The following is a 126,571-nucleotide window of genomic DNA, read 5'->3' on the forward strand; positions in this document are numbered from 1 at the left end:
CAACGAGATATCCCGCTTGACCGTAGCTCGCTCGGTCTAAGCGCAGCGACCATGAGAAAAGTAGGCCCAATATGAAGCCTGCACCAGAACGTCATTTGATTTTGGGTGACAGCGGCGGAACCGTTAGGTTTAGAAGGACAATTCAAACACAGGACTGTTCCTAAGGTCCTCCCGATCTGTGCAAGCCTAACCTTGACCGTGTGGCATTAACCCTTCACAGTTAAAAGAAGGTGTTTACATCAAACAGTTTGCATTGACTTCTCTCCCCATAGGAATACATTGCCTTCACCTCTAAATTCAACCTGAAGCCTATGTGGGTTATGAATGCTGTATGAACCTGTCTTCGGTACCAGTCCATCAGGCCACTATAAGGTCTACCTGTGTCGATTCTAAGCTTCCTGGACCAACCGGAAGTGGTTAAAATCGCCCTAAAAGTGTATAAATCAAATCAAATTTATTTATATAGCCCTTCGTACATCAGCTGATATCTCAAAGTGCTGTACAGAAACCCAGCCTAAAACCCCAAACAGCAAGCAATGCAGGTGTAGATGCACGGTGGTTAGGAAAAACTCCCTAGAAAGGCCAAAACCTAGGAAGAAACCTAGAGAGGAACCAGGCTATGTGGGGTGGCCAGTCCTCTTCTGGCTGTGCCGGGTAGAGATTATAACAGAACATGGCCAAGATGTTCAAATGTTCATAAATGACCAGCATGGTCGAATAATAATAAGGCAGAACAGTTGAAACTGGAGCAGCAGCACGGCCAGGTGGACTGGGGCAGCAAGGAGTCATCATGTCAGGTAGTCCTGGGGCATGGTCCTAGGGCTCAGGTCCTCCGAGAGAGAGAAAGAAAGAGAATTAGAGAGAGCATATGTGGGGTGGCCAGTCCTCTTCCGGCTGTGCCGGGTGGAGATTATAACAGAACATGGCCAAGATGTTCAAATGTTCATAAATGACCAGCATGGTCGAATAATAATAAGGCAGAACAGTTGAAACTGGAGCAGCAGCACGGCCAGGTGGACTGGGGACAGCAAGGAGTCATCATGTCAGGTAGTCCTGGGGCATGGTCCTAGGGCTCAGGTCCTCCGAGAGAGAGAAGGAGAGAATTAGAGAACGCACACTTAGATTCACACAGGACACCGAATTGGACAGGAGAAGTACTCCAGATATAACAAACTGACCCCAGCCCCCCGACACATAAACTACTGCAGCATAAATACTGGAGGCTGAGACAGGAGGGGTCAGGAGACACAGTGGCCCCACCCGAGGACACCCCCGGACAGGGCCAAACAGGAAGGATATAACCCCACCCACTTTGCCAAAGCACAGCCCCCACACCACTAGAGGGATATCTTCAACCACCAACTTACCATCCTGAGACAAAGCTGAGTATAGCCCGCAAAGATCTCCGCCATGGCACAACCCAAGGGGGTGCCAACCCAGACAGGATGACCACATCAGTGAATCAACCCACTCAGGTGACGCACCCCCTCCAGGGACGGCATGAGAGAGCCCCAGTAAGCCAGTGACTCAGCCCCTGTAATAGGGTTAGAGGCAGAGAATCCCAGTGGAAAGAGGGGAACCGGCCAGGCAGAGACAGCAAGGGCGGTTCGTTGCTCCAGAGCCTTTCCGTTCACCTTCCCACTCCTGGGCCAGACTACACTCAATCATATGACCCACTGAAGAGATGAGTCTTCAGTAAAGACTTAAAGGTTGAGACCGAGTTTGCGTCTCTGACATGGGTAGGCAGACCGTTCCATAAAAATGGAGCTCTATAGGAGAAAGCCCTGCCTCCAGCTGTTTGCTTAGAAATTCTAGGGACAATTAGGAGGCCTGCGTCTTGTGACCGTAGCGTACGTGTAGGTATGTACGGCAGGACCAAATCAGAGAGATAGGTAGGAGCAAGCCCATGTAATGCTTTGTAGGTTAGCAGTAAAACCTTGAAATCAGCCCTTGCTTTGACAGGAAGCCAGTGTAGGGAGGCTAGCACTGGAGTAATATGATCACATTTTTTGGTTCTAGTCAGGATTCTAGCAGCCGTATTTAGCACTAACTGAAGTTTATTTAGTGCTTTATCCGGGTAGCCGGAAAGTAGAGCATTGCAGTAGTCTAACCTAGAAGTGACAAAAGCATGGATTAATTTTTCTGCATCATTTTTGGACAGAAAGTTTCTGATTTTTGCAATGTTACGTAGATGGAAAAAAGCTGTCCTTGAAATGGTCTTGATATGTTCTTCAAAAGAGAGATCAGGGTCCAGAGTAACGCCGAGGTCCTTCACAGTTTTATTTGAGATGACTGTACAACCATTAAGATTAATTGTCAGATTCAACAGAAGATCTCTTTGTTTCTTGGGACCTAGAACAAGCATCTCTGTTTTGTCCGAGTTTAAAAGTAGAAAGTTTGCTGCCATCCACTTCCTTATGTCTGAAACACATGCTTCTAGCGAGGGCAATTTTGGGGCTTCACCATGTGTCATCCGCATAGCAGTGAAAGTTAACATTATGTTTTCGAATAACATCCCCAAGAGGTAAAATATATAGTGAAAACAACAGTGGTCCTAAAACGGAACCTTGAGGAACACCGAAATTTACAGTTGATTACCCATACCCTGCCTGCAGTTTAATAGACATAGTGCATTCAACCCTGTGTAAATCAGTCAGTTTTTATGGTAAAGACTTAAAACTCAGGATTCCGTAATAGAATACCCCAATGAGGATGTGTGATGAGTTACAGCTTCCTGTGCCAACCGGAAGTGCCATAATTGGTGTCTCATGGGCTGTTTCGAGGGGTTAAAAAAATCAGATCTTTCCAAAACTTCATATACATTTACATTACATTTAAGTCATTTAGCAGACGCTCTTATCCAGAGCGACTTACAAATTGGATATGTGATTAGGCAACCCCCATGAACTGTAAATCAGTCATTTTTCCCATAAAATTTCAAAGGAAAACTAAATCACACACACACACAGCTTGGAAGTTAAATGACCCATTGGGGTGCGTAGAGACAAACACTCCCTGCATTAGTTAACCTTGTTGGAACTTTTAAAGAACCGTCAGACCTAGAGTTCCAAAACTTTAGAATCCCGTTCTAGACCTCAGGTCGATAGTGCGTGGTGAGTTACGGCGCTCTAGAAGGTTCTCGGACCGAGAAACAGCCTTGTACATTTGCAATGACTTCAATTCATTTTGACCATTACGAAAATGGCGACATTTAGAAATGTCCCAGAGTCACAAGACTAGGTGCATTGTGACCGTCTCGGCCCATAGAGACAGAACCCAATGTTTCTGTCCGATAGCTCATTCAAGGACCCCGTAGCAAGTCATGGAAAAAAGTGGATTTTCAGCACCAATTAGGGTTTTACTCGGACACCGACTGACCTATCGAGCCGAAACTTGGGATTCGGGGTCGCCTCAGCTAGGCCTACACATAACACAAGAAATGGACCCGCAGCTAGAACGTAACTACGTGTTTTATGTTTTTTTTTATGGTTTGAACCGAAGGCGTTGTGAATTTTGGGCCAGCTCTGAAGTATGTGATACTTGGCTCCTAAACGAGTTGGGAAAAGTGGGTTTGGTGTCAGTTTTTATCAGTTTGGTGTCAGAATGATATCAAATTGACTGATGGACGGTGACTTGCAGGTGACTCTTGTCCATTTGCAATATGTTTAAGCGGTGAGGTACCATCACCAAAAGTGACATTCTGAAATCAACCCTAACGAGCGATGGAGAGGTACCAGAATCACTGCCCAGCCATCCCGAGGTCATCGGGCCAGTCAATTTGGCATTCCTGCACGATTTTTATAGCATGACAAGTTCGTGATGGTGAATGCCCAGTTAACCATATTGCAAATGCACAGTGACTTTGCAAGAGTGAGAAAACATCACCAAATGGACATTCTGAAATCAACCCTAACGAGCGATGGAGAGGTACCAGAATCACTGCCCAGCCATCCCGAGTTCATCGGGCCAGTCAATTTTGCATTCCTGCACGATTTTCAGTGACTTCGCAAAAGTGAGAAAACATTTGCAATATGTTTTAACAGTGAGGTACCATCACCAAAAGTGACATTCTGAAATCAACCCAAACGAGCGATGGAGAGGTACCAGAATCACTGCCCAGCCATCCCGAGTTCATCGGGCCAGTCAATTTGGCATTCCTGCACGATTTTTATAGCATGACAAATTGGTGATGGTGAATGCCCAGTTAACCATATTGCAAATGCACAGTGACTTTGCAAAAGTGAGAAAACAAACAAATGGACATGATGAAATCAACACCACGAGTGATTGAAAGGAACAACAATCTCTGCCCGGCCATCCCGAGTTCATCAGGCCAGTCAATTTTGCATTTCTGCAGGATTTTTGAGCATGTCAAATTTTTTATGACATTTGGCCCCCACAAAACATATGCCTTATGCACAAGTTAAAAAAATAAAAAAATAATGATAATAAAATATGACTAAAGTATGTTGATACAGTTCTTATACGTGTGTAATTGACACAACATTCTAAAGAATTTCGAAAAACGGTCCAGAAAGCACTTTTTTAGGGGTGTGTGAAGTTTTTTATGAAATTTTGCCATTTTTGACTTTTGACTTCTTATGAAATCATGTTCCAAATGGAGAAAACATATGCCTAATGCACAAGTAAAAAAAAAAAAAAATTATGATAATAAAATATGACTAAAGTATGTTGATACAGTTCTTATACGTGTGTAATTGACACAAAATTCTAAAGAATTTCGAAAAACGGTCCAGAAAGCACTTTTTTAGGGGTGTGTGAAGTTTTTTATGAAATTTTGCAATTATTGACTTTTGACTTCTGACTTCCTATGAAATCATATTGCAAATGGAGAAAACACATGCAATAATGCGCAAGTAAAAATAAATAAATAAATAATGATAATAAAATTGGACAAAAGTATATTCATACAGTTCTTACACATGTGTAATTGACAAAAAAAAGCGAAAGAATTTCGAAAAACGGTCCAGAAAGCTAAGGACAAGTTAAGGACAAAAAATTCATTTTTTCAAAATTTGGCTTTTGGATGTTGACTTGGGGTCCATTCCCTATATGAAAAACCACGGTGGAGCACACCCGCCACCTGTTGGATTTTTGAAGTGTTACAACTGGCAATTGCCATATGGCATTTGCAAAACATTTTGCATGAATCAACGCCGATTTGGGTGGTATTGTCCATCGTGTACATGGTTTGTACTATGCCAATGGTTTCCCATTCATTTTTGTCCATTTGAGGGGGGAATTCCCTTACACCAACGAAAACCGTTACAGAGTCACTTGTTTTTTTTCAAGCGTTTAGGGAGGGTTGGCAAAAAATATATTTGACTGGCCATACATTTTAATTTCAGAGAGATCCGATTTTCTCCAGATATCCCTCATTATAAATATCTGTACTGTACCATCTTTTGGCATCCTATTTAGCTAGGCTAGCATGCCTGAGCATGTTGCAGAGTTGTCTGACGAAATCATTTGACTAGTTCTTCAAAGTAGATAAGGCGCAATGGACTATGGTCATTGTAGTTAATTACCAAGTTTCTGCATTATACATAACTATAAAACATTGGCGAGCATCCACACTAGAGGAAAGCTTATTGTTCAACAGTAGCCTACACCTGTCAATCAACTAATCAAAGCGTCCTACTGCACACCAATAGGCCTATTATTAAGGTGGTAACACAGACCATTCAGTTCTTCAGGGTGTGTTCATTGTCATAGTGACAACTGCAAATCATACTTCAATATAGGCTACATGTAGCCTAATCATAAATATAATATAGAAACTTGTATTTAAATTAAATGTCGATAGGCTATTCAACAACAAACGCTGTTTAGCCTGCGCATCGTTTACATCATGTCATTGCTTGCCTCATTGCTCAAGTGGCTTGCAAGTTATTTCCATTTTTCTAATAGATGTCAATTAGTTTGGATATTTTTTTCCACTGTGCTCATCACTGTCTGTCCTGTGCAACCATTTAATACATCAGTGCAACAATGCTATCGTCACTGCCAGTGATGCACTCTCTCCGTAACTTTCCCTGACAGTTAATTTGGCTTAAAGGCCTATTTTACATTCAGCAATTAGTAAGAGCAAACCTATTAGGCCTCTTATAAAAAATGTATCTCCTATAGATTTTGTAGCCTATAGTTTTTCCTGGGATTTCAGGAAATCAAGCTAAATATTAGGCCACTCATTAGCTAAATATTACGAGCTATAAATATTTACCTGATAAAGTACAAGAAAAAAAGTTTGAATATGAAATGGCAGATCTGTGCATTCCTCTGCTCTGCAGCAGTTGGGCACGCAAAGATCCGCTATTTTTTTTTAAATGTATTATTACGATCACTGTTAGCTGTGACGATTGCAGCAGCTACTCTACCTTGGGTCCAAACAAAACATGAAACATTACATAATTAATAGACAAGAACAGATTAAGGACAGAACTACATATATGTAAAATGTCATACATAGCTGGTGGGGTAAGTGTGTGTGTACTGTGACTATGGAAACAATTTTGAATTTAACACATTTGCTTCTTATATTAAAACAAAAAGTGCTGCAGTCAGTCACCTGTACTTTTTGCCAAGAGAGAATGGCATGCATAGTACTGATATTAGCCCTCTGATTCAGTGAAGAGCAAGACAATAACCGCTCAAGCACCCTTTTTGAATGCTGAAATAATTGCATAAAATCAAATTAAATTGTATTTGTCATATGCGCCTAATACAACTGTAGACTTTACCATGAAATGCTTGCTTATGAGCCATTCTCTACAATGCAGTTTAAAATAAGAATATAAAATAAAATAGTAACACGAGGAATAAAATATAATACACAAGAATGGAGCCTTACACAGGGAGTAGCTACCATCCTATGCCTGATTATCCAACCATTTGGATCAGTTATTGGTCTATTCTCGAGAGGTTACAAGGTCCAGAAATGTACATAAGCAGGCTACTCATATCATAATCGTATTTTGATCACACCATAGCACGCGCTCTCTCTCTCCTCCCAGCCAGGGGCGTATTCATTACGGAAACCGTTTACCGTTCCCAACCAACCGGAAGCAAACAGAACAAAACGATAGTTTATATTGGACAAATTCAGGTAGGTCCCGCCCCATTCGCTTCCGTTTAAGAAATGTTTTGCAGAAGAGTCGGCGTAATGAATACGCCCCAGTTATTTTGGTTTATTGTATTTTAATACTGCATTTAGACGAGGGACGCAAAAACCGTCATATCAGTCAGCATAGCGGAACAAGAAAGCAAAAGTATTTTGACAGCAAAAGCAAGCCAGCACGGTGGTATACGTTGCTATGGTGACCACATGACTACTGCGTTCAGATGCCACGAAGTAAACGATCAAACCGAATTTCGTTGTTTTCAGTGAGAGAACGACGGCAAATTACATTCAGCGCTACAAATAGACGGGACTTGGCGCCAAGTTAAAATATTTCAAATGTGGCCGTCTGCTGTAGCAATGTTTTCTACTGGATGTTGTTTTACACTATTTGTTTACTGAAATCACCATACTAACCTTCCGCACACCTCTCGCTGGCTTGCATTTGCCTCAATGTCTTTCTTGCTTTCTTGGCCGGCTTTGCCGACTAGTATGACGGGTTTTGCGTCCCACGTCTAATGCAGCATAAGGCAAATGCATCAAATGCTAATATCTTATTAACTATGGTGCCCAGTCTCCTCTACCGTGGCAGCTGACGGCTTTAGATATATGCTAAAGTTTCCGACTATGAATTCAGAGTTGGATGAACGTTCAAAATGTTTTTCACAGTCGGAATTCGTTTGTTTCTCGAGTTCTTAGTTGTCTTGAACGCTCGGAACTCAGAGATTTCAGAGTTCCAAGTTGTTCTGAATGCAGCATTTCTGCTAGCTCCCTACATCATCACCACAAGCACTATTTTATTCACCAGATACACACCATGTTCTGGATACGCCAAGCACAAAGAGGGACTGATCGAACAGCCAACATAAAGTAAAAAGCGCAATGCCCACCCAGCCGGGCTAAGCGAGGAGGATAAGAGAGAGCGAGAGAAAACGGGTCTACACGAAAGTTACACATATAGTCAAATTCAGTATGTAAATTCCCAAATGCTGACATTTCATCGATAACAAATTACACTCGGGCTCCGGAGTGGCTCAGTGGTCTAAGGGACTGCATCTCAGTGCTAGAGGTGTCACTACAGACCCGGTTTGAGTCCCATAGGAGGTGCACAATGGGCCCAACGTTGTTAGGGGTTGGCTGGGGTAGCCCATCATTGTAAATAAGAATTTGTTCTTAACCGACTTGCCTAGAAAAATACATTTTAAAAAATGAGCCTCCCCTGGATTAATATTTTAAAATATTAAACCTTCCCCCTAAGTGACATTTTAAAACCATGACCGGCCCCCATTTTCCTCTGGGTAATAATTGCTTACATTTCCACCAGTCCGTAAATGCCTCCTCCAAGCCTAGCTATCTGGCCACTGTAGCTATTATAATTAAATCACAATGGATTTGTTTCCATGAAGCAGCTGCCTGTAGCTAGTTGCTGAGCGTTGTCCGGGTTTGGCCGGTGGGTATATCCTGGTCTCATCGTGCACTAGCGACTCCTGTGGCGGGCCAGGCGCAGTGCACGCTGACCAGGTCACTAGGTGTATGGTGTTTCCTCCGACACATTGGTACGGCTGGTGGATGCGCGCTGTGTTAAGAAGCAGTGCGGCTTGGTTGGGTTGTGTTTTCCTTGGTTGGGTTGTGTTTTCGGAGGACGCATGGCTCTCGACCTTCGTCTCTCCCGAGCCCGTACGGGAGTTGTAGCGATGAGACAAGACAGTAACTACTAATAATTGGATACCACGAAATTGGGGAGAAAATGGGGAGAAAAACAAACATGTTTTTGCAACAACAACTGAAGGTCTAAAACTTCAGGCAGGCTGGCTGGCTAGCTATAATTTCAATGCTACCTAGCCTTAGCTGCGCTAGCTCGCGAATCGCATGAAAATATTTGCACTGCTCACAAAGCTCATTTGTCCTAGGACAACCCTGTAAAAACTTTGCTAATATCTACAACATATCAGCTTTCCAACAGCACAGATATTACTTTTGAATACCCTTTGAAATATGAATATTTCATCTAAGCCTATGATGTAGAAATGAACAGCTTCAGACATAAACCAGGAACGTTAACATTAGGACTATGGCACTGTTTGAACAGGAATCGCAGTCCCATCCATGGTCGCTATTTTCAAAAACTGTCATCTTGCAAAATGGAAACCATGCAGAGGAGCCTTGAGTGGGCTAGGGGGAGGCTGATAAATGTTGGGTGTGGTTGGGTCATTTTTTCACTCTTTGCTCTCCTGCTGCCCATTCTATTCATTATTTTTATGTCTTGGATTTAAAATCCAATATTATAAAAATGTTAATTGGCCACCATTTCTGACAGTTACTATAATGTAAAAGTGTTTTTGGTATGAGAGGGGTGGGCTGTGTCACAATACATTAAGTACCCTAAACACAGTGTATTATTCTTACAGCCAGTTCCAGTTACTGGGCTTCTCGGACTTGGAGAGGAGCTAGAGGTGCACCTTGTTATGCCATCACTCAAGAGCAACTGAGGTTTCTGATATCCTGTGCTTTCAGTGTGTCTCAGATGGCAGATATTCTACATGTGTCCTGATCGACAGTCAAACGTTGTCTAAGGTCAGTTGTGCTTGGGAGTAATGCTATAAACTACAGACTTTAGATGCATGGTTTCCAGTTTCTTACCAATCAAACAATTTAGAATGACTACAATCAAGACAGGACTTTAAAATGACTCTGATGTTATGTATTACCTCATCCCTGTCCATTGTTACTTTGTTTCCCAGACACTTCAATCTGTCACATGCACCATTATATTCTGACATGTCAGACTTGGCTCTGGATGAAAAGATTAAGGACTGGTGGCTGGGAACGACAAACGTGGAGTGGAGGCTGTTTGATCACGATTAAGAGCTCTGGGTGCAGAGACGCAGATTGAGGGACAGCATGCTCCGTATTAACCCGAGGGCGGCTGCCCTTAGAGCCAGAGGCTGCATAGAAGGTCATACCGTGTTGCTGTACCAAACTCGTTATGGCACCTTGATGGAAACCACAAACTGATAACGTAGATATTTCTTTGTGATAGACACAATTATCTATATCACTGGTGAGAAGTTGTACATTGTAACATCTCAAATTGTTCATCAACAACTTGTTCATCAACAACTAACAGTTCAGTTAGCAATGGCCCTTGATACCATATGTCACTCATGTGGATAATAATTGTTTCTGCTACTTCTGTGATTGATAGAATATCTGCATCATGAAATTAACAAACATGCTTATATTGAGGACATACGGAGGCAAAAACAGTTGGAGTAAATTATTTGTGCCTATGTGTGAACAACAGGAGAGTCTGTCCTCTTGGCTCATCAATATAAACGTGGTTATTTTTCCTAATTGAAGTAGATATTGTAATCACACATCTTCCGCTGCAGGAAACAGTCTAGAACAAACCCTTGTTGTAGCCTTTAAAAGGCTAACGGAAGTACTTATAGTTGTGATCCGCGGTAGACTGTTCATTAACATTGTTCCATATTTTGGATGTTATTTGGTCTGCTGCTTTGTTATATACTGGAGGAACCTGATACAGCATTAAAACGGTAAAGGAGGATGGTGATGTTTGTATATTTAATGTGTCTTCAGCTTTTGTATCAACCAGTGCTGTATTTTCTGATTTAGGTGGAGGATAGTCATACATGGTGGCATTGGGGGGTGACAGGGTAGCCTAGTGGTTAGAGCATTGGACTCGGTTGCAAAGGTTGCAAGTTTATATCCCCGAGCTGACAAGGTACAAATCTGTCATTCTGCCCCTGAACAGGCAGTAAACCCACTGTTCCTAGGCTGTCATTGAAAATAAGATTTTGTTCTTAACTGACTTGCCTAGTTAAATAAAGGTAAAATAAAAAATTGATGGGTACAGTGTCGTTGTTTCTCTGTGCCTCCAGAAACAATCGCAGCAGTACAGTAATGGATTGCTTTGTGAATGCTGTCTCCAGATATGGCGTTCCCTCCAGAGTTAGGACAGACCATGGAGGAGAAAACAACACTGTCTGCTTGTTGAATGTAATACATAGTGAAAATATTATATATCTAAAATAGAGCTACATGCATCCTTAAAATGTTTTCTTGACCTACACATTGAGTTCATTCTATAGTGAGGGATGCATGCGGCTACATTTTCTATAAATCATTTTTAGAACGCAATCACATTATGTTTGACAGCTTTATTGCTTTCTCCATGTTTTTAAATGTATAAGCCTTTAAATGACATTTAACAGACTACTTCTACAAACAAGGCTACACGTGTGGCAGCACCTATTCCTGTGCCCCCCCCCATCTTCTGCACCACTTCTTGTGGCCCCCTCCGCCTAAACCACTTCCTGTGGCCTCCCCTCCACCATTCCCTGAGGCTTATTGTCCACCTTCACCACACTCTTCTGTTGATGTTGAGAACAATGAGTAAGTCCTCCCTGTTAATAATTCAATGTCTTGTTATTACAGATGAAATGTGGGAAGTATCTGAGCTTTGCTATTCTGAATGTCTTTTTTGTTGTTGTGTTGACCTCCAAACACTGCTGAAGTTAATGAGATGCCAACCAAGTTAACCTGATGATTGACAACATTTATGATTGTGCAATGAGAGGCTTTAAGAGAGCCCACTTTAGTCCAGAGGCAAAAATAGACATGGTTTTTCGGGATGCTGACAGAAAAGTGGCAGCTGAGGGTGGTCCCTCAAGAGAGGGTGGTCCTCTCCTGCTGCTAATGAGTGCCATCCATTCCTCTGCAATATTTGAGGGACCTGATTGGCAAAAATGCCTTTCTTGCAACTCTCAAGGTTAGTTACACTTTAACACCAACAAAGACACATTTGTTTATGGCAATATATATGACTAGTGTAAGACATTTGATTTTTGTATGTAATGTGTCTTTTATTTACTGTTTGTCTTCTGTGTGATAGCACTCTATGATGGCGTATACAAGCATGTGGGCCGCTTGATTGCTGTCTGTCTGGTACATGGGGGTGTAGAGCTACATTTTTTCAGAGGCTATACAGGCAAGTGTGTAGCCAACAACCTCCTGTGCCAGAACTGAAAGAAATTGCGGAATATGACTTCAGAGAAAAGTTGGAGAAGGTAAGTACTTTATACTGTGATGAACGTTATGATACTGTTAATTTGCACTAAGTTTGAAAAAAATGAATACTTTTCCACATGGATTTGGTTTCCTTTTGTTGGCAGTCAATCTTTTTTAAGGGTAGTGATAATCAGTTTATTGTTTTGCTAATTTGTCCTAAAACACAGTTCAATAAACAATCTTAAAATCCAGTTAGCATAAACTGTTGATGAGGCACCGGAAGCGGTCATGTTGGGTCCAGTGCAATACATTTGTACATTGGAGAGGGATTCCCTGGTGGAGTCAACCACAAAGTTTTACTTAGAAAGCAGGATACGGGATGCTCTTGAGCAGTGAGTTTCCATATGTATAATTAATCTCAAGTTTAGTTAAATTCTTCAGGGCAAATTAATTTACTTTTTTTTACTTTATAGATTCAAAGAGGGTCTGAAGTGTCTAGATCTCCTGCCTTATATGAATAGACACTTAAGCCTCTTCGTCTACACTGAGAAATCTCTTTTGGCCAAAGACTTAGCTTCTCTCTTCAAAGCAGAGCGCTCCCCACCTGGCACCAATCAAAGAGCAATAGAGAAACGAGTCATATGTTTCTGGAGGGACTGGCTTCTGGAGGTAGAAGGTTAGATGCAAAACCATGATCATTGAAGTAACACGGCCCACATCAAAAATATCACCTCATCACGCATTTTATAGCCTTATTCTTCCATGGGCCCCCTAAGAATTGAATAGATCAATTAAATCCCAAACTACTTTCACTAAGAGTATTGTGTTCTCCAATAACTGTTACTTGTGGACTTTAATGTCCCCCCCTTCTGTTTTTCAGGGGGGAAAACATACCCTTTAACCATGGGGAAGGTTTTCATTTTCACTTTGGGGGCTGCAGCATTCCTAGGCTGGTATTGCCAGTGGAGCCACAGCTACAGTTCTCTCTGCTACCGCACGGCAAGTGTTACCGTAGCGCCAAGTCTAGGTCCAAGAGGCTTCTAAACAGATTCTATCCCCAAGCCATAAGACTACTGAACATCTAATCAAATGGCTACCCAGACAATTTGCTGCTACTCTATCTATGCATAGTCACTTTAATATCTCTACCTACATGTATATATTAACTCGACTAACTGGTGCCCCTGCACATTCTCTGTACCGGTATCCCCTGTATATAGCCTCGCTATTGTTATTTTACTGATGCTCTTTAATTATGTACTTTTCTTTTCTGTAGTTTTTTTTAACTACATTGTTGGTTAAGGGCGTGTAAGTAAGCATTTCACTGTAACACCTGTTGTGTTCGGCACATGTGATAAATACGATTTGATTTAAAGATAATTAATTTAAGGGGAATAATCCAAAATGTTTATTGCATGGCTACCTAGTAAGTCAGGAATACTGCAGCCAATGTTAATTGATGTGTCCCAAAATAATTGATATGATGAAAGTTTCAGACAGGATTGTCCATCAGCAAAAAAAAGTTGTGTAGTGAAAGTTTAAAAAACATTACAACCTTCCAGAATCAATTGGACACAGTAATACATAATGCAGCTTTAATATTTAAAAAATGTATGATTTCTTAGAGTAGGTAAACTGAGCATTATGCAAAGTATGTAGTAGTTTCCCCTCATGTCTTTGTCAGAGATTGTTTATTGTCAATGTTGTGTTTATTGTATAGGTGCGTGACGGGTCCTCGTACCCCATGTTTGTTTATATTAATTTCTTATTAGTGTTATGGAGCATGTTATGTGGACATTCATTAAAAGACTCCATTTTACACTCCGTTTGACTCTCCTGCGCCTGACTTCCCTGCCACCGATACACACGACTCTGACAACAAGAGCGTCGCATTGAAGTGTCTGAAATGTTTTTAAACAGAACCATAAGAGCAGATTACTTTTTATTGTCATCTTTACTGGCAGTTTTATAATGTCTAATTGTAGTCACTTTCAATTGATGAATTGACTTCAAGAACCATAGATTGTTTGTAGTTCATAACATTAGCACAACTGACAAATGTTGATTGACTGTAAATTGGGATACATGTTTTAATAACATTGGATATTTGATTGGGCTTAATGTTGCATACCTTGTTTTGTGCATGCCAACCAGGTGAGAATAACCAGAATGAATTGATACTTGAAGAATCAGGTCTTCAAGGCTGATAAAGCAGCCTTGCCCACTCCAAGCTCCTCTTCATGGTTCCCTTCTGCAAGACACAATTGTGTGGACATAAAGCACTGGGTATATGCCTGAAGTTATTTTACCCTAATAAGCTTCTATGGAATATAAATAATCAATTGAACGTGCACATTAAAGTCTACTCTGTTCGAAAGCTGACATGTAGATCTTAGCAAGGGTTTTACAAGGTTGCCACTAGCCCAATTTGCTTTATGTGAGCTTTACAGTGTCTTCATGCTAATCGTGAGCTAGCGTGGCTACCACTTGCATTGAAATGACAGCCAGTCAGGCTGAAGAAGTTGCTTACCTTTAGCTGTTGTTTTGCTTAAATGCAAGGTTTTGGGCTAAAAACGTAACTCAAAAACATGTCCTGCTTCAGTACTAGCCAATAAGTCACATTTAGGTAGCTTGTCTTCCTTTAGTGATAAAGCAAAATAAAGACAATAATCCAAAAATCGAGAACTACCAGGATGTTGAGCATCTCCGTTTTCTAATCTATGTATGCCTGGCCCTGCATTCAAGCAACAATCTTGCTAGTATGTAATTTGCCTTGGTCGTATTAACATAGTAGTAGTCTCTGGCGGCTCAGGACAGACGGGAGACTCTGGCGGTCCAGGACAGACAGACGGGAGACTCTGGCGGCCCAGGACAGACAGACGGGAGACTCTGGCGGCCCAGGACGGACAGACGGGAGACTCTGGTGGCCCAGGATGGACAGACGGGAGACTCTGGCGGCCCAGGACGGACAGACGGGAGACTCTGGCGGCCCAGGACAGACGGGAGACTCTGGTGGCCCAGGACAGACGGGAGACTCTGGCGGCCCAGGACAGACGGGAGACTCTGGCAGCTCAGGACAGACGGGAGACTCTGGCAGCGCTGGGCAGGAGGAAGGCTCTGGCAGCGCTGGACAGGCGGGAGCACCTGTAGGGAGAAGATGGAGAGACAGCCTGGTGCGGGGGGCTGCCACCGGAGGGCTGGTGCGTGGAGGTGGCACCGGATAGACCGGACCGTGAAGGCGCACTGGAGCTCTCGAGCACCGAGCCTGCCCAACCTTACCTGGTTGAATGCTCCCCATAGCCAGGCCAGTGCGGCGAGGTGGAATAGCCCGCACTGGGCTGTGCTGGCGAACCCGGGGACACCATGCGTAAGGCTGGTGCCATGTACACCGGCCCGAGGAGACGCACTGGCGACCAGATGCGCTGAGCCGGCTTCATGGCACCTGCCTCAATGCCCACTCTAGCCCGGCCGATACGAGGCGCTGCAATGTACCGCACCGGGCTATGCACACGCACCGGGCTATGCACACGCACCGGGGACACGTGTGCCTCACGGCATAACACGGTGCCTGCTCGGTCCCTCTCACTCTCCGGTAAGCACGGGGAGTTGGCTCAGGTCTCCTACCTGACTTAGCCACACACCCCGTGTGCCTCCTCCCCCAATACATTTTTGGGGCTGCCTCTCAGGCTTCCTTGCCAGCCGTATTCCCTCGAAGCGCTGGCTCCCATTACCTGCTACCTCTGCTCTCCTGGCTGCCTCCACCTGTTCCCATTGGAAGCGATCCCTTCCAGCCAGGATCTCCTCCCATGTGTAGCAACCCTTGCCGTCCAAATCGTCCTCCCATGTCCAGGAGTCCTGAGATCGCTGCTGCCCGATACCACGCTGCTTGGTCCTTTTTTTGGTGGGTGGTTCTGTAACGGTTGTCGTCTGGGTAAGGAGAGGAGGACCAAGGTGCAGCGTGGTAAGTGTTCATATTATTTAATTAAATATGCAACACTAGACAAAACAACACGACAATCAAACAGTCCTGAAAGGTGAAATAAAAACACTTAACAGGAAAGAACCACCCACAAAACACAATGGAAAACAGGCTACCTAAATATGGTTCTTGATCAGGGACATCGATTGACAGCTGCCTCTGATTGAGAACCATACCAGGCCAAACACAGAAATAGAAAATCATAGACAAACCAACATAGACAACCCACCCAACTCATGCCCTGACCATACTAAAACAAAATAAAAAACAAAGGAACTAAGGTCAGAACGTGACAATTCATTACACTTGCAGTCTCAAGATAGAAGGTGGGGGGGGGGGGGGATCTCGGCAGGCAAGAAGATGGCCTTGCCAACCCCCCCTCTAATTTCCTTAACTTCGTGGACAGAGTCAAATACTTTCTGTGGCACACATCAGAGTCAAATACCTTCTATACAGCAAACTTCACGTCAGGATAGGCAACCGAAATGAATAATTCATGTGTGTTGTATTAAAAAGAGGGAGTAAAATGTAGGCAAGCAATAAACATTTCAGAACAACTACTAGTCGAATAATACATGGGAGAGATGATGAATTTTGGCAAAGAGATATATTTATAGACTAATACACTTGAAACAAATAGGGGGAGGGGGTTCGGCACAACACCTGATCACTGGTTGCTGCTGGAAAAAGAGATCAAAGGTGGTGAGTGTAACCGGTGTGAAATGCTAGCTAGTAAGCAGTGCGTGCTAGTAGCGCTTTAGTCGTGATTTCACTCGCTCTGAGACCTTGAAGTAGTTTCCCTGGCTCTGCAATGGCTGTGGCTTTTGCGGAGCGATGGGTAACAATGCTTCGAGGGTGACTGTCGTCGATGTGTGCAAAGGGTCCCTGGTTCTAAACCCAGGTTGGGGCGAGGAGAGGGACGGAAGTAATACTGTGACAAAGTCTGATCCCATATCCTAAACCTCCACGCTACCTTTTGCATGCCTATCCTGGGGAAACGGTTAGAGGCCTCTGGAATACTTGTCTCCTTACTGCTCATTGTCTGTGCAACATGAGACAGCGGATGGATTATAATCACTTTGACATATCCTTCACATTTAGTGGTGCTATCACACTGGCCAGCTAATTCAACTATTTGGGTGATGAACGGTGTACACTGCAATAGTGTTGCAAATATAGAGTAATCTTGGGCAATGGTTTCGATTATTTACGTTAACATATTATGGTTACCATACTATAATTTCTACAGCCTTGAAAGTCAGGCATCAACATGGCCGAACGAGAGGCTGCCAGGGATTTGTTTGATATGGGTACAAACCTTTTTTCTATGAATCCAAATCGCATGAGAACACTTTTTCTACACTTGAGAACTTTTTGTATGACTACAAATCGCTTTCTATGCGTGATAACGTTTTTTATACAGTGAGAATGTTTTTCTAAGCGTGAGATTTTTTATTTATTTTTCTTGTAGTCAAATCCCTGCCAAAAGTCAGGTGATCTAAGCGCTTCCAAATATGGAGTAGCAGGTTTGCCATATCTATCATGTTTGCGCATATCTCTCCTATGTGCAAACCTTTATGGCAGTCATTTTACTTAAGGCCCTTGGAAATGACCTGCATATCTGCAGTTATAAAACAATTCTAATGCAATATATTGATTTACAAATACAAATCATAAGGTGTTTGTTTGTGGATAGTGAATTGCAATTGTGGATAGCGATTTACATTTGTGGAAAATGATTTACATTTGTGGGTTGGTGATTTACATTTGTGAATACATTTTGCATGATATTGATCCAATAGCCGACACTCTGGCAGGCAAACGTTTTGACAATCCAACCGGTGTGTCTGAGCCTTAAGATTTAGCAGAGAGGATATTTTCCCTTATTGTAAGATAAGATCAGGGATGCTATCAGTCTCCAGAGTAAGATAATAGCGATCCAGAACATGTACTGGTCAGTTATGTGTTGACTGGCAGATATGTTCAGGATAGGTGTTGGCCATACATGCAGCTCCTTATTGCTTGCTAGTGAGCAGGTTTTTCAACCCCAGATTTCATTTATGACAACCCCGCTATGTCCCCTGAGACTCCAACGTGGTGCCTGTCTGTGCCCCTCCACAACGGGCAGTCATCACCTCTGGTGAGAGGAACAACAGCTTGTTTTAAATGAGAAAGGCTCCCTCATTGTGTCAGATGGCTCTTCCCCAGGGCAAAGTCCTCTGCTCTTTGGCACGTCACATGGTTTAAGCCTGTCCCCGCACACGATCATCATTGGCTGAAGCCGGGTGCTCAATCTATATTATCTTGTATGCCACATCTCACCTCCATTGGCTCAAAAAACTCATTGCCATACCTATGCCATATAATAAAATCCGTTGTTCCAACCTTGACCCAGCTCCAACAATATCGTACCACCCATAATAATAGAAACCGACAGCCATGCCTATAATGTAGTTGACTCATTGTGGGATTGATTATATTTAGGTATATATTTAAGTATTGCCTTTGAGATACATATTATTATAAATCATAACAATGTACTTAGAATAAACTTAACAAACCTCACATGGCACCGGGATCCTCATCTCTCCCAAGTGGTCATTCTTTCTTTCTCCCCTTACCCATCTGTCTATCGCCTCCTTTGAATTCCATGCTGTCACAGTTACCAGCCCTTTCAAGCTTAACATCCTTATCATTTATCGCCCTCCAGGTTCCCTCGGAGAGTTCATCAATGAGCTTGATGCCTTGATAAGCTCCTTTCCTGAGGACGGCTCACCTCTCACAGTCCTGGGCGACTTTAACCTCCCCACGTCTACCTTTGACTCATTCCTCTCTGCCTCCTTCTTTCCACTCCTCTCCTCTTTTGACCTCACCCTCTCACCTTCCCCCTACTCACAAGGCAGGCAATACGCTCGACCTCATCTTTACTAGATGCTGGTCTTCCACTAACCTCATTGCAACTCCCCTCCAAGTCTCCGACCACTACCTTGTATCCTTTTCCCTCTCGCTCTCATCCAACACTTCCCACACTGCCCCTACTCGGATGGTATCGCGCCGTCCCAACCTTCGCTCTCTCTCCCCGCTACTCTCTCCTCTTCCATCCTATCATCTCTTCCCTCTGCTCATACCTTCTCCAACCTATCTCCTGATTCTGCCTCCTCAACCCTCCTCTCTTCCCTTTCTGCATCCTTTGACTCTCTATGTCCCCTATCCTCCAGGCCGGCTCGGTCCTCCCCTCCCGCTCCGTGGCTCGACGACTCATTGCGAGCTCACAGAACAGTGCTCCGGGCAGCCGAGCGGAAATGGAGGAAAACTCGCCTCCCTGCGGACCTGGCATCCTTTCACTCCCTCCTCTCTACATTTTCCTCCTCTGTCTCTGCTGCTAAAGCCACTTTCTTCCACTCTAAATTCCAAGCATCTGCCTCTAACCCTAGGAAGCTCTTTGCCACCTTCTCCTCCCTCCTGAATCCTCCTCCCCCCCTCCTCCCTCTCTGCAGATGACTTCGTCAACCATTTTGAAAAGAAGGTCGACGACATCCGATCCTCGTTTGCTAAGTCAAACGACACCGCTGGTTCTGCTCACACTGCCCTACCCTGTGCTCTGACCTCTTTCTCCCCTCTCTCTCCAGATGAAATCTCGCTTCTTGTGACGGCCGGCCGCCCAACAACCTGCCCGCTTGACCCTATCCCCTCCTCTCTTCTCCAGACCATTTCCGGAGACCTTCTCCCTTACCTCACCTCGCTCATCAACTCATCCCTGACCGCTGGCTACGTCCCTTCCGTCTTCAAGAGAGCGAGAGTTGCACCCCTTCTGAAAAAACCTACACTCGATCCCTCCGATGTCAACAACTACAGACCAGTATCCCTTCTTTCTTTTCTCTCCAAAACTCTTGAACGTGCCGTCCTTGGCCAGCTCTCCCGCTCTCTCTCTCAGAATGACCTTCTTGATCCAAATCAGTCAGGTTTCAAGACTAGTCATTCAACTGAGACTGCTCTTCTCTGTATCACGGAGGCGCTCCGCACTGCTAAAGCTAACTCTCTCTCCTCTGCTCTCATCCTTCTAGACCTATCGGCTGCCTTCGATACTGTGAACCATCAGATCCTCCTCTCCACCCTCTCCGAGTTGGGCATCTCCGGCGCGGCCCACGCTTGGATTGCGTCCTACCTGACAGGTCGCTCCTACCAGGTGGCGTGGCGAGAATCTGTCTCCTCGCCACGCGCTCTCACCACTGGTGTCCCCCAGGGCTCTGTTCTAGGCCCTCTCCTATTCTCGCTATACACCAAGTCACTTGGCTCTGTCATAACCTCACATGGTCTCTCCTATCATTGCTATGCAGACGACACACAATTAATCTTCTCCTTTCCCCTTCTGATGACCAGGTGGCGAATCGCATCTCTGCATGTCTGGCAGACATATCAGTGTGGATGACGGATCACCACCTCAAGCTGAACCTCGGCAAGACGGCGCTGCTCTTCCTCCCGGGGAAGGACTGCCCGTTCCATGATCTCGTCATCACGGTTGACAACTCCATTGTGTCCTCCTCCCAGAGCGCTAAGAACCTTGGCGTGATCCTGGACAACACCCTGTCGTTCTCAACTAACATCAAGGCGGTGGCCCGTTCCTGTAGGTTCATGCTCTGCAACATCCGCAGAGTACGACCCTGCCTCACACAGGAAGCGGCGCAGGTCCTAATCCAGGCACTTGTCATCTCCCGTCTGGATTACTGCAACTCGCTGTTGGCTGGGCTCCCTGCCTGTGCCATTAAACCCCTACAACTCATCCAGAACGCCGCAGCCCGTCTGGTGTTCAACCTTCCCATGTTCTCTCACGTCACCCCGCTCCTCCGCTCTCTCCACTGGCTTCCAGTTGAAGCTCGCATCCGCTACAAGACCATGGTGCTTGCCTACGGAGCTGTGAGGGGAACGGCACCGCAGTACCTCCAGGCTCTGATCAGGCCCTACACCCAAACAAGGGCACTGCGTTCATCCACCTCTGGCCTGCTCGCCTCCCTACCACTGAGGAAGTACAGTTCCCGCTCAGCCCAGTCAAAACTGTTCGCTGCTCTGGCCCCCCAATGGTGGAACAAACTCCCTCACGACGCCAGGACAGCGGAGTCAATCACCACCTTCCGGAGACACCTGAAACCCCACCTCTTCAAGGAATACCTAGGATAGGATAAAGTAATCCTTCTCACCCCCCCCCCTTAAATGATTTAGATGCTCTATTGTAAAGTGGCTGTTCCACTGGATGTCAGAAGGTGAATTCACCAATTTGTAAGTCGCTCTGGATAAGAGCGTCTGCTAAATGACTTAAATGTAAAGTAAATGTAAATGTCACATCACTATATGACTCTATATGACCCTCCACTATCCTGGGACAAAGCGTGCATTCAAAATTCTCCACATAGCGCACTACTTTTGACCAGGTTCTATAGGGCTCTAGTCAAAAGTAGTGCACTATGTAGGGTATCGGGTGCCATTTTGGGACGTAGACCAACTGTTATTGACAGTCAGCAACTTTAAAGAAATGTTCCTGTTCTGGACAGAAGAGCAAAGTCACTCGATGGAATGCAGAGTGAATCCAAGAGGTTAAAAAGAATCCCATGCACACTCACCCACGTAAAGTAATGACATTTCACAGTACAGTAGTGTGTGGTAATTGGATTTGGTTTTCAAGTCCTCCTAAGGGGCATGTCGTGTTTTGTCGTATCTCTATTAGGTGGAAGAATACAGTGCATTCTTGGCATTTCTGTGGGATCTTATTGTTAGCTACCATGGGACATACAGTACTTAATCTGGGCATGCATGATCAAATTATAATAGCTTGCAAGTATTATCTGACTAATATACACACATTGATATCATAATATTCAATAAGATCCCATTTTCATTCCAGGCTTGGTGCATCTTTCGTGAGAACATCCTTTGGGATTACTGGATTGGCTTCTTTGTTACCCTCTGCAGCAATGGGTGAAATTGTTGCACCATAGCACAGCATGGCCCATATCTTAGTCACACAGCATACATTCAATAGCAGTGTATCTCTGACCATATAACAGGATACCAAACACACTCTGTGAGTGTGTGTGCCTGTTGTTCTGACAGTGGTAAATGACTGCAGCAGGTTGGGGTTGAGGCTGTGCGGCAGGATGAATTAGGTGGGAGGGAGGGGGGGGGGGGGGCACTTGGAAGGAACAGGGAGAATATGCCCAAAAAATGTAAGCTTCTGTTTCCAGGGCAACAAGGATCTTGCAGATCACAGTTCTGTAGGCTCGTCACTTGGGCAGACAGAAGCCAGAAATATGTCTAGTAGTGCACCACTAACATGAAACGGCTTTCAGGTTTCACTCCACTCTAGGAACAATTACTACAGGATCACTCCGTTTTGGAGCTTTGGTCCTTTATACACGGTATTCCTTTCATTATCATTATGTACAAGTCATATTTTGTCAGTAGACTCCATTTGAACCAAGATGGCCTTCATCTGTGGAAAATAGACTGCATGTACTGAATGATGCCACAAAAACTATCAGGAATGTAAAGGCTGGACCTTCTATTAGGTAAGCATTTAACTCGGAAAAACATAATGTGGACAGATTAGTTTCCTAGAGACATATTTGGTCTATTGGAGCAAGGTGTCCATTCAGGTTTATTTATTTTGAAATAATGTTGTTTTCCTAGACATGTATTTTTCATACTCTGGGTGATCATCTATAAGCCATCCTCTTGAGCTTCTTGTATCCAGTGTGATCAGCTGACCGGTTTTCCCGGTGTGAGAGAGAGGGAACATGCTGAATAGATGCCCTCATGCACTTTGGCTAAAGAATGCTACACTTGGCACTAAACCGTGAGGGCTCATCAAGGCCAGATCAATTGTTCAACTCTCTTCAGCCTATCCCCAAGGCTCAGCACAGCTACGGGTTAATTCTCATGGTATGCTGTGACAGTCACAGGCGAGGAGACCTAGAAGCGGGGAGAACTACAAAAAGGTTACATTCCACAGACTGGAATATGGGTCTACTTGTTGTTATCAATTGTAAAAGACTACAAGTTGTCCCAAAAATGTTTGCATGACTTCCCACATTTAGTTTCTTTAATCTTTTAACAGTGTTAGAATTAGCTGCAAACAGATCCATTATAATGTAATTAACATTTTCATAGTCATAAGCAATTGATAAGGACTTTATTATGTATTGTTTCTTTAAGACTCCCTTTCAAGAAAACTATTGTTTGGCAGCATATTATTATGAACTTATCTCCATGTGCTGGTATGTTCCTCTAAAAACAGAAAAAAACTATTTCCATAAGTTCACTTGCATGCTGATTCATGATGAGAAGAGCACCACATTATTACCTCACGGGCTTACATTGTTTACAGAGGTAGCAGTGAATCATACAGTAATTACACCTAGTGTTGCTCCAGTCTTTGCTGAAATAATGAGTCCTCCAAATCTCAAGAGGGACTACTGTAAAGATAGGGATTTACAGAGCAGGACAACACATATTTCTCAGTCATATAGACCTTGAATTAACGTATGGGGATAGCAGCTATGACAAAACAAATCCTATACTATGACTAATCATGTGCAAAATATCTCTATGCAGAGGGACTCCTGTGGTCTGCTTTTGATCCTTTTTTGTAAATAGACTGATAAGCAGACAACTTGCTGTCAGCTCATGTCAACAGGAGTCATTGCAACATGTGTTCTGGGTACATCACATTTATACTACAGTACAAAAACAGGGTATGACACTATAATCTAAAGTTGGAAGAAGTTGATTCTCTTTGACCGACTACCACTTATATTTCAGCCCATATGGCAAATACAGTGGGGCAAAAAAGTATTTAGTCAGCCACCAATTGTGCAAGTTCTCCCACTTGTTATCAGTATAAAAGACACCTGTCCACAACCTCAAACAGTCACACTCCAAACTCCACTATGGCCAAGACCAAAGAGCTGTCAAAGGACACCAGAAACAAAATTGTAGACCTGCACCAGGCTGGGAAGACTGAATCGGCAATAGGTAAGCAGCTTGGTTTGAAGAAATCAACTGTGGGAGCAATTATTAGGAAATGGAAGACACACAAGACCACTGATAATCTCCCTCGATCTGGGGCTCCACACAAGATCTCACCCCATGGGGTCAAAATGATCACAAGAACGTTGAGCAAAAATCCCAGAACCACGCGGGGGGACCTAGTGAATGACCTGCAGAGAGCTGGGACCAAAGAAACAAAGCCTACAATCAGTAACACACTACGCTGCCAGGGACTCAAATCCTGCAGTGCCAGACGTGTCCCCCTGCTTAATCCAGTACATGTCCAGGCCCGTCTGAAGTTTGCTAGAGAGCATTTGGATGATCCAGAAGAAGATTGGGAGAATGTCATAAGGTCAGATGAAACCAAAATATAACTTTTTAGTAAAAATTCAACTCATCATGTTTGGAGGACAAAGAATGCTGAGTTGCATCCAAAGAACACCATACCTACTGTGAAGCATGGGGGTGGAAACATCATGCTTTGGGGCTGTTTTTCTGCAAAGGCACCAGGACGACTGATCCGTGTAAAGGAAAGAATAAATGGGGCCATGTATCGTGAGATTTTGAGTGAAAACCTCCTTCCATCAGCAAGGGCATTGAAGATTAAACGTGGCTGGGTCTTTCAGCATGGCAATGATCCCAAACACACCGCCCGGGCAACGAAGGAGTGGCTTCGTAAGAAGCATTTCAAGGTCCTGGAGTGGCCTAGCCAGTGTTCAGATCTCAACCCCATAGAAAATCTTTGGAGGGAGTTGAAAGTCTGTGTTGCCCAGCAACAGCCCCAAAACATCACTGCTCTAGAGGAGATCTGCATGGAGGAATAGGCCAAAATATCAGCAACAGTGTGTGAAAACCTTGTGAAGACTTACAGAAAACGTTTGACCTCTGTCATTGCCAAAGGGTATATAACAAAGTATTGAGATAAACTTTTGTTATTGACCAAATACTTATTTTCCACCATAATTTGCAAATAAATTCATTAAAAATCCTACAATGTGATTTTCTTTTCTCATTTTGTCTGTCATAGTTGAAGTGTGCCTATGATGAAAATTACAGGCCTCTCTCATCTTTTTAAGTGGGAGAACTTGCACAATTGATGGCTGACTAAATACTTTTTTCTTTTACAGTTCTAAAATATTTAATTGACTGCTCCCCATTTCCATCTGTAAAATTATAATTCAGGTAGACAACTATTATTTTTTGAATTATTATTAATTAATTAGATCATGTATTATTGTTATTAATATTGTTATACATACTTAGCAATTACAACTAGTCTGATTATTTAGGCTGTAATACACACAGCCTGAAACTAATGCCTGCAAAATCTTGTAAATGTTCCTTACAAGCAAGAATATTGAATACAATTAGATTTAAACTTACTATACCGGTGTGTCCTTCATCTGCTCGAAATGTAAGACAAAGTATGTTGAGGAAAGTATTGTTTACCTGACTTCTCAGAGTCAATACTTTCCAATGGATATTTTGTCCCAAAAAAATCGAGCAGTTGAAGCAAGAGTTTAAATGTAATTTCATTATACATTCTGGCTTGTAAAAGTACATTGTTTACATTTACACGATTTTGGAAGCATTCGTTTCAGGCTTTATATACACCTGAATGACCTGTGTACTCCAGCCTGATTCATCAGACTATATTACAGTGTGGTCATAGAAGTCCTTGATCTCATGCATAAATTACACCAGCCCATTGTGCAACAGAAGGAAGCAGCTTGTTAGCTAGCTGAACTGTGGTGGCTAGAATTCGCACTGTAACGTTAGTGGAGAACAGAGCCAAGGAAAGTGCAGCCCTTCAATACAGCAGGCAAGCAGACCAGGCTGCCCTCAGTTATCAGGCCAGTTAGCGTCATTATTGAGAGGGTAGGGCAGGGTTATCCATCAAAGCAGAACGCTTGGGTGACGGACAACGCTACACTGTTTTGAAATTAATTGAATTAAAGCTGTACTTTATTGAAATAGCACTGATGGTGCCGAGCGCTGCGAAGGGTAGCTAGTTAACGTTAGCTGGTTAAGTAACGTTAGCCTAAACAAGTTTCCTAGGTAGACGAGCCTGGACAACCTTTCGACATTTAACGTTAGTTAGCTACAGTAGCAACTTGTCATAAAAGCTAACGTTAGATAGCTGGCTACGTTATTTTGTCAGTACAATTTATCTTAATGAAACCGAGTCCCAATCATCCAGAAAACGGGTTTGCGCATTACTGCCGCGGAGCTCAGACTGCAGCCACGCAGACCAACCCCGGCCAGTTGAAGTTGCAAGGTAAGTCCGCACCAGCAGCCACTTCACTCCATTGTCACTTAAAGCTAACGTTAGCTAGCATGTAGCTAAACAGCGAGCAGGCTAAACCATCATCTAACTAGTTAGCTATAAAACCTATAGCTAGTGGTAGCTCTGTACTACCACATCATTGACTTTTGCCAACTAACGAGCTACATTTTGGTACATGATATTTGTTACATCAGAGTTGTTTACTAACTAGCAGGGCAGAGTTAGCTTGTTAGCCACAAATGGCCCAAGCCATTATTCGCATGTTAGTCAATCGTCTCGTCATAGATTTAGGAAAGTAACGTTAACGTAAGTAAGCTACGTAGTTACGATTTTGGTTTGGAATTGAACTACTGTCTCGTAAAATATCCAAATTCGTCTCAAGTGTTAGCTAACGTTTGCTGGCTAGCAACCATTTCGTAAACAGTCACACTGACAGTTGCCATTATTTATACCGCATTCAAAATGTCTTCAATTGATATTTTTTCCAATCATTGTGGTTTAAATATAACGTAACTGTACCACTACAATATGAATACAATAACGACAGTAGTATTTGTTTACGAATGGGGGGCGACATTGGTCAGCTTTGCTAACGTTAGCGAATTTGTGTTGTCTTCATCGTACGTTCAAATGAGAAGTAGCTATAGTGATGTGCAGTTCGCGCACGATTCGTTTTTTGTTGTTGTCATGATTCGAGTGACTTGGTTAATTTTTGTGGTTCGTTTGACCTGCTGGAGACGTATTCCCGAACATCAACTGTCTATTTGCATGTTTAGACCGGATCAGTGATCGCATGGTGCAACATTGAATGCAATTAATTTATTGAATGGTATGATGGACACCGCTTTGTAGAACCAAAACATACACATAGCCTCTGGTCAACGAACTCGAGAACGAATCGTTTGGGTGCTGCAGTTCGCGAACGATAGGCTATTGTGCGAATCACTCACGGCAGTCAAGCGATGCATTCCGCCAAGTGTCGTTCACAATCTTGTCCGGTTGCGGCCACCACAAATGCACCTCGTTTCAACTGTATCAAAAAAATATCTAATTTGTTTGCCTAGCAAACAACAAATGTAGATTGTTTAAAGCACACTTACAAGTCTGTCACAGATGACAGCTCCAATAAGCCCCTTATGGTGAAGGACATGTGAACGAGAGGCTTGTAGAATTGACTCTTGAGTTTTCAGTGGCATCAGTTCATCTAAACCTAGGGTGTAGAAATACACCCACCAGTTGAAGCTCATTTACTGTACTTCCACACACATTTTTAACTCTAAAATGCTATTTGGAGAACTGCAAAAAAATAAAATGTTCCTCCCAATACAGTATCACCACTATATCAGGTTTAAAGGTCTGTGGAATGGTGTGTACAATGTACTACTCAACCTCATCATACATAGGCTACATTGACTAATTTAGCCTACTTGTGTAAACAGTACATGAAATAGATGTATATTACACACTATCAAATACCGACATCAATATGAAAGTAACCTGAGCATAAAACAGCTGACTGCGAATTCAAACTATGCCAGATAAACTCTACACATGCATTGAAATTTAAGGCAAACGTCAAAGGAATTACTTAGGCTTACAATCGACCAAGGACGCATAAAGACAAACAAACTCGACCAAGGAATTAAGAAAAATCTACACATTAAGGCCGCACCTGTGATTCAGCACCACTAAATGGAAAGTGCCTTGATACAGGTAGGCGTAGTGGAGCACTGTGAGGTGTGACTGAATAGACAGTGTCTCTGTCTCGTAGCCAGCTAGAATTAGGTTATGCAGTTTGTGGACAGTTAGACATTTTCTGGGCACAGTTGAATAGCCCACAATGCTTATTTGAACATCATAACTGACACTCAGATTTTTAAGAATTGTAAATTGTCACTCATATGACAAAGGTTGCAGACTCCCTGCTATAGGCTATATATTTAATTAAATACAATTTTATTGGTCACCTACACCATATTTAGCGGATGTAGCGAATTGATTGTGTTCCTAGCTCTAAAAGTGAAATAGTATCTAACAATACACGCATCTCAAAGTAAAATAATTTAAGAAATATATAATTATTAGGATGACCAATGTCGGAGTGGCATTGACTAGAATACAGTATTTTACTCATTTCATATGTATGCAGTATGTTAACATTATTAAAGTGTCCAGTGATTCCATGTCTATGTACATAGGGCTGCAGCCTCTAAGGTGCAGGGTTGAGTAACCGGGTGGTATCCGGCTAGTGATAGTGACTAATTTTAGGGCAGGGTACTGGGTTGAGGCCGACTAGTGGCTATTTAACAGTCTTATGTCCTTGCGATAGAAGCTCTGTTTCAGTCTCTCTGTCCCAGCTTTGATGCATCTGTACTGACCGTGACTTCTGGATGATAGCGGGGTGAACAGGCTGTGACTCGGGTGGTTGATGACTTTGATGATCTTTTTGGCCTTGCAGTGAAAGTGGGTGCTGTAAGTGTCTTGGAGGGTGGACAGTGTGCCCCTGTAATGCGTTGGGGAGACCCCCCTCTGGAGAGCCCTGCGGTTGTGGGCGGTGCAGTTGCCATACCAGGCGGTGATGCTCTCAATGGTGCATCTGTAAAAGTTTGTGAGTGTCTTAGGGGCCAAGCTGAATTTCTTTAGCCACCTGAGGTTGACGAGGTGCTATTGCGCTGCCTACACCACACTGTCTGTGTGGGTGGACCATTTCAGATTGCCAGTGCCAAGGAACTTGAAGCTTTTCAGCTTCTCAACTGCGGACCCATTGATGTGGATGGGGGCATGCTCCCTCTGCTGTCTCCTAAAGTCCATGATCAGCTTCTTCATTTTGTTGACGGTGAGGCACCACTCTGCCAGGGCCTTCACCTCCTCCCTGTAGGCTGTCTCGTAATTGTTGGTAATAAGGCCTACTATTGTTGTGTCGTCTGCAAACTTGATGATCGAGTTGGAGTTGTGCGTGGCCACCCAGTCATGGGCGAACAGGGAGTACAGGAGGGGACTGAGCATACACACATATGGGGCCCCTGGTGTTGAGGATCAGTGCAGTAGAGGTGTTGTTGGGGGTGGCCTGTCAGGAAGTCCAGGACCCAGTTGCACAGGTTAGGGGCCAAGGGCCTGGGCTAGGAGGGTACTATGGTGTTGAAGGCTGAGCTGTAGTCAATGAACAGCGATCTTACATAGGTATTCCTCTTGTCCAGATGCAGTGATTGCATTGTCTGTGGATCTATTGGGGTGGTATGCAAATTGAAGTGGGTCTAGGGCATCAGGTAAGGTGGTGGTGATGAGAGGCTGATTTAAGGGTCATAAAGTACTTCATAATGACAGGAGTGAATACTGCAGGGCGATAGTCATTTAGTCAGTTACCTTTGCTTTCTTGGGTATAGGAACAATGGTGGACATGTTGGAGCAAGTGAGGACAGCAGACTTACCCACGTCGGCCACGGAGAACGAGCACCCCCCACAGTCCTCGGGAGCGGGCTACATCAGTGGCACTGTGTTATCTTTAAGGAGGGTGAAGAAGGTGTTTAGCTTGTCCGGGAGCAAAGCGTTGGTTTCTGCTGGTTTTCCCTTTCTAATCTGTAATTGTCTGGAGTCCCACCTTGCTGTGGTTAAATGCACTGGTTCACACTTTCAGTTTTGCGCGAATGCTGCCATCGATCTGTGGTTTTGGGTTTGGGAAGGTTTTAATAGTCACAATGGTAACAACATTCCCTATACACTTCCTGTTGAACTCAGTCACCGTGTCAGTGTATACCTCAATGTTATTCTCAGAGGCAACCTTGAACACATTCCAGTTCGCGTGATCAAAACAGTCTTGAAGCATGGATTCGGATAGGCCAGACCAGGGTTGAATAGACCTTAGCACGGGTACTCCCTGTTTGAGTTTCTGCCTATAGGAAGGGAGGAGCAGAATGGAAACAAAGGATCCAATTCGGGAAAGTGTAATTTTTTTTAAATTTTACCTTTATTTAACTAGGCAAGTCAGTTAAGAACAAATTCTTATTTTCAATGACGGCCTATGAACAGTAGGTTAGCTGCCTTGTTCATGGGCAGAACTACAGATTTTTACCTTGTCAGCTCGGGGATTCAATCTTGCAACCTTTCGGTTACTAGTCCAACGCTCTAACCACTAGGCTACCTGCTACCTATTCATGGATGCCAAGGGAAGCCAGACTTCCTGGAAAAAACACCAAATACTTTATTCTTTAGCCTCTGTGTTTCATAAATTTTCTCTAATTCGCAAGAGGCTGAATGTATTTCACCGGAGAAAGCATCCGAGCGAACGGAACAGTGCCCCTCTGTCTCACTATGTGTAGCGTATCTGTCTGATGCTGTCCAGTCAGAAAGAGTATGACATTGTTGCAGCCCGTAGCATTGAATGCAAGGGAAGCCAGCAACGGTGTCGCCTCCCTGGCTTCAGACCAATCATAGAACAAGCCAAATGACATTATTTCCAGACAAAAAATGTGAATTGTTGTTGTCCTCCGGTGGCTGGCTGGCTAGCTAGCTAAAATCGTCCCTTTCCTAAATTAGACATGGATTGGGATTTGGACTTGTGGTTTGACTTAATTCTCCGTACTATCCACTGATTATAATGCCAATTTTGATCCAACCATACATTTCATACATTTTGCCCCTGGCCTGAGAGCATGGAAGTTCAACATGTAGCTAGAGGTAGTATACTAATGTTAACTAGCTGCCGTGGCGTATCGTTGCCCATGAAAGGAAGTTAGGCTAGCCAGCAAGTATTTCAGCCAGGTAGCCTAGGACAACAAAAACTAAAAGCATGTACTGTATGACAGAGTCATAGACCGTTTAGCCAACATGAAAGAGGAGGATGGCATTGGCGTTTCTCTACATAGGGTGAGTCAACATGTTTTTTCCACTTGCGCGCACACGCATTCACATCAGTACCATGGACAGCCACATCATATTTAGCTGACATTGATTGGACAAAATGTTGGTATCTTTTAGTTACCACTGTATTAGACTAAGCATAGGTGATTCGATGATATTGAAATGGTGCTGGAATAGTGGCGGCAGCTCCTGTTTTCTTTGCGACCATTTATTTTTACCTTTAACTAGGCAAGTCAGTTAAGAACAAATTCTTATTTTCAATGACTGCCTAGAAACAGTGGGTTAACTTCCTGTTCAGGGGCAGAACGACAGATTTGTACCTTTTCAGTTTGGGGATTTGAACTTGCAACCTTTCGGGTACTAGTCCAACGCTCCAACCACTAGGCTACCCTGCCGCCCCATGCTGAAGATCATGTCACTGTTAGTTAATGCAATTATGTTTTGTGGACTTCACAGGACAGATGTTGTTCTCCGGTGTTGTAATGAAACAAATGTGTGGTTGAATTTATTCTGCCACTGTGTCTTCTTATTGTCTCAGCCTTAGGTCGCAAGGCATATGAACTAACAGATTATAGAGAAAACAACAATTATCAGAACACACGGGTTACAATTAGAGGTCGACCGATTATGATTTTTCAATGCTGATACCGATTAATCGGACAATTTTTAATTTATTTTCCCCCATATGTTTGTAGTAATGACAATTACAAAAATGCTGAATGAACAATGAACGCTTTTATTTTAACTTAATAAAATCTTATTAGTCTCAAATAAATAATGAAACATGTTCAATTTGGTTTAAATAATGAAAAAGCACAGTGTTGGAGAAGAAAGTAAAAGTGCAGTATGTGCTGTGTACAAAAGCTAACGTTTTAAGTTCCATTAGAACATTAGAGCATACAGTGCCTTGCGAAAGTATTCGGCCCCCTTGAACTTTGCGACCTTTTGCCACATTTCAGGCTTCAAACATAAAGATATAAAACTGTATTTTTTTGTGAAGAATCAACAACAAGTGGGACACAATCATGAAGTGGAACGACATTTATTGGATATTTCAAACTTTTTTAACAAATCAAAAACTGAAAAATTGGGCGTGCAAAATTATTCAGCCCCCTTAAGTTAATACTTTGCTGCGATTACAGCTGTAAGTCGCTTGGGGTATGTCTCTATCAGTTTTGCACATCGAGAGACTGACATTTTTTCCCATTCCTCCTTGCAAAACAGCTCGAGCTCAGTGAGGTTGGATGGAGAGCATTTGAACAGCAGTTTTCAGTTCTTTCCACAGATTCTCAATTGGATTCAGGTTTGGACTTTGACTTGGCCATTCTAACACCTGGATATGTTTATTTTTGAACCATTCCATTGTAGATTTTGCTTTATGTTTTGGATCATTGTCTTGTTGGAAGACAAATCTCCGTCCCAGTCTCAGATCTTTTGCAGACTCCATCAGGTTTTCTTCCAGAATGGTCCTGTATTTGGCTCCATCCATCTTTCCATCAATTTTAACCATCTTCCCTGTCCCTGCTGAAGAAAAGCAGGCCCAAACCATATTGCTGCCACCACCATGTTTGACAGTGGGTATGGTGTGTTCAGGGTGATGAGCTGTGTTGCTTTTACGCCAAACATAACGTTTTGCATTGTTGCCAAAAAGTTCAATTTTGGTTTCATCTGACCAGAGCACCTTCTTCCACATGTTTGGTGTGTCTCCCAGGTGGCTTGTGGCAAACTTTAAACAACACCTTTTATGGATATCTTTAAGAAATGGCTTTCTTCTTGCCACTCTTTCATAAAGGCCAGATTTGTGCAATATACGACTGATTGTTGTCCTATGGACAGAGTCTCCCACCTCAGCTGTAGATGTCTGCAGTTCATCCAGAGTGATCATGGGCCTCTTGGATGCATCTCTGATCAGTCTTCTCCTTGTATGAGCTGAAAGTTTAGAGGGACGGCCAGGTCTTGGTAGATTTGCAGTGGTCTGATACTCATTCCATTTCAATATTATCGCTTGCACAGTGCTCCTTGGGATGTTTAAAGCTTGGGAAATCTTTTTGTATCCAAATCCGGCTTTAAACTTCTTCACAACAGTATCTCGGACCTGCGTGGTGTGTTCCTTGTTCTTCATGATGCTCTCTGCGCTTTTAACGGACCTCTGAGACTATCACAGTGCAGGTACATTTATACGGAGACTTGATTACACACAGGTGGATTGTATTTATCATCATTAGTCATTTAGGTCAACATTGGATCATTCAGAGATCCTCACTGAACTTCTGGAGAGAGTTTGCTGCACTGAAAGTAAAGGGGCTGAATAATTTTGCACGCTCAATTTTTCAGTTTTTGATTTGTTAAAAAAGTTTGAAATATCCAATAAATGTCGTTCCACTTCATGATTGTGTCCCACTTGTTGTTGATTCTTCACAAAAAATACAGTTTTATATGTTTATGTTTGAAGCCTGAAATGTGGCAAAAGGTCGCAAAGTTCAAGGGGGCCGAATACTTTTGCAAGGCACTGTATGAAAGCTGTTGGTTCAATTTTCCCAGTTAAGAAGTTTTAGGTTGTAGTTATTATAGGAATTATAACACGTCGACTATTTCTGTCTATACCATTTGTATTTCATATACCTTTGACTTATAGGCACTTTAGTATTGCCAGCCTCATCTCGGGAGTTGATAGGCTTGAAGTCATAAACAATGCTGTGCATCAAACATTGCTAAAAGCTACTCGCAAATGCAGTAAAGTGCTGTTTGAATGAATGATTATGAGCCTGCTTGCTGCCTACCACCGTTCAGTCAGACTGCTCTATGAAATATAAAATCATGACTTAATTATGATAAACACACAGAAATACGAGCCATTGGTCATTATATGGTAAAATACGGAAACTATCATTTAGGAAACAAAATGTTTTTTCTTTCAGTGAAATACGGAACTATTACGTATTTTGTCGAACGGGTGCTGTTACATTGCACAACCTTGAATGTTATGTCATAATTAACAAATTAATTACGGTCTTTGTTATGAAGAAACACAGTTTGCATCGAGCAAGGCAACCCAAACTGTTGCATATACCCTGACCCTGCTTGCACTGAACGCAAGAGAACTGACACAATTCCCCTAGTTAATATTGCCTGCTAACATGCATTTCTTTTAACTAAATATGCAGGTTTAAAAAAATATACTTCTGTGTATTGATTTTAAGAAAGGCATTGATGTTTATGATTAGGTACATTTGTGGAACGAATGTGCTTTTTTTCTGCAAATTACGCTTTTGTTAAATCACCCGTTTGGTGAAGTTTAATTTGTCTGTGATTCGATGATAAATTAACAGGCACCGCATTGATTATATGCAACGCAGGACAAGCTAGTTAACGTAGCAATATCATCAACCATGTGTAGTTAACTAGTGATTGTGAAGATTGATTGTTTTTTTTATAAGATTAGTTTAATTCTAGCTAGCAACTTACCTTGGCTCATTGCAGCCACAAGGTCCTTTTGACGCTGCACTCGCGTAACAGGTGGTCAGCCTGCCACACAGCTTCCTCATGGATTGCAATGTAATTGGTGTCCAAAACGGCTGATTACCTATTATGAAAACTTGAAATCGAACCTAATTAATCGGCCTCGCCGATTAATTAGTCGACCTCTAGCTGTAATATGGCAAATCATTCTGGATTGGCTTCCCTGGTGATTTTTATCCATGTACCACTGCTGTGTTCAGTACAAAAACGCTTTGGCATGTTGCAGATAGAAATGCCAGGAATATAACTGACACGATTCCTTAGAATCAGGGACATGTTTATTATACATAATACATTTCTGTCTGAACGTTGGCAAACGTTGTCTCTCCTCCTGCTGGACTTGGCCCTGGTAATCGCTTGTCCCTACCTATGTGAAGCTAGCCACAATAATGATTATCCACTATCCTCAATGGTTTTACTCAAGTACACATGTCTTTCAAATTTGATGTGTGCTTGTTTTTAAAATGGTCAATTTTATAAACTAAACTACTATGTGTATTGAACATTGCGAGCTAGTGTGGCTAATTTCAGTGGTTTCAGAGTCCTGCAGTAAGAGCAGATACGCTAATATTTGAGAACTCTACATGGCTGTGTTCTGTGGATGTCACTGAGCAGTCCAATACCCAATTTCATCCGTGCACAATAGAGGTCGACCGATTATGATTTTTCAACACCGATACCGATTTATTGGAGGACCAAAAAAAAGCCAATACCGATTTAATTGGCCGAATTTTTTTTTTATTTGTAATAATGACAATTACAACAATACTGAATGAACAATTATTTTAATATAATACATCAATAAAATCAATTTAGCCTCAAATAATGAAACATGTTCAATTTGGTTTAAATAATGCAAAAACAAAGTGTTGGAGAAGAAAGTAAAAGTGCAATATGTGCCATGTAAAAAAGCTAACATTTATGTTCCTTGCTCTGAACATGAGAACATATGGAAGCTGGTGGCTCCTTTTAACACGAGTCTTCAATATTCCCAGGTAAGACGTTTTAGGTTGTAGTACTATTTCTCTCTATACCATTTGTATTTCATTAACATTTGACTATTGGAAGTTCTTATAGGCACTTATGCCAGTGTAACAGTATTGCTTCCGTCCCTCTCCTCGCTCCTCCCTGGGCTCAAACCAGGAACACAATGACAACAGCCACCCTCGAAGCAGCGTTACCCATCGCTCCACAAAAGCCGCGGCCCTTGCTGAGCAAGGGGAACAACCACTCCAAGTCTCAGTGAGTGATGTTAGAAACGCTATTAGTGCGCACCCCGCTAACTAGCTAGCCATTTCACATCGGTTACACGAGCCTAATCTGGGGAGTTGATAGGCTTGAAGTCATAAACAGCTGCATAAACGCACGAAAGTGCTGTTTGAATGAATGCTTACGAGCCTGCTGGTGCCTACCATCGCTCAGTCAGACTGCTCTATCAAATCATAGACTTAGTTATAACATGATAACACACAGAAATACGAGCGTTGGGTTATTAATATGGTTGAATCCGGAAACTATCATCTCGAAAACAAAACGTTTATTCTTTCAATGAAATACGGAACTGTTCTGTATTTTATCTAACGGGTGGCATCCATAACTCTAAATATTCCTGTTATGTTGCACAACCTTCAATGTTATGTCATAATTACGTAAAATGTGGACCATGATAATTCCTTAGTAATGTGGACCGAGGAACTTGAAGCTCTCGACCCACTCCACTACAGCCCCGTCGATGTAGATAGGGGTGTGCTCGGCCCTCTGTTTCCTGTAGTTCACAATCCGCTCCTTTTGTCTTGCTGAGGGAGAGGTTGTTTTCTTGGCACCACATTGCCAGGTCACTGACCTCCTCCCTATCGGGTGTCTCATTGTCGGTGATCAGGCCAAACACGTGTCATCAGCCAACTTAATGATGTTGGAGACGTGTGCAGCCATGCAGTCGTGGGTGAACAGGGAGTACTAAGCACGCACCCCTGAGGGGCCCACGTGTTGAGGGTCTGCTTGGTGGATGTGTTGTTGCCTACCCTCGCCACCTGGGGGTGGCCCGTCAGGAAGTCCAGGATCCAGTTGCAGAGGGAGGTGTTCAGTCCCAGGGTTCTGAGCTTAGTGATGAGTTTGGAGGGCAATATGGTGCTGAGCTATGGCCAATGAACAGGGATCTTGTGTAGACGTTTCTCTTGTCCAGGTGGAAAAATGCAGTGTGGAGTGCAATAGAGATTGTGCCAACTGTGAAGTGTGAAATGTCAGTGAAGACACTTGGCAGCTGGTCAGCGCATGCTCTGAGTACGCATCTGGTTAATCCGTCTGGCCCCATGGCCTTGTGAATGTTAACCTGTTTGATGGTCTTACTCACATCAGCTACAGAATGCAAGTTCACACAGTCACCCGGAACAGCTGTTGCTCTCAAGCCCTGACACATCTGACGAGCGTCAGAGCCAGCGTAGTAAGATTCAATCTTAATCCTGTATTGACTTTTGACTGTTTGATGGCTCGTCAGATGTCGTAGCGGATTTCAATGAGCGTGGCTCCCGCTACCTTGAAAGCTGCAGCTCTAGCCTTTAGCTCAGTGTGGATGGAGCCTGTAATTTATGGCTTCTGGTTGGGATTGTTCTCGATGCACTTATTAATGAAGCCGGTGACTGATGTGGTGAACTTGTCAATATTATCGGATGAATCCCAGAACATATTCCAGTATGTTCTAGTAAAACAGTCCTTTAGCTCAGCATCATCATCAGACCACTTCCGTATTGAGCGGGTCACTGGTACTGCCTGTTTGAGTTTTTGCTTGTAAGGGAGTGAACTTTATTCATAATAAGGGTTACATGGAGAAAATCTGACCTCTGAAATGAAAATCGATGGCGCCCCTTCAGGAAAATATATACACTACATAAACAAATGTATGTGAACACCTGCTTGTCGAACACCCCCACCCTCCCCCTTTGCAGCTCTAACAGCCTCCACTCTTTTGGTAAGGCTTTTCACTAGATGTTGGAACATTGCTGCGTGAACTTGCTTCCATTCAGCCACAAGCATTAGTGAGGTCGGGCTCCGATGTTGGACAATTAGGCCTGGGTTATAGTCTGCGTCCCAATTCATCCCAAAGGTGTTCAATGGGGTTGAGGTCAGGGCTCTGTGCAGGCCAGTCAAGTTCTTCCACACCGATCTCGATAAACCATTTCTGTACAGACCTCAATTTGTGCACAGGGGGCATTGTCATGATGAAACAGGAAAGGGCCTTCCCCAAACTGTTGCCACAATGTTGGAAGCACAGAATTGTCTAGAATGTCATTGTATATTGTAGCGTTAAGATTTCCCTCACTAGAACTAAGGGGCCTCGCCCGAACCATGAAAAACCGCCCTGGACCATTATTCATCCTCCACCAAATTTGACAGTTGGCACTATGCATTGGGGCAGGTAGCGTTCTCCTGGTATCTGCTAAACCCAGATTAGTCCGTCTGACTGCTAGATGGTGAAGAGTGATTCATCACTCCAGCGAACGCGTTTCCACTGATCCACTGTTTCCACTGATTAGGCTTGTGTGCAGCTGCTCGGCCATGGAAACTCATTTCATGAAGCTCCCAACGAACAGTTATTCTGCCGTCGTTGCTTTGAGGCAGTTTGGAACTCGGTAGTGAGTTGCAACCGAGGACAGATTTTTATGTGCTTACACGCTTCAGCACTCGGCGGTCCTGTTCTGTGAGCTTGTGTGGCCTACCACTTCGTGGCTGAGCTGTTGTTGCTCCTAGACATTTTCACTTTACAATTACAGCACTTACAGTTGACAGGGGCACCTCTAGCAAGGCAGAAAGGTGGCATCCTATGACGGTGCCAGGTTGAAAGCCACTGAGCTCTTCAGTAAGGCCATTCTACTGCAAATGTTTGTCTATGGAGATTGCATGGCGTTGTTCACGATTTTATACACCTGACAGCAACGGCTGTGGCTGAACTAGCCAAATCCATTAATTTGAAGGGGTGTCCACATACTCTTGGTCGTGTAGTGTATACTAGGCGCACTTCATCTCACATGCCCAACTAGAAGAGGACAGGTAGGCTACTGAAGTTGACGCAGCGTATTTTGAGTGTGTGTGATTAATACAATAAAGATCAAATCACTTATTTATGAAGCCCTTCTTACATCAGCTGATATCTCAAAAGTGCTGTACCACAAGCAACGCAGGTGTAGAAGCACAGTGGCTAAGAAAAACTCCCTAGAAAGGCCAGAACCTAGGAAGAAACACAGGGGTCCTGTGTCCTGTGTGGCTCAGTCGGTAGAGCATGGCGCTTGCAACGCCAAGCGTCGTGGGTTCGATTCCCGCTGGGGCCACCCATATGTAAAAGTAGTGGCCCCAGCCGACTTGTAAGTCGCTTTGGACAAAGGCGTCTGCTAAATGGGATATATAAGAAACCTAGAGAGGAACCAGGCTACGATGGGTGGCCAGTCCTCTTCTGGCTGTGCCGGGTGGAGATTATAACAGAACATGGCCAAGATGTTCAAATGTTCATAGATGACCATCAGGGTCAAGTAATAATAATAATAATCACAGTGGTTGTAGAGGGTGCAACAGGTCAGCACCTCAGGAGTAAATGTCAGTTGGCTTTTCATAGCCGATCATTCAGAGTATCTCTACCACTCCTGTTGTCTCTAGAGAGTTGAAAACAGCAGGTCTGGGACAGGTAGCATGTCCAGTGAACAGGTCAGGGTTCCATAGCTGGAGGCAGAACAGTTGAAACTGGAGCAGTAGCACGGCCAGGTGGACTGGGGACAGCAAGGAGTCATCAGGCCAGGTAGTCCTGAGGCATGGTCCTAGGGCTCAGGTCCTCCAAGAGAAAGAAAGAGAGAGAGAGAGCATACTTAAATTCACACAGGGCACCGGGGAATTACTCCAGATATAACAGACTGACTCTAGGCCCCCGACACATCAGCATAAATACTGGAGGCTGAGACAGAAGGGTTCGGGAGACACTGTGGACCCATCCGACGATACCCCCGGACAGGGCCAAACAGGCAGGATATAACCCCACCCACTTTGCCAAAGCACAGCCCCCACACCACTAGAGGGATATCTTCAACCAACAATTTACCATCCTGAGACAAGGCCCAGTATAGCCCACAAAGCTCTCCTCCACGGCACAACCCAAGGGGGGGCGCCAACCCAGACAGGAAGATCACGTCAGTGACTCATCCCACTCAAGTGATGCACCCCTCCTAGGGACGGCATGGAAGAGCACCAGTAAGCCAGTATCTCAGCCCCTGTAATAGGGTTAGAGGCAAAGAATCCCAGTGGAGAGAGGGGAAGCGGCCAGGCAGAGACGGCAAGGGCGATTCGTTGCTCCAGTGCCTTTCCGTTCACCTTCACACTCCTGGGCCAGACTACACTCAATCATAGGACCAACTGAAGAGATGAGTCTTCAATAAAGACTTAAATGTTGAGACCGAGTCTGCGTCTCTCACATGGGTAGACCGAGATGTGCTTTTAATACAATAGGTAGGCTAACGCATACAAATTAGAAAGAAAACGTTTCCAAATAATCTGCAGGACTACAAAAATATTTTCATCCCAGTCTGACCGCCCGCAAAATGAAAAATGTAGACCGTGCCACAATTATCTGTCGGGACCTGTGGGAATGCAGCCCCCCAGATCGAGACACTTTTTGTCCTTTGTTCTTCACTCTCTGTCGACGTCCCCCTTCATCTCTATCATATAAGTCAATAAGATTAATCAGTTTTGCACAGCTTTCCAAGGTCTTTTGAATCACTTTTGTTTGTGTACAGTCATGGCCAAAAGTTTTGAGAATGACACATTAATTTTCACAAAGTTTTTTGCTTCAGTGTCTTTAGATATTTTTGTCAATGTTACTATGGAATACCGAAGTATAATTACAAGCATTTCATAAGTGTCAAAGGCTTTTATTGACAATTACATGAAGTTGATGCAAAGTGTCAATATTTGCAGTGTTGACCCTTCTTTTTCAAGACCTCTGCAATCCGCCCTGGCAGGCTGTCAATTAAATTCTGGGCCACACCCTGACTGAATGTACACCCATTCTTGCATAATCAATGCTTGGAGTTTGTCAGAATTTGTGGGTTTTTGTTTGTCTACCCGCCTCTTGAGGATTGACCACAAGTTCTCAATGGGATTAAGGTCTGGGGAGTTTCTTGGCCATGGACCCAAAATATCAATGTTTTGTTCCCCGAGCCACTTCGTTATCACTTTTGCCTTATGGCAAGGTGCTCCATCATGCTGGAAAAGGCATTGTTCGTCACCAAACTGTTCCTGGATGGTTGGGAGGAGTTGCTCTCGGAGGATGTGTTGGTACCATTCTTTATTCATGGCTGTGTTCTTAGGCAAAATTGTGAGTGAGCCCACTCCCTTGGCTAAGAAGCAACCCCACAGATGAATGGTCTCAGGATGATTTACTGTTGGCATGACACAGGACTGATGGTAGTGCTCACCTTGTCTTCTCCGGACAAGCTTTTTTCCGGATGCAAACAATCGGAAAGGGGATTCATCAGAGAAAATGACTTTACCCCCATCCTCAGTAGTCCAATCCCTTTACCTTTTGCAGAATATCAGTCTGTCCATGGGGGTTTTCCAGGAGAGAAACGTCTTCTTTGCTGCCCTTCTTGACACCAGGCCACCCTCCAAAAGTCTTCGCCTCACTGTGCGTGCAGATGCACTCACACCTGCCTGCTGCCATTCCTAAGCAAGCTCTGTACTGGTGGTGCCCCTATCCCACAGCTAAATCAACTTTAGGAGATTATCCTGGCGCTTGCTGAACTTTCTTGGGTGCTCTAAAGCCTTCTTCACAACAATTCAACCGCTCTCCTTGAAGCTCTTGATGATCTGATAATTGGTTGATTTAGGTGCAATCTCACTAGCATTAGTATCCTTGCCTGTGAAGCCCTTTTTTGTGAAAAGCAATGATGACGGCACGTGTTTCCTTGCAGGTAACCACAGTTGACAGAGGAAGAATAATGATTCCAACCACCACCCTCCTTTTGAAGCTTCCAGTCTGTTATTCTCAGTCATCATGACAGAGTGATCTCCAGCCTTGTCCTCATCAACACTCACACCTGTGTTAACGAGAGAATCACTGACATGTCAGCTGGTCCTTTTGGGACAGGGCTGAAATGCAGTGGAAATGTTTTTTGGGGATTCAGTTCATTTGCATGGTAAAGAGGGACTTTGCAATTAATTGCAATTCACTCTTCATAACATTCTGGAGTATATGCAAATTGCCATCATACAAACTGAGGCAGCAGACTTGGTGAAATTGTATATTTGTGTCATTCTCAACTTTTGGCCACGACTGTACATCCTCCATGTTCAGAAACATTGGCGGTGGTGAGTGACTGAGGGCTTAGCTAAAAATAAAGCTTGTAAGCAGCAGTTGATCTGCGGGTTGGGAATTGGGAAGGTTCTCTGCTGTGTGCCTGTGTGTGCAGTGTGTGTATTAAAATGGGTAGGGGGTTTGAGGTTTCTCCTGGGTTTCCCCTAGGAACTACAAGTGTTTTCCAGCTGATGCCTTGTTGACCAAGAATCATGACCAAGCCAAGGAGTAGCTACATTTTATACTGTTACCATGAACACACTCGCTTTCGTAGGTGTCTGATACACCAATGTTGTTATTTGAACTTTGTATCAAGTCCCAGTCCAAGACCTTCCTGTGGGTGGGAAACATTTGCACTTAAGCGTCTGCAAATACCTCCCTCCCTCAGAGCATGTGTGCAGCTACAGGTTGGATGACATAAATTCCAGTTGGCTTGCAGTGGAGTGGATGGTCCATCAGGACTGATTAACAGACACTGAAGAGAGCCACCTCTATTGATGGGTCCGTACCTCCCAAGTCATAACACACAAAGGCTGTTAACAGTATTAACTCTGAAGTGATGCATGTTCCCATGTCTCACTAGAGAAGTGTCTTTGTATGTATTCTGAATGAGGGACTGCTCGCTTTGTTGCCGAGCCCCACCCCCCTTCCCCACACACACACACACTTTGACAGGGTCCCGTGCAGCCGACTCCCAATGAGTTGCTCCTGTCGGTGCCGATCAGCCGGCCGATCAGTCAGCAGTCAAGCTGTTTTTTTTTTTAAACTTTGAAGCAGGAAGGGGCCAGTGACTGTGTGCAAGGGTAGTCACAGTGCAGCAGGGAAGAGAAAGCGAGCAGGGCCGGCACAGCACAACCGCTCTCTGCCCAAGTTTATACAGAGAGGAATATGTGCACTTTGGAATGGATTAAAAGTGAACACACCTGTGATGACTGGGCATACCAGTTCAAATACACCCAACTGTAACCTAATGACTAGAGTTTTTCTTCATTTATATGAAGGCATTCCCATATGGCTTTATGATTCTGATGACTTCCTCGAGTAATGAGTTGTAACTAATGCTTCTGGGGTGAAGGTTGTTGTTGTTGTTAACTTGCCTGTCTCTAAATAAATTCCCATAAGTACTGCATGTTCTGCTGACATCACTCAACCTTTGACCTGGTATTTGGGGGTGCTGGGGGACATTTTGTCTCTCCAGCTAACTAATTTCCTTGTTAAACATCTCATGTGATGTAGAGACAATTGCATGCTTATCATTGTGACATTATGCCATACACCTATATTTTTACCTCAAACATTTAATTTGTTTAAAAATAATGTTTTAGCCTAAGCTTTATGCATGTGAGTTTGATTTATCGGTATGTACATTTTAGTTTTGTTGTCAAAGTAGTGCGCTGGTTGTTTGCTAGATGCCAGCCTCTCTACCTCTTCTCTACCTGTGAAGGTGGCCTGTAATGACAGTGTCTTCAAGAGCTCACTACCAGGCAGCCAGCCAGATACAGTACTAGTTAGTGAGAACGAGAGGAGGTCGGGTATTTTTATGTATGCTGCACCAGTAATTTTGTTGATTCTGTAGTTTATGTAAAAGCATCTGCACTCCCCTGGTCCCTTAGCTGGGTAGAGTGAGTCAGTCAGCCTTGCAGATGTGCTCAGCATAGTGGATGCGCCCCAAATGGAACCCTATACCCTAAATAATACGCTCCTTTTGACCAGAGCCCTCTAGAGTGCCATTTGGGATTGACCCACAGTCGAAGCCAGAGCCAACATTTTCACATTCACTCACACTCATTTCGCCAGTGGCGAAAACCAATTGCCCCTGTTGATTATGGGAGATTCCAGTGTTATGGACATTACATTTGAACACAAAATCACAACTTTCATGTCTCACAGAATGGACAAACAAAATATAAATACAACTTTTGATGCGTGTCTATAGTAGTGTTTACCCCAAAAAGCAGACATTTTAAAATATTGGCATATTGGAGAAATAAAGCATGCAAGACGCGTTATGGATGCTACATGAAATTGGATATTATTAAAAGTCTCAGTTCGTAAGTCTTGTTAGCCATTTCAAAGGAAAGTCTTTGCTGAATACAAAAACAATAATTTTGAATTATTATTACTTTAGAGAGGAAAAAACTACAGTTATGGATGTTTATTTAAAAAAAAACTAGGCAAGTCAGTTAAGAAATAAAATAAACAGCGACTATAGTCACTTCTCTTGTACTGAGATGCAGTGCCTTAGACCACTGCGCCACTCGAGAGCGCGAGTCTGAAAAAGACTCAAATCTTAAATGGGCAATCAGCAGTTGCTACATCCATTTCTGGACTTATAAATTAATGAAATGTATCCATTGATTCTTAAAGAATATACAGTGCATTCGGAAAGTATTCAGAACCTTTGAATTTTTCCAAATTTTGTTACGTTACTGCCTTATTCTAAAATTTATTTAAAAGAAATCCTCATCAATCTACACACAATACCCCATAATGACGAAGCAAAAACCGGTTTTAAGACATTTTTGCAGCGATTACAGCATTGAGTCTTCTTGGGTATGACACTACATGCTTGGCACACCCAAATTGGGGAGTTTCTCCCATTCTCTGCAGATCCTCTCAAGCTGTGTCAGGTTGGATAAGAAGTGTCAGTGCACAGCTATTTTCAGGTCTCCAGAGATTTTAGATCGGGTTCAAGTCCGGGCTCTGGCTGGGCCACTCAAGTGCATTTAGACTCCTGCGTTGTCTTGGCTGTGTGCTTAGGGTCGTTGTCCTGTTGGAAGGTGAACCTTTGCCCCAGTCTGAGGTCCTGAGCACTCTAGAGTCGGTTTTCATCAAGGATCTCTCTGTACTTTGCTCTGTTCATCTTACCCTCGATCTTGACCAGTCTCCAAGTCCCTGCCACTGAAAAATATCCCCACAGCATGATGCTGCCACCACCATGCTTCACCGTAGGGAGTGTGCTAGGGTTCTTACAGACGTGACGCTTGGCATTCAGGCCAAAGAGTTCAATCTTGGTTTCATCAGACTAGAGAATCTTGTTTCACATGGTAAGAGTCCTTTTTAGGTGCCTTTTGGCAAACTCCAAGGGGGCTGTCATGCTTTTTTTATTGAGAAATGGCTTCTGCCTGGCCACTCCACCATATAGGCCTAATTGGTGGAGTGCTGCAGAGATGCTTGTCCTTCTGGAAGGTTCTCCCATCTCCAGAGGAACTCTGGAGCTCTGTCAGAGTGCCCATTGGGTTCTTGGTCACCTCCCTGACTAAGGGTTTCTCTACCGATTTCTCAGTTTGGCCGGGCGGCCAGCTCTAAGAAGAGTCTTGGTGGTTCCAAACTTCTTCCATTTAAAAACGGAGGCCACTGTGTTCTTGGGGACCTTCAATGCTGCAGAAATGTTTTTGTACCCTTCCTCAGTTCTGTGCCTCGACACAATCCTGTCTCGGAGTTCTATGGACAATTCTTTCAACCTCATGGATTGGTTTTTGCTTTTACATGCACTTTCAACTGTGTGTGTCTATGTATAGATATATAGATTAGAGGTCGACCGATTAATCTGAATGGCCGATTTTAATTCGGGCCGATTTCAAGGTTTCATAACAATCGTAAATCGGTATTTTTGCCTATTTTTATTTTTTAAATTTTTATACCTTTTAATTTAACTAGCCAAGTCAGTTAAGAACACATTCTTATTTTCAATGACGACCTAGGAAAGGTGGTTTAACTGCCTTGTTCAGGTGCAGAACGACAGATTTTCACCTTGTCAGCTCGGGGGATCCATTATTGCAACCTTACAGTTAACTAGTCCAACGCAATAACGACCTGCCTCTCTCTCGTTGCACTCCACAAGAAGGCTGCCTGTTACGCGAATGCAGTAAGCCAAGGTAAGTTGCTAGCTAGCATTGAACTTATCTTACAAAAAACAATCGATCATAATCACTAGTGAAATCTACACATGGTTGATGATATTACTAGTAGAGGTCGACCAATTATGATTTTTCAACGTTGATACCGATTATCGGAGGACCAAAAAAAGCCGATACCTATGAATTTTTTATACTTTATTATAATTTTTTTTAAATTTGTAATAATGACAATTACAACAATACTGAATGAACAGTTATTTTAACTTAATAATAATGAAACATGTTCAATTTGGTTTAAATAATGCAAAAACAAAGTGTTGGAGATGAAAGTAAAAGTGCAATATGTGCCATGTAAAAAAAGCTAACGTTTACGTTCCTTGCTCAGAACATGAGAACATATGAAGCTGGTGGTTCCTTTTAGCATGAGTCTTCAATATTCCCAGGTAATAGGTTTTAGGTTGTAGTTATTATAGGACTATTCCTCTCCATACCATTTGTATTTCATATACCTTTGACTATTGGATGTTCTTATAGGCACTTTAGTATTGCCAGTGTAACAGTATAGCTTTCGAACCAGGAACGCATCGACAACAGCCACCCTTGAAGCAGCGTTACCCATGCAGAGCAAGGGGAATAACTACTCCAAGTCTCAGAGCGAGTGACGTTTGAAACGCTATTAGTGCGCACCTCGCTAACTAGCTAGCCATTTCACATCGGTTCCACCAGCCTAATCTCGGGAGTTGATGGGCTTGAAGTCATAAACAGCGCAATGCTTGAACAACAGCAAAGAGCTGCTGGCAAATGCAGGAAAGTGCTGTTTGAATGATTGCTTACGAGCCTGCTGGTGCCTACCATCGCTCAGTCAGACTGCTCTATCAAATCACAGACTTAATTATAACATAATAACACACAGAAATACGAGCCTTAGGTCATTAATATGGGCATATCCGGAAACTATCATCTCGAAAACGAGCCGTTTATTCTTTCAGTGAAATACGGAACCGTTCCGTATTTTATCTAACAGGTGGCATCCATAAGTCTAAATATTCCTGTTATGTTGCACAACCTTCAATGTTATGTCATAATTAGGTAAATATTCTGGCAAATTAGGGTTGCCCAAACTGTTGCATATACCCTGACTCTGCGTGCAATGAACGCAAGAGAAGTGACACAATTTCACCTGGTTAATATTGCCTGCTAACCTGGATTTCTTTTAGCTAAATTTTACCTGCCTTTTAGCAGGTTTAAATACACTGCTCAAAAAATAAAGGGAACACTAAAATAACACATCCTAGATCTGAATGAATGAAATATTCTTATTAAATACTTTTTTTCTTTACATAGTTGAATGTGCTGACAACAAAATCACACATCATCAATGGAAACCAAATTTATCAACCCATGGAGGTCTGGATTTGGAGTCACACTCAAAATTAAAGTGGAAAACCACACTACAGGCTGATCCAACTTTGATGTAATGTCCTTAAAACAAGTCAAAATGAGGCTCAGTAGTGTGTGGCCTCCACGTGCCTGTATGACCTCCCTACAACGCCTGGGCATGCTCCTGATGAGGTGGCGGATGGTCTCCTGAGGGATCTCCTCCCAGACCTGGACTAAAGCATCCGCCAAGTCCTGGACAGTCTGTGGTGCAACGTGGTGTTGGTGGATGGAGCGAGACATGATGTCCCAGATGTGCTCAATTGGATTCAGATCTGGGGAACGGGCGGGCCAGTCCATAGCATCAATGCCTTCCTCTTGCAGGAATTACTGACACACTCCAGCCAAATGAGGTCTAGCATTGTCTTGAATTAGGAGGAACCCAGGGCCAACCACACCAGCATATGGTCTCACAAGGGGTCTGAGGATCTCATCTTGGTACCTAATGGCAGTCAGGCTACTTCTGGCGAGCACATGGAGGGCTGTGCGGCCCCCCAAACACCACACACCATGACTGACCCACCGCCAAACCGGTCATGCTGGAGGATGTTGCAGGCATCAGAACGTTCTCCACGGCGTCTCCAGACTGTCACGTCTGTCACGTGCTCAGTGTGAACTTGCTTTCATCTGTGACGAGCACAGGGTGCCAGTGGCAAATTTAACAATCTTGGTGTTCTCTGGCAAATGTCAAACGTCCTGCACAGTGTTGGGCCGTAAGCACAACCCCTACCTGTGGACGTCGGGCCCTCATACCACCCTCATGGAGTCTGTTTCTGACCGTTTGAGCAGACACATGCACATTTGTGGCCTGCTGGAGGTAATTTTGCAGGGCTCTGGCAGTGTTCCTCCTTGCACAAAGGCGGAGGTAGCATTGGAGCAAGGACAGTCCTTTTTCGCGAATATGCACCGCATCGATTATATGCAACGCAGGACACGCTAGATAAACTAGTAATATCATCAACCATGTGTAGTTAACTAGTGATTATGATTGATTTATTGTTTTTTTTATAAGATAAGTTTAATACTAGCTAGCAACTTACCTTGGTTTACTGCATTCGCGTAACAGGCGGGCTTCTCGTGGAGTGCAAAGAGAGGCAGGTGGTTAGAGTGATGGGCTAGTTAACTGTAAGGTTGCAAGATTGATTCCCCGAGCTGACAAGGTAAAAATCTGTAGTTCTGCCCCTGAACAAGGCAGTTAACCCACCGTTCCTAGGCCATCATTGAACGTAAGAATGTTTTCTTAACTGACTTGCCTAGTTAAATAAAGGTGTAATTTTCTTTTTTTTAAATGGCCAAATACCGATTTCCGATTGTTATGAAAACTCGTCCCTAATTAACCGGCCATTCCGATTAATCGGTCGACCTCTAATACAGACACTCATCACCATGCATACACCCACCCACCCCGTATGCTGCTGCTTACTATTATTATTATTATTATTATTATTATTATTATTATTATTATTAGCATAATACACGAGTTTACAAACATTATGTACACCTGCTCTTTGCATGACAGACAGACAAAGTGAATCCAGGTGAAACAAGTTTTGATCAGTCAAGAAAATAAAAGTGCTGAAAAGATGTAAGCTCACTATTTAAAAAGGTGATGGAAAACAAGCTATAGGATGAGTGTTAGCGCAGGTACAGCCAACTAGCACTAGCTAGGAGTCAAATGTCAATATAATATCGGCGCAAAATAATATTGAGACATAACTTAGATTTTTTTAAAGATACCTTTAATACGCTAGTGTAAGCCTAAGAGCTACTATCTAGCTATGGGTTAGCTAAACATCAACATGCAGCTAACAGCCAACATGTTGTTGTGAGGAGGATGCAGAAATGATTTTGTTTAGCTAGCTAATGTTACCTAGCTGTGTAGCCTATATTATATGAATGACACTGTATGATAACATTATTGTACCTTTATTTTCGTATGGGAGGGGTAAACCTTCGTTATTGATATGCTATTGTTACTTGATCTAAAGCAGGTATTCCCAAACTGGGGTACGCGCAATGCCGTCGGGGGTACGCCAATAAAAATGTGATTCAAAAGCCATGAGAGGGAAACATAGATGGAGTGGTAACCCGCGTGCAAGAAGTTGCTCCCTCCCACTGCCACTTGGGCACACTGCAGCATTCACCGAGAAGCTTTTGCTGCCAAGGGAATGCCTGACAGCTTGAAAGACATTTCGGACACTACTACATTGAAAATGGTTTAACTTTGTTAAAGCAAGGCCCCTGAACTCTCGTGTATTTTCTGCACTATACAATGATGTGGGCAGCGACCATGCAATGCTTTTACAACATGCAGAAGTGCCCTGGTTATCAAGAGGCAAAGTATTGACACGTTTTTTTTAAATTGAGAGACTGTCTTAAAGTTTTCTTTACTGACCATTTTCACTTGTCTGACCACCTACATGATGACGAGTTTCTCACACGACTGGCCTATCTGGATGATGTTTTTTCTTGCCTGAATGATCTGAATCTAGGATTACAGGGACTCAGCAAAAAAAGAAACGTCCTTTCACTGTCAACTTAACACATGTAAATATTTGTATGAACATAAGATTCAACAACTGAGACATAAACTGAACAAATTCCACAGACATGTAACTAACAGAAATGGAATAATGTGTCCCTGAACAAAGGGGGGGGGGTGGTCAAAATCAAAAGTAACAGTAACCGTCAGTATCTGGTGTGGCCACCAGCTGCATCAAGTACTGCAGTGCACCAGATTTGCCAGTTCTTGCTGTGAGATGTTACCCCACTCTTCCACCAAGGCACCTATATGTTCCCAACCCTCGATCCAACAGGTCCCAGACGTGCTCAATGGGATTGAGATCCGGGCTCTTTGCTGGCCATGGCAGAACACATACATTCGTGTCTGTCCCGCAGGTGTGATGATCGGATGTACCGATCCTGTGCAGGTGTTGTTACACGTGGTCTGTCACTGCGAGGACGATCAGCTGTTCGTCTTGTCTCCCTGTAGCGCTGACTTTGGCGTCCCACAGTAACGACATTGCAATTTATTGCCCTGACCACATCTGCAGTCCTCATGCCTGCTTGCAGCATGCCTAAGGCACGTTCACACAGATGAGCAGTGACCCTGGGCATCTTCTTTTGGTTTTCAGAGTCCGTAGAAAGGCCTCTTTAGTGTCCTAAGTTTTCAAAACTGTGACTTTAATTGCCTACCGTCTGTAAGCTGTTAATGTCTTAACCTTTCTAGCAACCCCTCGACAACATTCCGCTGAAAAGGCAGCGAGCGAAATTCAAAAATATTTTTTAGAAATATGTGACTTTCACACATTGTCCAATACAGCAAATGAAAGATAAACATCTTGTTAATCTACCCATCGTGTCCGATTAAAAAAAAAAAAAAAAAAAATGCTTTACAGCTAAAGCACAACATATGATGATGTTAGGTCATAGCCAAGTTGAAAAAAACACAGCCATTTTCCCAGCCAAAGATAGGAGTCACAAAAAGCAGAAATATAGATAAAATGAATCACTATTCTTTGATGATCTTCATCGGATGACACTCATAGGACATCATGTTACACAATACATGTATGTTTTGCCCGATAATGTGCATATTTATATCCAAAAATCTGTTTACATTGGCGCCTTTACGTGCAGTAATGTTTTGATTCCAAAACATCCGGTGATTTTGCAGAAATACTCATAATAAACATTGATACAAGTGTTATTCACATAATGAAAGATAAACTTCTCCTTAAAACTTGTTAACGGTACAGGTTTCCCAAGGGGTACCCCCTCCCTCTCAACTCAAACGGTGGCGCACAGAATGCAAAAATATTCTTAGAAATATTTAACCTCCACACATTAACAATTCTAATAGCTCAAATGAAAGATAAACACCTTGTTCATCTACCCAGCGTGTCAGATTTTTAAAATGTTTTACGGCGAAAACATAGCACATATTTATGTCAAACCACCACAAAGAGAGACGATATGTAGCCATTTTGTCGAACAAAAGATGCAATCACAAACGCAGGATTAAAAGAAAAATAATTCACTAACCTTGTGAAAATCTTCATCAGATGACTGTAATAGGACATGTTACACAGTACATTTATGTTTTTTTCAATAATATGCAATTTATATCCATAAATCTCCGTTTACATTGACGCCATGTTCAGAAAATCCTCAAAAATGTCCAGAGAAATTATAGATAGCTCCGCCAGATAACAGAAATAGACATCATAAACTTTGACTAAATATACATGTTCTACATATAGTTAGAAAGATACACTGCTTCTTAATGCAACCGCTGTGTCACATTTATTTTTAACGTTACAGAATTCGTTCACTATGCAATAATCTGAGGCGGCGCTCAGACGTAAGCAATATTTCTCCTCTATGTTGGAGTCAACAGAAATACAAAATTACAACATAAATATTCCCTTACCTTTGATGGTCTTCGATCAGAATGTAGTGGAAGGAGTCATACTTACCCAATACATCGTTTTGTTTCAGTTCGTGTGTCTTTGTATTAGCATCTGCTACCACTTTCGGCTGAAATGCATCCAAAATGACTTCTGGTCCCGAACAGTTGCACATCCAAACTTCAAAATGACATATTATATGTTGACTAAACTGGTCAAACTAAGTGCAGAATCAAGCTTTAGGATGTTATAAATGTACAAAACAATTGGCGATTCAACCGGACAAAAGCAATTCTTCTCAGGCAAGCTGGAACAGAGGAAGGTCTGTGTCCAATTCGCGCCCTAACGCACATGTATTTTCTCGCGACACCCACTCTTTTGCCTCCCAAAGGGTCAAAGCTTGTGGGATTTGCACAATTAAACGCTCTATTGAATGAGGACATCTAGTGGAAGACATAGAAAGTGTTTCCAGATCCATAGCTGGTTGGGAAGGGTGGGGGCGATGACGTCAACGTTGCCCCAACTTTCAGGTTTCCAAAACTAGTTTGGGAGATTGGCTGCCCTGTGAGTTCTGCTATACTTACAGACATAATTCAAACGGTTTTAGAAGCTTTAGTGTTTTCTATCCTATTATTATTATTATTATTATTATTATTATTATTATTATTATTATTATTATATGCATATATTAGCAATTTTGGACAGATTTTTTTTCAGTTTACTATGGACATGCAATTCATCCATCAATGTTCCAAACGGAGAATTACCTTATCTTCAGAAAAGCATTGGAACTAGAGGTAACTCTGTCGGGGGCGCAAGTCATGAAACCGAGGCTCTCTGCCAGACCACTGACTCAGAGGTCTCATGAGCCCCTCCTTTATAGTAGAATCCTCAAACCAGTTTCTAAAGATGGTTGACATCTAGTGGAAGCCCTAGGAAGTGCAACCTAATCCATATCTCAATGTGTATTTGGTAGGCCAAGCTTTGAAAAACTACAAACCTCAGATGTCACACTTCCTGGTTAGATTTCTCAGGTTTCTGCCATATGAGTTCTGTTATACTCACAGACATCATTCAAACAGTTTTAGAAACTTCAGAGTGTTTTCTATCCAATACTGATAATAATATGCATATATTAGCATCTGGGACAGAGTAGGAGGCAGTTCACTCTGGGCACGCTATTCATCCAAAAGTGAAAATGCTGCCCCCTATCCCAAAAAGGTTTTTAACGGCCGTTCCACAGGTGCATGTTCATTAATTGTTTATGATTCATTGATCAAGCATGGGAAACAGTGTTTAAACCCTTTACAATGAAGATATAATAAGTTATTTGGATTTTTTAAAGAATTATCTTTGAAAGACAGGGTCCTGAAAAAGGGACGTTTCTTTTTTGCTGAGTTTATATTCAGTGTGCGGGCCAATATTGAGGCTATGATTAAGAAGTTGTAGTTATTTTCTGTCTGTATTAACAAGGACAACACACAGGTCTTTCCATCATTGTATGATCTTTTGTGTGCAAATGAACTCAAGCTTACGGACAATGTCAAATGTGATATAGCGAAGCACCTGAGTGAGTTGGGTATGCAAACACCTGGATTCGTTATCCCTTTCATTCCCTGCCTCCAGTCCACTTACCAATATCTGAACAGGAGAGCCTCATTGAAATTGCAGCAAGCGGTTCTGTGAAAATTTAATTTTATCAGAAGCCACTGCCAGATTTTTTTGATTGGGCTGCGCTCAGAGTATCTCAGAGTGCTCAGAGTGTTAAGACACTGATGCCCTTTGCAACCACGCACCTATGTGAGAGTGTATTCTTGGCCCTCACTAGCATGAAAAACTAGATACAGGCACAGACTGTGTGTGGGAAATTATTTAAGACTAAGTCTCTCCAATACAACCCAACATTTCAGAGTTATGTGCATCCTTTCAAGCACAACCTTCTCATTAACCTGTGGTGAGTTCACCATTTTCGATGAACAAATAAGGTTTTATATGTAAGATGGTTAAATAAAGAGCGAAATTATTGATTATTATTATTTGCGTCCTGGTCTTATAAGTGCTCTGTCACTTTCCACGAGCTGGGTTGTGACAACTCCCACTCATTCTTATGTTTAATAAATGTATTGCATAGTTTGTGTGTGGCAGGTTTACAATGATGGCAAAAAAACAACATTTGAGAGCCTGCTGACCCTGGTGCTAGAGGGGGTACGTAGCTGGAGGTTGAATGTTTGAAGGGGTACGGGACTATTAAAAAGTTTGGGAATCACTGATCTAAAGGATGTTGTTAGCTAGTAGGAGTTAGCGGTGTATTGTCAGCTAATTTAATGTGTACGGACAAGAAAATGAAACCATTTAATCATATTCGCATACTTGTGAATTGTTGCATTACTCAGGAGTGTAATATGGTTTGGTTGCATTAGTCTATACGGTAATATTTTTTTACATGAAAAGTTTCTTGGATTGTTAAATAGTTGGTTCTAAGTGGCTACTGTGAAATTTATGGTCAATTTGAGCTTTGGACCAAGAATGTCACGTTGCCAGTCACAATGAAATAAAAGGTAAGGATGTAATGTGAAATGAAATCTCTTTTGCCACTCCGCTCCTCAGTCTCCCCTTCATCTCTTGTCGTGGGAATAGGATTCTAAGCAGTATCCGTGTCACCTATGGCTCTAAACAAATAAGGGTGGCATTGAGGTTAACTTAAATGCAGTTATTTTGACTGTTGTTGCGTCTTGTTGCCTTGATTTAGTTCAGTGACAAACGGTTTGAGCAATTGTAGAGGGAAAAGGGCGGTTAGGCTTATCACATCAAGAGATTCTTTCAGGGTTATTTTAATGCTGCTGCTAAGTTCACCTAAAGTGAATGAATTTTCAAAGTCTGAGACAGTTGGCAACCCTTCAGAGAACACCAAGACAAGATTTTGCAATGGAAACTGTTTTGCAACTGAAATGAGCCTTCCTTATTGGACAAGCTTGGGTTTCGTCCCATTTGCTTCTGTCTGTGGTTCCAAATAATTGACTTGACCTTACCTGTTCTTCAGGAGATGGAATACTGTCTGCAGTAAGGGCATCGGGGGAGGGGGATCTCAAAATCCTGTTTCTGTGAGGGATCCATTGCTATTGTCCCTCTGGGGACCTTTCACCCCTTTTTTTCAGTCCCTTCTCTAGCTTGTTCCAGTAGAGGCAGCTAGAGGTGGTGCATTTTGGAAACCCAGGTGGTTCTGAGACTGCATTCTGTGTTGCCTCCTAACTGTCATCACCGTGTCTGATATTTCTGGGATTTTTTTCTCTAGCTGCACTCTGAGTTTCCCAGATTAGTGGTTGAGGCTGGGGAATGCTCAATGAAACTTTATCAGATGCCATCACTATGATGATTCATTATAATTCTATGTGTAAGGCCTATGTCATCAGGGATGCCAAGCAAGTATGTCTGTGTGCGCAACCGGGTCTCCACGAATGAGTGAGCACATCTGTGTTGGGTTTTGGGGAGTGTAAAAGTGTGTTGTCTGACACTGTAGTGATGTTCAGGAATGTCTAATCTTGGGCCGGCCCCCCTCTATTCACTCAGCTCCCTCCTTCCCAGCACTCTTCGCAAACCATTCCTCAAAGGGCCCGTGTTGGGGGAGGGGCCCCACACCGACCAGTTAGTTGACTTCAGCCTCTGTCCATTTGGTGTTGGTGAATGGCTTGAGCAGTGGTGGGGATAAGCACTAATGTCCTGTTTGCTGGAGCTCTTGTGCTGGACAGTGGACACCGCTTGATAGGCACCCATTGATGGGCAAGTGTTGCAACTAGGTGCTTTTGGGAAGGTAGCAACTGCCTCTCAAGCTTGTGTGAAGAGGTAAGCCTTGCTCTCTGTGCTGTTGTCCTAGCTACTCATACTGGAATGGGTCTTCTGATTCCTTTCACTGTAGAGCACATCACGTCGGCGCAAGGCTAAATTAATGGGGCTGCTGCTGGCTGTTCCACCCATGTCTTTGTGTTTCAGGAGACAGCCACACAGGATGGACTGTCCCGAGGTTGGCTGGATAATAAGGATGTTGTTGAATATGTTGCCTTGACTTGAGATTGTGGGTTGAATTGACAGATGTCATCTAGCTAACCAGAAGACATTGGACACCAGGCCTGTATTCATGAAGTGCTGATTTAGGGTCAAGTGTTTGTTTTTTGTTTTTTTTAGATTATAATGAATGGATAGGGAGACCTGATCATAGATCAGCATTCCAACTATGAGACGCTTGGTACATATGTGCTCAAAGCTATTCCGAGCTTTTCAACAGTTGTGCCTTTGGCTGGAGCTGGAGGTTCAGGTGAACTGGCCATTGAAGTGGTGCTGTAGAGAGGATGACACCGCAGGGAGGGCACCTTTTCAATGAAATGAATGCAGGAGGAAGTGATTGAGTTTGCTTTGGAGGTGCAACCACCAGAATAAAGCTCTGTCTTGTCCTCACCCCCCCTCCCACCCCAATAATGTTTATTTGGGAACCAATAGGTCTTCAGTGGCAGGGCCCATGGTCATAAAGCATCTAAGTACGAGTGCTGATCTAGGGAATGCTTTGCTGATAATCCTGTGAATCCCAGGGTGTTGGAATAAGAAGTGGGCCCAAAGGTTTATATGAGTGTGTGTGTACAGTGAGTGTGTGTACAGTGGGTGTGTGTGTGTTTACAGTTCTGTGCCGGTCCCTAATACTGGGGGGTTGGAGCAGGGCTGTGTGTGACCTGGATCTGTGTGGGGCAGAGCGCCTGAGTGTGTTTCAGGGCAGCTAAGTGGAGTGTGTGTGTGTGTGGGGTAGTCAGTCATTCACTGTGCGTGTCAGGAATATTGATCTGAGACAGATCACACGGTTAGTGTATCTGACACATTTTCCCACGTGGAATCCTCCACCGTTCACTCAGCTACGTGTGTGTGTAATACAGCCAGATCCTCCTAGTCATATAACCAGTACCTCGCTCCATCAGACCAGACGCCATGACGATCAGTTGAGGAGAATGTAATTTGTCTTGATTGGCGTCTACATGAACTTGCCGTCGGTCCTCAGCCAAACTCTGAGAGGATTAAAGGACCATGTGTTAATGCTGTGTGCGCAGCGACCCACCGCACTCTGTCTGCCGCCCTACACAATAACAGTTCTCATCTTAGCAGCAATGCTCCCATACAGTCCTTCTCATTTAGATCTAACCTCCGCTCTGTCTTGCATCTGAAAAGGTATGCGTAAACTTCGGCACAGTATATTTGTTAAGGGCATTTCCACAGAAACGGAATTACACCGAGACTCAAGTTTTTCACTTTAGAATGTATGCAAAACATAAAACACTGATTTCAAAGTTTAACAAACCATGCAACTCTATGCACAATGACTACTGGAAAAATGTACACATAAAATGTAAAACATTTACTGGAACAAAACTGCAGATTAAAAATTGGGTAACAGAATTTCAGTAAAATGTCCTTCCGTTTTATTCTGTTACCTTACTTTGTTTCTACACAGTTCTTCCTGTAAATGTGTTTTTGTAAAGTTTCCTGGGGAAATTGTTAAAAGTAGTCGTGCATAGAGTTATATGGTTTATTAAACTTAGAAATCAATGGTTTTTGTTTGGTATAAATTTTAAAGCGAAATATCTGACTGGGCAATATCAAATGAATGCTCCAACAATCTCTTTCCCTCTTCCGCTCTCCAGTTATTGCTCTCTCCTCCCCTCCCTCTCTACCTTTGCCGGCCCACTCTCCCTGCAATTTTCCCCTATTATCCTGGTAGGCGTCCTTCTCTCTCTCATACTCCGCTGCCCCCCCTCCACTCACCCCCCTCTTGCCACATGTATTTTTCAAGCTGGAGGCTGTCTGACCTAAATCTAGCAAGCAGGCAGTGACAGGAATTAAGGGTGGTGCGGGGGGGAGGGACACAAAGGGGTGGAGGGAGGGACAAAGGCAATGATTCCAACAAATTAGCATGCCAGTTAATGGTGCTCATCCTGGCTATGTGGTATGGCCCAGAGTGAGGGGATGGGGGATAGTGAGGGGTTGGAGGGGAGATGACAACCCTTTGTACAAAGGCCCCTCAAGGGAAATTTAAACTCCTCATTCTGAAACATCTTCACCCGTGCTACTGCTCGGCTCTTGTACTCTGCTGCATGTGTGCCATTTGTCCACGGAGAGCGAGAGACATTCACACTGTTTCCACTCTCAATATCACATTTTCCACCCTTTTCAAATCCTGCTGCTATTTTTAGTCCTAAACTCTTCTCAACTGTGAGGAATCTGTGGCGTGCAGCAGTAGCCACAGAGGCTGTGATATTGTCCAAAAGCAACAACACAAGCACTGCATGGCATCATGCTGTTGCACAGGACACAGGTGCACAACCTCCTCACATGTTGCCTCAGCCTAACAATTAGTTCTGATGTCTGATGCCTGAGCATACCACTTCACTGCGCTCTGAAGCAGGATTAAGGCGTCAGCATGCTTTGGTTTGAACTTGGCTGGGCAAAGCGAACGAGTGCGCTCGCATACTCCCTTAACTGACTTGCCTAGTTATATAAAATAAAAAACAAGACGTTTGCTTAAAAATGGGGAAAGTGGCAATATTACCCCAGGACAGTAGAGGGCGATAAACTGGTAAATAAGCCATCTACGGCCAAACAAGGAAGAGATAAAATCATGGACTGATAAAATTGCATACACAGAGAGACCCGGGAATTGCCCGGAACCTACTAGATTTGCAAGACATATGGGAGAGACTGATGTATGGGCATACGGCCCAGAGAGCGATGGTGGGGGGTTTCAAGAGTTATTTTGGGTGAAACTGCAGCAGGAGACCCTCGACTTGGTGATTTTTATATCTAATTAATGCTCCAACTCTCTCTCCCGCTCTCCAGTTATTGCTCTCTCCTCCCATACATCTCTACTTTTGCCAGCCCACTCTCCCTGCAATTTTCCTTATTATCCTTGTAGGTGTCCTTAACTCTTTCATACTCTGCTGCCTCCTCCTCCCTCCTTTGATTTTATGTCAGCTAGCGCTAGCTGTTGTTAGCAAACATGGCTACTCTTTTCTTTGACTAAAATAGAAAATAGAAGAACATAGCTCATCCTCTGAAGACAAGACGTTATGTTGCTTTCTGTCTTATTTACTTCTGTACCTCCGGCCAAGCAATGCTCGAAGTTGTAATTTGTCATGTTGAATCCACACTGAGTTACAGGGCTGAATCGAGAAGAAGAATAAACTTGCGTCACCCCTACAGTTGACCAGTCACCGATGAAGGGGCGTAGACTTTGTTCCCGAACTTAGGTTTTCCCACCAAAAGTGCACACGAACAGCCGAAAAAACTCCTGCCAAAGACAAAACTGTCACGAAATGTAGTCATAATATATGTACAAACGGTTTCAGTTGGGAACCATGCCGAGGCCTTTAGACCATACTTCTTTGATACTTACGTTTGGCCTGCATGGGGAAAATTACGTTTGCTTGAATTGGGATTTGGGTAAGATTTTAAAATCCTTTTGTCAGGCTACACACACAGTGCAGCCTGTACAGTTGACACCAGGCAGGATGGGGCCATGGACTCATGCTGCTTACGCCAAATCCTGAGTCCGCATGATGCAACAGGAACCACTCAATTGTCCAGTGTTGGTGATTGCGTACCCCCTGGAGCTGCTGCTTCTTGTTTTCAGCTGATTGGAGTGGAACCAGGTTTGGTCGTCTGCTGCAATAGCCCATCCGTGACAAGGACCGACGAGTTGCGCGTTTCGAGATGCCATTCTGCACACCACTGTTGTACTGCTCCGTTATTTACCTGTTTGTGGCCCGCCTGTTAGCTTGTATGATTTTTACCATTCTCTTTCGACCGGATATTTTTGTTTGTCGGACAATTCTCTGTAAACCTTAGACACTGTCGTGCATTAAAAGCCCAGGGAGCCATTTCTGAGATACTGGAACCGGCTTACCTGGCACCGACGATCATACCACGCTCAAAGTCGCTTAGGTCACACTTTTTGTCCATTTGAATGTTCAATCGAACAGTAACTGACTGCCTCGATGCCTGTCTTCCTGCTTTATATAGCAAGCTACGGCCACATGACTCACTCTGTAGGAACAAACCATTTTCGTGAACCTAATAAACTGTCCACTGAGTGTATATGTATATATGTACAGTACCAGTCAAATGTTTGGACATCTACTCATTCAATTTTTTTATATATATTGTTTTTACTATTTTCTTCAGTGTAGAATAATTGAAGACATCAAAATGATGAAAAAACACATGGAATCATGTCGTAACCAAAAAAGTGTTAAACAAATCATAATATATTTTAGATTCTTCATAGTAGCCACTCTTTGCCTTGATGACAGCTTTGCACACTCTTGGCATTCTCTCAACCAACTTCATGAGGAATGCTTTTCCAACATACTTGGAGTTCCCACATATGCTGAGCACTTGTTGGCTGCTTTTCCTTCACTCTGCGGTCCAACTCATCTCAAACCATCTCAGTTGGTTTGAGGTCGGGTGATTGAGGCGAGGTCATCTGATGCAGCACTCCATCACTCTCTTTCTTGGTTAAATAGCATTTATACAGCCTGGAGGTGTGTTGGGTCATTGTCCTGTTGAAAAACAAATTCTATCTCACTAAGCGTAAACCAGATGGAATGGCGTATCGCTGCAGAATGCTGTGGTAGCCATGCTGGTTAAGTGTGCCTTGAAATCAAAATAAATCACTGACCGTGTCAACAGCAAAGCACCATCACACCACCTCATCCATGCTTCACGGTGGGGACCACACATGTGGAGATCATCAGTTCACCTACTCTGCATCTCACAAAGACGTGACTGTTGGAACCAAAAATCTCAAATTTGGACTCATCAGACCAAAGGACAGATTTCCACTGCTCTAATGTCCAATTCTTCTCTGCAAATCTTCTCAAGCTCTGTCAGGTTGGATGGGGAGCGTCACTGCACAGCTTTTTTCAGGTCTCTCCAGAGATGTTCTATCAGGTTCAAGTCCGGTTTCTGGCTGGGCCACGCAAGGACATTACGAGACTTGTTCCGAAGCCACTCCTGCGTAGTCTTGGCTGTGTGTTTTAGTGTTGTTGTCCTGTTGGAACGTGAACCTTCGACCACAGATGGAGGTCCTGAGCGCTCTGGAGCAGGTTTCCATCAAGGATCTCTCTATACTTCGCTCCGCTCATCTTTGTCTTGATCCTGACTAGTCTCCCAGTCCCTGCCGCTGAAAAACATCCCCACAGCATGATGCTGCCACCACCATGCTTCACCGTAGAGATGGTGCCAGGTTTCCTTCAGACGTGACGCTTGGCATTCAGGTTCATTTGTGGTTTCATCTGGTCAGAGTCCTTTCAGGTGCTTTTTGGCAAACTCCAAGGGGGCTGTCATGTGCATTTTACTGAGGCTTCCGTCTGCCTATTCTACCATAAAAGGCCTGATTGGTGGAGTGCTGCAGAGATGGTTGTCCTTCTGGAAGGTTCTCCCATCTCCACAGAGAAACTCTGGAGCTCTGTCAGCGACAATCGGGTTCTTGGTCATCTCCCTGACCAAGGGCTTCTCCCCCTAGTGCTTAGTTTGGCCAGGCGGCCATCTCTTGGAAGAGTCTAGTTGGTTCCTAACTTCTTTCCATTTTAGAATGATGGAGGCCACTATGTTCTTGGGGACCTTCAATACTGCATAAATGTTTTGGTATCCTTCCCCAGACCTGTGGACAATTGTGTGAAAATGCTCTCCATAGCTGATGTGAGCAAGACCTTTAAAAAAGCTGCGGGGCCAGACGGATTACCAGGACGTGTACTCAAAGCATGCACGGACCAACTGGCAAGTATCTTCACAGACATTTTCAACCTCTCAAATAGACCACCATAGTCCCTGTGCCCAAGATAGCGAAGGTAACCTGCCTAAATGATTACTGCCCCGTAGCACTCACATCGGTAGCCATGAAATGCTTTGAAAGGCTGATCATGACTCACATCAACACCATCATGCCAGAAACCCTAGACCCACTCCAGTTCACATACCGCCCCAACTGATCCAAAGATCTCAATTGCACTCCACCCTTTCCCACCTGGACAAAAGGATCACCTATGTGAGAATGCTGTTCATTGACTACAGCTCGGCGATCAACACCGTAGTGCACACACAGCTCATCACTAAGCTAAGGACCCTGGGACTAAACACCTCCCTCTACAACTGGATCCTGAACCTCCTGACTGGCTGTTAGTTTAAATAATAATTATAAACTTCAATTTATTTAGTAAATATTTTTATTAACTCTAGTTCTTGAACTGCATTGTTGGTTTAAGAACTTGTAAGTAAGCATTTCACAGTAAGGTAATAATAAAGTATATTCACCTCCACTGTGGTACTCTGTACGGCCCCATGCAGCTGGTTGGTGGCTGTACAAAAGACCTCAGTAGAGGTCTTTAGCGCATGTGACGAATAAAATGTTATTTGATTTGAATTCCTTCAACTTCATGGCTTGGTTTTTGTTCTGAAATGCACTGTTTACTGTGGGACCTTATATAGACAGGTGTGCTTTTCATGTCCAATCGATTGAATTTACCACAGGTGGACTCCAATCAAGTTGTAGAAACATGGATGGAGAAACAGGATGATCAATGGAAACATGATGCACCGTAGCACAATATCCGACTGCACTGTATATGGCATCTTTGGGCCATTTTATTTAGTTTTGCAGTTTCAAAGATAATTTTCTTGCAATTCCATACATTTTGCCATGTCTAATATGTATCCATGTGATATTTGAGTAACAAAAATATTACAACAATATCTCTGGGCTAAAAAAACTAAGACATGGGCTAGTGGATCTGAACATTTCTGACAAGTTATAAATAGCTCTCTAAGGTATGCAATGTCTAACATGACAAGAGGAACTGATGATGCACTACCCAATTCTCAAAATTGCACCTTGTGCATACTACTATTAGAACTTTCAAGAGTAAGTTTTAACGCCTGACTAAAAACGCCTAAAAACAGTTATTTTTCATTTTGGCGGGGACCTCCCGCAGTTTGGTAGCCACTGTAATAGAGACCCACAGTGGAGATGAATATATTGATAAAAGTATATTCACCTCCACTGTGGTACTCTGTACGGCCCCATGCAGCTGGTTGGTGGCTGTACAAAATACCTCAGAATGGAGCATCATACTACTGAGATGAACTTGACCTGTTAAGGCTCGGGACAATACTGCCCCCTTTGGATGAATTGCGTGCCCATAGGAAACTGGAAAAAGAACTGTCCAAAATTGCTAATATATGCATATAAGAATTATTATTGAATAGAAAACACTCTAAAGCTTCTAAAACCGTTTGAATTATGTCTGTATGTATAGCAGAACTCACAGGGCAGCCTATCTCCCAAACTAGTTTTCTCATCAGGAAAGTTGGGCCAACTTTGACGTCATCGCCCCCACCCTTCCCAACCAGCTATGGATCTGGGAACAGTTTCTATGTCTTCTATCAGTAGAGTGTTTAATTGTGCAAATCCCGCGAGCTTTGACCCTTTGGCAGGCAAAATACTGGGTGTCGTGAGAAAATAGATGCGCGTTCTAGCGCGAATTGTACACAGTCATTCATCCGTTCCAGATAGTCTGAGAGGATTTGCTTTTGTCCGGTTGAATCGCCAATTGTTTTGTACATTAATAACATCCTAAAGCTTGATTCTGCACTTAGTTTGACCAGTTTAGTCGACATATCATATGTAATTTTGAAGTTTTGATGCGCAACCCCTCGGGACCAGAAGTCATTTTGGATGCATTTCAGCTGGAACTTGTCGCATTTGCTAATACAAAGACACACGACTTGAAACCAAACAATGTTTTGGGTAAGTATGACTCCTTCCACTACATTCTGATTGAAGACCATCAAAGGTAAGGGAATATTTATGTTGTAATTTTGTGTTTCTGTTGACTCCAACATAGCGGAGAAATATTGCTTATGTCTGAGCGCCGTCTCAGATTATTGAATAGTAAATGATTTCTGTAACATGAAAAAGAAATGTGACAAAGCGATTGCATTAAGAAGCAGTGTATCTTTCTAACTATATGTAGAACATGTATATTTAGTCAAAGTTTATGATGTGTATTTCTGTTATCTGGCGGAGTTATCTATAATTTCTCCGGACATTTTTAGCATTTTCTGAACATGGCGTCAATGTGAACGGAGATTTATGGATATAAATAGCATATTATTGAAAAAAAACAAATGTACTGTGTAACATGTCCTATTACAGTCATCTGATGAAGATTTTCAAAAGGTTAGTGAATTATTTTTCTTTTAATCCTGCGTTTGTGATTGCATCTTTTGTTCGACAAAATGGCTACATATCGTCTGTGTCTTTGTGGTGGTTTGACATATGTGCTATGTTTTCGCCGTAAAACATTTTAGAAATCTGACTCGCTGGGTAGATGAACAAGGTGTTTATCTTTCATTTGAGCTATTGGACTTGTTAATGTGTGGAGGTTAATTATTTCTAAGAATATTTTTGCATTCTGTGCGCCAATTTTTGAGTTGTGGGGGTGGGGGGGGTGCCCTTGGGGAACGTGTAGCGTGAACACATTAACCAAGTTGATTTCACCTGTTGAGTCTCCTCTCAATGCCACACTCTTGCCACTAATTATCAGGACTGCCCTGGCTTATTCACACCTTTTCAGTTTGTATTTAAATTCTGTCAAGCCATTCCTCAGTTTCTTTCCAGTTGTGTTAAGAGTAAGTTTGTTTCCTATTTTCAAGTCATGACATTAAGATGTCTTCTAATTTCCTTATTTGAAATATATTGCTTGAATAGATTCATTCTTATCACCTGCTTATGTCTCCTTTGTTGCAGAACCACACACAAATTCAACTTTACCATGTCCAACCACAAGTCCTGAATAAATATGTGAACTTTGTCATCTGCTTGCTCTGAAGGAGCAGAGTACCCCTGGTGAAATCTATCCAACCATTTACCTATCTTTGGTTTCTTAGCCTATTTTCAGCGACAATATTGGTAATTACTGCCTGGGGGGGGGGTTATGGACCAAATCTGCAATTGCACTATAGCCGGAAATATGTATTTAGACATGCCCTTATTTAGTGGGTAGATGTGCAAATTTATATTGTTTGGAATGATTTGACCCTATTTTCTAACAGGAAATCCAGGTTGACTGACAGGCTTCCCAGAATGCCCCCAATCTTAACAATGTTCTTCAAGGTATCTAGTCTTAGTCTACCAAGTTTGATATATTGAATAATTAATTCACCTATCCCCTCGACTAAATGTAAACACTGAGTGTACAAAATATTAGGAACACCTTCCTAATATTGCGTTGCACCCACTTTTGCCCTCAGATCAGCCTCAATTTGTCGGGGCGTGGACTACAAGGTGTCAAGTGTTCCACAGGGATGCTGTCCCATGTTGACTCAAATTGCCACAGTTGTGTCAAGTAGGCTGGAGGTCCTTTGGGTGGTTGACCATTCTTGATCCACACAAGAATGGAGTGTGAAAAGCCCAGTAGCGTTGCATTGTTGACACACTTAAACCGGTGTGTCGGGCACCTACTACCATACCCCGGGAAAAGCACTTAAATATTTTGTCTTGCCCATTCACCCTCTGAATGGCACACATACACAATCCATGTCTCAAGGCTTAAAAATCCTTTAACTGGTCTCCTCCCCTTCATCGACACTGATTTTTTAAAGTGAATTTAACAAGTGACATCAATAAGGGATCATAGTGTTCACCTGGTCAGTCTGTCATGGAAAGATACATGTTTTGTGTATTCAGAAAATATTTACACACCTTGACTTTTTCCATATTTTCTTGTGTTACAGCATGAATTTTAAAATGGATTAAATTGAGATTTTGTGTCACTGGCCTACACACAATGCCTCATAATGTCAGTGGAATTATGTTATTTAAATGTTTACAAATGATTTACACATGAAAAGCTGAAATGTCAATAAGTATTCAACCCCTTTGTTATGGCCAACCTAAATAAGTTAAGGAGTAAAAATGTGGTTAACAAGTCACATAATAAGCTGCATGGACTCACTCTGTGTGCAATAATAGGGTTTAACATGATTTTTGAATGACTACTATCGTGACGTTGTATTGGTTAACGTAGCGACTGCTGCTCATTGAATTGATTAATGGTTTATAATTATGTGATAAAATGAATCGGGCAATTATTAAGACATTAACCTGGGGTACAATGAGAAAGTTTGCTTTTTAATTGAGTTTCTATTTCCCAAATTCAAAGAACATCAGAATATTGATTTTACAACAGTCACTAATTAATCAATTTCCTCCGCAGTCTCATTCTGAACCTTGCATAATCTGTGAAACTGCACAAACCTGAGTCCCACCAATGAGTCCGTACCACACCAATTTAGTTGATTATTTATTTACTAGCAAGTTAAAATGATAATATAAGATACTCATACACAAAAACACAGTCTAGGCTATTGATTAGTACAACGGGCCACCACACTATGACACGTTTTACCCAAAATGGGGATTCAAGAGAGAGAGAAAGTACACGAGAGAAATACATTTGGGTGCATTTGTAAGCTATGCTTATTTTAACCCTAACCTAGCCCGAACTGCCGCTCTTATGGGTCAGAATATAATGATGTGATTTCGTGTTGAAAGTCTACGATGGGGGTCTCTGCGTGAACCGTTTCGGCTTCTCGGATGACGCACTTCTCTGGTGTAACTCTGGTTGTCCTCACCATGTCAGTGTCCTTTGTCTTAGTGGTCCATTTCCTCTCCCTTGTTCTGAAAGGGGTCTTCTGAGGACAGCCAGCCCTGTAGCCCAGGGCTCACAGCGTCGGAACGAAAGCAGTGTAGATACACAATTCGATGGAGAGTGGTGACCGGGTGGTCCTGCTTGAATTCACCCTCTTAGACGCAAGTACTCATCCGTAGCATGGATAGAAGAAGGTTCCTTTATCTTCAACCTCGTTTTGGGTTTGTTGACTACTCAGACCTTGGCTGCAGCTCGGGTCACTTAGTCTGATATGTTAATTCTTAACTCACATGTCATACCCTCGGCTCGGAAGTGGGTGTTTTCACCTTTGGCGCAATTCTCTGGGCGTACCAAGTTACGAGGCAAGGTCTGGATTTTACTCAGATCTAATTTAGACAACTAACACATTTCATCTTTACCAAAACATTCTCTTTGATTTGGACATTTCCCACCCAACGTACAATGTATAAACATCAAGCATATACTAGGAAAACTCTTAGTTACAATGTTTTTGTTATAACGTTGTCCTTTAACTTTTAATAACATAACAAAAATGACATTCATTTTCATATTCCACCTATCGTCATTACCACCGACCCATTAATCGCATGTTAATGTTCTGAGGCCGGTTCTCCATAATGAGGGGGAAAAGGAATTTTGTCTGCTGCCTTAGATTTACAATGGGTGGGAGGTGACACAACCCCCCCCATCTTCATTCCACTTGATCTCTTCTCCTCTGGTGGGTGTGAAAGATCTCTCTGTTGGATTGTGGTCCCCGGTAACCTGACCTGAGCAGGCCGGTCATTACACTACCTCATCTTTGTACCCCACACATTGTCTGTAAGGTCCCTCAGTCGAGCAGTGAGTTTCAAACACAGATTCAGCTACATAGGCACGGTATACGTAACAACAACAACATTACATTCAGTACCACGCAGTCTCACTTCCTGGCTGATCATAAATTCAGTGGAGAACCGGTTCATCAACATCTAGGACCATCCCAAACCTCTCTCCCGTTTCCCTAAGGAAGTTTTGGTTTGGCCTGATGTTATTATGATGTACATCATGACAATGGACATCACGACTTTGATCATGTACCACATTTTCTCTCCATTTGACCTGCCCGAAGCTGAACTAGTGACCATCTGTCCTGCTTCAGTGCCTTCAGAAAGTATTCATACCCCTTCATTTATGACACATTTTGTTACAGCCTGAATTCAAAATGGGTCAAATATATTTATTTTTTTCACCCATCTACACACAATATCCCATAATTATAATGTGAAATCATGTTTTTACAAATGTTTGCAAATGTATTGGAAATGTACATAAGTATTCTACATCTGTAGAAGCACCGTTGGCAGCGATTACAGCTGTGAGTCTTTCTGGGTAAGTCTCCTATTGCTTTCCTCACCTGGATTGTGCAACATTTTCCCATTTATTCTTTTAAAAAATCTTCAAGCTCTGTCAAATTGGTTGTTGGTCATTGCTAAACAACAATTTTCAGGTTTTGCAATAGATTTTCAAGCAGATTTAAATCAGGAATGTAACTAGGCTACTCAGGAGCATTCACTGTCGTCTTGGTAAGCAACTCCAGTGTAGATTTAGCCTTGTGTTTTAGGTTATTGTTTCTGGTGGAAGACAGACTGAGCTAGGTTTCTTCTATGATTTTGCCTAATAATATTACTGAGTACCACTTGCCATATTTCAAGCATAGGGATGGCTGCATCATGTTATGGGTATGCTTGTAATCGTTATGGACTGGGGAGTTTTTCCAGTATGAAAGAGATTCGAGCCGGTTGACCACTAATGTTGTATTGGATTTGCCCCAAACATAACACTTTTGTATTCAGGACAAAAAAGTATTGCTTTGCCACATTTTTTGCAGTATTACTTTTGTGCCTTGTTGCAAACAGGATGCATGTTTTGGAATATTTGTATTCTGTAGAGGCTTCCTTCTTTTCACTCTGTCAATTAGGTTAGTATTGTGGAGTAACTACAATGTTTTTGATCCATCCTCAATTTTCTCCTATCATTAAATTGTAACTGTTTTTCAGTCACCACTGGCCTAATGGTGAAATCCCTGAGCAGTTTCCTTCCTCTCTGGCAGCTGAGTTAGGAAGGACTCCTGTATCTTTGGTGACTGGATGTGTTGATACACCATCCAAAGTGTAATTAATAAATTCGCCATGCTCAAAAGGATATTCAATGTCTGCTTTTTACAAAAAAATTATCCACAAATACAGTGGCAAGAAAAAGTATGTGAACCCTTTGGAATTACCTGGATTTCTGCATAAATTGATCATAAAATTTGATCTGATCTTCATCGAAGTCACAACAATAGACAAACACAGTCTGCTTAAACTATTAACACAAGCAATTATACGTTTTCATACTGCAAACTACTGCAGCATAAATACTGGAGGCTGAGACGAGGGGTCAGGAGACACTGTGGCCCCATCCGATGATACCCCCGGACAGGGCCAAACACAGGATATAACCCCACCCACTTTGCCAAAGCACAGCCCCCACACCACTAGAGGGATAACTTCAACCACCAGCTTACCATCCCTGAGACAAGGCCGAGTATAGCAAACAAAGATCTCCCCCACGGCATAACTCACATAGTGTTGTGTGTTCCTTCCAAACAACTCAACTGTTTCATCTGTCCACAGAATATTTTGCCAGAAGCGCTGTGGAAAATCCAGGTGCTCTTTTGCAAATTTCAGACGTGCAGCAATGTTTTTTTTGGACAGCAGTGACTTCTTCTGTGGTGTCCTCCCATGCACACCATTCTTGTTTAGTGTTTTACGTATCGTAGACCCATCAACAAATGTTAACATGTTCCAGAGTTCTGTAAGTCTTTAGCTGACACTCTAGAATTCTTCTTAACCTCAATGAGCATTCTGTACTGTGCTCTTGCCGTCATCTTTGCAGGACGGCCACTCCTAGGGAGAGTAGCAACAGGGCTGAACTTTCTCCATTTAAAGACAATTTGTCTTACCATAGACTGATGAACATCAAGACTTTTAGATATACTTTTGTAACCCTTTCTAGGTTTATGCAAGTCAACAATTCTGAATCAAATCAAATTGTATTAGTCACATGCGCCGAATACAACAGGTATAGATAGACCTTGCAGTGAAATGCTTACTTACGAGCCCTTAACCAATAATGCACTTTCAAAGAAATATGGATAAGAATAAGAGAGAAAAGTAACAAGTAATTAAAGAGCAGCAGTAAAATAAGTAGCGAGACTATATACAGGGAGGTACCGATTAGAGTCAATGTGTGGGGCCACCGGATAGTTGAGGTAGCATGTACATGTAGGTAGATTTATTAAAGTGACTATGCATAGATGACAACTGAGACTAGCAGTGGGGTAAAGAGAGGGGAGGGGAGCAATGCAAATTGTCTGGGTAGCAATTTGGCTAGATGTTCAGGAGTCTTATTGCTTCAGGGTAGAAGCAGTTTAGAAGCCTCCTGGACCTAGACTTGGTGCTCCGGTACCACTTGCCGTGTGGTAGCAGAGAGACCAGTCTATGACTAGGTTGGCTGGAGTCTTTGACAATTTTTAGGGCCTTCCTCAGATGCCGCCTGGTATAGAGGTCCTAGATGGCAGTAAGCTTGGCCCCAGTGATGTACTGGGCCGTTCGTGCTCCCCTTTGTGGTGCCTTGCGGTCGGAGGCCAGGCAGTGATGCAACCAGTGCTCTGTGGTGCAGCTGTAGAACCTTTTGAGCATCTGAGGACCCATGCCCATAATCTTAGGTCTTCTGAGATCTCTTTTGTTAGAGGCATGGTTCACATCTGGCAATGCTTCATGTGAATAGCAAACTCTAAATTTAGAGTTTTTTTATAGGGCAGGGCAAATCTAACGAAAAAATCTCAAATTTTGTTTCATTGATTGGACTCCAAGTTAGCTGACTCCAATTTAGCTTTCGGAAAACTCATTAGTTTAGGGGTTCACATACTTTTTCCAACTTACACTGTGAATATTTAAATGATATATTCAATATAGACAAGAAAAATACAATACTTGGTGTGTTATTAGTTTAAGCACACTGTTTGTCTATTGTTGTGACTAAGATGAAGATCAGATAAATGTATGACTAATTTATGCAGAAATCCAGGTAATTCCAAAGGATTCACATACTTTTTATTGCCACTGTAGGTTGCCCTTTTTCTAAAACATCCCTGGTCTTTGTGGATAAATCTGTGTTTGACAGCCACTGCTCTACTGAGTGAGATTAGAGATAGTTGTATGTGTGGGGTACAGAGATGAGGAACTCTTTCAAAAATCATGTTAAACAATGTTATTGCACACCGAGTGAGTCCATGCACTGCCAATCATTGTTTCGGTAGTTTCTCCTCTTATTATTATAGACTTTCTGAATATGCAAATGACCGGAACATTGCAGGAACATTTGTCATGTCTATTCTCCAACGTGGTACAGTATCTTAATAGTTGGCCTCATGTCTAAACACGTGTTCTTTTGTTTTCAGGCAGTCTGCTGGTTGAGGAGTTGCCAACGTCCTTCCGATGAACCCCATGAACTCCATGAAACCTGGCCTGCCTCCTAATCCACACAGGTGTGTACCAACTACCCGCCCAGCCAGACAGCCAGCCCCCATCTCTCCTCCCTCTCCATTCGATAAGGATGATTCTAAGCTTTGTGGTTTTGTAGATGAGAAGAATGGCTGTTACTTTCAGGGTCTGTATTCACATGTCTCAGAGTAGGAGTACTGATCTAGGATCAGGTCCCCCCCCTCTTATTCATTATGATTTAAAACACAAAACCGATCCTTGGTCATACTCCGAGATGCTTTGTGAATATGGGCCCAGAAATGCATCCATTCTGTGAATATCTGTCGAGGCGGCAAGGGAGAGTCGAGATGAACTGACCGATAAAGTGAGCTTCTTTTGAGGATGGCTGGTTAAACGTGGGAGTTCAGAAAAGAGTGTGACAGTAAAGTTTTTATTTTAATGAGAAAGTACACCCACACAAGGCAAAAATGTCACCACCTCTCACTCCAACGTACCTTACTCAACACAGTTTTGTGCTGATATAACCCTCACTTCAGTCTGGTTTGCTTGGATAGAGGTCAGGGTCTAGCCTACCAACATCATCTACTACGACCTCAAAAAAGAGCTCAGACTCCAAGTGGACGCGTCGAAGTATGGACTAGGTGCAGTGCTACTTCAAATCTCTGACTGTGAAATGAACTACGCTCAAATCGAAAAGGGGCTGTACGCCATTCTGTTCGGGTGTAAGCGTTTCCATCAGTACGTATATGGATGCCAAGTCATTGTGAAATCTGACCACAAGCCCCTCGAGTCAATCATGAGGAAACCGCTAGCCGCAGGCTACAGAGAATGATCCTTCAACTACAAAAATGCGCATTCACAATCACTCACCGTCCAGGCAAAGACATCCCTGTCACAGACCCACATTCCCATGTTTCTTACCTACAAGGACAGCAGCCTCAGTGAAGGCATGGACATGCAAGTGCACACTGTGTACAGCAACTTACCAGTTAGTGACACAAAACTGGAGGAGAGCTGAGCAGAAACAGAAAAGGACAACTCATACAGCTGAGGAAAGTCATGCAGGATGGATGGCCCGAGGAGAGGAGAAAATCCCCTCTGAGTTCTGGAACCATCGTGATGAACTATCACAGATGAACGGAATCATCTTCAAAGGAGAGAAAATCATCATTCCTACCATTCTCAGAAGAGATTTTGACAAAGATCCATGCTGGACACATGGGCATGGAAAAGTGCAAACAGAGAGCACGGAACATTTTGTTTTGGCACGGAATGTGCAAACAGAGGACATTGTTAGTAAATGCCCCACATGTCTTAAACGATGCCCATCAAACACCAGAGCCAATGTTACCTCACTGTATCCCAGAACAACCCTGGCAGGTCGTGGCAACCAATCTGTTCACCTGGAACAACGAGGACAACATCTTAACAGTGGACTACTACAGCAGATACTTCAAACTCGACAAGCTTCACAGCACCACATCTGCAGCTGTGATACACAAGCTGAAAGCAATCCTTGCCAGGCATGGCATTGTAGTGACTTTAATATCTGACAATGGCCCCTATTACAAATAAAATTAGTTTGAATCCTTCACAAAATCATGGGAGTTCACACATGTCACCACAAGCCCACATTACCCTCAAATGAATGGCCTTGCTGAAAAATCTGTGCAGATTGCTAAATCACTCATGGACAAAGCTAAAGCAGATGATAGACCCCTACCTCAGTCTCCATGAATACTTCAACACTCCAGTTGACAACTTCAAATCCCCAGCCCAGTTGTTGATGAGCTGCAGACTTTGCTCAAACATTCCCAGCAATAACCAGCAGCTGCAACCTGAGGTCGTCCGCTACAAAGAAATGCATGAAAAACGTGCACAGAGACAACTACGACAGGTCAGCGAGACCACTGCCACCACTGAACGACAGAGAGTCAGTTAGAATCCAGGAGCATGGCCACTGAAAGCCAGCAGTCCTCATCCAGCCAGGTGACACTGAACATTCATATCACATCCGCACAGCAGAAAGAGCAGTGTACCGCTCAAACTACAGAGCATGTATTCAAAATAAACTCTTAAAATATGTTGTACATTTTTTCTTTTAAAAGAAGGGGGGTATAATTCATGTGTAAACATACTGAATTGTAATTAGATGCATTTTACCGCCGTATCCTACTGCCCTATGATTGGTTAAGACCACCCAGGTGATGAGGTCATATTCGGTTGATCATGGTATGAGACACGCGAACATGCCAGGTATAGCTTGCTAATTAATAGCTATGTTTAGAAATATCCTGTCGTACTGCATTTTATTTTGCGTGCAAAACAAGACGTACCTTTTGGCTTCTGGAAAAAAAATAAAGTTGATATGAAAACCAAAAGAGCAAGAGCGATGGAAATACATTTGACAAAATTATGTAATTAGTCCTGTCTATACAGAAATAAATGAAATCATTAAAAATACTTCACCAGAAAGCATGACTTAGGCACAGAGGAACAATGATCATTAGTAACAAAAAAATGTCATATTTTGCTTTGTATTGTTTCAAATCAGAAGCTCTCATAGGCTTATGCCTATTTGGGAAACCCTCAATTTGAGCAGCGCGTGGCAATAGGCCTAGCTGTCAGTGAAAAGCATAAAAAATATGTGAAGATAATGTCTTGAGTATAATTAAACATTCTGAGACGAGAAGAAGCGGAGTGGTGTGGTGAAGGCCAGTCTTTACAGAATGGCTCATCGGTCTCCCGCCAATTCTTGCACATTCATTGTGTGAATTGTTTGCCCGTTTTATTTTATTTGATCAATTCCCTATTACACATGTCACCAGTAGTACATGTACCGTTAATCCTTGTCATTTGGTTACATTAATTTCTGTCATTTACCGATCTCATTCTTGGAGTGGAGAGGTCTTGGAGTGCGGAGTTCACAACCTGCTACACCTGTGAGAAACAAGTTTTTTTAATTTTTTTATTTCATAACCATAATTTACCAGATTTGGCATTTTCTTTCATTCCTTTTTGTTTGGAGTGCTCAATGTGAACAATGAGCATGTGTCTGGGAGCGTGCGCGCCTGAGCATGCATAGAAGTACCTGGCCTGCTGCGTAGAAATGTCGGAAAGTGTTGTTTTTTACATCCGAATGATAATATATTAAAACTATAGTTTTTCACTGTAAGCTATTTAAAAAATATTTCCAACAATTTCCTTCGATAATCACCAATCCTCGGTGTGAAAGAGCAATGGAACTTATTGGCCTAGTTCCATGCGCTCATTTCTTTAAGCGCCAATGGATCAAGGTGTATCAATATGTTGGTGACTTCGCATTAGTTGACTTTTAGATCTTTATCATTTTAATTCAGATTTTTATTATTAACCATGTGACAATGATTTTGAGAAACGACAATGTTATTATTGCAATTAAATTGTTCCATTAAAACGCACATATGACAATCATAACTGGCACGGAAAACGGAAGAAATGGCAGGATAAATTGTAAGCTCCTCCAAACTTGAAACTCTCACGCGCCGCCTATAAAGTCTTTATAAAATAATTGCCTCCACGTTTTAATGGTCGGGTTTTGCCTATAGGCTACTTTGAATGAAGGTAAGACATGCCTCATTTAAATTAAATTAAACATTCAGGTTTCAAACAATGTTTTTAAAATGCATACTGCCTCCAGCTCACATTGTAAAGTGGTGGATGACGCGATGATGGCCTGTCGCCTGCACTTGAATTGTGAATGGGGGCGCACTTCAATAGCCTGTTCGAGAAATAAATACATTTAAAAAGGTAGCTTTTTTTTAACTGATCACCAAAACTGTGTATAACACATGCATTTAGAATTGTTGCACAATGAATGGGCTTATAAAAGCATGTTTACTCCAGCAGCAACCAGCAGATGAGCTCTGCATGCTGTGCGTGTGTGACAGTTGTGTTGGATAAATAAGATGCATGATGACTAATGAAAATACACACAGGACAATTTAATTCCACAAAATTATGCAAATTAACCAATAGACTGATGAGCATGATGGTCAAATGTATTTCCACTGACTGGTATTTCCATCAATGAATATAAGCATTATTTTGCAATGATTTAATTTTTTTAAACATTTTTTTTATCTCCTAGTCATTTTGGCCAACAACAGTTTTATTCATGGATTTAAAAAAAAATAATAATTATAGGCCAAAATAATAGAAACCATGCTGTGCATGTGTGGCCACTGTGCCAGACTCAACAAGATGTGCGCTGCAAGGCTGATTATGGAAAGCAAACAGGAATAACTGGAGCAGTCCTGTTTTATTCAGTATGAGTCACACACGTAACTTCTCTCTTGGCACTGCTACTTTTACCCGTATCTAGGTGACGGCTTTGTCTCCATGGAGACATGGTGCAGTGTCGTGTGATAATGTGATTGACATGCACAGGCAAATCCACTGAGTAAAGCACAGGCGGCACACATGCCCAGCACAGATTTTTAAATATGCACAGGCTATAGCAAAGCCAGAATCTTCGGGCATGCATGTTGCTTACATGTATAAATGCATGTCCATATTTTTCTCCTGACTCAGCAAAGCGCCAACATCCGCTCAAAGCTCCACGGACTTATCCGCCTTAACCCATAGTTGAGGTCCCCGAAGGGCCACAGAGGAAGTGTTGGCCACGACCCAATTCTCCAGTCAGTAATCTCTCTGTCTCTCCTCCTCCTCAGTGACGGCTCCTACCCTTATGACCCTGTGTCCTGGCAGCAAGGCAGCAATCAGCCGGCAGGCTCCCTGTCTGTGGTAACCACAGTGTGGGGGGTAACCAATCCTTCACCCAGCCAGGTATGGATAGACCCGTGACTTCACGAAAGCAAACATTGAGGTTGTGTCCCAAATGGCACCCTATTCCCTATATAGTGCACTACATTTGACCAGGACCCATTTGGGAAGCTACATACAGCTGCAATATAATGTCACCCTCCCCTTCCTCCACAGGCGATACATCAACATTCCAAAGTACGAGAATCATTGCGGTGAATCATATTAGAACTAGGTTGATAGTGATTCACCTCGTAAACACTCCTGTTTGTTTCTCCTCACCCTCTCAGGTCCTGGGTGGGAACCCGATGGGTCCAGGTGGGAACTCTGGCGGGGGCAACATGATGCCCGGCCATAGCCCTGGGATGGGACAGCAGTTTATGGGTCAACAGGGCTACCCGGAGCCCAACAAAGGCTACATGCAGCAGGGCATGTACGGCAGGGGCAATGGGGGATACCCCGCCGGGCCTGGGTACGTGGGCAGGTAAGCAACAGACAGACAGACCGACCGATATAGCCCAGGCCATGTGTTTTTATCTCAGCTCATTCATGTGGAATTACCTCGAGGAGAAGGAGAGGAGAGATTTGGAGGCAAAGATTAAGGGAGTCAACATCTCCCACATACATACCAGTGTTGGCATTATGCCTCTGCCCACTCCAGTATGTGAAGGCTGGATAGTGTCAGAGCTCCTCATCCATCTTCTTGGCTGCAACCGTTTCCTTTTAGTGAGACCTGTCTCTGACTCACCCATTAACAGCAGTTTCCTTTTGCCATCCCCTCTCATACCATTGTGGATACAGTCGACTAGTAGGCTATTTAAGTCTGAGTGGTGCACTGCAAAACTAAATCGATTTATATTCAGGGTGACACTATTCTCAATACACCATTCATTTTTGAATAGCTGGAACTGTTCCCTCCGAGCACAAGGGACAAGTGTCCAAAACAGAATGAATTAGCTGCCAGACATACATGTTGTATAGTAGTCCTCCTGTAGTCTTTGAATAGTAGCCAAGAGTATGATGGTTTCTGGTAATACGGAACAGTTACTGTTTTACTGGGGGAACATGTACCTGTGTGTGAAATACTGGAGTCACACTATTTCCAGGTTGGTTTATTTTGAAACAACCATTTCTCTGTCCCCTCAGTTACCCCAATAACGGAGGGGGTTCTATGGGCATGCCCCCTCACGGCATCCGCCCTCAAACCGACTTCACCCAGGCGGCGGCGGCAGCGGTGGCTGCAGCGGCTGCCACAGCAACAGCCACAGCCACGGCAACGGTTGCTGCTATCCAGGAGAAGCAGAACCAGGAGATGAACTACGGCCAGGTAAGGAAGGAGGTAGGGAGGGCAATATAGTACATGCTCTAGAGTGAATGTTTCCATAGGTACAGATCTAGGATCAGCTTGCCTTCCCCCAAATCCTAACCGTAACCATTACAGGGGAAAATGCTAAACTGACCCAAGATCAGAGTCTAGGGACAACTTAATCCTACTCTGTAGTGCATACTGTCTGCTATAGTATTACTATTGTCTCGGATGACCACAAGCCAGGGGTTGCGACACAAACACCTTATGGGAGTTGCATGTCAGACTCCTGTATTGTGCAGAAACATCCAACCAAAATGGTGGCCTCTGTTGGTCTGAGTGGATACTGCACCCCCTGCTGGCTATAGGAGTGTGTGGCTTATGTCATGTTTAATTGACAAGAGGGAAGTTCTTCGACTTTGCAACACTGCTCAATATGGACCTTATTTATACGTTATTATAACCATGTAACCCAGTGAAAACAGAGAACATCAAAGTGACTTCTGTTTCCTTTATCTCACCCGCCATAACATGCCCACACTAACCTAGAGGACTTTTCAGATGGGTGGCAGTGCGGGCTACAACACACAGTTCATGCAACACCCGGGCCCCCGAGGTCCCCCTGGCATGTCCCCGGCAGGGATGGGTCCCGCTCGTCCCCCGTCCATGGGGCCCATGTACGGTGCTCCTCAAGGTCAGAGGATGCCCCAGCACCCAGGCTACCCCGGGGCTCAGCATGGACCACCCAGGCCACAGCAGGGACTCAAACGCCCATACAATGCTGAGGTGAGTCTCTCCCGGTGAATGACTTCACATACTTTCTAATGCAAACCATTTGTAGACTGACAGCCATAAGTAAAAAATATACAGCGTGAATTATATTACTATGTTAATACCTATGTCCATCCATTTTATTAAGCTTGATATAGAGTTTGCCGTTAATGTAGTTGTTTTTGGTTACACTGTCCAACTTCACCAAAATGGGCCATTCTCTTATAATAGCCAGGTGTCACTTCACATTTTAGCAAGTGAAAGCCTCCAATTAATGCTGGGTGTCAGTGTAATTTCGCGAGCTTAAAATTCAAGTAAGCTCAACTTCCTTATTTGGTAAGGTTTATCTCAGTAACATTATAGCTTTCATTTGTTTGTATCCTCATACCAGAAATATAATTGTGTGCCCAGTTTTGTTTTGAGGTCAACACATATCTCGTTTCCATTTTGCCCTCTGTGTGTCTCCCTCAGGGCTTTACTGGGCAGCAGTATGGTCCAGGCATGGCCGGCCCTGCTCCTGGTCAGGGGCCCTACCCTGGGCAGCCCATGCAGTACCATGGGGGCCTGGGACCCCAGCGCTCAGCCACCTCCCCCTCCTACCAAGGCCACAAGATGCCCATGCAGCAGGGCAACATGGGCCAGTACCCCTCGGGACCATCCCACCCAGGACAGTACTACAAGGTAACACTATCCAGTGTCACGATCTGTCTTACCCCTATTCCTGTCTGTCTGTTACACAGCCTGCTGGGCTGTACTGTTTTCACACCCTTCCTCCTATGTGTGTGTATGCCCTGGCTGGCTACTGTAATAATACCCAAACTAGAGTCCAGAGTACAAACCAGTGCTGTGCGATTTGCCTTTCAGTCGGAGCAGTTCAATGGACAGGGCAACACACTAAATGCACTAGCGGCCGGGGGAGTCGGTGGAGTTTACAACAACTTCAACCAGACTGTAGTCAATGGGGTGAGAACTCATTCCACCTTCATTATGTTTTTGTGTAACATGGTCCTAGATCTGTTTGTGCTGTCTTGCCAATGGCCTTAAGAGTTGGAAAGACTGCACAAACAGATTTGGGACCAGGCTTGTCTTTGTGTGTAGAGGTGTAGACCTATGTTGCCTCTGAATGCCAAAATCTCAAAGCACAGCACATTACTGCTATTTTTAGTCCTCCAAGTACAGCAACCTAACCCTACTCTCATTCTCTTTGTGTCCTAGCCGGGCAGGGTGATGCCTGGTTATCCAAGCTCTCCCCTTCTTGGAAACCCCACCCCTCCCATAACCCCAGGCAGTGCGGTGCCCCCTACATGTCTCCTGGCCATGATGTCAAGCCCTCTTTCCTGCCTGACATCAAGCCAAACACGAACTCCCTACCCCCACCACTCCCCACAGGTAACCCTCAAACATGACACACTCATACACAGAATTTGCTTTGGAAATCCCTCGTCTCTCAGTAGCTAAATTATAATTTATTGGTCACATACACGTGTTTAGCAGATGTTATTGTGGGTGTAGCAAAATGCTTACGCTTCTAGCTCCGACAGTGCAGTAATTTCTAAAAAAATTACACTATATACCCAATATACACAAATCTAGTAAAGGAATGGAATTAAGAATTTAAAAATGTATGGACGAGCAATGTCAGAGCGGCATAGAATAAGATACAGTAGAATAGTATCGGATACAGTATATACAAATGAGATGGGTAATGCAAAATATGTTAACATTATTAAAGTGACTAGTGTTCCATTTATTAAAGTGGCCAGTCTGATGGCCTTGAGATAGACGCTGTTTTTCAGTCTCTCGGTCCCAGCATTGACGTACCTGTATTGAGCTCGCCTTCTGGATGATTACAGGATGAACAGGCAGTGGCTCTTGCGGTTGTTGTCCTTGATGAGTTTTTGGCCTTCCTGTGACATCGGGTGCTGTAGGTGTCCTTGAGGGCAGGTAGTTTGCCCCCGGTGATGTGTTGGGCATACTGCACCACCCTCCGGAGAGCCCTGCGATCGCCCCGGTGCAGTTGCCGTACCAGGCGGTGATACAGTCTGACAAGATGCTCTCGATTGTGCATCTGTAAAAGTTTGAGGGTTTTAGGTGACAAGCCAAATTTCTTCAGCCTCCTGAGGTTGAAGAGGTGCTGTTGCACCTTCTTCACCACACTGTCTGTGGGTGGACCATTCCAGTTTGTCAGTGATGTGTACACTGAGGAACTTGAAGCTTTCCACCTTCTCCACTGCGGTCCCATTGATATTGATGGGGGGTGCTCCCTCTGTTGTTTCCTGAAGTCCACGATCAGCTAGGCTTCCATCCAATTGGCGACAGATTTTCATGCAAATATTCAAAAATCTACATAAAGAAAATAAGTCAATTTTTCCCACCAGTGGTGTGTTTCCATCAAACTGACTGTGCGTGCTGACGTAGTGCACACAATGTGCATTTTTGGCTTAAGTTTTTTTTCCCCCTAATGTTCTATGTGTTGTCACAAAAACTGTTGCGTTAAATAGAAAAGGTGCCTACCCTGGTCTTGGCACGTGTGCTTTAGCCAGCAGCTCGCAGATACAGGGTAATGGCTAGAAGTGATCTAGCTTTTGACTAATTAACGTCATGTTAAAATGCAAAAAGAAAATCGACTTTTGACGTTAATTTGGCAAAAAACAGGATCCCATCTAGCCATGACTCAGATACAGTGCGGGTAGGCTAGTCTACATTATGAGATTATGGATAAGATTATGGATATTTTTTTAAACGGCAGTCAAGCATTGATCATCATGTCATCAGAATAAGACCCTCAGCATTAATTATTGGAAAGGAGCATCACGCTCATACCATGCACTTTCAGCACCCTGGGAAGTTCATCATAATTTTTCATCTGTAGCCTTATTTAAACTGCATGTTTTCCGGAGTCGTAGTGGGAGGACCACACACCATGTCAACGTGTGATTTCAAGTTTACTTCAATATCATGGTTATTATATCAATATTTGTTATTTGCGCATCGATGCGTTTCCACCGCCATTTTACCGACACAAAAAGATCCCACCATGTCGAACGAACAAATTATCTATCGGGATTTATACATTTGTACCGAAAATTCCTGTTTCCATCACAACTGTCGTGATTCATTTTTATATGGTATGCCATTACTCGCATAAAAACTGTGGATGGAAACGTGATTAATGAAGTCTTTGTTTTCATCATTTCTCTGCATTTACGCAAGTAAGGCTCGGTGCCTCCAGAAAACAGAGAAACTAGTGTTGTGTGTGTTTTAGACGGTCTAACAACGAGACATGGTGGCTGATTGATTGCGCCTGGCTTTGCTCAACAGGTAACCCCAGCGATGACCTGCGGTTGACCTTCCCCGTACGAGATGGCGTGGTGCTGGAACCCTTCCGCCTGGAGCACAACCTGGCCGTCAGCAACCACGTCTTCCAGCTGCGCGACTCCGTCTACAAGACCCTCATGATGAGGTCCGAGCTCTGCTGCTCTTCATTTTATATATTGGATTGTACTGTGCTATACTATACCCTGCTATTTTGCAATTGTACTGTGCTATATTATAAACTGGGTGGTTCGAGCCCTGAATGCTGATTGGCTGAAAGCCGTGGTATATCAGGCCGTATACCATGGGTATGACAGAACATTTATTTTTACTGCTCTAATTATGTTGGTAACCAGTTTATAATAACAATAAGGACCTCAGGATTTTGTGATATATGGCCAATATACCACGGCTACGGGCTGTGTCCTAGCACTCCGCTTTGTCGTGCAAAGAACAGCCCTTAGCCGTAGTATATTGGCCATATGCAGTACCACACCTCCTCGGGTCTTATTGCTTAACTAAACCATGCTATACTATACTACTATATTGCTGTTGTAGATGATTTGGCGTGTGTGGGTGCATGTGTGTACCGTACACAGGCCGGACTTGGAGCTCCAGTTTAAGTGTTACCACCACGAGGACCGTCAGATGAACACCAACTGGCCGGCGTCGGTGCAGGTGAGCGTTAACGCCACGCCCCTCACCATCCAGCGTGGCGACAACAAGACTTCCCACAAGCCCCTGTACCTGAAGCAAGTGTGTCAGCCCGGGAGGAACACCATCCAGATCACGGTCACAGCCTGCTGTTGTGTAAGTGTCCTGCAGCACACACCTACACTCTGTTGAATGGAGTTTCACCATTGTAATCAACTCTTCTGCAAGTTTCACGTCACAGTTAAAATTGAGGCACAGTCAAACCTGTTGCCCTCTATGTAGAGTGTTCACTATTGCACTGATAATCTCTAATCCCAAACATCTATTTCGCTGTCTCTCTCCTCCTCTCTACCCCTCGCTCTTGCTACCTGCAGTCTCACCTGTTTGTGCTCCAGCTGGTCCACAGGCCGTCAGTACGCTCGGTGCTGCAGGGCTTGATGAAGAAACGGCTTTTGCCAGCAGAGCACTGTGTCACTAAGAGTGAGTGGGGCATTTTATTTATTGAACCTTTAATTAATCAGGAAACTCCCATTAAGATATAAAATCTATTTTACAAGGGAAACCTTGCATTTGAACTAGGACTACCTCTGGTACCACCATTTGCCATTCTCAGTTGTCTCAAATCTATTGCAAAGTCTGAATAAGCTTTTAGTATACATCGCCTTCGGAAAGTATTCAGACCCCTTGACTTTTTCCATAGTTTGTTCCGTTACAGCCTTAATCTAAAATTGATTAAATTATATTTTTCCTCAATCTACACACACTACCCAATAATGACAAAGCAAAAGCATGTGTTTAGAAAATGGTATAAAAAATGTATTCTTGGGTATGATGCTAGAAGCTTGGCAAACCTGTATTGGGGGGGGTTTCTTCCATTCTTCTCTGCAAATCCTCTCTAGCTCTGTCAGGTTGGATGGGGAGCATCGCTGCACAGCTATTTCTCTATGTTCGATCATGTTCTGGGCCGCTCAAGGATTTTCAGCGCTGTCTTGGCTGTGTACTTAGGGTAGTTTTCCTGTTGGAAGGTGAACCTTTGCCCCAGTCTGAGGTCCTGAGTGCTCTGGAGCATTTTCATCAAGGATCTTTGCACTTTCCCACAATCCTGACTCTCTCAGACCTGCTGCTGAAAACACCCCTACAGCATGATGCTGCCACCACCATGCTTCACCGTAGGAATTGTGCCAGGTTTCCTTCAGATGTGACTCTTGGCTTTCAGGCCAAAGAGTTCAATCTTGGTTTCATCAGACCAGATAATCTTGTTTCTCATGGTTTGGGATTCCTTTAGGTGCCTTTTGGCAAACTCCAATGAGACACTTGTGCCATTTACTAAGGAGTGGCTTCTGTCTGGCCACTCTATCATATAGGCCTGATTTAGTGGTGCTGCAGAGATGTTTGTCCTTCTGGAAGGTTCTCCCATCTCCACAGAAGCACCCTAGAGCTCTGTCAGTGTGACCATCGGCTTCTTGGTCACCTCCCTGACCAAGGCCCTTCTCCCCCGATTGTTCAGTTTGGCCGGGCGGCCAGCTCTAGGAAGGGTTTTAGTGGTTCCAAATTTCTTTCATTTAAGATTGATGGAGTCCACCTGTGTTCTTGGGGACCTTCAATGCTGCGTCTTTTGGTACCCTTCCCCAGATCTATGCCTCAACACAATGCTGTGTTGGAGCTCTACGGACAATTCCGTCAACCTCATGGCTTGGTTTTTGCTCTGACATGCACTGTCAACTGTGGGACCTTATATAGACAAGTGGGTGCCTTTCTGAATCGTGTCCAATCAATTTACCACAGGTGGACTCCAATCAAGTTGTAGCAAAATCTCAAGGATGATCAATGGAAACAGGATGCACCTGAGCTCAATTGAGTGACATAGCAAAGGTTCTGAATACCTATGTAAATAATTATTTATTTGTAATAAATTTTGAAATAATTCAAAAAAAATCTGCTTTCACTTTGTCATTTTGGAGTATTGTGTGTAGATTGATGAGGAAAACATGTATTTAATCAATTTTAGAAAATATTAAATACTCTGCTATTTAGCAGATTTTATCAAAAGCTACTAACGGTAGCGCATGCATAACTATTCATATTGGGGGCCCCAGCGGGAATCAAACCCGTAATCCTGAAATCGCAAGCGCCATGCTTTACCAAATGAGCGACACAGCCTTTGTGAAATCTGTGCATTCATTTCTCCATCCCTTTTACGCTACTGTCCCACGATAAGGCACTGACCACTACGGCATCATAGTATAGCAATACATCCTGTATCTCTACAATGGGGACTTCACTCGCCGCATGGCCGATAGGTCTATAAAGCCCTGTTCACACTGCACTTAGCTATGGGAGCTTTTAGCCTGGGGCAAAGATAGTGTTCACTCTTGCATATTCTCAAGTGGGTTAGCACCAGCCTTAGCCCAGGGCTAGCTGTCTCTACTCTGGAGCAGGGTTGGCGCCAACTTTTTGGGGCTAGCCTAGCAGAGTTCCATTGTTACCTAATTTCAATATTCTACTCCAGAAAAGTGACAGTTGGTTTCAGTGAACACAGGCAAAGTTAACACAGGGACAGTCTTGGCATGGGGCTAAGGATAGCCCAAGGCTAAGACAAATGCAGTGTGAAAAGGCCTTAAATTCACTGTCTCCCCCGTTCCCCACTGCAGTCAAGAGAAACTTCAGCAGCGGCACCATCCCAGGGACACCGGGGCTGAATGGGGAGGACGGGGTGGAGCAGACTGCTATCAGGGTGTCCCTCAAGTGCCCCATCACCTTCCGCCGCATCCAGCTGCCAGCGCGAGGCCATGACTGCAGACACATACAGGTCAGTACTCCTTGCCAGTACCACACGATCGGCTCCACTAACACTGCACCCTCAGAGTTGAAAAAAACAGTGCTGCATCTGAAATGGCTCCCTATTCCCTAAATAGTGCTCTACTTGTAGGGTACTATATAGGGAATAGGGTGTCACTTCAGACGCAGCCAGTGTTGATCCTTCACCTGTTCCCTAGAGATAGGCTACACAACTCTTGAGTGCCAAGGAAGTCACAAGGGTTTGTGAGTGACGGATCAATATTATGTTTCTGTTTCTGGATGAATTTTCGGCTAATCCTACTCTCTCTCTCAACCTGGTTTCAGTGTTTCGACCTAGAGTCCTACCTGCAGCTGAACTGTGAGAGGGGGACCTGGCGCTGTCCTGTGTGCAAGTACGTTAGAATAGTAGACTACTACATAACTCCCTTGCAGGATTCAAATCGATTGAAGCTCACTACTATGTCCTAAATAGATTGTAGCTCACTACTACGTCCTTTCCCCCTTTCAGTAAGACTGCTCTACTGGAGGGTCTAGAGGTGGACCAGTACATGCTGGGGATCCTCATCTACATTCAGAAGTAAGAACCAACTCCCCAATGTCATTCTGACTTGTACATGATTGTGCTTTATATTCTTTCCCCCATATTCCTCTCCCATTCTCTATTATCCCTCCCAATCCCCCTCACAAAACCCAAAACACAGTTGCGTCCTGAATGGCAACCTATTCCCTATTTGGTTGCACTACTTCTGACCAGAGCCCTATCTGGTCAAAAGTGGTGCACCATATAAAGAATACGGTGCTATTTCATCTGCAGCCACGTATCTAAAACGTTCACCTCTGAATTTTACACGCACGCAGCTCGGAGTATGAGGAGATTACCATTGACCCGGTGTGCAGCTGGAAGCCCGTTCCCATCAAACCCGACCTTCACATCAAAGAAGAGCCGGATGGTCCGGCACTGAAGCGCTGCCGCACCCTGAGCCCCAGTCACATAATCCTGCCCAGTGTTATGGAGATGATCGCCTCCCTGGGCCCAGCCTCATCGCCCTACCCCTCCATGCCAGCAGGGGGAAACGGCAGTACTCCGGACTACCCCAGCCAAGGTAGACTGACCTAACTCCTCTCATGTGGTAGGGAAGTGTGGTGCCATTTTCACTTCCATATCCACTTTTTTAAAGTAATTTTTTTATGGGCTTCCAGAGTAGCCTGAAATCCAGAACCTGATTTCTGCTAGCATTCCACTCCTTGGAATCTGTCACTGCCAAATGTGAATGGCATTAAAAGGACTGGAAAAGAGTGGAAAGTCAGCACAAACAGAATGGTATAGGGGAGAGTTGGCTAAGTCGAGCCAAAGTGTTAGTTGAGCCACCTGTTGTTTCTAGGAAACTATACATAAATGTATTCTGTGACCAAATATCATCAATGCATCAAATCAAAATGTATTTGTCACATGCGCCGAATACAACAGGTGTGTAGACTTTACTGTCAAATTCTTACTTAGCTTCTTATGGCTGCATCCCTTCTTCTCAATTTCTGCCCGAAGACATACCCTAATCTAACAGTCTGTCTGTAGCTCTGGCCCAGAGGCAAGGATATGCATATTCTTGGTATCATTTGAATGGAAACATTCTGAAGTTTGTGGAAATGTTAATTGAATGTAAGAGAATATAACACAATAGATATACGTTTTCTGTTTTTTTTTATTGTTGTAGCATCATCTTTCACATGTACTAGAATAGCCAAACAGTCAGATAGGATGCTGGGGATAATTTTGATGGATAACACAAGAGGGCAACTGTAGTTGTGCAAAGTTAAGACTCATAACATCAGGAATGGGTGAGCTACATGACATTTTGCATGAAGTCACCCAGGTGTCCCACACAAGTTGCCCAAATGTACCCAAGTGGCCGAATTGGTGAAATTATATACAACAGTGCAAATAACTATATACAACATATCAAAAAGCAATTCTAACACACAACAAAAATTATATACAAATGTTTAAAATATATTTAAAAAAAAAAAAAAAAAAATATATTTTTTATAAATGGGGTAGACCCTTTGGAAGACCCTCAGTCCTCTACACAATATTTCGCTGCTGGTGCCATGTCCCATACCAGTCTCTTTCTGCTGTAAAGCAGAGGCAAACCAAACAGGTGGTGCAGGAGATGGGGGGACTTCATGTGACAAAGAACACAACGACGCCTCCATGCTGTGCCCTTTTGGCCCTGAGGCACATTCATGCCTGCAGTTATGAACTTTGGCATATGAACACCACTGGTGGCAGGAGTAGAGGGTGCAGAGGTAGAGGGGGCAGAATGTGATGCAGTGGACTTTGTGCTATAGCCAACAAGCTCCCGGATGAACAGCTCCCTGAAGGCTAGCTGTGAGATGGGTGGCTGTTCACAGCTCTTCGCCGTTTCCTTCTGCAGGATGAAGGAATTCACCACAGCAATGTCAATGAAATGGTAAAACAATGTATTGTACCATTTCTTTGTCTTGTGGAGAACATTGTAGTACCCTATTAGTGCGTCTAATAGGTCTACACCTCCCATGCCCTTGTTGTAATCCTTGATAGCTGCAGGAATGGGGACATTTTTGATGGTCCATGCCCCAGTAGTGTCCTTCACACGCCTGACGACGTGATCGCCACTGAAGGACTTGTGGATAGTGGAGTACATCACCACCTCTCTGGTATCCATCCACTTCACAAACAGCAGGCCATCTTCACGGATCCATCGCATGGTACCCCGCTTAGGCATGTCGTTCACCTTTGTCTTCGGAAAGCCCACTCTGTTGGTCCGAATGGTGCCACAAGCCCACACCTCCAGCTTTCTCAGGTCTGCAAACAGGGTAGGGCTTGTGTAAAAGTTGTCCACAAAGTTTGTAGCCCTTCCCCATCAGTTGAAAATCCAATAACTCCATGACGGAATCGGCAGTGTAGCTTAGTGGTTAGAGCATTGGACTAGTAACCGAAAGGTTGCAAGTTCAAATCCCTGAGCTGACAAGGTACAAAATCTGTCGTTCTGCCCCTGATCAGGCAGTTAACCCACTGTTCCTAGGCCGTCATTGAAAATAAGAATTTGTTCTTAACTGACTTGCCTAGTAAAATAAAGGTTAAAAAAAACCCGTAACTGAGTCCCTTACCAGTCGCAAAACTGCTTTTCCCCTCATAAACCCAAAAATTGCATGTGTATGTACACACACAATCAGCAAAAACAAACGGCTTGTAACCCTATTTTGTTGGTTTGTTACGCATGTATTGTTTTAGGCCAATTCCGGCCTTTGAGGCTACCATCTCATTACATTTACATTTTACATTTAAGTCATTTAGCAGACGCTCTTATCCAGAGCGACTCATCTATGGACAAGTTCTGGGTGGGCTGAAAATTGGTCTTGCAGGCCTCAACCATACTGGGGTAAAGAGGTTTGACTTTGCAGAGCCTGTCAAACCTTGCGGTGCCTCCTCCTGTCATTCTCCTCATCAACTTCTGGGTCACTGATGTGAAGCGCCCGTGAGATATTTAGAAACCTTGTAGAGGACATGACAGTGGGGGGGGAAGGCAGTTGATAGAGTGGGGATGTTTTCCAGTAATCCTTTAGGGTTTTTAACTTCACCAGCCCCATGTAAATGACCAGTGAAAGGTAGCGGAAAAGGTCTGACATGGAAATGGGCTTCCATGCCTCTTTCTTTCCTGCTTGCTTCTTAGCCCCATATTTGTTTGTATTTCACACCAGGGAATCAACAACTGACGGGGTGAAAAACAGTTTAAAAAGTTGCATGGGTCTGTATTTCAAGATCATGTCCAGCTGAGGTCCTGGTGGCCTTTTTGGTCTGAATATTGGAGGACGTGGCTCCGCATCCTCCTCCAGCACAGAGTGCCATTGCCCCTCTTCCTCTCTGCCAACAGGTTCCACACTTCCCTTCCTCCGCTTCTTTGTTTGTGTCTTCACACCTCTAGATGGCCGGGCGGGGGTAGGTGTGGAGCCGGAGACAGCAGGGGTCCGGCTTGATGAACCCGCTTCTGGGGGGTGGGCACCTGGGGCTCCCAGTCGAAGTCGCTATCACTGTGAAAGAAAACATTTAAAGAAATGTTTATGTATGAGCCTTTTATCATCACGTAAAATAAACATATGTATTGTATAGAGCAGAGGGAACAGTCACTAAGGTGAAGTGCTGTTCCATTCAACTCCGGCCATTGTTGTGGGCCTGCCCTCCCCCCAACAGCACCCAATGGCTATTTCATATGGAATTGGAGTGGAGGTGGAGCAGCAGGCGCAGTGGCCATGTGTGTTTTTGCTGTTCTACTCCATTCCATTTTAATAAAAAATAGAAAATAAATATGTCTGACATGGAATATATATATACAGTGCCTTGCGAAGGTATTCGGCCCCCTTGAACTTTGCGACCTTTTGCCACATTTCAGGCTTCAAACAAAGATATAAAACGGTATTTTTTTTGTGAAGAATCAACAACAAGTGGGACACAATCATGAAGTGGAACGACATTTATTGGATATTTCAAACTTTTTAACAAATCAAAAAACTGAAAAATTGGGCGTGCAAAATTATTCAGCCCCCTTAAGTTAATACTTTGTAGCGCCACCTTTTGCTGCGATTACAGCTGTAAGTCGCTTGGGGTATGTCTCTATCAGTTTTGCACATCGAGAGACTGACATTTTTTCCCATTCCTCTTTGCAAAACAGCTCGAGCTTAGTGAGGTTGGATGGAGAGCATTTGTGAACAGCAGTTTTCAGTTCTTTCCACAGATTCTCGATTGGATTCAGGTCTGGACTTTGACTTGGCCATTCTAACACCTGGATATGTTTATTTTTGAACCATTCCATTGTAGATTTTGCTTTATGTTTTGGATCATTGTCTTGTTGGAAGACAAATCTCTGTCCCAGTCTCAGGTCTTTTGCAGACTCCATCAGGTTTTCTTCCAGAATAGTCCTGTATTTGGCTCCATCCATCTTCCCATCAATTTTAACCATCTTCCCTGTCCCTGCTGAAGAAAAGCAGGCCCAAACCATGATGCTGCCACCACCATGTTTGACAGTGGGTATTGTGTGTTCAGGGTGATGAGCTGTGTTGCTTTTACGCCAAACATAACGTTTTGCATTGTTGCCAAAAAGTTCAATTTTGGTTTCATCTGACCAGAGCACATTCTTCCACATGTTTGGTGAGTCTCCCAGGTGGCTTGTGGCAAACTTTAAACAACACTTTTTATGGATATCTTTAAGAAATGTCTTTCTTCTTGCCACTCTTCCATAAAGGCCAGATTTGTGCAATATATGACTGATTGTTGTCCTATGGACAGAGTCTCCCACCTCAGCTGTAGATCTCTGCAGTTCATCCAGAGTGATCATGGGCCTCTTGGCTGCATCTCTGATCAGTCTTCTCCTTGTATGAGCTGAAAGTTTAGAGGGATGGCCAGGTCTTGGTAGATTTGCAGTGGTCTGATACTCCTTCCATTTCAATATTATCGCTTGCACAGTGCTCCTTGGGATGTTTAAAGCTTGAGAAATCTTTTTGTATTCAAATCCAGCTTTAAACTTCTTCACAACAGTATCTCAGACCTGCCTGGTGTGTTCCTTGTTCTTCATGATGCTCTCTGCGCTTTTAACGGACCTCTGAGACTATCACAGTGCAGGTGCATTTATACGGAGACTTGATTACACACAGGTGGATTGTATTTATCATCATTAGTCATTTTGGTCAACATTGGATCATTCAGAGATCCTCACTGAACTTCTGGAGAGAGTTTGCTGCACTGAAAGTAAAGGGGCTGAATAATTTTGCACGCCCAATTTTTCAGTTTTTGATTTGTTAAAAAAGGTCGCAAAGTTCAAGGGTGCCGAATACTTTAGCAAGGCACTGTATGAAAGCTGTTGGTTCAATTTTCCCAGTTAAGAAGTTTTAGGTTGTAGTTATTATAGGAATTATAACACGTCGACTATTTCTGTCTATACCATTTGTATTTCATATATACATATACACATATACACATACATATATATATACACATACACACACTATGTATAGCCAATGTGTACTTTACACATTTCATCACGCATTTCGTTACTGATTATATTTCTATAAATTGCAAAAAAATAAATAATAATTAATAATATTTTTGCAAAAAAAAAATATCAAATTATATTTCAAACAACGGCATTAGCAGGATTATATCCTCTCCTTGCAGAAACATATCTTCAGTGTTTGAGTCATAATTATGCTCACTCAAAGATTCTTCAAATAACAAATCTGTCTCACTTTCTTGGACTTCGCTGTTCCTGATTTATGCGCCATGATGTGTTCTATGAAATCGTTGAAAAAATACTTTCCAAAATACAGCGCGTGACTGCAACAAATCTGATGGTCAATGGCGAATGAAGTTCGTCACGCGTGCGTTTTACGAACAAGTGATGGTGGTCCAACCCATAACCATCACATACTGGCGTTTACTTCAGCTCATTGGCTATCTGCCAAGCTAGATTTCAAGAAGATCAGTGGTCTTTGGGCAGAAATACAGTCAATCAACAAAACTTTGCTAATATTATTGGTGCACAATGAGGTCATTGCTCGTTGTCTTCAAATCAGTTCATTTCGGTCAATACACCCCGCAAAAAGAACAATCAAGTATGGCTGTGTTACAAACATCCAGAGGATTGCAATGAAACCAACCAAGACTAGATAAACAATTGTTTAGTGTGTGTAATTACGTTGAATGCTTTGTCAAAAGTTGATAGAGATGGAATTCACGACACAAGCGGTTTACAAAATGTTTCATGTTATGCTATAAAAATGGATTTTATCAAAGAAAACTGCAGTTCCTTTGATCATTGGTACCCTCCGGAGGAGAAATAAGAACAAGATATCAGAATGTAAGTCATAATGTTACCTTCAGATGTGATTATGTCAAACCTGTCATGGTGGGAAAAGTTTGTTGTTGATTGCGCTTCTCAAACAAAAGCATGGCATTTGTTCTCTGTAATAGCCATTTTAAATTGGAAAACACAGTTTGATTACCAAGATTCTAATCTTTTGAAGGATGTAAGACACTTGAATTTTCAGGAATGTTTAATGTTACAATGTTGTATTTTTAGTTTGTCGCTTTGAAATTTCCCTGGATGTTTATCCCCGTTAACGGGATCACAGCTCTAAGAAGTTAGTCCTTTCCCACCGATGCAGAATTAAAAGTAATACAAGTTTGCGAAATAATATAAAGGGTAACACAATAAAATAACAATAGCGAGGCTATATACAAGGAGTTGACTCGGTACCAAGTCATTGTGCAGGGGTATGACGTAATTGAGGCAATATGTGCGTGTAGGTAAGAGTAAAAGTGATAATTTCGTGGAATCTGTGAAGAAAGAAATCACATGGAAAAAGTGGTAAGCAAGTTAGGTCCAAAAAACTGGTCGGTTTCATGATGCTTGCATCTATATTGTTTTATTTAACACCAGTTGGGGGTCTCTATAAGCTTCAGTATGAGATCCTAAACCTATCTAGAAAGTGCACCCTTGTACAGTGGTTCCTCCTTTAAAAGTAGCAGCGTATTGCAGCACTGCTTGCATAAATTCTATAATATATATGCATAAATTGCAGAACTATATGGCACATTTAAGTGTGAACCACTGGTACCATTGTTAGTGCTAGTTTGACCACCAGAGCGCATCTTTGAGAAGCATTTGATAGCCTTCAATAATGGCTTTACTAGAGAATGCGGGCAAGCGGGAGACCGGGGTTCACTTCCCCGATGGGGAGGAAGGAGTAGGCTGTCCTTGTAAATAAGAATTTGTTCTTAACTGATTCCATATGTGTTATTTCATAGTTGTGATGTCTTCACTATTATTCTACAATGTAGAACATCCCTGTAATGAGTAGGTGTGACCATACGTTTCACTGGTACTTGCTTAATTAATTAGATTAATATTATGGTGGTTCTATTCCAAGAAAAACGAAAAACTCTCTGGGTTTCCGTTAGGATGGAACAGAAAATATGGCCCTGTACAACGTGATGGTCAGGATTACAGTACTGGGCTAATGAGCTAAAGATTACCTGTGTTGTGCGGGCACGCGGGAGACCGGGGTTCAATTCCCCGTCGGGGAGGAAGGAGTAGGCTGTCCTTGTAAATAAGATTTTTTTTCTTAACTGACTTGCCAAGTTAAATAAAGGTTACACTAAGAGCATAACATTTCTACACCCTACTTTTCTAATTCTAATCTAACCAATACCCAAACGGAGATTCAGTGAAAAATAAAAAATCTCATTGATTCATCAAGACCCGTCCCCATGCTTGTCTCAGAGCAGTGTGAAACGGTGCTTACATAGTTGTAGGCTATTGCTTCTAACTTCAATATGCTTTTTAAATAAATAACATCACATTACTCAACACTAGTGAGACTCATGTCGCCTACAATATATGACGTGACTCCAAATTTAAATAAATTACTGTAAAAATCAAACGTTCATGAAATCACACGTAAGATGTCAGATTTCAAAAAGTATTTTCGGCGAAAGCAAACGATGCTATTATCTGAGGGTAGCACCTCCGTAAACAAAGAGAGAGAAGCATATTTCAACCCTGCAGGCGCGACACAACGCAGAAATAAAAATATAATTCATGCCTTACCTTTGAGCTTGTCAGGCATAGGTGTATAGGTGGCAGGGAAGTCAGGCGCAGGAGAGTCAAATGGAGTGTAAAATGGAGTCTTTTAATAAAGTCCACGTAACATGCTCCATAACACTAAAAGGTACATACATAAACAAACATGGGTACGAGGACCCGACGCACACCTATACAACATAAAACAATCTCTGACAAAGACATGAGGGGAAACAGACAAGACAAAACCAATGGAAAATGAAAAATGGATCAATGATGGCTAGAAGACCGGTGACGTCGAACGCCGAGCACCGCCCGAACAAGGAGAGGCAATGACTTCGGAAGAAGTCGTGACAGAGCCTCTTTTGTTGGCACTCCAATATGTCCCATAAACATCACATATAGTCCTTTTGTTCAATTAATTCCGTCGATATTTATCCAAAATGTCCATTTATTTGGCGCGTTTGATCCAGAAAAACACCCGTTCCAGCTTGCGCAAAGTGACTACAAAATATCTCAAAAGTTACCTGTAAACTTTGCCAAAACATTTCAATCTACTTTTGTAATACAACTTTAGGTATTTTTTACGTAAATAATCTTTAAAATTGAATACGGGATGATCTGTGTTCAATACAGGAGGAAAATAAACTGTAGCTAACTTTCTGGTCATGCGCCTCTATCTAACAAGTGACCCTCGTTCAAGATGGCCGTACTTCTTCAATACAAAAAGGAAAAACCTGCCGCTACCCTTGCTTGTAACTTCAATACGCTCTTTAAATAAGACCTACACCACGTTACTCAATACTAGTGAGACTCATGTCACATATGGTAGGCCTACAGTATATTGAAAAATATGCTGTGACTCTCCGCCAACATGGGCTAGGTTGGTCTCCTGTGCGCGGCTCTGCGGCCCATCCCGTGCCCCCTGCCCTCATGTCTTGAACCTCATGCTCTTTCAGTGGATACAGCTGGAAAACTGCAAGACAATCCCATTGTGCGCCACTCGGGAGCCATGAACAATATGACCAATATATATAGTTGAAGTCGGAAGTTACACCGTAGCAAAATAGATTTAAACTCCGTTTTCACAATTCCTGACATTGAATCAAAGTAAAAATTGCCTGTTTTAGGACAGAATAATAGTAGAGAGAATGATTTATTTAAGCTTTTATTTATTTCATCACATTCCCAGTGGGTCAGAAGTTTACATACACTCAATTAGTATTTGGTAGCATTGCCTTTAAATTGTATAACTTGGGTCAAACATTTTGGGTAGCCTTCCACAAGCTTCCCGCAATAAGTTGAGTGAATTCTGGCCCATTCCTCCTGACAGAGCTGGTGTAACTGAGTCAGGTTTGTAGGCCTCCTTGCTCGCACATGCTGTTTCAGTTCTGCCCACAAATGTTCTATGGGATTGAGGTAAGGGCTTTGTGATGGCCACTCCAATACCTTGACTTTGTTGTCCTTAAGCCATTTTGCCACAACTTTGGAAGCTTGGGGTCATTGTCCATTTGGAAAACCCATTTGCAACCAAGCTTTCCTGACTGATGTCTTGAGATGTTGCTTCAATATATCCACATAATTTTCCTTTCTCATGAAGCCATCTATTTTGTGAAGTGCACCAGTCCCTCCTGCAGCAAAGCACCCCCACAACATGATGCTGCCGCCCCCATGCTTCACGGTTGGGATGATGTTCTTCGGCTTGCAAGCATCCCCCCTTTTCCCCCAAACATAACGATGGTCATTATGGCCAAACAGTTCTATTTTTGTTTCCTCAGACCAGAGGACATTTGAAGTACGATCGTTGTCCCCATGTGCAGTTGCAACATGTAGTCTGGCTTAATTTATGGCGATTTTGGAGCAGTGGCTTCATCCTTGCTGAGCGGCCTTTCAGGTTATGTCGATATAGGACTGGTTTTTACTGTGGATATAGATACTTTTGTACCGGTTTCCTCCAGCATCTTCACAAGGTCCTTTGCTGTTGTTCTGGGATTGATTTGCACTTTTCGCACCAAAGTACGTTCATCTCTAGGGGACAGAACGCGTCTCCTTCCTGAGCGGTATGATGGCTGCGTGGTCCTATGGTGTGTATACTTGTGTACTATTGTTTGTACAGATGAACGTGGTACCTTCAGGCGTTTGGAAATTGCTCCCAAGGATGAACCAGACTTGTGGAGGTTTACAATGTTTTTTTCTGGGGTATCGGCTGATTTCTTTTGATTTTTCCCATGATATCACGCAAAGATGCACTGAGTTTAAAGGTAGGCCTTAAAATACATCCACAGGTACACCTCCAAATGATGTCAATTAACCTATGAGAAGCTTCCATTACATAATTTTCTGGAATTTTCCAATCTGTTTAAATGCACAGTCAACTTAGTGTATGTACAGTGAATTATAAGTGAAATAATCTGTCTGTAAACAACTGTTGGAAAAATGACTTGTATCATGCACAAAGTAGATGTCCTAACCGACTTGCCAAAATCATAGTTTGTTAACAAGAATTTTGTGGAGTGGTTGAAAAATTAATTTTAATGACTCCAACCTAAGTGTATGTAAACTTCCGAATAATAACAGGGTTAATAATATATCTGTCAGAATATACAATGGGCTTTTATATAATTCTATAATAATAATAATTTATTATTATTGTTATTATTACCTTAGTTTAAAAAATAACAATTTTGGAGATTTTCAAGTAACGTAAATGAGCGAGGAAAAAGGCAATTCTTGAACATTGGGTGAGACTTTGTAAATAAGACCAGTTTGTTATTTAGAATGATTTATTTCTGTTTATAGAGGGAGAGAAACCAAAATCCTACAATAATCTCATGGGTCTTCCAGTTGAGGCCGGCACGGGTATTGAAACATTATCTGTAGCAACACAGCTTGCTTTGCTATGCAGTGTCTTAGACCATTGCGCTACTCAGGCGCTGCACAACGTGACCGGTCGGGAGTTGGCTAGACTTCTACAGTAAGAGCAAAAATAATCCTAACAAAATAAATAATAAAAACCTTACTCTAACAACAGTTTTAGTAAGTAATGCTGAAGTTGTGCACAATTATCAGTTTCTATTTAGGATTATGTCGCCCATGCTTTGTCAGTTAGAGACACAGTAGGACCCAAAAGCATAATCAGTGCTCTAACACCCCCTTGTGCTGTCCTGGCGAAATGAAGTAGGGACGCAGGGTACTGTATTTAACCACAAATGACCTTTAAGTACCGCAGTGTAATCTTGCATTTTTTAAAGGAACCACTGTAGCTGTGTGTAGCCTAATACAGTCATTATGGTTGCTGTGGGGTCAATTGAGCCATTTGGCCAGGTGGTAGTTGAGCCAATGGATGATCCAATGGCAAGTTGAGCAAATTGTTGCAAAATGTTTTCTTCTCAGGCGTAAGGCAAGGCATTATTGCTGGGATATGCAGTAACACAAGGGCCTGGTCTGTGTTAAAATTGAAAAAATAAAATAAAAAGTTAGTGTTTGTTAGGATTTAAACCTGTATTAAAATAAAAGGGATTGTTTGGGGGGGAAAATATGGACATTTTCTAGGTTTCCATCCAATTGGTGACAGATTTAAATCCGAATAATCAAAAATCTGCATAAAAACATGTGCATTTTCCCTCCAAAGATGTTTGACTTGGTGCGGCTAAAATGCTGTGCGTGATTACATACTGCACATAGAAATAACTTTTGCGGTTAAATTACCATGTACTGAATAAATAATACAGGTTAAATGGGTTTCCATAGCATTTTCAACTCTACTGATGGTTTTGTCACAAATCGTTGCTTTATATAGTGAATGCACCCCTCTGGTTGTGGAACGTTGCACTCTAGCCAACATCTTGCACATGTACCTACATAATGAGGTTATTATGGACAAAAGAGCAAGTTTCTTTTTATTTGTCAAATGGTAGCCAAGCATCGGTCATCATTTCACCAAAATAAGACCCTCTAAGTTAATCATCAATTATTTTATCTGTTGACTTATAAACTGTATGCTTTCCCGAGTTGTAGTGGTAGCATTGGTGATGTTAGCAAGTAAATCTTGGTGGGGGAAAAAAACAAGTGGGATGCATGCCAGCAAAGCCGATACGTTCTATCCATAATTTCTCCATTATTTATCTAAATATAACAAGGTTTAAAAAGGATTTGCCAGTAGATTGTCAACTTGACGATGACTGCTAGCTAAGACTTTGAAAGTGAAGCTGCTGTTGATAGAATGACATCAAATCACATATCTGAGGCCAATGACCTTGAGCCTTCATGGATGGGCACTTTTAATAAAACTCTATGGCAGAACCCAAGGGGCAAACATTTTTGAGCTCTAAGGTTAGAATTGGGGATGACTTACTGTCTATGAGTGATATAGAACTGAGCTTAAGTATGACAGAAAACTGAGCCAATCAGGGATGACGCTCTGTATTTTCTGCTGGCTAGCCCCACCACCACAGAAAGCACTGAGCTTGGCTGAAACACCTGCATTTTGGAGCTGCCTATGTTTGTATGCTGCTTTGTTAACTCAATACATAAAAATAAAAAAAACTGATATGTGACATGTATTAATGCCAAAATAACAAGCAAAACAGGCAAAAATTATATATTCACTACCGTTCAAAAGTTTGGGGGCAGTTAGAAATGAAATTGTTTTTTAAAGTAAAGCAATTTTTTGTCCATTTTAAAATAACATCAAACTGATCAGAAATACATTGTAGATGTTGTAAATGACTATTGTAGCTGGGAGTGGCTGATTTTATTTTTTTATTTTTTTAATGGAATATCGACATAGGCGTACAGAGGCCCATCATCATCAAACCATCACTCCCGTGTTCCAATGGCATGATGTTAGCTAATCCATGTTTTATCATTTTAAAAGGATAATTGATCATTAGAAAACCCTTTTGCAATTTATGTTAGCACAGCTGAAAACTGTCCTTCTTTAGACTAGTTGAGAATCTGGAGCATCAGCATTTGTGGGTTCGATTACAGGCTAGAAACAAAGAACGTTCTTATGAAACTCATTAGTCTATTCTTGTTCTGAGAAATGAAGGCGAGAAATTGACAATAATCTCTGCAGCACCAATCAGGCCTTTATGGTAGAGTGACCAGTCAGAAGCCACTCCTCAGTAAAATGCACATGGCATCCCACTAGGAGTTTGCCAAAAGGCACCTAAAGACTCCCAGACAATGAGAAACAAGATTCTCTGATCTGATGAAACCAAGATTGAACTCTTTGGCCCGAATGCCAAGCGAGGATACCTGGCATTATCCCTTAAAAAAACAACAGTTTACCCCTTTTTCTCCCCAATTTCATGGTATCTAATTGGAGTTAATGTTGTCTCACCTCTGCAACTCCCGTATGGACTCGGGAGAGGCGAAAGTGGAGAGCCTTGCATCCTCCGACACCCAACCAAGCCGCACTGCTTCTTGACACAATGCCCACTTAACCCGGCTGCCAGGCGCACCAATGTGTCGGGGGAAGCACCTGGCAACCGTGTTAGCGTGCACTGCACTCGGCCCGCCACGGGAGTCGCTAGTGTGCGATGGGACAAGGACATAACTGTCGGCCAAACCCTCCCATAAACCGGACAACGCTGGTCCAATTGTTCGCCGCCACATGGGGCTCCCGGTCACAGTCGGCTGCGACAGAGCGATGCAGTACCTTAGACCACTGCTCCACTCGCAAGGCCCCCTGGTATCATCCATACAGAAGCATGGAGGTGGCAGCATCATGCTGTGGAGATGTTTTTCAGTGGCAGGGACTGGGAGACTAGTGAGGATCAATGCAAAGGTGAATGGAGCAAAGTACAGAGATCCTTGATGATAACCTGTTACAGAAGACTCTGCTGTATTCGCTGCCAAAGGTGCTTCAATAAAGTACTTAGTAAAGGGCCTGAATACTAATGTAAATATGATGTTTCAGTTTACTTTTAGTACATTTGCAAAAATATCAAACTAGTTTTTACTTTGTCATTATTGGGTATTGTGTGTAGATTCATAAAGGGGAAAAACGATTTAATCCATTTCAGAAAAGGGCTGTAATGTAACAAAATGTGGAAAAAGTCAAGGGGTCTGAATACTTTACGAATGCACTGTATCTTAAATGACTGCATTTTCATGAATTCCATTATATGTATTCTTGAAGTACAGTCAAAAACAGTATGGGACTTTATACGGAAGTGGAGCTGGAAGTAGACATGACTTTCCCAGTGGATAACAAACTATGGTCGTGTCCAGTTGGCATGTAATGGAGGAAAAGAAAACACTAATACATATACCAGTCCCTTTGTGATTCTGCAGTTATTATGTTTTCAAATTTTACCCATCTCCGCACAATTACCTCAATAAACAGTCAAATCACTGCAATATTACCGCAATACAAAACGAGTGCTAACAATTTTAACCAATTGCAGCACTTTTTTAAAGCATAAAATCATTCAATCAAGCCACACGTCAACAAACTTTTCCCCCTGTTAGTGCATTTTCGTGACAAAGTGTACAAAATCATTGCAAATTGGGTAGGGAAAGGGGATACCTAGTCAGTTGCACAACTGAATGCATTCAACCAAAATGCGTCTTCCGCATTTAATCCAACCCCTCTGAATCTATCACCAAAAAAAAAACTGAAAATCCCAGAGGGACTGAGATACGATAGGATATTGTCTGTACTTATTATTGTTTTATTTTCTGTGTCAAAATATTTGCACAGTTTTATATGGAGTACCCCAATGAACACAACCAATAGTTAATTCAGTAAAGAATGGTTCTGACGTTTTTTCCTTTAGTGTACAAATACAAAGGTTTTGGACTGTTTTAGCCAAATTTTCAAAATCACCTCTCATAGCCATTCCCTGCTAAAACATTACTCTTATTTTTTACAAAAGTATTTGCCAATTTTTTTTTTTTAATGGATTAATTAGCAAATGCTCTCTGTGAAAAAAATAACAAATAAACGTTCTTCTCATGTAAATTTATGGTTAAAAGGGTGGAGAATGTCTAAGTAACGAGTGTATGTCTGTTTCTGCCCAGGATTGGGATACCCTAACCAGCCTGGGTTCTCAGACTTCCCAAATGCCCCTGGCACCCCTAATGTGGGGGAGTTCTCCTCGGGACCACCCCCCCTCTCCTACCAGGCTGACCTGCCAAGTGGACTCCTCACTTCAGACAAACCCATGGGACATCCCATGTCATCCCAGGTACTAACCTCAACCCTGCTGAGTGCTTTGTTCTTCCTGTTCTCAATGGTCTGGAGTCTTGACAAACAAATCCACCCCCAAAATAATTATGTTTGTGCTTACGTATTATCATTCACTTTTCATCCAACCAGCTAGGTGACAAAGTTGAAGTTCCCTTGTTCATTTAGAGTCTAAACTGTGGGGTAGTGTTGTAGACCTGGTCTTTCTTTTGTATGTGGGTCCTGGTTTACTAATCAGTGTTGATGGTGCATGTCATTATGATAAGTTATCCATAAAATTCATAATGTAATCTGAATTAGAGGTCGACCGATTCATCGGCAGGGCCGATTTCAAGTTTTCATAACAGTCGATAATCAGCATTTTTGGACGCTGATTATGGCCGATTACATTGCAATCCATGAGGAGACTGCGTGGCAGGCTTGACCACCGGTTACGCGAGTGCAGCAAGGAGCCATGGTAAGTTGCTAGCTAGCATTAAACTTATCTTATTAAAAAAACAATACATCTTAACATAATCACTAGTTAACTACACATGGTTGATGATATTACTAGTTTAACTAGCTTGTCCTGTATTGCATATAATCAATGCGGTGCCTGTTAATTTATCATCGAATCACAGCCTACTTCGCCAAACGGGTGGTGATTTAACAAAAGCGCATTCGCGAAAAAAGCACCATCGTTGCACCAATGTACCTAACCATAAACATCAATGCCTTTCTTAAAATCAATACACAAGTATATTTTTTAAAGCTGCATATTTAATTAAAATCATTTTATCTTAGCAGGCAATTTTAACTAGGGTAATTGTGTGACTTATCTTGCGTTCAGTGCAAGCAGAGTCAGGGTATGTGCAGCAGTTTGGGCCGCCTGGCTCGTTGCGAACTGTGTATTGACCATTTCTTCCTAACAAAGACCGTAATTAATTAGCCAGAATTTTTCATAATTATGACATAACATTGAAGGTTGTGCAATGTAACAGCAATATTTAGACTTAGGGTTGCCACCCATTTGATAAAATATGGAACGGTTCCATATTTCACTGAAAGAATAGACGTTTTGTTTTCTAAATGATAGTTTCCAGATTTGACCATCTTTATGACCGAAGGCGCGTATTTCTGTGTGTTATTATATTATAATTAGGTCTATGATTTGATAGAGCAGTCTGACTGAGCGGTGGTAGACAGCAGCAGGCTCGTAAGTATTCATTCAAACAGCACTTTCCTGCATTTGCCAGCAGCTCTTCGCAATGCTTGAAGCGCAGCGCTGTTTATGACTTCAAGCCTATCAACTCCCAAGATTAGGCTGGCAATACTATAGTGCCTACAAGAACATCCAATAGTCAAAGGTATGTGAAATAGAAATGGTATAGAGAGAAATACTCCTATAATAACTACAACCTAAAACTTCTTAACTGGGAATTTTCAAGGCTCGTGTTAAAAGGAACCACCAGCTTTCATAAGTTCTCATGTTCTGAGCAAGGAACTTAAACGTTAGCTTTTTTTTACATGGCACATATTGCAATTTTACTTCTCCAACACTGTTTTTGCATTATTAAAACCAAATTTAACATGTTTCATTATTTATTTGAGACTAAATAGATTTTATTTCTGTATTATATTAAGTTAAAATAAGTGTTCATTCAGTATTGTTGTAATTGTCATTATTACAACTATATAAATATATAAATGGGCAGATTTAATCGGTATCGGCTTTTTTTGGTCCTCCAATAATCGGTATCGCCGTTGAGAAATCGTAATTGGTCGACCTCTAATCTAAAAGAATGAACCATATAATAAATTGATTAAGTACAACTATAAAGAATAGGTTAAGTGTAGGTTAAGATGGTTTCATATATTGCTTTGTTGTCTTGGCCCCTCTACAAATCAAAGGTGCCATCAAAGTCGTAAAGAATTGATGATGAGTTCTAATTGAAAGGAGCATGACACTTTGGAAGGGTAGTTGGATTTGAGTTGAATTGGCTTGTTATAAAACTTTATTTTACTTCTAACACACCAAAGCATATTATACGTTGATGTGGCACAGACGTGTTATGCAGGAGCTTATAATACTTATAATTATTTTCACCTCAGATTCCCCATTCTGGCCGCATGGACTCCTCCCACAGTTCTCTCCAGCATCAGCAGCATCAAGGCCTCCATAGCATCTCACACCTCGGGGGACCAGGGGCACCCATGATGCAGCCTCGCAATCCCTCCCAAAACACCAGACTACACACAGAAAGCTCCTTTGGGTTAGGGGGCCCCGCTTGCTCAGAGGTGCCAGAGCCTTCCTTGGATGTGAGTAGCAAAATTTTAATTCACTGACTTCATGACCTAGCTATGCAGTACTTTGCTACACTACATTTGTATCGCATCAGTGGGAACCAAGACTGTTTTCAGGGCAGGTCTGCCGGTTTGGACTAGCAGAAGTGACTTTTCGGTATTAGGTTAAGGTTAGGAAACGGGTTAGGTAAAATGTAAATATTGTTCCAGACGTGGAGCCTTCGGAGTGGCGCAGCAGTCTAAGGCACTGCAGTGCTTGAGTCATCACTACAGATCCGGGTTCATGCCAGGTTGTGTCTCAGCTGGCCGACACCAGGAGACCCATGAGGCGACGCACAATTGGCCCAGCGTCATCTGGATTAGGGGAGGGTTTGGCTGGCCAGGATGTCCTTGTCCCAATGCGCTCTAGCGACTCCTATGGCAGGCCGGGCGCATGCATGCTGACACGGTCGCCAGTTGTACATTGTTTCCTCTGACACATTGCTGGCTGGCTTCCGGGTTAAGCGAGCAGTGTGTCAAGAAACAGTGTGTCTTGGCAGGATGCATGGCTCTCGACCTTTGCCTCTCCCGATTCCGTACGGGAGTTGCAGCGATGGAACAAGGCTGTAACTACCAATTAAATGTCACGAAATTGGGGAGAAAGGGGGGTATTTTACCCCCTTTCTCCCCAATTTCCATCTTGTCTGATCGCTGCAACTCTCCAACGGGCAGGGGAGGCGAAGGTGGAGTCATGCGTCCTCTAAAACATGACCCGCCAAACCGCTCTTCTCAACACCCACCCGCTTAACCCGAAAGCTAACCGTAGCAATGTGTCAGAGGAAACACAGTTCAACTGACAACCAAGGTCAGCCTGCAGGCGCCCGGCCTACCACAAGGAGTTGCGAGAGAGTGATAAGCCAAGTAATGCCCCCCCCCTGACCTAACCCGGACGATGCTGGTCAAATTGTGTGCTGCCCTATGGGACTCCCGATCACAGACGATTTGTGATACAGCCTGGGATCGAACCCAAGTTTGTAGTGACACCTCTAGCACTACGATGCATTGTTTTAGACTGCTGCGCCACTCGGGAGGCGACTCGAACATATCAACTAGTCCTGCCCTGAGAACAGTCTTGGTTCCAACTTATGCACAGCTGCTACACAATGGCCCTCATTCATCAACTTGTTCATAAATAGGGCAACAATTTTGTAGTATGTTAAGTTTTGCACTATTCATAATACTTTTGCACTGCGTAATGTGTAATACACATTATATTGTATTATGTTGTTGAGGAAAACTCAGAGGTATCAGGCAGAACTCATTTATCAGCAATAAGAGGTGTATTCAAGCAATTGGAAGGAAGATCACTCTCAGGATGAACCCAGAAAGTAACCTCCAGGATATACCGGAAAGGAATTCTCAGGATATACCGGAAAGGATCTCAAAGATTTTACAAGTACAGTCTTTAGATACTTAATCTACACAAAAAGCTGCTTAACCATGCTAGGGGGAGGCAATCTTACATGAGAGATAAGGGGTACTTGGCTTACATAAAACATTAAAACAAACAAAAGCAGGTTCTAACCAGTTCTCACAGCCTATGTGTCTAAGATAGGAGAGTGATAAGATCTTTAGAGCCTCAACAGACATGAGCAGCCTGGATGGCTTTTAGTGTCCCAGAGATAAGGATGAATAACAAATCACTCCGTAAAATCATTGAAAGCGTGGGGGAGGGAGGTGGATCCCCACCACACTGGGTAGCACAGAGCAACACTTTAAGTGCATTGCACTAATAATGGCGCTGATTAGGGAAACATTCCCGCTGTTCTTAGTGCCAGTCTCCACGTTCAAACTAAAACAATGTAACTAATAATGGAATCTTTGTGCTTTCGTTAATAAAATTAATGATAAAAATACGGATGTTTATTTGGTTATGGATCCATAATGAATTACAATGGGAATAAATATCACTGAATTACAGAAATATTGGAACAAAGTTGTCTACTGAAGGTTAACAAATTGTTGCTTACTGGAAAATACTATTTCGAACACACACGGTCACGTTGTACAGTGCCATTATGGCTATTAGCAGGTAGCTGGACAATAGACTTGCCTAGGAGGGTAAGGGGAGAATTCTATCGTTAAATGTATTTCAATGTTAGCGCAACGGTCAAATAATCTTACTAGAAAATATTCATATTCATGAAATCACAAGTGAAATATAGCGAAACACAGCTTAGCCTTTTATTAATCACCTTGTCCTTTCAGATTTTGAAATTATGCTTTACAGCGATAGCAAGACAAGCGTTTTTGTAAGTTTATCGATAGCCTAGCATTGCATTATGTCCAGCTAGCAGCAGGAAGCTTGGTCACAAAAATCAGAAAAGCAATCAAATTAATAGTTTACCTTTGATCTTCGTATATTTTCACTCACGAGACTCCCAGTTTCCGTTAGGATGGAAAGGAAAATATGAAGCTGTACAACGTGACCGTCTGGAGTAGGCTACAATACTGGGCTATTTAGCTAAAGAATCCCTGTGTCGTGCGGGCACAAGGGAGACCGGGGTTCTATTCCCAGACGGGGAGGAAGGAGTAGGCTGTCCTTGTAAATAAGAATTTGCTCTTAAAGGACAAACAATCAGTCATGTTACCTCAGCTAGTTAACAACCTGGTAACTTTACCAGTACTTCTAAACATCTGGAGGCACAGAAAGAAAGGAAAAGACATGGCTTCTTTAGAAAATCAATGAATGAAGGACTGATCTCTTGTATGTCCTCACTCACAAACTTGAAATACTTTCAATGTAATGCATCTCAATAGGTAGAGCTTTTACACAATGTAGAAACCTAATATTCCACAAATGACTTTGTAATTTCAATGACAGGTTTTTGTATCAATTTTCATAACAAACATATGTCTTTACAGAGTTAAATATTAGTTTCTTTGTGCACAACATGCTTCAAAAGTAGCTAGAATTCATATTCGCCCAGTATACTATATCTCAATCAATTAAAACAAATATATGAGCTACCAATGAAAAAAGTAAATTTAGAGCCCTGTCTACAAGGAAATTTGCACACAAGTGGTCTCGGACCGATTTTACATTTACAATATCCAGAGCGACTTACAGTAGTGAGTGCATACATTTATATACAGATGTACATTTATGCCAAAGGGGAAAAAAATCTGAGCTACAAAAAAAATGTGCAAGACAGTGCTCATATGCTAATGTTGATGATTATTTTGAACTGTGAATGATTGATTGATGAGCGAGGCACAATGTGTTAATGAGCGCAGTACCTGTTGTTGTACGTACATCTTTAAGGATTCTGATTTCTCTCTCTCCTCTACAGTTACTTCCTGAATTGACAAATCCAGATGAGCTACTGTCTTACCTTGGTCCCCCCGATTTACCGAACAACAGCAATGATGACCTACTCTCCCTCTTTGAGAACAACTGAGTCCCGGTTCTCCTCTCCAGTCTCCCATGGTTCCCTGCAACACATAAACTACATACAAGAAGTATCCCACCTACAATGTGGGTATAAAAAATACTTCCTGTAATATAAGAGCTCCCCGTGAGCCGAAAATGGCCGTCAGTGGTAGTAGGCGTGTCGAGGAGACATTTGAATATGAGGAAAGTCTTTGATGTCCCTTGTCTGACTATAAACTATGGTAATATTTTGTTTTATATCTGTAAACTATTCCCGCATCCATTCCCTTGTTATTACCTTTCTTGCCCAAGGATCCAATTGTATTTAAATGCTTCCTTACTAGAATCACATTTAGAAGGGATTATCAATGTATGTACATTTTCTTATTCAATGCAGTTGTGATGCAAGTTTATGTCCAACTGAATTTGGTGAGTTTGAAATGTCCATAAAAGTATGATTAAATAACCTTTTTTAATTTACAATAATAAATGGAAGATGAATACATTGAGGGGATGCCCTATGTGTTTCAAAGATAAATATGTATTTTCACTGCCTTTTACTGTGATTTATCAATGCACAACAGTGACAAAACAGCAATGTAATTTCCACATTTACATAACCATTCCAAGCTATGATCATTTAGCACCCCGGCACACAAACAATTACTCAGTCTTTTTATATTCTAAATTAACAGATTTTTATGCATAAATGTTTGACATTATATTCATTACAATGGTTAACAACCTTGTAGGCAAATGGAATAAATGGCAATCTGTAAGGCTTTGTGAGACTCAATTCTTTGGAGCAGCTATGGAGCCAAAGCCATACCTTTATGGCTACATGTAAATATATGGCTCCATCTAAATCAAAGATTTATGTGAATTAATTTACAAACATCTGGTTCTTACTGATCCAGATATATATCCAGATATTATATTCTTCCTACACTAACACTTTGTAAGGCCTGCTCTTTGCAGAATGACAGAAAAATGAAATACACAGGTATGGGCAACCAGTGGCCCTTTCGTAGGCCCCTGGATCAACTAATTTGGGGTCCCATTACTGTTGAGAGTTAGTAGAATATACTAGGTGCAATTTTGTCATTTGGTTGTGCATCAGCAGATTTTCTCTTGTTTTGTAAGTCACTGACAGTCACTCTATGTCCATGTCAGCTAAAATTGTTTAGATATCTAAACTTGTAGTAATCGTGGTCCAATTACAGACCAGAGAGCCTCCATAAATTTTGTTTGCCACTCTCAGTCCAATAACGTTTTATAAACTGCAAACATTTCTCTTCACCCCATCGCAAAATTAGTAGAATTGTATGAAGTTGGCCTCTTTGGGAAAGGCGTGCCGTTAGCGGGACACCTCGACAACATCTGGTGAAATTGCAGAAAGCGTCATTCAAACTACAGTATTATAAATATTTAACTTTCATAAAATCACAAGTGTAATACATCAAAATAAATCTTAACTTGTTAATCCAGCTGCTGTGTCAGATTTCAAAAAGGCTTTACGGTGGAAGCAAACCATGCGATTACCTGAGGACGGCGCCCCGCATACAAATACATGAAAAACATTTCAACCAGGCAGGTGCAACACGAAAGTCAGAAATAGCGATTTAATAAATACCTTACCTTTGATCTTCTTCTGTTGGCACTCCAAAAGGTCACAGTAACATCACAAATGGTCCTTTTGTTTGATAATGTCCTTTATATCCATAACTCAGTTTAGCTGGCGCGCTTCAGTCAATAATCCACCCAGTTTCCCTCCATCAAAATGCATACAAAATGAATTGCAAACGTTACTAATAAACTTTTCCAAACAACGTTCATAATCAAACCTTAGGTACCCTAATACGTAAATAAACAAAAATTTAAGACTGAGAATCGTTATCGTCTTTACGGGAAAAAAATACCAAAGAGCGCGCTCTCATTCACGCGCTTGGAAACACTACAGCCAAAATGGGAGCCACCTAGAAAAACGTACATTTCTGGCTCATTTTTCCAAAAACCAGCCTGAAACTCTTTCTAAAGACTGACATCTAGTGGAAGCCCTGGGAACTGCAATCTGGGAGGACTTTGCCTTATAATAAAACTGATTGCCATTGAAAATAGGAGTAGGTTGGATTTTTTGGGGGAGGGGATGGTTTGTCCTCGGGGTTTCGCATGCCATATCAGCTCTGTTATACTCGCAGACATAATTTGAACTGTTTTAGAAACTTTAGAGTTTTTTCTATGCAAATCTACCAATATATGCATGTCCTAGCTTCTGGGCCTGAGTAACAGGCAGTGTACTTTGGGAATGCTTTCGTCCGGATGTCAAAATACTGCCCCCTATCCCAAACAAGTTTTAAACTGCATTAATTTATGTCTGAGAGTATATGAACATAACTGAGCATTCTAACATATCTGTATCCATTCATCATCATCAATAACATCTTCCTCACTTTTTTGTTTTACATGTTTTGTGTCATCGGCACTAGCCTCATCAACCCTTGATACAGTTTTGAAATGAAATCGACTGCCTTAAAATAGTTTCAATCTTTCAAGCTTCTTGCTTGTCCAGTGTTTGACGCACAGGGAAAATAGTGTTGTATCGGCAAAAGTTCACCTCTGTGCTGTTACAGACTGGGTTTCCCTGGCTGCCTGACTCTGATGAGACCCCTGTTACCATCTGATCCTGATCAGATGAGGTATGGCAAAGAATTACTTTGGTGTACATTTATACATGATATTATCCATGAATAGAATCAATGGTTCAATAATTGAAATTACCATTATTTCCAGATCCCAGACTGTAGCCTACCCATCAACTCAAGGTGGAACTTTGTATCCATTCACAAATTTTTATTATATTCTGCAAATTTCACCTGACATCCGCAGACTGGTCTTCCCTGGCTCTCTGACCCTACATGGACACCTGTCACCATCTTATCCTGCTGAAACATAATGAGCATAGCATACTGAATGTGCATCATGACAGTGAAGCCTGTGGAGCTGTTTATAGCATGACAGTGTGAAAAGTAGAAAATTAGCTATGGTAACTGTCAGATCAATAACGTCACATTGCTATACTGACTAATAAAAACTAACATTGCGCTGAAAAAACCCCCAGAAGATTGGTCTTCAATCGTTTGGTAACTGGTTTCATCATTTGATTCGGGTATAGTGTGATTGAACAAAAATAATAGCTAAAGATATTGAGCTAGCTAGCTAATGTTAGCCAACTTTTGGCAAGCTCTAGCTAATGATACATTATCAAATGACTTCTGTTGAAATTAGAAAAAACAACGGCTACAAAACATTTCCATACACACAACAGCTGTTAGATACTGCTACCTGAGATAGTGAGAGGCTAGCTAGAGCTGAACTGGCTGTGGTAGCTACTAGCTAGCTAACGATCTGCTAGTAGTTCATTCACTTCAGTCGAGAGGTGATGAAACATTGGCTCACGTAATATGTCAGTTACTACTAGCTCAGCACTGGGAATACATTTTTTTCTGTCAAACAGCAGTTACCTTGCCAGCTAGATCAGTCAACTAATGAGTAGCCAGTTTCTGCTATGCTTGCTTTTACAACTTGGAGAAAAAGCTCAACACAGACAGCAGCTGTCTTTTGTCCATCTCTCCCATGCTGGTCCTATATGCCAGCCTGTCAGAAACTTTGCCTTCACACAGCCTGTCAGCACGCTCTGGTGTCCATGCAGTCCTAAATCCAGCCAGCTGAAACCGGAAAACAGCCTACCCAACTGCTCTGAGACATCCGCATGGTCCTAACGCACACCGGCACCGCGTTTTGTATCACAGTGCAATGATATAAACGTGGGGGAGACAAATATGCAATTTCAGAATGTGGGGGGGGTTTACACTATGGCATCCAGTAACAACACAGTGTGCTTTTGCTGGCATGCTGGTAAGTAGCTTGCTAGCTAACAGTCACACCACATATGGAAGGTTATGTGGATGTGCAGTTGAAGTCAGAAGTTTACAAACACCTTAGCCAAGTACATTTAAACTCAGATTTTCAGATTTTCTGGTTTGTTTCTGGTGTCCTTTGACAGCTCTTAAGTCTTGGCCATGGTGGAGTTTGGAGTGTGACCGGTTGAGGACAGGTGTATTTTATACTGATAATAAGTTCAAACAGGTGCCATTAATACAGGTAACGAGTGGAGGACAGAGGAGCCTCTTAAAGAAGAAGTTACAGGTCTGTGAGAGCCAGAAATCTTGCTTGTTTGTAGGTGACCAAATACTTATTTTCCACCACAATTTGCAAATTAATTAATTAAAAATCCTACAATGTGATTTTCTGGATTTTATTTCTCATTTTGTTTGTCATAGTTGAAGTGTACCTATGATGAAAATTACAGGCCTCTCATCTTTTTAAGTGGGAGAACTTGCACAATTGGTGGCTGACTAAATACTTTTTTGCCCCACTGTAGATACTTCTGTACCTGTTTCCTCAAGCATCTTCACAAGATCCTTTGCTGTTCTGGGATTGATTTGCACTTTTCGCACCAAAGTACGTTCATCTCTAGGAGACAGAACGCATCGCCTTCCTGAGCGGTATGACGGCTGCGTGGTCCCATGGTGTTTATACCTGCGTGCTATTGTTTGTACAGATTAACGTGGTACCTTCAGGTGTTTGGAAATTGCTCCTAAGGATGAACTAGACTTGTGGAGGTCTACAATGACATAATTTTCTGCAATTTTCCAAGCTGTTTAAAGGCACAGTCAACTTGTATGTAAACTTCTGACCCACTGGATCTTTGATACAGTGAATTATAAGTGAAATGTGTAATAATCTGTTAACAATTGTTGGAAAAATGATTTGTGTCATGCACAAAGTAGATGCCCTAACCAACTTGCCAAAACTATAGTTTGTTAACAAGACATTTGTGGAGTGCTTGAAAAACAAGTTTTAATGACTCCAACCTAAGTGTATGTAAACTTCCAATTTCAACTGTTAACATCTTAGGATAGTGCCTAAGCAACACACCACGTAGGAAAACCCTAGACATGACATTAGAGACAATGCCATGATAGGGTCATTTTGTGAGGACATTGGACATAGATAGAATTCAGTCCATTTAGATGATTTTGGTGTGAGAACTATCTTTTGTATATCTTTTGTTTATGCTTTCATTCCTTTTCAGTTCAGTTCCTGAGACACTTAGGAAGTGATAGAGCCATAAACCATGTCCCCATACAACCATCACTTAGTGCCACAACGCCGCTCATTAGGGAATTCATGGATTGATATATTTTGTGAGTGTTTGTGCGTTGTTAACATCTGCCTACGTTACTGCCCAGATCTTCCAGTCTGGACGACCAGACGACGGGTCCAGAACAGCGATCCCAAACCGGACATCCACTGACCATCCTTGTGGTAGACTGCTCCGCTTTCAGAGAGCCTACCAAGTTCAACCACCAGAGGGGGACTGCAACGATCTACAAACAAGACATCACATGGTCATTATTTTTATGTTGATTTGTAACTTGCAGGATAATCACAAGATCCAAACCCCCAGGGGGGGGGGACTGTCATGACGTGGCCCTTTCTGGGTATAGATTGTGGCTTCTCCTTCTCTCTTGCTCTCTCCTACACCCAGGTTCTGCTATCTCAGGTCATAAATTCCTGCCGGAGACTCTCTCCCCCTGAGCATGCAGTATTGAGAGAGAGAGAGAGTTTCACAGTAGAACAAAGGAACTTCTACTACATCACAGAATTTGCGTCATAGAACCACCTTTTCTATTGTTATGAATAAATAAAAAACCTGAGGAAATCCTCTTCAGACCATGCATGAGTACCAAGACTGAGCAAACCCACAGCGTGAGCTGTGATTGCGAATGGTTATTGAATTCCTAACCATACCACATGGAGCATTGGCTACACGGCTAGAAATGGTTAAACTCTGAGACTATCGATCCCTACAGAGTAAGAGCAAATCTTAGATACTAATTACTAGTCTGCAGCTAGAAATTATGTAAACCTGGGATGCGAATACCGACTACCGCCGAAACATCGATTCTATGAGAACATTACTGAATGGTACTCTGAAGTACCCATTCTAACCACAAAATACTGATCTTCAGGGAAACGGAGAGAGAGAGACTTGGATGAACTCTCCAGCAGACAGACCGGATTCCAACCGAAAAGATCATAGCACATGGGCGTAAATAGTTATTGATTGCAATTATTCCCGAATGAGTGAGCGTTCATGTGCAAAGGATTAGCATTTCAATTAATATAGTTGTCAACTGTGTGCAGTGATCCTTTTTGTCTTTCCTGCTCTTTCTCAGTCCACACCCACTTCCCTTTGTCCACCAAGGCGTCATATCGGTTTAGCCCACTCGGGAATCATCCCTACCATTTGTTAGTAACATATCTACTGTTTGTTTGTGCATTTCTGTGATTATTTAGTTAGTTAGTTAGTAAATAAATGATTAAGCCAATTGGTGGGTGATTTATAGTAAAGGCTGGGTTTGTGCAGTTAACCAACAATTTACGCTGTTTGGAATGAGACTGACGTGAGGTAAATAATAATTCATTAATAGAAGACACATTTTTCAGATATTAATATATCTTATAGTTATATTTGGAAAATTATAATTTTGTGATATGAAGATTGTATGTGGTGCCCCTGCTTCCTAGTTGTTACATTTACATGATTAGTTTAGTCATGTAATAATAATTACAGAGAATTGATTTGATAAAATAACAGTCTTCACTTTAAATGATTCCAAAGACACGACACTGGCCTTTAAAGTGCAGCATTTTGCCACATGGGATTTTATGTTGAACCCACTTATAGATTCTGATCGGTCACAGACTGGACTGGCTATTTTATATTTAGGGCAGAGTATCCCTCTTGGTGCAGGTCCAGACTGAATCAATAACATGAAACAATATTGAAGCGGTGATGGTCAGTGTGGATTCCAGGCTACAAATTTGTAAGTCGCTCTGGATAAGAGCGTCTGCTAAATGACTTAAATGTAATGTAATGTAAAACCCTAGCCTCGGGCCCTTTTCAGATATTGTCAATTTGTTGCTTAATCTTCATCCAATAGATGGCACTAGTGGACATTGTGATGATGAGGTCTGGACCATTTGAGAGGTGGTACCAGATGCCATTAAATTCAAGGAAGGTATGAAATGTGCAGATTTGTCTTATAAAGATGAACAAGATTAGGTGAGGGGCTCAAATAAAAACAAAGAGTAGACCACCGGAGCTTGTATGGAATGAAATATACATTTACAAAAGCCTACATTGCTTTTAACCTTTAACATTTTAAACAAAGAATGTTACAAAAGTAGTTTATTGAGTGAAATGTTTTGAGTAAAAGAAAGGCTTGAGTCATCTACATCTTCTCTCTTGCCTGAGTGTCTCGAGCATTCCTCCTGTTCTCTCTCAGTTTAGGTTGACAAACTCCCTGGTTTTTGGGGCTTTCAGCCTGGACACGGCAGATTAGCCCAGGTGCACAGTTGCAGCGGTCAAGATTCCTCCGCTGTTTAGAGCGTCCTCCTCGCAGGAGGCAGGTATCTCCCTCCTTTGGGATGGGTTGACATCTTTTCCCTGTTAAATAGCGGATGCAGCACAGTCCTGCCTCACAGTCTCCAGAGCGCACGCATGTGGCCGTCTCTGCAACTGGAGAGGGAACAGGACAGTTAATACCACACTCAGATATGCAGAGCTGAAAGAGTTGGAGGCAGCACACACCGTTTGGGACCAGGCTATCCTTTTCCAAGCTTTCTTACCTTTCCTTATGTTGTCATCATCATAAACAAGTATTTCTTTACTCTGGTTCTTTTTCTGGTATCCATTGCAGGTATTTCTCTGTAGATATAGGAACGACATTACCACTTACACATTACCACTCAGCAGCACAATTAAAGGATTGAACTCATGATATAGTAATTTATTCTTGAAACAGTGGAGGCTGCTGAGGAGAGGACAGCTCGTAATAATAGCTGGAACAGAGCTAATGGAATGGCATGTTTAATACCATTCTACTCATCCGCTCCAGCCATTACCACAAGCCCGTCCTCCCTAATCAAGGTGTCACCAACCTCCTGTGCTTGAAGAATATGATATAAATGCGTCCTGAATTTAGTTCAACTGTCATACCCTTCCAGAACGCAACATGTAAGCTTGTTTTACTTACTCTATTGTTTGTAACGGTGTAACTGTAAACAGACACTGTGTAGCCTCAACATTGTTAAAACTGTCATTTTGATCTCATGGAAGTCACTACTTTGTCCATGAATGTACATTTCTCCAGCCCCATCCCTTCATCTGCAGATTGCCGCTTTCAGTTTTAATTAAGAGGTCATTTGGCACATAAGATCACACCATAAATAGTAAGCTCCAAAAGTATTGGGACAGTCGCTAGGTTTCCATCCAATTGGTGACACATTTTTTTAATTGAATATTCTAACATCAATATTTTAACAATACTCACTCATTTCTTAACTGTAAAAGGCTGCTTACAATGCAGCTTTACAGAAACACCACCTTAAAACCCTTAGGGAAGACCCAAATGAAGTGTAACACCATCTATCAGTTCTACCAACCTGAGCTTGAGGTCGGAATCCAAAGCTAACAGTGATCCCGACATGGAACCGGGAAACAAGAGCGAGGAAGAGTGATACCCTTCAAAGGAAACGATCTCAAAATGAACATACAAAAATGGACATGAGAGATTTATGTACTTTTAATCCCTCAGAAAAACAACATCCGTATTTTCACTTCAGAGATGTGCTTCCATAAAATAGACTTATTCCAGATAAAAGTTTATGACGTGGTGACATAATAACACATTTGCGGTTAAAAATGTACCAAATGAAAACTGTTGGTTTTCTCACAATTTTTTCCCATTACATAGCGAGTGTGCTAACTCTGGTATTGGCACGTGTGCTCTTGCCAACAGCACGCAGATACACTTATAGCCCACTTGATGTGATTGTTATATAAAAAGGAGCCTAATTATTTGTATTTGTCAAATGGCAGCCAAGCATCGATGATCATGTCACCAGAATAAGACCCTCGTTATTTCTTGGAAAGGAGCATCAAGCTCATCACCTTGTACTTTCACCACCCTGTGAAGTTCATCTTAACTTTTCATCTGTAGCCTAATAAATTGTGTATGCAGTGGGAGGACCACACGTCATCACGTGAGTCCAAGTTTACTTCGATATGATGGTTATTCTATTGATATTTGCACATAAAATTATTTCCACCAACAATTCTGGAATCATTAATTTTACTGACACAAAAAGGACCCATGGTCTAGCGTATTTTGTTTTGTCCACATTTGTAAAGTTTACCGAAAAATCTTCTGTTTCCATCAGGCCTGTCATCACATTTTGTATCGGAACATGTAGCTACTTTCTCGCACAAAAAGGTTGGATGGAAAAATGGTTAATTACATGTATTTTGTTGCTCTGTACTCCAGCACTTTGGATTTGAAATGATACAATAGTTATGAGGTCACAGTGCAGTCGGCTTTCATTTGAGGGTATTTTCATCCATATCGGGTGAACCATAAATTACAGCCCTTTTTGAACATAGTCCACCCATTTTAGAGGAACAGAAGTATATTGTGTATTGCAGTAGTTAAAAGTTATTATTTGGTCCCATATTACTAGCTTGCAACTATTACATCAAGCTTGTGAGTTGTCCTATTTTGGGGTGGTATGACATTTATGCCTCTAACTTTCTCACTTATCATTGTTCACAATTCATTCAGGACTAACCGTAATCATGGTAGTATCCACATTTATGTAGAAGTATTTAGAAACATATTCTATTATTTATTTTGGAATTAATTGGACTACCCAGTGATAACATTCTCAGATGCCTTCTTTCTTATCTCTCTCTCACATACACACTACAGCACTCACCGTTGACGGACTGCGTTTTTGATCAGGACAAGATGGCCTGATGTGATGGCGAGGAGAAGATGACCTGATGCGACGTGTGTTCACATTAGTCTGTACACCCACCATTCCACTGTGCGGGTCCACCTGTATTACGAAGAAAAACATTGGCCTAATTCAATCTGAAAAAAGAGACACTTGATTGACACTTGAATCACTTGAATCCACACAGCTGCAAAACGTAGCCTAAGCATCACTGGTCAATCCACTGCAGGTGCTCTCACCTGTTCCAATGGATCCAACACTTCTTTAGAGTTTCGGATTACATCTGATTCGAGGCTGTGCACAAAACAATGAGAACACATGAAAAGCAAAGCGATCGTAGATGTCCACATTGTAGACCAAACAAAACGACACAATATCCAGCCGTTCTAAAAAAGAAAAATCTCTGATACAGAAAACGAAACCGCTTTCCTTTGAGCAGAGCAGGTGTATCCTGGTATTTATAACCCTTCAAGTTTCACATGTAAATGATTTATTTATGTCACATGCACAAGTACAGTGAAATGCCTTTCTTGCCAAATCAAAACCCTACAATGCAATAGTCAATCAAAATGTAATACTAGAAAATAACTTAAGGTAGAACAAAACCACAAAAGAAATAAGAAAACACCGGCCCACCCGCACAGCATAAAGCTTCTACTTCTTTCATTGCACACCAAAATCCACACAAATTCCTCCTACCAACACACAGAGGCCCTTTGAAACATATGTTTAATGAATGAGAAATATTCTTTGAACAAAACGCATCAATTGACATGGATTAGAGCTACATTCTGGCCAACCGGAACATGTGGTAAGTGGCTCTCTTCAGAACTTAGACTAGTGTAGGCTATAGGGGGAAATGTAGTAAATGTAAGAATTGTCAACTGTTTGATGGTGAGAAATCATTATACACTGCTCAGAAAAATAAAGGGAACACTAAAATAACACATCCTAGATCTGAATGAATGAAATATTCTTATTCAATACTTTTTTCTTTACATAGTTCAATGTGCTGACAATGAAATCACACAAAAATGATCAATGGAAATCAAATTTATCAACCCATGGAGGTCTGGATTTGGAGTCACACTCAAAATTTAAGTGGAAAACCACACTACAGGCTGATCCAACTTTGATGTAATGTCCTTAAAACAAGTCAAAATGAGGCTCAGTAGTGTGTGTGGCCTCCACGTGCCTGTATGACTTCCCTACAGCGCTTGGGCATGCTCCTGATGAGGTGGCGGATGGTCTCCTGAGGGATATCCTCCCAGACCTGGATGAAAGCATCCGCCAACTCCTGGACAGTCTGTGGTGCAACGTGGCATTGGTGGATGGAGCGAGACATGATGTCCCAGATGTGCTCAATTGGATTTAGGTCTGGGGAACGGGTGGGCCAGTCCATAGCATCAATGCCTTCCTCTTGCAGGAACTGCTGACACACTCCAGCCACATGAGGTCTAGCATTGTCTTGCATTAGGAGGAACCCAGGGCCAACCACACCAGCATATGGTCTCACAAGGGGTCTGAGGATCTCATCTTGGTACCTAATGGCAGTCAGGCTACCTCTGGCGAGCACATGGAGGGCTGTGCGGCCTCCCAAAGAAATGCCACCCCACACCATGACAGACCCACCTCCAAACCGGTCATGCTGGAGGATATTGCAGGCAGCAAAACGTTCTCCACGGTGTCTCCAGACTGTCCGGTCTGTCACGTGCTCAGTGAGAACCTGCTTTCATCTGTGAAGAGCACAGTGCGCCAGTGGCGAATTTGCCAATCTTGGTCTTCTCTGGCAAATGAAAAACGTCCTGCACGGTGTTGGGCTGTAAGCACAACCCCCACCTGTGGACGTCGGGCCCTCATACCACCCTCATGGAGTCTGTTTCTGACGGTTTGAGCTGACACATGCACATTTGTGGCCTGCTGGAGGTCATTTTGCAGGGCTCTGGCAGTGCTCCTCCTGCTCCTCCTTGCACAAAGGCAGAGGTAGCGGTCCTGCTGCTGGGTTGTTTTTCTCCTACAGCCTCCTCCACGTCTCCTGATGTACTGGCCTGTCTCCTGGTTGCGCCTCCATGCTCTGGACACTACGCTGACAGACACCGCAAACCTTCTTGCCACAGCTCGCATTGATGTGCCATCCTGGATGAGCTGCACTACCTGAGCCACTTGTGTGAGTTGTAGACTCCGTCTCATGCTACCACTAGAGTGAAAGCACCGCCAGCATTCAAAAGTGACCTAAATATCAGCCTGGAAGCATAGGAACTGAGAAGTGGTCTGTGGTCCCCACCTGCAGAACCACTCCTTTATTGGGTGTGTCTTGCTAATTGCCTATAATTTCCACCTGTTGTCTATTCCATTTGCACAACAGCATGTGAAATGTATTGTCAATCATTGTTGCTTCCTAAGTGGACAGTTTGATTTCACAGAAGTGTGATTGACTTGGAGTTACATTGTGATGTTTAAGTGTTCCCTTTATTTTTTGAGCAGTGTATATCACTTATGTAATAATAATAACGAGATCAGAGGACTGATATGAGGGGTTGATTCTGTCCATTTTGTCTATAAATGCTTACAGTAAATACATGATATTATGAGTCTACTTTTTATGATGTAAAAATTAATATATTGAATCATCTATATCATCAGGCGATATATTGAATCATATATGAACAGTCACTGTGAACCCATTGGCAATCTTCTCCCCACCCAAATTGGCTTATTTCAGGCTGCATGGGGCTGCATTGAGACCTTCAGGTACCGACAGAGATCATTGCGGCACGGTCGTCATTTTATCAATGTGCGTTTGGGAGCGGGTGGTCAGACATCGAATTTAGGAATTGGAATATTTTTGTTGTCCCGCATATTATTTGGAAACTGACATATTTCTGCTTTGCATGTGTTAGCCTTTTACTGTATTCAAAGCACATTATTATTCACAAACTCTCAGAATTCGCTGCTTCAAGTAAAGTAGCTAACCTCTTCTGTCCTAGATGGGCTTGCAAGAACAAGCGCGCCTTGTATGTTTGGTCCTAATGAAATAGAGTAGGCTGCCCTTGCATGGGCGGATATTCACTTGGCAGTTATCTTGCCTAGGAAATTACATTGAATATGATTAGACTATAGATTACTACAGTGTCTGTAAATAAGTATTGATAATGGAAAGAAGTGGAGGGCGCCCAACCAACGTGAGTCGAGGTGTAATTATTTTTTACAATCATTGAAATGGAAAAAGGCAAATGCGCACATAGTGAGTGAGCGCCTTTTAATTTTCAATAAATATTGATTACCTATTAATTTGTCTCTGTCTGCAAATTGTCCTCCTAAAAGGTAGCCTATATTCTATATGCAAAACATAACATAGAGAAAGTGCAAGTGTCCGCTCTCATCATTCTTGCTGCTTTATATTCAGTAGCCACAAGCGAGAGATCAGGTGCTCATGTGGTCTCAGCTGAATAGAGTAGGCGATAGCTTATGCATGGGCCGAAAATCACGGCAGTTATCCTTCCAAGGAAATTGTCTTCATGAATATGATTAGGCTATAGTTTACTACATTGCCTAGAAGTAAATATTGATCACCCATATGTGTTTCCTTCTTAAAACCACCCCATTCCTTAAAGGTATACAAAGTAGCTAAAGTGCAAGTATCTACAAATACCTCTAGCCTATTGGCTGATAAAACTCAGTAGTACTTATAGCCTAATAATGAGCCACGTGAGCAATGTTCCCTCTAATATTATTCGGCACTGCCCCTTTAAGACCTGACTGCTTTTCAATGATGGCTAGAAATGTATACTTTTGTGCTCTTGAAGGAAGCAACCCCCCCCCCCCATTGCTGACTACAAAATAGCTATAACTGAGCTAATAACTCACTAACTAGAAAATAATATGAACAAATGTGCACACGTGGCTACATGCAGCTCTAACTTTGATCTCAAAACAAGCACATAATAATCTCAACCACTCATGTTGTAAAACAGCCCAGTTCAAAATGAATGGCACAACTTCATATGTGGCAATGGTCTATTTGCATATAGGCCTACTGCAGCTCTGATTGGTTATGGCTAATATTACGTTGATTCGATCACAATTCCCACAGTAAAGGGAAATGTTAATTGTGTTAACTAATGGGGAAAACTAGAAAGTTGTGGGAAGTTCAAGTTCTCATGATTCTCTGCAAGGGCAGATTTTTCTTTTGTGCAGCAGTCCCTGGAGAGCAGCGCACCCGTGCACGCGCAATTTAGAAGGAATATTTCACGTGAGAATCTCTGGTAATTTAACCGATTCCTTAGGTTATTTTGGGCATTTTGATATTGCCTATAGGACGCAAAATTGCTGCGAAGATGGCTCGCAAGTGAGCTGCATCACATATGCCTAAAATAACATTGTGGGACTGTGGTTGGGTTCGGATCCAGCTTTTCAGGTAGCTAGTGGTAGTTGGACAGAAAGCCAGGGTGTAGGCGGGTGCGGTATGAAAAGCTGCAGTTCCCGCGTAGACCTCTAGCTGGAGCCCCTGCATTCTATATGACAGGGTTGGCTTTCCATGCCCTAAGATATGTTGTGCATCAATGGAAAATATGAGATTACCCAACTATATGCTTACCATTACCCTGATTCTACCATTCCAAACATGCTCTCTCTCAATATAGGAGGAAGGTGGAATCCAATTACACAGGCCTTTGACGCTTGTAGGATGTGGCAGGGCTTGCAGTCGATAACAGACTACAAAGCGCTCCCCAGCTGTGAGCTGCCCAGTGATGCAGAACTACCAAACAAGCTAAATACCTATAATTCTCGCTTTGAAGAAAAACAACACTGAGTCTTGCATGAAAGCCCCTGTTGTTCCGGATGACTGTGCAATCTCACTCTCTGTGGCTAATGTGAGCAAAACTTTTAAACAGGTTAACACTCGCAAGGCTGCAGATGGAATACCAGGGCTCGTTCTCAGACCATGCACAGACCAGCTGGCAAGCAATGTCACTGACATTTTCAATCTCTTCCAGTCTGTAATCCCAACATGTTTCATGCTGACCACCATTGTCCCTGTTCCCAAGAACTCCAAGGTAACCTGCCATGACACACATCAACACCATCATCCCAGACACCCTGGACCCACTCCAATTAGCATACCGCACCAACAGATCCACAGATGACACAATCTAAATTGCATTTCATCAAGAGCATCTTGACTGGCTGCACCACCGCTTGGTATGGCAAATTCACTGCCCTCAACCTCAAAGCACTACAGAGGGTGGTGCGGACAGCCGAGTACATCACTGGGTCCAAGCTCCCTGCCATCAAGGACCTCTATAATAGGCGGTGTCGGAGGAATGTCTGAAAAATTGCCAAAAACTTTAGCCACCCAAGACATAGACTGTTCAATCTGCTACTGTCCGGCAAGCAGTACTGGAGCATCGACTCTCTCTGACTAATAGGCTCCGAGGCAGTTTATTTCCGCAAGCCATGAGACTGCGAAAATAGCCATAAGACTGCTAAATAGTTAATTAAATGGTTTCCCGGACGACCTGCATTGACCCTATCTTGCACTGGCTTTATGCACACTCACAAGACTGTATATGCACTATATATACACTCACTCATAAACATTACACTGACACTCTCACACAAACCCACACATTCACTTACACTACATAAGCACACACAGATAACACACACATGCCACACACACTCACACACACACACACACACACATACTTTCACAATCATCATATGCTACTGCTCGTCTGTTCTTTATTTTACCCTTATTGTTATCTATCTTGATGCCTAGTTATTTTACCTTGTCTTCATGTACATATCCACCTCAAATACCTTATTATTATCTATCCTGATGCCTAGTCACTTTACCCTGCCTTCATGTACATATCTACCTCAAATAACTTTTTATTATTATCTATCCTGGTGCCTAGTCACTTTACCCTGCCTTTATGTACATATTTACCTCAAATACCTAGTACCCTGCACATTGATATGGTACTGGTACTCCATGTATATAGCTTCATTCTTGTTCCTCTAGTGTTAGTTACTATTTGTATTTTTCTTATTTTATTTTCTGTGGATCTGTCTCCGTCCGTTAGTACGTTCGTACATTCGTCACATGCAATATCTCAAACAGCACTGGCAAGATTTTGACAACTTGGGTGAATGATGCGTCTTGGCATAGGGGTCTGGCATTTACAAAATTACACTGATTGGTCAGATAGTGGTGCTATGACAAGCGATTGAAAATGCTACATTTGAAATGTCACGCCCCTCACCCCGTTTGACGTAAAGTCATGAAATTCGGTGCTGCTTTTATTGTTGTTGTTTACTGTTGCCTTGCACTTTTTAACTCTGCATCATTGGGAAAGGCTCGTAAGCAAGCATTTCATGGTCAAGTCTACACACACTGTATTTGGTGCATCTGACAAATAAAATGGGATTTTGATCAAATGTTTCTCTCTCTCTTTCATAAACACATATATGATGTGTACATATGCGCACACAGGGAGAGTGAACATGCATTGGTCCAGGCAGCTCACCTAGGGCTGTTTTATTCAGGTCTGCTTTTTAAAAAACCTACCTTCGAGCTAGTAGGCGATGGCACCTGCTCAGTTCCAGGTGAATTTCAGTTATCAAAACACAGTGGAAAAGCCTGTTCTCCATACCCCACTAAAAAACCTTGCACAACACTAATTCTACTAGTAGTAGGTACATTTAAAGCTGACAGAAATATAGTAACAGTACATGACTATTATTTATGCAAAGCTAATAATTCAAGCAATAGAGGAATTGTCTCTCTTAGATTCACATGTTACTTTTAGAGGGGAGAGTGCTGTGGATTTCATTATTAATATGAGATGAAAGGTGAGTTCCTAACAAGTTCAGGAAACCAAGCCACAGCTTTTTGTGATGTTTAAAGTGGTGGGGGAAGATATTTTGATCAAGCGAGACCTTTAGAAAATATGCACATTTTCTTTAACACTAAACATACAAATATGTAATTTACAGTTATAAAGAAGGTGAAATCTTATAGTTTGTGGTTTTAGAAATTGATTATACTATATGTAGAAAGCATATAAATCCTTTCAAGCCTTTTTGTTGAATAGAAAATATGTCATATCATCTTTATCATATTTGTACTGTTTACTTGAGCTTGTGTCCTCAAAAGGGAATACCCCTCAAACTCCTTGGTTCTTGGGGTGTTCAGCCTGGGCACAACAGATTAGCCCGTGTGCACAGTCACAGTACTCAAGATTTCTACGCAGTTTAGAGCGTCCTCCTCGCAGTACGCAGGCCTCTCCCTCCTTTGGGATGCATCGTTTCCCTGTTAAATAGCGGACGCAGCACAGTCCTGCCTCACAGTCTCCAGAGCGCACGCATGTGGCCATCTCTGCCACTGAAGAGGGAACAGGACAGTTAGTACCACACTCAGATATGCAGAACTGCAAGAGTTGCAGGCAGCACACACAGTTTGGGACCAGGCTATCCTTTTCCAAGCTTTCTTACTTTTCTCTATGTTTTTGTCATCAACAGGAGCAAGTATTTCCTTATTCTGGTTCTTTTTCTGAGACCCATTGCAGATATTTCTCTGTGTAGATATAGGAACGACATTACCACTTACACATGATAAAGCAGCAGAATTAAATTATGTAATGTTAGCAGTTGTGTTTAAAAGGGCAATCTGTGATTGGTACATTTTGGACTTTTGAATTCGTGATATAACCATTTATTCTTGAAAATATAAAATAAATGCCTCCTGAGCAACTGTTATTCCCATCAGAACCCAACATGTAGGGGCTAAGCTTGTTTTACTAAATTGTTTGTAAACAATGTAATTGTAAACAAACACTGTGTAGCCTCAAAACATGGTTAAAACTATAATTTTGATCTCATGTCAGTAGTTGCATATAGCTTTGTCTATGAATTTGAGAGTGGTTACATTTCTCCCCCCCAACCCTTCAACTGTGGATTAACCTTTCAGTTTTTAATAATTCACATTTATGTACCCTCACTGTTCCACTGTACAGGTGCACCTGCATTAAAAACAACAAAAAACTTGTATATTTCAATCTGAAAAAAAGATACTTGAATCATACTTGAACACTTGAATCCACACAGCTGTAACACGTAGCCTAGTCATCACTGGTCACTCCACTGCAGGTGCTCTCACTTGTTCCAACATATCCATCTCTTCTTTAGAGGATAGGATTATACTCAAGTCGAGGCTGTGCACACAGCAATGAGAACACATGAACAGCAAAGCAATTGTAGGTGTCCACATTGTTGACCAAAGAAAATTACACATAATATCCAGCAGTTATAAGTTGCAAAATCTCCAATACAGAAGACGAACCCACTTTTTTGTGAGCAGAGCAGTTATGACACTACAAGTTTCAAGTTTAAATGTCACATGCACAAGTACAGTGAAATGCCTTTCTTGCTATCTCAAAACCCCCAAAATGCATTAATCAATAACAATGCAATAATAGAAAATAACAAGGTAGACTTAAAAACAAAGATTAAATGGCATGAAATATACATTTGCAGAAGCCTACCTTGCATTTACCCTTCAACATTTTAACCTCTTAGATGTAAAGTCACCTGTTTAAGGGAACTGCATGGTTCCGGTACCGGTTCAGACCAACATTTTTTCTTATAAATAGATCTGGGGACCGAAATGGCTTGCATTGAGCGATAGCTTTGGTCCCCACAGACACAGTGCAGGTGTATCCTGGTACTTATAACCCTACAAGTTTCAAGTTTCAAGCTTACATTTTTTATGTCACATGCACAAGTACAGGGAAAGGCCTTTATTGCAAACTCAAAACCCAACAATACAAGAATCAAAAACAATGAAAATAACTTAAGGTAGAACAAAAAAACACAAGAAATAAGAAAACACCGGCCCACCCGCACAGCATAAAGCTTCTACTTCTTTCATTGCACACCAAAATCCACACCAATTCCTCCTCCCAACACACAGAGGCCCTTTGAAACATATGTTTAATGAATGAGAAATATTCTTTGAACAAAACGCATCAATTGACATGGATTAGAGCTACATTCTGGCCAATCAGAACGTATGGTAAGCGGCTCTCTTTAGAACTAGACTAGTGTAGGCTATAGGGAGAAATGTAGTAAATGTAAGAATTGTCAACTGTTTGATGGTCAGAGCTCATTATCCATCACTCCTGAAATAATAATAACTAGATCAGAGGACTGATATGAGGGGTTGATTCTGTCCATTTTGATATTATGAGTCTACTTTTTGTGATGTTAAATGAATATATTGAATCATCTATGAACAGTCATTGTGACTGCGCCCATTGGGAATCTTCTCCCCATCCAAAATAGCATATTTCAAAGGCTCGAGCTGGAGGGCTGCATTGGGACCTGCAGGGCCCGACAGAAGTAATTGCGGCGCGGTCGTCATTTTTCATGCTGCTGTTGGGAGTGGGCGGTCAGACAGAGAATTGAGAAATCAAAATAGTCTTGTCCCACAGAGAATTTGGAAACGGATATCTTTCTGCTTTGTATGCCTTATCCTACCTATTGTATTAAAATATTTTTTTTCTCATAGTCGGGCCCTGCAAGATCAAGTGCGCCGAGTATATGTGTGGTCTTAATGAAATAGAGCAGGCTGCCTATGCATGGGAGGAGAAACACGTGGCAGTTACCTAGACTATAGTAACTAGACTATAGTTTACTACAGTGTCTGTAAATAAGTATTGATAATGGAAAGAAGTGAAGGGCGCCCAACCAATGTCGGTTTAGGTGCAATCAAAACATTTGATTCTCATTGAAAAGGAAAAGGTGCAATGCGCACAGAGTGAGCGAGCGTCTTTTCATTTTCAATAAATATTTATTACCTATTACTTTGTCTCTGTCTGAAAATCGTCCTCCTGAAAGGTAGCCTATATCCTATACAGTGGCGGAACTAGAGTTTTATACATGGGTTGTCCAGGGGGTGGCCAAGGCTACTTCAGGGGGTCCATAGACCATGACAGAAAATGTGTGTGTAACCCTAACCTGGCATCTAAGGAGCAGGAATGAATCCTATGATTGCTGATTTGAGGTAGAAGTGATAATTCACATAACCGGAGTTCTTCAATGTGACAGATAGTGTGGCCCAAAAGCGTTACTTCACTATACAAAAAACTTGTATATTTCAATCTGAAAAAAAGATACTTGAATCATACTTGAACACTTGAATCCACACAGCTGTAACACGTAGCCTAGTCATCACTGGTCACTCCACTGAAGGTGCTCTCACTTGTTCCAACATATCCATCTCTTCTTTAGAGGATAGGATTATATTCAAGTCGAGG

At 42.5% G+C, this 126,571-nt stretch overlaps 2 protein-coding genes across 2 annotated transcripts; one reads left to right on the forward strand and one right to left on the reverse strand.

Annotated features, from left to right (window-relative positions):
* The first annotated feature begins 25,939 nt into the window (after positions 1 to 25,939).
* On the forward strand, positions 25,940 to 107,104 carry LOC135546173 (zinc finger MIZ domain-containing protein 2-like). The gene is given in 22 exon segments (XM_064974378.1): positions 25,940 to 26,466; positions 64,726 to 64,887; positions 65,031 to 65,091; positions 71,133 to 71,219; positions 75,888 to 76,002; positions 76,269 to 76,462; positions 77,125 to 77,305; positions 77,846 to 78,070; positions 78,527 to 78,736; positions 78,920 to 79,018; positions 79,271 to 79,349; positions 79,352 to 79,444; positions 81,377 to 81,518; positions 81,970 to 82,180; positions 82,399 to 82,504; positions 84,676 to 84,833; positions 85,148 to 85,215; positions 85,332 to 85,400; positions 85,682 to 85,926; positions 100,465 to 100,631; positions 102,722 to 102,928; positions 106,246 to 107,104. Coding segments are annotated over 19 exon segments (2,727 nt in total). The 5' UTR covers positions 25,940 to 26,466; positions 64,726 to 64,887; positions 65,031 to 65,091; positions 71,133 to 71,169; the 3' UTR covers positions 106,354 to 107,104.
* Positions 107,105 to 113,626: 6,522 nt separating this feature from the next.
* On the reverse strand, positions 113,627 to 116,676 carry LOC135546178 (dickkopf-related protein 4-like). Its single transcript, XM_064974393.1, has 4 exons — positions 116,489 to 116,676; positions 116,229 to 116,351; positions 114,084 to 114,162; positions 113,627 to 113,973 (listed from the first exon to the last, which is right to left on the reverse strand). Exons 1-4 carry the CDS (start codon positions 116,597 to 116,599, stop codon positions 113,687 to 113,689), a joined length of 600 nt encoding a protein of 199 aa, XP_064830465.1. The 5' UTR covers positions 116,600 to 116,676; the 3' UTR covers positions 113,627 to 113,686.
* Positions 116,677 to 126,571: the final 9,895 nt, after the last annotated feature.

The sequence above is a fragment of the Oncorhynchus masou genome, chromosome 1, assembly GCF_036934945.1.
Source record: "Oncorhynchus masou masou isolate Uvic2021 chromosome 1, UVic_Omas_1.1, whole genome shotgun sequence".
In the NCBI taxonomy this organism is placed as follows: Eukaryota; Metazoa; Chordata; class Actinopteri; order Salmoniformes; family Salmonidae; genus Oncorhynchus; species Oncorhynchus masou.

What these genes read in the sequence shown, in the direction of transcription:
- LOC135546178 (XM_064974393.1), bottom strand. Translation starts at nt 116,599, where the DNA reads ATGTGGACATCTACGATCGCTTTGCTTTTCATGTGTTCTCATTGTTTT. An exon ending in AAAAACGCAGTCCGTCAACG is followed by an intron (nt 114,163 to 116,228) that starts GTGAGTGCTGTA and finishes CTATATCTACAG; the next exon opens with AGAAATACCTGCAATGGATA. An exon ending in TGATGACAACATAAGGAAAG is followed by an intron (nt 113,974 to 114,083) that starts GTAAGAAAGCTT and finishes TTCCCTCTCCAG; the next exon opens with TTGCAGAGACGGCCACATGC.